This window comes from Tachyglossus aculeatus, chromosome 22 (assembly GCF_015852505.1).
Source record: "Tachyglossus aculeatus isolate mTacAcu1 chromosome 22, mTacAcu1.pri, whole genome shotgun sequence".
Classification (NCBI taxonomy): domain Eukaryota; kingdom Metazoa; phylum Chordata; class Mammalia; order Monotremata; family Tachyglossidae; genus Tachyglossus; species Tachyglossus aculeatus.
Window position 1 is genome coordinate 26,414,944 of NC_052087.1, and position 144,179 is coordinate 26,559,122.

Here is a 144,179-nt window from a genome sequence, read left to right on the forward strand (position 1 = left end):
GGAAGAACTAGAACAAGCACCCAAAAGAAACTGTGGACTCCCCTTCCCTGGAGATCTTCACAAGCTAGAAAACCATCTGTCTGGAACAGTCAATGTGCAGTCCTGCATGAAGGTTGGAGGATGGATGAAATGACCTTTGGGGGTGACATCTGTTTTACTGGTTACAAGGGTGAGCCTTCTGCCCCCAAAACCCTGAACTCCAGGCTAAACTTGCTTTGCCTGTAGGAGGATGGCCTGAATCTTCCTGGGGGCCTGTGGGTCTGTGTTCCAGCCTCTGGTACTACTGTGTGACAGACAGGCACTAGGTAGATGTGGCCATGAAGTGGGTTGTGAGGGATGGGGATCGGGGCAAGGGGAGGAGAGGAGAGGATGAGGTGAGAGTTTGTGGGGGATACTAGCCCAATGGTTTGATGAAGACCAGAATGGGGGTTGGTCTGTCTGTCTCTGTCTCTCTCTCTCTCTCTCTCATCAGTCCTTTTCTCCCAAATTCACCGTTTTTGGCCGGGGAAAGGAGAGGCAGAAGAAGGAAGGGTGCCCTGTGGAGAGCTCCTAGGCTCCCTTGCCCACTGTTCGCTGTACTCCCTGCTCCTCCCCCAGGACATTCCCTCACCCGGAAATCCCTCTGCCCCTCTGGGATGAGGATCAACCCAAACTCTGGCCTTGGAGATTGTCACCCCAAGTGGCTGCTGTGTCTCCAACTTGGAAGACAGACTAAGCCCAGGAGAGGAGTTCCTTCCCTATTGCCACCTCCTACGGATGCCGACCTCCCAGGGCACCAAGGGTCTGTGGGGCAGGAGGATGAGCAGGAGTGGGGTGAGCCAGGTCCTCCTGGGTATCCCCTGGGTGTCCACCTAGTGTCCTGACCCAACACTCGTCTCTCTTCAGACCTGGGGTGGAGGGAGCCAAGAGAGCTGAAGGCCATGTGCTTTGGGCCTGGCCTCTCCTCCAGTGCTAGTGGAAGAGAGATATCTGGCTCCACACCCTCCCCACACTAGCAGCCAAGGCTGTCCAGTCCAGTGGAGACTAGGGTTTACCCATGTCTTTGGCAAAAGCAAGAACAACGGAGGGAAAGTGAGACCCAAGCATTTAATCCAGGAGCCTGTTTGGCAACTAACCAAAGGGAAGATGTGGGAAAGGGAGAAAGTCTCTCTGGTACCCTCCAGGCCTCTCAGATGCTCACTTCCAGGGAGGCTACTGGCCTCTGGTTGGTCTGGAAATCGGGAACACATAGATGGAAGTTGTGTTTCAGACATAGACACACCGTGACATGGGTCAGTCTCAACCCCTGGGCCAGGTTCCAGATGGATCCAGGTGGGAATCTGGCCTTAAGCCCAAGAGTTTGGAGGTGGGGGGGGGTGGGGAGGGCATTAGGGTCTCTGCTTACAATGGAGGCAAAGCTACAAAACTTGGCAACACGGCTTTCTCTACTGCCTTGACCGAGAGCAGGGAAGAGTGGCCTTAGGGGAGGGTGGAAGCCTCTCCTCCCCTCAAGCCCCCTCCCACCACAAACCGGGCAGTCCTTAGGGGATCAGTCAGGGCCAGTCCTCATTCTTGGACCTCCGGTGGCTGAAAGTGCTGTGAGCCAGTCCCCCGGCCCCACCCCCCGGGGCTGCCCGGCCCAAAGAGGGACCACTGCTGGGCGGGAAGAGCGCGGTGGTCGGTGGGTGCCCCGAGGCAGGGGGGCATTGGCCCTGTCATGTGGCCCAGGAGATGGCGGCGCTGTGCTCCTTGGCCTTCATGCGGAGGGCAGCGATGCTGGAGGTCTTGCGGTCGGGCTCCCCGTTCAGCTCATAACCGTTGAGGCTGGGACTGATGCCGGCTGCCCCAAACAGGCTGCCCATGTGCGTCTGGCCCACATGGCCGCCGGGCCCCGAGACGCTCAGGAAGTCGGAGACGCCGCCGCTGGTGCCAGGAGGGTGGGCGTGGGGAGACATGCAGGTGGGCACCGGGTCGCAGGGAACCACGCAGGCTGGCACGGGGGAGGCGGCTCCGTTGTTGCCAATCCAAGATGGGTTCTGGATCTGGAGAAGATTAGAGAAGCAGATTAGAGAAGCAGCGTGGCTCAGTGGAAAGAGCCTGGGCTTTGGAGTCAGAGGCCGTGGGTTCAAATCCTGGCTCCACCAATTGTCAGCTGTGTGACTTTGGGCAAGTCACTTCACTTCTCTGGGCCTCAGTTACCTCATCTGTAAAATGGGGATTAAGATGAGCCCCCTGTGGGACAACCTGATCACCTTGTAACCTTCCCAGCGCTTAGAACAGTGCTTTACACATAGTAAGCGCTTAATAAATGCCATTATCATTATTATTATTATTATCATTATTATTATTATTATTATTATCTGGAAGGAGGGAGGGAGACAGCCAGGCTCAGACCTCCAGTTTTTTGGTATTCACCCTGCTAGGTTGTCTTCCCATCTCATCTCTCAGACTGTCCTTCGCTCCCCATAGGCCCCCTCTGGCCTTCACTGACTCCCAATGGCTTCCACTGTCCTGCATCAACCCTCACCAGCCCCCATTGTTCTTCCCTTTTTATCCTCAGCCCACTAGTCTCTGCCCCAATCATTTCTTCTCATCTTATTTCTGGCTAACAGTCAGAGAATGCTCCTTCAATCATTCATTCATTCACTCAATTGTATTTATTGAGCGCTTACTGTGTGCAGAGCACTGTACTAAGCACTTGGGAAGTACAAATCAGCAACATAAAGAGACAGTCCCTACCCAACAAGGGGTTCACGGTCTAGAAGGGGGAGACGGACAATAAAACAAAACATGTAGACAGGTGTCAAAATCATCAGAATAAACAGAATCCACCTGCCCATAGGACTCTAAGCACCGTGGGACAGCCCAAGGATCCTTCTCCGGACCCCTCATACTCTGTAGGCATCCTGTAACTGCTCCAAGGCAAGTTGATAGGCCCAGACCTTTTTTACAAAATGGTATTTGTTAATCACTTATTAGTTCCAGGCACTGCATTAAGCTCTGGGGTAGATGCAAGCTAATCAGGTTGGACACGCTCCACAGTCCACATGGGGCTCACAATCTTAATCCCTATTTTCCAGATGAGGTAACTGAGGCACAGAGAATTTAAGTGACTTGCCCAGGGTCACACAGCAGACAAGTGGCAGAGTCAGGATTAGATCACAGATCCTTCTGACTCCCAAGCCCATGCTGTAGCCACTAGCCCACAGTGCTTCCTGTCCCAAGTAAGGAATCTGGGCCTGAAATGGAAACTCAGATTCTTCATCCCCTGTTCCTGCTGCTTCCTGTCAGATGGCAGTCCTCTCCCCACTGCCAGCGGAAGTAGCCAGGGAAGCTAGGTGAATAATAAAGAATGCAGGTTTCAGTCATTTTTCTCCCCTTAAGCTTCAGAGGCAGCAAGAAGGGCAGAAAAGATACTGATGATCTGTGTACCTCTCCTTGATCTAGTCATGAGGGACCAAGAGCATTAAAATCCAAGGATCATCTGAGTCTCTTTCCCAACCAGGTTTTCCCCAGAATTGCCTGCACATTCATTCATTCAATTGTATTTATTGAGCGCTTACTGTGTGCAGAGCACTGTACTAAGCGCTTGGGAAGTACAAGTTGGCAACATATAGAGATGGTCCCTACCGAACAGTGAGCTCACAGTCTAGAAACAGACAGGTCTAAGTGTCTTCCCTCTAGACTCTAAGATCACTGTAGGCAGGAAAGGTGTCTACCAACTCTCTTATATTGTACTCTCCCAAGTGCTCAGTACAGAGTTTTGCACAAAGGAAGCGCTCTATAATTACAGTTGATTAAATAAAATTGATTGATTGATTCCTTTTGCCTTTTTCCCCTCCCCGGCCTCCTATGAGTTGAGGGCAGACTGCAGGGAAGAGGGGACAGGGGCAGACCCTGGGCGCTGTTCATGGCTACTGTCGCCACTGCCTGAGGAGCTGAGTCCCAAGAACCATGTGGGGTGAGGGTGTCACTGAAATATCTTCAGGAACAGGAGATACTCACCAAGTGCTTAGTACAGTGCTCTACACACAGTAAGTGCTCAATAAATACAATTGAAAGAATACTCCCCGACAAGCCAGACCTAACAAGTGATTGACAGTCGTGAGAAGCAGCATAGTCAAGTGGAAAGAGCATGGGCCTAAGCGTCAGAAAGACCTGCGTTCTAACCCTAGCTCTGCCACTTGTCCGCTATGCGACCTTGAGCAAGTCACTTCACTTCTCTGTACCTCATCAGTAGAATGGGGATAAAGACTGAAGCCCATTTGGGACAGGCACCGTTTCTAACCTGATTGCTTGTATCCACCCTGGCGCTTAGTACAGTGCCTGGCACATAATAAGCGCTTAACAAATTCCTTTAAAAAATCATTTAAGAATAGACATATTCAACACCCAAATGCCAAATCACCAAAGTGCCAAGGGTCTACAAAATTAATGATCAAGGATCCACAAAGTCAATGATCACATTACTAATCTTGGACTCATCCATGCTGTCTAAATCCACCCAAATCCCAGCCCTAATCCCAACTCTACCTGTAACCCTAACGGAGAGCGTAGTACAATGCATTGCACTAAGTGGGACTTCGGTAAATAAATACCATGTCTACTACTGATCCTTGTCCTAACTGTAATCCTAATACAATTTTCAGGAAGTGTTTTTTTGTTGATGATTGCACTTTGATATTTGACATTGGAGGTTTGACACAGAATGGGATGCTTTAGGGCAATTTGTCATCTGGCACTGGAGAGGAGCATCGACCCTCTTTCCCCCTTCCTTAAGGTAAGAAGAGCCCGCCTCCACTGAGTTTTGAACTGGAGGCAAGATTCTATAATTTAGCCAACAAAAACACAGCCACCGCAGGGTTTCTGCTTAGGGCCAAAGAGGACCTGCATGGCTTAGTGGAAAGAGCAAGGGCTTGGGAGTCAGAGGTCGTGAGTTCTAATCCCAGCTCCGCCACTTGTCAGCTGTGTGACTTCGGGCAAGTCACTTAACTTCTCTGTATCTCAGTTACCTCATCTGTAAAATGGGGATTAAGACTGTGAGCCCCTCATGGGACAGCTTGATTACTTTGTATCTACCCCAGGGCTTAGAACAGTGCTCGGCACATAGTAAGCGCTTAACAAATACCATTATTATTATTCTCTGGAGGAAGAACTCTGCTCTCCTGGATCTGCCAAAGGAGAGCAAGACACTGGTTCCCTTGACCCCTAAGGGGGATATGCAGCTTGGTGCACCAGGGAGCGAAGAATTCTGGGGCCCCAGTGGATGGGCTAGGAGGCTTGTGTCTTGTCTTGGAGGAAGATGGACAGCTCCAAATTTCACTTTACCTAAATCTAGTTTTGATGCAATGCCACCTCTTAGTTGGTCCTGTCCTTCTTCCTATCTTCCAACTCAGTGAGTTAGGGACCTTGGCAGAGATTCTGCCAGAGGTGTGAGGAAGTGGGGAAGGTGGGGGCAAGCGGAAGCGGTGTTAATGAAAGGCCTCCGGAACTAGGAGTGCCCTCCTGTGAGCCCCAGTGCTAGCATGGGCCTAGAAGTAGTGCCCTCCTGTGAGCCCCAGTGCTAGCATGGGCCTAGAAATCAGGAGGACCTGGGCTCTAATCCCCCTCCACCACATGTCTTCTGGGTGACCTTAGGCAAATCCCTTAATTAATGTGTGTCTCATTTACCTCGTTTAATAATAATAATAATAATAATAATAATGACATTTATTAAGTGCTTACTATGTGCCAAACACTGTTCTAAGCACTGGGGTAGATACAAGCTTATCAGGTTGTCTCATGTAGGGCTCAAAGTCTTAATCCCCATTTTACAGATGAGATAACTGAGGCCTAGAGAAGTTGAGTGACTTGTCCAGTCACACAGCTGACAATTGGTAGAGCTGGGATTTGAACCCATGACCTCTGACTCCAAAGCCTGTGCTCTTTCCACTGAGCCACGCTGCTTCTCTTGTAAAATAGATATTTGTAAAATGGATATTTAGATTGTGTGTGGGATAGGGACTGTGCCCAAGCTTGCATTCATTCATTCATTCATTCATTCTTTCAATCGTATTTATTGAGCGCTTACTGTGTGCAGAGCACTGTACTAAGTGCTTGGGAAGTACAAGTTGGCAACATATAAAGACGGTCCCTACCCAAAATCAGGCTCACAGTCTAGAAGGGGGAGACAGACAACAAAACAAAACATGGAGACAGGTGTCAAAGTCGTCAGAACAAATAGAATTAAAGCTAGACGCACAGGAAATGGGTATGTTTGTTTCTTGTACTACTGCGCTCTCCCAGGCCCTTAGTACAGTGCTCTGCACACAGTAAGCACCGAATAAATGGGATCGAATGAATGAAGCGGCCGTTAGATATCACTGAATGATTGAGTGGCTGAACAATCCCCGTGGGCACTCCTCAGTACTTAGTACCTTGCCTGCACTAAACAAATACCATAAAAAAAGACTATGGGGACTGGTATCTGGGGAGGCTCTGTAGTAACATCGAGGCCCTGGCCAGCTGAGAGGAAAGGGAGAATCCTTCTCATGTGTAATGTTTAACCATGAAACTGGGGATTTAGATGGTTCTGCTTTCCGCCTGCCTCTTCCTTTGGGGCTTGGGGGTTTGGTGGGAACAGTTGAGGCGGCAAGGAGTAAGAGAGAAAGAGGCTACCCCTTTCTAAGAGGCATTCTGAAATCCATCCAAACACCTGGCTGCCGGGGCTCCTTGGTTGGAAGGGGACAGTGGGCAAGAGACAGTGAGGTTGGACTTTAACCAGCCTAGGCTCTTCCATGGGGCAGGGAGGACCAGGTGGGGAGAGGTGCAGGGGGAGGCTGCAGAAGATGAAAGAATGCAGCGGGAGCGGAACCAGATGGAGTCTGTGTGAAGAGCCCTGCATTCCACAGGCTCTCAGCACCCCTGGCTCCCGTGCCGGCTCTGACCTCTTAACCTTTACCAAATTAATATTGGGAAGTGGCAGGTGGGGGTGGGGTGGCAGGGCAGCCGGGAGAGGCACAAAGGAGCAGAAGGGAAGAGAGAGGTGGAGGGAAATGGAGAGAGCTGCTCAGTGGGAGCTGGGCCCAGAATAGGCTAAGAGTTTGGTCGAATATTCCCCAGTTAGCAATCACTGCTGAGTCAGTAGACCTGGGGTGCCTTTGGTAGAGGTGGTTGGCAAACTGGGCTGCCCAAGGAGGGCACGAGGATGGGGAGACCCTGAAGGGCTCAAGAGATGGAATCCGGGGCACGGAAGGTCAGGGGCACAAAGAAGTGGGGCTTCCAGGCTGCGCCAGATTCTAGAACCACCTGTTGCCCTTGGGTCTGGGGGTGGCTACGATTCCTCAGAGGTGTGAATGCTTTGGGATGTGAGAGACAGGCTAGGGCTGAGATGGGGTTAAAGGGTGGAAAGGGGGCAGTAGGGGAGCTAGGGCTTAGTGCAGTCCTCTGCACACAATAAGCACTCAATAATCACCACTGGTTGATTGAGCAGTGAAGGAACCGTGTTCAATCAGATTGTATTGTAACTAGTGTTACAATTCCCTCCGCACATCTGCCAAGCTAGCTCTCTTCCTCCCTTCAAAGCCCTACTGAGAGCTCACCTCCTCCAGGAGGCCTTCCCAGACTGAGTCCCTTCCTTCCTCTCCCCCTCCTCCCCCTCCCCATCGCCCCTGCCTTACCTCCTTCCCCTCCCCACACCACCTGTATATATGTATATATGTTTGTAAGTATTTATTACTCTATTTTATTTGTACATATTTATTCTATTTATTTTATTTTGTTAATATGTTTTGTTTTGTTGTCTGTCTCCCCCTTCTAAACTGTGAGCCTGCTGTTGGGTAGGGACCATCTCGATAGGTTGCCAACTTGTACTTCCCAAACGCTTAGTACAGTGCTCTGCACACAGTAAGCACTCAGTAAATACGATTGAATGAATGAATGAATAGTGTTTAGTGTTTAGCACAATAGTAAGTGTGCTATTAGTAAGTATGCGTTTAGTATTTAGCACAATAGTAAGTGCTTAACAAATGCCATAATTATTATTATGAAGGCAAAGGGGGCTGTGTCTGATCTGGTGATCTGGTATCTACCCCAGTACTTAGCATAGTGCTTAGTACATAGTACTAAGAAGCAGCATGGCTCAATGGAACGAGCATGGGCTTTGGAGTCAGAGGTCATGGGTTCAAATCTTGGCTCTGCCAATTGTCAGCTGTGTGACCTTGGGCAAGTTACTTAACTTCACTGTGCCTCAGTTCCCTCATCTGTAAAATGGGAATTAAGACTGTGAGCCCCCCCGTGGGACAACCTGATCACCTTGTATCCTCCCCAGTGCTTAGAACAGTGTTTTGCACGTAGTAAGCACTTAATAAATGCCATTATTATTATTATTATAGTACATAGGGAGTCTGCCCTACACCACAATAATAAGAAAATGTCTGTCTCCCCCTGTAGACTAAGCTCCTTGTGTTCAGGGTTTGCTCTATCAACTCTGCTGTATTGTACTTTCTCAAGTGGTTAGTACAGTACTCTGCACATAGTAAGTGCTCAGTAAATACTGTTGATTGCTTGATCAGTCAATTATTCTTATTATTATTATTAGAAAGGCAGAGGGAGCCAGTGCAGTTCAGAGCTGGAATCTCCCATTATACTGAAGGCAGGGCATAGGGATGAGAAGAAGAAGAAGAACAGCGTTGGCAACTCTTCCTGCTGCTCTTGTTCTGGGCCTGGTGGGTCTGGCTCAGTGGAAAGAGCCCGGGCTTGGGAGTCAGAGGTCATGGGTTCTAATCCCGACCCCACCACTTGTCTGCTATGTGACTTTGGGCAAGTCACTTAACTTCTCTGAGCCTCAGTTACCTCATCTGTAAAATGGGGATTAAGACTGTTAGCCCCATGTGGGACAACCTGATTACCTTGTATCCCCCCCCACCCCCCACTGCGTAGAACAGGGCTTGGCACATAGTAAGCACTTAACAAATACTATTATTATTATTATTATTATTATTATTATTATTATTATTATTATTATGTGTCTGTCAGGCCCAGATTCCAGGGTGTGCCCTAGTTTTCCTGAGATCCCAAAGAGTCTTTCCTACAGGAGAGGGAGAGGGGGAGAGGGAGGGGGGGGAGAGAGAGAGAGAGAGAGAGAGAGAGAGAGAGATGGGAGATGGAGAAACAGCATGGTTCAGTGGAAAGAGCCTGAGCTTTGGAGTCAGAGGTCATGGGTTCAAATCCTGACTCCACCAATTGTCAGCTGTGTGACTTTGGGCAAGTCACTTAGCTTCTCTGTGTCTCAGTTACCTCATCTGTAAAATGGGGATTTTACCCATGGGACAACCTGATCACCTTGTAACCTCCCCAGTGCTTAGAACAGTGCTTTGCACATAGTAAGCACTTAATAAATGCCATAATAATAATAATTATTATTATGGATCACTAGTGCTGAGGGAAGTGGAGGCCCTGGACCAGTGAGTGGTTCTCCTTGGGAAGCGGGTATGAGGCACAAGAGGCAGATAAGGGCTTGGACTTTGAGCACCACTGGTAGATCCTGGCCCTGCCCGGGCACTCACCTGGGCGTAGTTCTCAGCTCGGGTCAGGAGGGGCAGCTCGTAGGCAGTGGAGAAGTGCGTGCGGACCTGCTGCATCTGCCCAAACCGCTCTCTCTTCCTCCACTTCGCCCGCCGGTTCTGGAACCAGACCTAGGGAGGGAAGGAGCAGAGAGAGTCTCGGTCAGCTCCTCAGACCAGCCCCCATCACCTACCTCCTTCACTCGGGGGCTGAGTGGGAGCTTGGCTGCTGCCTTGCCCACTGACTACTCAGTCGTGAGAAGAGGTGAGAAGTCTGACCTAATCTCCACCACTCAAAGGCACCTTGAACTTGTGAGGACAATCTGACTTCAGGAGTCAGATTGAACTGGGATGTGGGCCCTGCAGGCCCTGCCCTATACATAGCACTTATGTACACATCCAGAGTTTATTTATTCATATTAATGTCTGTCTTCCCGCTCTAGACTGTAAGCGCACTGTGGGCAGGGAATGTGTATACCAACTCTATTATACTGGACTCTCCCAAGCACTTCGTACAGTATTCTGCAAACAGTAAGTGCACAATAAATATGATTGGTTGATTGATTGATTCAAAGGTCTGGGACAGAACAAGAGAGAGCGGGCATAAACCACATACTGCCCCTGCCCCTTCTGGGTGTTTTTTTTGTTTTGTTTTGTGTGTGTGTGCGTGTGTGTGTGTGTGTGTGTGTGTGTGTGTGTGTGAGAGAGAGAGAGAGAGAGAGAGAGAGAGAGAGAGGGAGACTCTGAGGGGCTTGTTATTTGGGTGACTGCCCTGCTCTCTCTTTGAATGACTCTGCTGGATGTTTCACTCTCATGAGGCTGGGGAACTGGGGAAGTCCTGGGGAAGGTGAGAGGGTTGGGGTGTGGATGGGGAAACGCTGGAGAAGGTGAGAGGGCTGGGGCGTGGGGGAGAGGGGGAAGCTGGGGAAGGCAAGAAGGTTCATTCATTCATTCATTGTCAGTCAGTCAGTCATTTATTGAGCACCTATTGTGTACAAAGCACTGTACTAAGCATTTGGGAGAGTACAATACAACAACAAACAGGCACATTCCCTGTCCACAACAAGCTGGGGTGTGAGAGAGGGTAGAGCTGGGGAAGGTCTGGGGAGGGTGAGAGGGCTGGGGGTGTGGGAGAAAGGATGGAGCTGGGGAAGTTCTAGAAAGGGTGAGAGGGCTGGGGGTGTGGGAGAAAGGTTGGAGCTGGGGAAGTTCTAGAAAGGGTGAGAGGGCTGGAGTGTGGGAGAGAGGATGGAACTGAGGAAGGCCTTGGTGGGGGTAGGAGGGCTGATGAGAGGGAGAGAGAGAATGGAAGTGAGGTTGGAGCTAGGGTGACCACAGACAGCGTTCCAGAACCCTGGGCTTTCTTTGTCCACTCCCCCTGACTGGGCCTCACTTCCCACACCCATGGGAGTAGCAGGGCACAGAGCAGCTGGAAAACAGACTGCTGTCACATATAAAATTGAATGAATGAGCACCCTACTTGTCAGGAGCCTGCTAGGGTGAGAGCCCAAGACTCCCTGACATCAGGGCACCCCTCCTTGGAGGGAATAGGCATCTGCACAGATCACACTGGCCCAGAACCCCTAACAACACACTCCCTGGCATAACACACAACCTGTCCAAGAGCAGGGATACATCCACCCTCAAAACCATATGTCACCCACAGGATGTAGCCTGTAGACTGTAAGCGCCTTGTGGGCAGGGAACCTGTCTAACAACTATTGTTATGCACTCTGCCAAACAGTATAGTGCAGACAGTGAGTGCTCAACAAATAGCAATGATTGAGGACTCGCTATTCCCATCATAGAAGAGCACCAGGAGCCAGTCATTGTGATGACATAGCTGGATTGGAGGGCAGGGGTGTCATTGTCCTGAGCTCCCAGGCCAGGAGGGAGGTCTGCGAGGCTGTCCCAGCATCATCCCCCTGTCCTGGGGTCTTTAGGTTCCCACCTAAGAGCCATCCACAATGAGGTGCAGGATGGAAGGAGAGGGTGAGGGAGATGGCCATTCTGGCCCCTGATAAGCAGTGTGGCTCAGTGGAAAGAGCACGGTCTTGGGAGTCAGAGGTCATGGGTTCTAATCCCAGCTGCTACAGCTGTCAGCTGTGTGACCTTGGGCAAGTCACTTAACTTCTCTGTGCCTCAGTTCCCTCATCTGTAAAATGGGGATTAAGACTGTGAGCCCCCCGCGGGACAACCTGATCACCTTGTATCCTCCCTAACGCCTAGAATAGTGCTTTGCTCATAGTAAGCGCTTAACAAATGCCATCATCATTATTATTATTTAAAGCCTCCTTCTTCACTAAGCTGGCATGCCTGGAGCTCTGCCCCAGGAGTCTTTGCTTTCCTTCCCCATCTGCCTCCCGTTCTCTCCACTTCTCTCTCCCAGACACTCCCCCTCTCCCCAACCCACGCGTTGCTGTCCCCCCTCCCTGCGGCGAGCGTCCCGGGCCCATCCCGGGTTCAGCCGCCCACCGGGCCGAGAACAGAGCCAGGATTCATCTCTAAATGCTGAAACTGGATCCCATTTTATCAGGGCCCTGGAATGGGAAATTGGAGTGCGGGATGAGAGAATGAATAACTCGAGCTTGTTTTCATTTCATGTTTAATTTCCTGCAGGCTTTAGCTCAGTCTTTCCGCTCCTTCCCCAGCCTCCAAGGGTTTTATCGGGGGGCGTGGGGTGGGGGGGGATGGTGGGAGGAACTGGGGAGAGGAGATCCAGATATATTACTTCTTTCTCCTTTTGGTGGGGAAGACGAGAGAGAGAGAAGAAAAAGTCATGATGCTTCTCATCTCACTTTCATGTTTCCCATCCCATTCCCAGTTCCCCACCATGTAACGTCTTGGGAAGGTGGCAGCCAGCTGCTGGGGTTGGCCGGAGGCACTGAGAGCTGCTCACACGGTGGAGAAAACTTTGGCCGGATTTTGGAAACTGTGGAGGGTTCCGGGAGTCCAGAAACAATCGATTGAGTCTTGGGGGTTGGGGAGCAGGAGCAGAAGGGTGGAGAGTAGGAGGCTGGGTTCGTGCAATAGTAAAACTGCAGCTTTGTGAAGTGGTTAGAGCATGGGCTAAAGGGGGACTCCAGGGGAAGGAGGAAAAGATGAACATCAGGCAGGGATGAGAAGGAGTGATCCTGGGAGAGGTTGAGAATGGTGCTGGTGTAGGGAGGGAAGGTTACCTCCTCCCCTCCCCACAGCACCTGTATATATGTATATATGTTTGTACATATTTATTACTCTATTTTACTTTTACATATTTATTCTATTTATTTTATTTGATTCATATGTTTGTTTTGTTGTCTGTCTCCCCCTTCTAGACTGTGAACCTGCTGTTGGGTAGGGACTGTCTCTATATGTTGCAAACATGTACTTCCCAAGCGCTTAGTACAGTGCTCTGCACACAGTAAGTGCTCAATAAATATGATTGATTGATTGATTGATTGAATAAAGAGGTCAGAGGAGGAGGAGGAGGCTCAAAAAGGTGGAGATAGCCGTGGGCCAGCTAGTGGGATCTTTTTTTCCTCTCTTTTTTTGAGAAGCAGCGTGGCTTAGTGGAAAGAGCACGGGCTTGGGAGTCAGAGGTCTTGGGTTCGAGTTCTGGCTCTGCCACTTGTCAGCAGTGTGATTTTGGACAAGTCACTTAACTTCTCTGTGCCTCAGTTGCCTCATCTGTAAAATGGGGATTGAGACTGTGAGCCCCACATGGGACAACCTCATTGCCTTGTATCTACCCCAGCGCTTAGAACAGTGCTTGGCACATAGTCAGCGCTTAACAAATACCATTATTATTATTATTATTAGAGAAGCAGCATGGCTCAATGGAAAGAGCACGGGCTTGGGAGTCAGAGGTCGTGGGTTCAAATCCCAGCTCCACCAATTGTCAGCTCTGTGACCTTGGGCAAGTCTCTTAGTTTCTCTGTGCCTCAGTTACCTCATCTGTAAAATGGGTATTAAGACTGTGAGCCCCACATGGGACAACCTCATTGCCTTGTATCTACCCCAGCGCTTTGAACAGTGCTTGGCACATAGTAAGCGCTTAACAAATACCATTATTATTATTATTATTAGAGAAGCAGCGTGGCTCAATGGAAAGAGCACGGGCTTGGGAGTCAGAGGTCATGGGTTCAAATCCCAGCTCCACCAATTGTCAGCTGTGTGACCTTGGGCAAGTCTCTTAGTTTCTCTGTGCCTCAGTTACCTCATCTGTAAAATGGGGATTAAGACTGTGAACCCCACATGGGACAACCTCATTGCCTTGTATCTACACCAGCGCTTTGAACAGTGCTTGGCACATAGTAAGTGCTTAACAAATACCATTATTATTATTATTATTATTATTATTAGAGAAGCAGCGTGGCTCAGTGGAAAGAGCACGGGCTTGGGAGTCAGAGGTCGTGGGTTCAAATCCCAGCTCCACCAATTGTCAGCTGTGTGACCTTGGGCAAGTCACTTAGTTTCTCTGTGCCTCAGTTACCTCATCTGTAAAATGGGGATTAAGACTGTGAGCCCCACGTGGGACAACCTAATCACCTTGTATCCTCCCCAGCACTTAGAACAATGCTTTGCACATAGTAAGTGCTTAACAAATGCCATTATTATTATTATTATCTCTCAGTCAAAGCTTATTGAGAAGATGCAGTGTGTGTGGGAAGCACTTGTCGGGCATATGGCAGTCTGGATGTGTAGAGAAAGAAGTGCATCTGCAGTTCCTACTCTTTCTGCTGCGGCCTCTGGGCCAGATCTCAGAGGTTCCGGGAAGGGCCCAAGGCTCGAGCGCATCCAATGCCAGCCTGTCTTTCCAGCTAAACTTAATGCAGTCAGGGCTCGGCTTCCCACTCAGCCCCGGGACCCGAGTCCCAGGCCTCCAGGGTCCCCGTCAGTTCTGACCTCTCATTATTCTCCCAATTCCAGCTCTCAACCCTGTCCTGGCTTTTAGAAATCCTGTGTTTCTTTTAGGCTATGAGCTTTATCAATCAATCAATCAATGGTAATAATAATAATAATAATGGTATTTATTAAGCTCTTACTAAGTGTCAGGCACTGTGCTAAGCGCTAGGATAGATTCACACAAATCGGGTTGGACACAGTCCCTGTCCCATGTGGGGCTCACAGTCTCAATGCCCTTTTTACCTGTTACCTGTGAGGTAACAGGCAACAGAGAAATGAAGTGACTTATCCAAGGTCACACAGCAGACAAGTGGCGGAGCCAGAATTAAAACCCATAACCTTTTGGCTCCAGGCCCATGCTCTGTCCACTATGTCATGCTTCTTCTATGCTGCTTCTGGTATTTACTGAGCACTTTGTGCAAAACACTATACTAAGCACTTGGAAGAGTACAATACTTCAAAGTTGGTGGACACATTCCCTGCCTACAATGAGCTTCTTGTAGGACAGGGATTATATCCGTCCTGATTATACTGAATCTTCCCTGGTGCTTAGTACAGTGCTTGGCACATAATAAGCACTTGCAAATTAGCACTATTCCTATTATTATCATCATTATCATTATTCAGAAGCACCCAAAACCCCAGGTTTCTGGATCCTGGAGCTCCAGATCTTTCTAGAATCTGGAATCTCTGAACCATGACACCCCTTGGATTTCTAAGACCACCGGGCTCCAGCAGCCCAGCCCTTCTCTTGGCCCAGGCTTCCCGTGGGGAGTGAGCTGTGTGGGGAACCAACTGTCTCGGCAGATCCCTTGCTAACCACAGCCATCTGGGGCCAGGGTGGGGTGGGCTGGGGCTTGAGGGGGGGCCTCCCACTTATTGTCTTCAGACACCAGCTGCAGGGATTGGAATCCCAGACAGAGAAGGAGGCCCCTCCAGCCCCTGGAGTAGAGCCAAAATCCAGACTCTTTCCTAGGAGACATCCGTATTCTGCTCCCCTCCCATCTAGTGCATCCCCTCCCATCTTCCTCAGCTCTGCTGCAGGCATCCGGACTTCCCGGAGAGCCCCGGAGCGATGGAGAGGAAGTGTGGAACTGACCGGCAGCTCCTGTCCCCCAGCCCCTGGTGTGGAGCCTCACCCTAGGCCTCTGGGGCCAATGCCCCATCCAGCAGAGAACAGCTCAACCTGGCTCAGATGGGAGCCACTACCACCACTGACTGGCCCAAGGACACCTCCACACGCACCCCCAACCTCTTCACTGACACTCACCTCCACACATACCCATACCCCTTCACTGACACACCTCCAAACATATCCCCATGACTTTTCACTGACACACTCATCTCCACATACACCTCGACGGACACCCATACAACTTCACTCTCTCACACACACATCAACCCACAGATAAGGCTTGCAGTCACCGCACACACACACAACCACACCCTCACAGAGATATAGATAAACGGAAATAGAAATACTGATTTAAGGCACAAGTGGACACACTATGCACACAGAACCATAGACAGCACACAGGCACAGGTGTACAATCAGTACACATGGGCACATCTACCATGCCGTAGAAAAGGCACACATGTAAATATATTGATTGTAACTACAGAAATCCACAGAGACTCCTGCTCTCATCAGGTGAATCCACCTGCTGGAGACAGTCTCCCTGTCCTCATGGCCAGCAACTCCCCCTTGTCTCCTCCTCCCCTGGCCCTTGTAGATGCAGCTGCCTCCAGCCAAGCCACTGCAGAAGATGGATCCAGAATGCTCAACCAGCTCTAGGGAGCAAGTCTCATCCGGCTCCTCACCAGGGTTTATTCAGGCTGTTCCCTGCATCTCCCTGGTCTTGTGAGAATCCACCTCACTTATCTAACATATTTCCTGACCCCCCATGTAACTCCCCTTGAGCCCTGAATTAGAGGTGCCTGAGCCTCCACCTTACTTCAAGGTCCTTTTGGATGTGACCCCCAAAACCACAAGAAGAGTGGGGTGTGAAATCCCCTCAGGTTAGAGCCAGGAGACCTGATTCTCTCCACTTCCCCTCCTAACGAACAAACTGTCCATGAGACTTGAAACTACCTTCCATCTCCATTTCAGTGGGGTTGTCTGCTTGAAGCCTTTTCACCCAGGGTTCTCTCCCTCCTGACTCTGAGCCTTCACTCCCACCCTTCCTCAGGTATGCCCCCTCATCCGCTCCAAATTGCAGAGCAAAGCCACCTCTTTCAGGAAGTTTCCCTGATTAACCTCATTCATTCTCCCACACTGTCCATCACAGTCTGAGACCCAGTTTTGTGTGTTCGTGTGTGTTTCTTAGTTCCCTTGTGTCCCCTGTTAGATTGAGAAGTACTGTGGCTCAGTGGAAAGAGCACGGGCTTTGGAGTCAGAGGTCATGGGTTCAAATCCCGGCTCCACCAATTGTCAGCTGAGTGACTTTGGGCAAGTCACAACTTCTCTGGGCCTCAGTTACCCCATCTGTAAAATGGGGATTAAGACTGTGAGCCCCCCGTGAGACAACCTGATTACCTTGTAACCTCCCCAGCGCTTAGAACAGTGCTTTGCATATAGTAAGTGCTTAATAAATGCCATTATTATTATTATTATTGTAGACTCTTTGAGGGCAGAGACTGTGTCTGCTTCACCACGGATGTCAGTGGGTGCCGATGGATGCTCAGGTGATTGATCGTGTGACTGAAGTCTCCCAACTTCCACTCTTCCTCCTCTCTCAGGGTACCTCCTCCCCCTCCTCATACCCTCCACCCTCCAGAGTGGCTCCCAACTGACCTGCACCCGGGCCTCAGTGAGGTCAGTCCTCATGGCCAGCTGCTCACGGGCATAGACGTCGGGGTAGTGAGTCTTCTGGAAGACCTTCTCCAGTTCCTCCAGCTGATAGCTGGTGAAGGTGGTCCGGTTCCGCCGCTTCTTGCCCTTGTTGCTCTCCGAGTCGGCCTTCTCCATGGGGCTGGGCAGGTCGGTCCGGCCGGCCCGGTCCTGGGGGCCTTTCACCCCAGCTTCCTTCACACTGAGGTAGTTGTTGTCCATGCCCACCGGGGCCGAGCCGGGAGGCAGCTCAGGCTCTCCCAAAGAGCTCTCCTTGGCTAGAGGGGAGAGGAAAGGTGGAGGGAGTGGTCAGTGAGGCCAAGCTAGATCAGGAGTCTAAACTTCTGGGAAATGAAGGAGGGATAGAAGTACCTCCCCAGTACTTCTCTCTGATCTCCCATCCTCGTGTCTCTCTCCACTTCAATCCATACTTCATGCTGCTGTCCGGATTATCTTTGTCCAGAAACGCTCTGGACATATTACTCCCCTCCTCAAAAACCTCCAATGGCTACCGATCAATCTGCGCATCAGGCAGAAACTCCTCACCCTGGGCTTCAAGGCTGTCCATCACCTCGCCCCCTCCTACCTCACCTCCCTTCTCTCCTTCTACTGCCCAGCCCTGCACCCTCCGCTCCTCCACCACTAATCTCCTCACTGTACCTCGCTCTCGCCTGTCCCGCCATCGACCCCCGGCCCACGTCATCCCCCGGGCCTGGAATGCCCTCCCTCTGCCCATCCGCCAAGCTAGCTCTCTTCCTCCCTTCAAGGCCCTGCTGAGAGCTCACCTCCTCCAGGAGGCCTTCCCAGACTGAGCCCCTTCTTTCCTCTCCCCCTCGTCCCCCTCTCCATCCCCCCGTCTTACCTCCTTCCCTTCCCCACAGCACCTGTATATATGTATATATGGTTGTACATATTTATTACTCTATTTATTTATTTATTTATTTATTTTACTTGTACATTTCTATCCTACTTATTTTATTTTGTTGGTATGTTTGGTTCTGTTCTCTGTCTCCCCCTTTTAGACTGTGAGCCCCACTGTTGGGTAGGGACTGTCTCTATGTGATGCCAATTTGTACTTCCCAAGCGCTTAGTACAGTGCTCTGCACATAGTAAGCGCTCAATAAATACGATTGATTGATTGATTGATAGAGCGGCTCCCCAGGGGCAAGGGGTACTGAGCGCGGGTCCGGGAGAGAAAAGAGGCAAGGGAAAAGAGGGAACAGGGGAGATGTGGGAAAGGAAAAGGGAGGTGGGGAAGAGAGAAATAAAGGTGGTGGGAAGTGGAGGGGGAGAGGAGGGGCGGGAAGAGGGGAGGATGAGCAGAGGAGAGATGGGGAGAGTACAAAAGGGAAAAGGAGAGAGACAGCAGAAGAGGGGAGGAAGAAGAATGGTAATCGTGGTATTTATTAAGTGCTTATCATGTGCTAGGCACTGTGCTAGGTCCAAGATAAGAAGGCCCTGTCCCTCACTGGGCTCACATTTTAAAAGAGGAAACCAGACATTTAACCCCATTATGCAGATGAGGAAACTGAGGCACAGGGAAGTTGACTATCCCAGGTTCACACAGCTAACAACCCAGATCTTCTGACTCCCTGTCCTGGGCTTTTTCCTCTAGAGCACCCTGAGAAAATGCCGGAGGAAGCAGAGGGGGACATGTTGAAAATTAGTTTTGAAATACTTTCAATCCCTTTTCTCCCCAATACCTGCAGAGCTCTCACCCTGGCACTGCCCCATCCCTAGCATTGCCCCACTTTGGCACTGCCCCGCTGACACTATCCTGACCCTGTCACCTGTCCTGAACACCAACCCCTGACTCTGAGAAACCCAAGTCTCCAGGAGGGGAGGTGACTGCGCCAGGAGACTTTGGGGTTCCCTAGGACAGCAGAAGTCCAACATGCCCCTTTTCCTGTCTCTCTTTCTCTCTCTGTTTCCTGTGCCCTATCAGGATCCAAGGTACCAACATAGGAAGAAAAGACCTGAGCCCTGTGCCTGCACAGCCCAGCCTCCACATTGTCTGTCTTGGGGGAGGGAGCAAGGAGAGCAATAAAGGAAGAGAACCACCAAGACCTGTGAGACTCCTAAAACAACTAGTGACACCCTCCTCACCCAGGCCCTCCCCAATCCTTCTCTTCTTTCCTGTTGTTGCCAACTCCCACCACTGAATCCTTCACTGCCTCAACTCACTTCCTCACTGGTGTGTGGCTGTTCAGTGTGGCAGTGCCCTGGTATGCTTCTCACCAGAGCCAGTTGCAGCTTGCCGGTAGGCCAGGGGATTCTCCACTGGTGTGCGCCTCCCTGGGTTGGGTGGGTGGGGAGGCTCTGGTGCCTCCCTCTGGCTGTCTCTTTTTTTAATGGTATTTGTTAAGTGCTTACTATGCGCCAGACTCTGTACTAGGCTCTTTCAGTGGAAAGAGCTCGGGCTTTGGAGTCAGAGGTCATGGGTTCAAATCCCAGCTCTGCCACTTGTCAGCTGTGTGACTTTGGGCAAGTCACTTAACTTCTCTGTGCCTCAGTGACCTCATCTGCAAAATGGGGATTAAGACTGTGAACCCCCAGTGGAACAACCTGATCACCTTGTAACCTCCCCAGTACTTAGAACAGTGCTTTGCACATAGTAAGCACTTAATAAATGCCATTATTATTATTGTTATTACTAAGTGCGGGGTTAGATGCAACATATGCAGGTTGGACACAGTCTCTGCCCCACATGGAGCTCACAGCCTTCATCCCCATTTTAAAGATGAGGCAACTGAGGCCCAGAGAAGTGAAGCAACTTTCCCGAGGTCACATAGCAGATGAGTGGCAAAGGCAGGATTAGAACCCAGGTCATTCTAACTTCCAGGCCCGTGCTCTATCCACTAGGCCACACGTCTCATTACCTTCCTCCAACCTACTCATCCGTTAACAGGAATATGTAGATTCTGTCCAGTGTTTTGTCTCTTTACAGCAAGCAGGCCCCGGCCTAGCCCCAACACCCCTGACTGCAGTCCACCTTGGCTCCCGGACCATCGGCTCCATCTCCATCCCGTTGAAGACTCACCGAGTAGGCAATCTCAGTGTAACTTGCCCAGCCCGTTTCACACCCTGTCATGTCTTATGGATTGGCTTATTCACAGGTGCCAGAGCCCAATCTTTGGTACTCCCAGTCAAAGGGGCCGGGGGTTGGAGTCGGGAAGGGTAGGGGGCAACACATCCTCAGTTCCCAGCACAGCCTACTGGCTTCTGACTCACTTCAGAGGGAGTCCAGAGACCCCTGGCCCATGACCCATGATTGGACTCTCTGCTGCCAAGCAGCTCCCTTCGCCCCACTTTCCACTTTGGCCCTGGAGAATTGGAGGCAGAACCCTATTTACTGTAGAACAAGTAGGGGCCTGGAAATCAGAAGGGGTTGGTCCAAATCCCCCCTCAGCTCCTCACACCCTCAGTGACCTCACTAAGCAAGATATAGCTGTCCGTCTGGCCTCAGTCCTCCCAGCTGCCAGATAAAAAAAAGAAAGTCTGGCATAATGGAAAGAGTGCAAGACGATGAGTTGGAAGCCCCAGGTTCTAATTCCGGCTCTGAAACCTACCTGTTGTGTGACCTTGGCCAAGTCACTGTGCCTCACTTACCTCATCTGTAAAATTCATTCATTCATTCAATTGTATATATTGAGCACTTACTGTGTGCAGTGCACTGTACTAAGCGCTTGGGAAGTACAAGTTGGCAACATATAGAGATGGTCCCTACCCAACAATGGGTTCATAGTCTAGAAGTCTCACAGTAAAATGAGAATTAGATATTTGTTCTGCCTCCTCCTAGGTCTGTGAGTCCTGTTTTGGGAGTGGACTATGGTATAATCTGATTATCTTGTATCTACCCCAATTCTTGGCTCACAGTAAGCACTTAAAAATACAGTTATTATTACAGTCTATTTTATCCAACACAGAAGCTGTATGTGTAGACTAGAATGGCTGTCAAAGGGCATAAAAGGAGCTTAAGATGACTCAAGCCCTGAAGATTATTATTATCATTGTTATATTTTTTCAGTTAAACCTGCTCTTGATATATTATAACAATGCAGGCAAGACGCAAGTACAGTACAGTACGATCAATTACTGTTGAGAAAAGAAAGGTCTGATTATATGCCAGATGTTGCCATTATGTTGTAAAATCCTTGTGAACAGGGAACTTCCTTTAAACCCCTGCTCTCCCTCCCCCTTAGATGGCGAGCCCCTTGAGGGGCGGGCACTGTGTCTTTTTTGATTGCATCTATCCCAATTCTCAGTGCAGTGTTTGGCACATAGTAAGTGCTAGGCAGATACTACAGTTACTATAATAATCATGTTTTCATCTTCTGTTGCACTTTCCCAGGCACTTAGTGTGGTGCTTTCCACTTAGTAGATATTCAGTAAATACTACTGACTTTTATTATCATGTAACATTTCCAGGTACCAGCAGAGTCCCGATCCTGTTCCTCTGAACCCAGAAGTACAAACACCTCATAACCCAGGAGACCTCCCTTTCTCCCCAACTTGGAAGTTTCCATTCTACATGGAACAGCTGAATCAGCCCAGGCAGAACTCAGCACCAGGACCTGGTTTCTCTCACAGAGACATCGTGGCCGCTGGCCACTGAAGAGACCAGAGAGCTGAGTAAGGAGCCCTCCCCTCGCCCACTCCTGTCTGCATCCTCCAGGAGGTGTTGGCCCCAGGCCCCAGCTCCAGGCACTGCAACCAGGCTTTGGTGTCACCTGCCTAGGAAAAACAGTTTCATATGGGGTGACTCAGGGATCCTCACAGGCTAAAAATAATGATAATAATAATAATGATAGTATTTATTAAGTGCTTACTATGTGCCAGGAACTGTAATAAGTACTGGCGTGGGTACAAGCAAATTGAGTTAGACACAGTCACTGTCCCATGTGGGGCTCACAGTCTCAATCCCCATTTTACAGATGAGGTAACTGAGGCACAGAAATATGAAATGACTGGCCCAAGAAGGGGTCATTCAGTGAAGTCACCTGCCTCTAGGGAGGACTGCACCTAAATTCTCATCACCACCTAACTATTCAGCTCCATTCTTCCCTTTGTGCCCTGGAATGGGCATTTCCTACATACAGGAAGGAGGGTTGCATCCCCTCAATCCCAACACCGCACCTGCAGGAGGAGGGGAATGAACAGATTCCTACCAGGCATCCCAATTGGCTGGGTGGCCACTGGAGGATGGGCTGCTCTTCCTGCCCTCTGGTAAGGAGTTCAGGAAGCCAGTCTCTGGGGAGCATATGTAGTTGACAGCACTATGTCAGAGGTCCCCAATTCTGCCCTGCCCTGTCCTGTCCCATCCTGTCCCTGTTTCTGCCTCTGAACCATCCCTGCCATAGCCCTGCTCCAACTCTTTCTGAGGTGGTCACCCCCATACAGCTGGTCTGCATGGGCATGAGGGAAAATGATAATTACCCTTATCCCCCAGAGTCAATCGTGCTGACCAGGCCTGCCCATTCCCTGGGGGGAATCCAGGAGTTAATGGTACTGGCCAGGCCTGCCCACACATGAGAAAAAGTAATAGGTACCACCCCTCTCCATACTTTGAACTCTATTCTTGCTTTACAGGTGGAGAAACAGGTTCAGAGAGCACACAATCAAGATTTGAACTGTTGCTCAGCCCCATTTATGGTCCACCTACTCTGCTGTCCAACCAGAGAGAGCAGCAAGCTGTCCCACTCCAGACACGATTCTTTTGGATATTTGGGGTAGGTCCCTTGTCCCACTCGGCTTCGGGTTTTCTCTCTGGCTGGATTCAGATGTGTTAGGAGGACTGGGGCCAGAGGTCTGTCTGTCCACTCCAGGTTCTCTGGGACCGATGGCTATGGACATGCAGATGGAGTGGCTGGGCTCCTCCTTGTTCCTGTCCCAGCGCTCCCCTGGGGAAAAGTGGTGGGGTGGAGGGGGGAAGGGGAGCTGGCAAAAGATTTTTTGGACAGGCCCAGGCCCCTGTAGGGGGGTGAGGGTATGAAAGCAGGTCTAAGGCCAAAGCAATCCCTTGGCCACAGCTTTGCAGCCAGGTCCTTGAGACAGGGCATCCATGGATGGAAAACCATGGTTGCAGGGAGTTCCCACTCAAACCAACATTCACACGTGTGTGTGCACACACACACACACAAACACACATGCACACACATGTTCAGTCTTCCCTGCCCATCCAGCACTCCATTGACGGCATGAGGCAAATTGCAACTGGTAGCCCCGGCCAAGAACTTTCAACAGAGAGATCCATCTTCCCCACAAAAATTCAACAGAGAAGATAAATTAAATAATAATAACGATGATGGGATTTGTTAAGTGCTTACTATGTGCCAAACACTGTTCTAAGCACTGGGGGGATGCAAGGTAATCAGGTTGTCCCACATGGGGCTCACAGTCTTCATCCCCAATTTACAGATGAGGTCACTGAGGCACAGAGAAGTGAAGTGACTTGCCCAGAGTCACACAGCTGACAAGTGGTGGAGCTGGGATTAGAACCCATGTCCTCTGACTCCCAAGCCCGGGCTCTTTCCACTGAGCCACACTGCTTTTCTAAATCCCAACCAGCTCCACTATTGGCGGGCAGCAAGTCACAAAAGAGCAGGCTCAACCCACCCACCAATTCCCAAGTCTGACTTTCCAACCCAGCCCCGGGTGCCTGCCGGGTGTCCTCCCTGCCCAGCTCCAGGGCAACCATCACTAGGAGAAGAGTTCCTTTGGTCTGGAGGCCCCATAGTCAAGGAGGCCCTCTGAGAGAATGGCAATGTGTCCACGGTGCAAAAACATGGCTGAGTTTCATCCCGGGTGGCCTTCTGCCTTATGGATGTTGGGGGAACTTTCCTGGTCAAATCAAAACAAAACAGCAAAATAGCTTCCAGCTAGCCCTCCTTTACATCCAGCTGAGCAGTTACTGCCCATCTTTTTCTCCCCAGGATTTGGGCCACGTGGCCAGCTTTACACCTGACGGTCCACTTTTCAGTTGGTTGACCCTCTCTGGTTTTGTGGTGAGTGAGAGGATGGTGGGGGAGTTGTCTTGAGGGCCATCAGTTGTCATTCTACCAGGATGTCCAGGAATGTGCAGAACTCTGAAGTTGGGGGACCAGGGCTAGGTTCCTCAAGGGCTCTGCCCCATCTAACCTCTGTCTTCATTTCCCTTGCCTTGGCTTCAGGAGGTGCTCTTTTCCATCCCTCCCAAAGTCCTGTGGGGCTCCAGAATCAGTGACATATTTCCATTTAGGAACTGCCTCCTGTGTGAAGCAGAGAGGCTGAGGGTTGGGGGTGAGGCTTAGAGTTTGGGAGGGAACCATTTAGTTTGTCTGTGGAGGGCAGGGAGGATGATGATGATGATGGCACTTTCCCATGTGGTGCCACTCCCAAAGCTCAGTGGGTCCTCTACAGCGAGGAGAAAGGCCAGGATGGGCTTTCATTTCTCTGTGGGCCTCTGTGTTCACAAGGTTTCCTACATTACCCTTGGGGCTCAGTGGGTTGAGTTCTTTTGAGTGTACAGAGGTGAAGACTGAGGCTTAGAGAGGGTGATTTGCCCAGTCATCTAGAGAACGGGGGCTGAATTCACAGGGAAGGGCTCCAACCCTTCCAGGCCCGAAGGAATCCTAGGAGCCTTCCCTGGTGATACCGCACCTTTATGGCCTAGAGGAGTGAGCCCAGGATAAGCAGTCAGGAGATCAGAGTTCTAGTCCCAGCTCCTACACTTGCCTGCTGGGTGACCTTGGACAAGATACCTGACTTCTCTGAACCTCAGTTTCCTTATCTGCAAATCAGAAAGTACTACCAGCTCTCCCTCTCAGACTGTGTCCCATCTGATTATCTCATACCAGTGTTTCTTGACATTATTGTTATTATTCTGCGGGAATGCATTTTTTAATCCTACAAATGATTTTCCCGATCCCTGACCATGACCCTGCGTCCAGCCCTTATAGGTCAACTTAGGAATTTGGCAGCTTTTCACCAATCTGCTAGGCTCCCTACCTCAGAGCTCATTTGGAAAGGTGCTTTGAGATCTTCCAAGAGGCGGTGAGTAGGACTGCAGGCAGGGTAGGGACCACAGCTTGAGCTGAGAGCATTTCTGTCCCCTGAGCTGAGAGGGAGTGTGTAACCCTGGGAGCCCCGTCCCGATGACTCAGTGACGGTCATTCCAAACAAACAAAAATAAAATCATCCTCCACTCAGTGCCTTGTGCCAGATGCTGACCCAGCCAAACTCCCTGGGAATTCTCCCTCTCTCTAAGGGCCTCAGGAAGAACTTCTGAGTTTCAGGGCTCCCCTTCAGTTTCATGGATCCCTTGGGGATTTCTGGCCAGCTTCCCTTCCCATCAGCCCCCAGGCAGAGATTGTTTACCTTCAAATATCCCCAGGCCATTCCCCTCCCTAATGATCATGGCATTTTTTCTAATTATAGCATTTATTAGGTACTTACTATGGTTGGGTAGATGCCAGATTAAGAGTTACGGCAAAGTCCCTGTCCCATTGGTGGCTCACAGTCTCTCTTATCTGGATGAGGAAACTGAGGCACAGTGAGGCTCAGTGACTCACCCAAGGTCACCTAGCAGGACAGTGGCAGACCTGGGACTTGAATCCAGGTCTCCTGACTCCCACTCCTGTTCTCTTTCCTCTTGGACACTAGTCCCAGTGAAGAGCTAATCTTAGTCTGGCCCTCTAAACTCTACCTCTACTTTCCCCCTTTTTCCTGCCTCCATTTCTGTCTCAGGCCTTGCATCTTCCTCTTCTTTTCTGAAGACTCCCATTAAGGTCCCCCGCTTCAGGTGAATACCAGTGGTCCTGCAGGCTCCCACTAAAGAAAACAATGCTCTAAACCTTCCTCAAAGCTTTCCTTGAAGCAGTGTGGCCTAGAGGATAGAGTACGAGCCTGGGAGTACGAAGGATATAAAGTCTAATCCCGGCTCTGCCGCTTGTCATCTGTGTGAATTTAGACAAGTCTCTTCACTTCTCTGGGCCTCAGTTTCCTCATCCGCAAAATGAGGATTAATGCTGTGAGCCCCATGTAGGACGTGAACTGTGTCCAACCTGATTAGCTTGTATCTACCCCAGAGCTTAGTACCGTGCCTGGAACATTTTCCATCAACAGGAAGGAAGGAGAGATGTGGCAAAGGGGATCTTCAAGGCCCAGCCACCCCATGGTTCTGATGTCTCTACTGTCTCTTAACCCTTCATATCAGACAGATCACTATTCTCCGCACCTTCAAAGCCCTATTTAAATCACACCTCCTCTAAGAGGCCTTTTTTTTTGTTTTTAAATGGTATTCATTAAGTGCTTACTATGTTTCAGGCACTGAACTAAGCACTGGAGTAGATACAAGCTAATCAGGACGGACACAGTCCAGGTCCCATATCGGCTCGCTGTCTTAATCCCCATTTTACAGATGAGGTAACTGAGGCACAGAGAAGTGAAGTGACTTGTCCAAGGTCACCCAGCAGCCAAGCGGTGAAGATAGGATTAGAACCCAGGTCCTTCTGATTCCCAGGCCCATGCTCTATCCACTAGGTCACGCTGCTTCTCATAAGCCAGGCTGCTTCAGGCCTTCTCTGACTTACCCCTTATTTTCCCCACCCTTTCACCTTTCCCTCTGCAACACCTGTGCACTTGGGTCTATAACCTCTTAAACCACTTACCCACAACTCCACAGCATGCGCTTACATATCCTTATACTCTACCTTTTCCTTTATCTGCAATTTATTTTAATATCTCTCTCCCGCACTAGGTTGTGAGCTCTCTGAGTACAGGGATTGTGTCTTCCAACACTCTTGTACTGTACTCCCCCATGTGCTGTGTACACAGTAAGCACTCAATGAATAAGATGGACTGATTATTGATTAGCTACAACTCTGGCAAAAGATCTCCTCACCAAAGTGGGATTGCAGAAGAGGTTCTTTGACTCAGTTGTGGAGACTAACTCTGGAGGTGGGGGAGTGCTGAGAGAGAGGCTCTTTGCACAGCCTTCCACCATCCCTTTCCAAGACCTGTCAGACTACCCTTCCTTCAAGGAGGCCTACATCCTTCTCCCTGGGGCATTTAGCTGGGCATCCACTGTTACGCCTGTAGCCTGGCATAGCTAATTTGGGTTAAGAGTTCTGGCTTTATCAATCAGTCAATCAACTGAGTGCTGACTTTGTGTGAAACATTGTACTAAGTGCTTGGGAGAGGATGAAAGAGTTAGTGCTGGGGCTTATGAGGGGAGGGGTGAGTGAAAGTTTTGGATCTTCTGTGCAAAGAAACTGAGTCTCCAGCCTCTCTGGGGATAAAGTGGAGAGGAAGAGGACATAGTAGTGGTAATAGTAGCAATAGTAGTAGTAATCATATTTATTAAGCGCTTACTGTGTATAGATTGTACTGGGAGAGAAATACACAGGTGGGAATTGGATTGTGTCCCTGTCTCTTGTGGGGCTCACATTCTAAGAAAGGAGGAGAGAGGCCAGAAGAGTTGTCAGCTCAGCCTTTCCTGCAATGTGACTTGGCTGGAACGCGGGGCTGGGCAAGGCGGGCGCTGAGGTCTCATCCAGCTCCAAGACCGTCAGACTCAAAGACGATTACACAAGCCACATTACTTGCTGGGTGATAATAGTAATAGTAATGACATTCATTAAGCACTTACTGTGGGCAGAGCACGGCACTATGCACTGGGATAGAGTACACAGTTGGGAATTAGACACAGACCTTGCCCCTCAAGGGGCTTCTAATCAATGAATATAGGTGTCGGGGGTGGGCAGGAGGACTGGTCTTTCTACTCCTTTCTGCTACAGGCTAGCCACAAGGCTCCCCCCAGCCCAACTTGTTTCCCATGCCCCTTGCCTGGCAGGACTGAGCGGATGCCCCCGCCCCTTCCCCTGTTCATCCCCACAAAACTTCTGCCCCTCCCCGCACCCCTTGGGCTAAGCGCAGCCCCTCAGGAGATCCTGGGGGTGACCACAATGTATGGGCAGCGACCAGGAGAGGTACCCAGTCTTTCCTGAGCATATTTTGAAAACCAGATGTCCCCAGCCCCAAGCTACAGTGTTACAGTGATATGGCACCTGGTGATTCCATGGAAACCATTTGTCTGGGATTCAGGACGGCAGTGAGGGCCTGGAGTTTTTCCTTGGATTCCCTGGGTGATGCCAGACAAATTATTTCCTCCATTATGCCTCAGTTTCCTAGTCTGTAAAATAGATGTACTCATAGAGAGGACAGGTCAGTGTAGTGGGATGAGACACTCACTTCCCCAAGACATACCCTTTGAGTAATCCATCTTTAACAAAATGCAAAAAGAGCTCTGAGATTTAAGGATGACTAATAGCTGTCTGTGAAGGGCTGTAGGGTGGGAGCAAGGGGTGGGAGGGACTTGTGGGAAGCATATCAGCTCCTAGCAGGCAATGAACAGAACTCTTTTTCTACAAATATGGTCCCCAAACTGTCAGCATCCAGACCCAGTCCAGCCTGTGAAACTGACTGTGAGCCTTTGTGGCGGAAGGAGAAGGGGAGGGGAGAATAAGATTCCTTAAAAATCAGAACCCTAAACTGGAGGACTCTGAGCAGCCACCTGGAGATGGAAGAGTTCGGGAGGTCCCCTGAAACACCATCCTTCCTCGTTGTAACTTCTCCTGCTCTAGCTACAGGGCATCTCATCCAGCAGGCATTCAATGCAAACCAAAGCAGCATGGCCTAAGGAAAGGATCACAGGGCTTGGGATCAGGTAACCTTGGGTCTAATCTCAGCTCCACCACTTGCCTGATGTGTGACCTTGGACAAGTCACTTCATTTTTCTGTGCCTCAGTTTTCTTATCTGAAAAATAAAAATTAAATACCTGTTCTCCCTCCCTTTTGGGCTGTGAGCTCCGAGGTAGGATGGGGACTGTATCTGATCTGATTATCTTGTATCTAGTTCACTTCATGGTATATAGTAAGCACTTATCATATGCCACAATTATTCTTGCTGCTACTACTACTTTCGGAAGTCACCGGCCCCTTTGTGGTATCTATCATCTACCTCCCCCATGTGTGGAGGGAGGCAAATCCCTTTCCCTTGCCTCCAAAGTGACAACATAGTAACAACTAACTGAGACATGGTGTGTTGCTGTTTGTTCAGTACCCAGCATTCCACATTAAACAGTCAAGCAGAACAAAGTTTAGGGGCAGGTGGTTTTGAGAAGAACACTGCCGTCCAGATTCAGAAACAGATGGTTACAATTATTCATTGTTTAACCCCTGCAAATTTCCTTGAGGGAGAGATTAATGAATAATGATGGTCAGTTATTAGTTTACTTTCATGGAATTTAGGCACTGTGGTGTCTACACTCATGGGTTAGTCTCAACATGGTCTGGTTTTAGGATCTGTCATTGACTGTCTTCATGGCGGGTTGCAATGGACCATGCCTTGCTGAAGGTGGACACAGCCCCCAGCCTGGTGAATCCAGGCAGACCTCAACCTCACCACACAATTGTCCCCTGGGCAGTATGTCATATATTGAAATGTAAGTTGGAGCCACCTTTCTCATAGGAACAATGCTATAAACAGGCAGCTGGTCTCTGACCAGATGTTGAAGACCCTGGTTTTGCTGTAATTACCCAGGTGAGTAACAGAAATACATTTATGCATTTATTTTGAATCAGGGAGACTCCACATTACAGTAGCTGGCTTCTAACTCACTGGAAGTTAGATTCATTCAATCGTATTTATTGAGCGCTTACTGGGTGCAGAGCACTGTACTAAGCTCTTGAATGTCTGCACCTGCATCTGCATCTGGTGACTACATCTGGCCATCAGGAGATGCCTCTTCCCTTGCCCTTCCCCAACTTCTCACTCTGCTCTGGTGACTCCCTTTCAACTTTCTCCCCACCCACATCGGCCCCCTTTTTACTGCCCCTGGAGATAATGCTGTAAATGAGGCTAGTTTTGTAAAGTGGAAATGTGTTGTTAAGGTGAAAAAGGGTGAAAATGTAAAATGTCAAAAGTGCCATCTGCCATGGCTCAAGGTGTCTGCCTTAGGCAAGGGCATCCTGTATAGTGGTGTATGGTCAGCCAGGGCAGAGAGGACTAGGATCAGCAGGTGCTGGTCCTCAACCCCAAAGAGAAGCTGGTGGGGAAGAGTGGGGAGGGAGGGGGATCAGAGGAGCCTGAGGAGTGAGAGGACCGGGGAGTGGAGTTGAGGCAAGTGGGTAGGAGGCTGTGATGCTTAGCCCATCCTCCAGGAGCTCACCTCCTCCAGGAGGTCTGCCAAGACTAAGCCCCCTTTTTCCTCTCCTCCTACCCATCCCCCTGCCCTACCTCCTTCCCCTCCCCACAGCACCTGCATATATGTTTGTACAGATTTATTACTCTATTTATTTTACTTGTACATATTTACTATTCTATTTATTTTGTTAATGATGTGTATCTAGCTTTACTTTTATTTATTCTGGTGACTTGACACCTGTCCACATGTTTTGTTTTGTTGTCTGTCTCCCCCTTCTAGATTGTGAGCCTGTTGTTGGGTAGGGGCCGTCTCTATATGTTGCCAACTTGTACTTCCCAAGCGCTTAGTACGGTGCTCTGCATGCAGTAAGCACTCAATAAATATGATCGAATGAATGAATGAATCCTGAGAGAAATTATGCTCAGGGACTTCTCTGGGGAGGGGTTGAGAAGACCCAGACCGAGGACAGCACCAATCCTGTGCCAGGGCTCATATGCCAAGCCATTCAGATGGCACAGCCCAAGTAGGCCCAGACAGCCACTGAGAGGCTGAGAGGGGTGGACAGGAGCAGTAAACAGCTGTTACTGCTGGAAGTGTCATCCCCAGCCCTCAAGAGGCCCTCACTGTCCCAGGATCACCCCTTTCTGCCCACACCCAGTTGCTTTTAGGCTACCACTCTCATCTGACCCCAGCTGACCCACCTATAAAGGGCATTGAGCCTGGCAGCTACAAGGTTAAGGCACAAGACATCCTGGGAAGTCTCAGTTTGGCCCAGTTCTAGGCCTGAGATCTCTGGGCAATGGGTTGCAGGGGCTCTGCCCACCCAGCTCCGGATGGGAAACTCCAGCATGTCCAGCCTCTGGGAACTCTGCCACATGGCCGGTATCTTGTGCCATTCCCAAGCAGGGTAGCCATCCCTTCCCAGCTACTCCCTTGCCAACCAACACTTCCTGGTTTCTGCCCTGGGTGACCTTGAGCCTCCATAGGTCCCTAAAGACCATGAGTCCTTAAATATTCTAGACTCAAGAAACCTAAAGAACCCTTAAGAGTGTGCAGGGGGAGGTGGGGAAGGATATTTGCACATACACTAGTGGGGACATGGTATTTTGGGTATCTGTTAAGCACTTACTATGTGCCAAGCACTGTATTAAGCTCTGGGGTAGATACAAACTAATTAGATTGGACACCGTCCGTGTCCCACATGGAGCTCACACTGTGAATCCCCACTTTACAGATGAGGTAACTGAGGCACAGAGATGTTAAGTGACTTGTCCAAGGTCACACAGCAGAAACATGGCAGAACCAGGATAAGAACCCAGGTCCTTCTGCCTCATTGTCCCGTGCTCTATCCACTGGGCCATGATGCTGCGTCTCATGGTGAAGTGTGTGTGTGTTTGTATGTGTGTGTGTGTGTTTAGGGAGAGGGGCACAAGGGGGTGCTGGATATTCAAGGATGAGTGCATGTGGAAGCATGTTTCAGGGCAGGCAGAATGCTATCCTCTATGGTTTTTATTAGGTCTGGTTTTTTTCCATACACATCTGCTTTACAGGGTATATGCAGCTTTGTTCTCTGATTAGCTGAGTTCACACACCCTGTGGCTGACTGAGGAGTGGCAGCACAATCTGTTTAAATGAAATAGGCATTGCTTGTTCCTCTTTCATGCTATTTAAAGGGCACTGGCTAAACCCACTTCTGTCGGTTGCAGAGGTGCTGTGGAGGTTAGAGGTTGAGGACTGCCGGTATGTCCAAAGCCTGCCCTGCTCTGTGTGCCCTTGCCCAAGCTCAGCAGGTAAAGCTTCTTAGCGAAGCACTTCATACCCACTATTGGCAGTGGCTGCAATGGAAGGAGGCGTAGCTGATGGCTCACCTATTCCATCTATACTCCCTCCCTCGGTGAACTCATTTGTTCCCACAGCTTCAACTATTACCTCTACGCAGATGACACCCAAATCTACATCTCCTCCCCTGATCTCTCTCCCACCCTCCAGGCTCATATCTCCTCCTGCCTTCAGGACGTCTCCACCTGGATGTCGGCCCACCACCTAAAACTCAATATGTCCAAGAATGAGCTCCTCGTCTTCCTTCCCAAACCCTGTCCTCGCCCTGACTTTCCCAACATTGTGGACAGCACTACCATCCTTCCCGTCTCACAAGCCCGCAACCTTGGTGTCATCCTTGCCTCTGCTCTCTCATTCACCCCTCACATCCAATCCACCATCAAAACCTGCCGGTCTCACCTTCACAACATCACCAAGATCTGCCCTTTCCTCTCCATCCAAACCGCTACCCTGTTGGTGCAATCTCTCATCAGATCCTGAATGATTTACTGCATCAGCCTCCTTTCTGATCTCCCATTTTCCCATCCCTCTGTCTATCCCTGCTTCAGTCTACACTTCACTCTGTTGCCCAGATTATCTTTCTACAGAAATGCTCTGGCCATGTCACCCCCCTCCTCAAAAATCTCTAGTGGTTGCCTATCAACCTTTGCATGAAGCAAAACCTCCTCACCGTTGGCTTCAAAGCTCTCCATCACCTTGCCCCCTCCTACCTCACCTCCCTTCTCTCCTTCTCCAGCCCAGCCCACACCCTCCGCTCATCTGCCGCTAACCTCCTCACTGGGCCTTGTTCTCGCCTGTCCCACTGTCGACCTCTGGCCCACATCCTACCTCTGGCCTGGAATGCCCTCCCTTCTCACATCCACCAAACTAGCTCTCTTCCAAACTAGCTCTCTTCCCCCTTTCAAAGCCCTACTGAGAGCTCACCTCCTCCAGGAGGCCTTCCCAGACTGAGGACCCCCCTTTCTTTCCTCTGCTCCTCCTTCCCTCCCCATGGCCCCTATTCCCTCCCTCTGCTCTAACCCCTTCCCTGCCCCACAGTATTTGTGTATATTTGTACATATTTGTTATTTTATTTAATTTATTAATGATGTATATATATATATATCTATATATCTATAATTCTATTTATCTATTTTGATGCTGTTGATGCCTGTCTGTTTTGTTTTGTTGTCTGTCTCCTTCTTCTAGACTGTGAGCCTGTTGTTGGGTAGGGATTGTCTCTATTGTTGAATTGTACTTTCCAAGTGCTTAGTACAGTGCTCTGCACACAGTAAGCACTCAATAAATACAATTGAATGAATGAATGAATAATGGGAACCTCCCTGTGGCAAAGGAGGTGTGTGGCCCAGCTTCACACTGGAGACCAGGGGCAGGATGGGAGAAGCAGCGTGGCTCAGTGAGAAGAGCCTGGGCTTTGGAGTCAGAGGTCATGGGTTCAAATTCTGGCTCCACCAATTGTCAGCTGTGTGACTTTGGGCAAGTCACTTTACTTTTCTGGGCCTCAGTTACCCCATCTGTAAAATGGGGATTAAGACTGTGAGCCCCCCGTGGGACAACCTGATCACCTTGTAACCTCCCCAGCGCTTAGAACAGTGCTTTGCACATAGTAAGCGCTTAATAAATGTCATTATTATTATTATTTTACAGATGAAGTAACAGGGACAGAGAAGTTAAGTGACTTGTCCAAGATCACACAGCAGACAAGTGGAAGAGCTAAGATTAGAACCCAGGTCCATCTGACTCCCAAGCTTGTGCTCTATCCACTAGGCCATGCTGTGTCTCACAGGACTCAACCCTCACTTTGACTCCAGAGTTTCACTTCCAGAATGCAAAGGGCAAGGACAGCATTACCAACCCTGACGAGCAAGAGATTCTTCAGCCATGATCAGTGGTGGCCGGGTGCCCCTGCCATGATACCGGGGTCCGAATTTGGTCCATCAGAGCTGTTGGAGAGAGTTGTTGAGTCTAGGTTCTTCTGGTGTCTGGGCTGATGCAACAATCCCGTGAGCCCAAGTTCCCTCAGCCAGGACGGGACAGCCAGGGGAAACATGGGACTCCACATTAGGGGCCCCTGGGGAACATCAGGGGCAAAAAATGAAGCAATCACACAGCCAGCTAGCCTCCAGCTCCGAGGCATTGAGGAGAGAAGAGCTGAGATGCTCCCAGCCCAACCCCTCAGCCCAACCCTTGCCATGTAAAGCCTCTGCCCAAGGCTCCAAGCCATCCTGACCCCAACTGAGCCCAGCTGCCTTCAGCCTGGCTGAGCTATGCCTTGCCCCGTAGTGGACACGTAGAGTCAGATCTGAAGGGAGCCTGTGTGGGACCCTCAGGAACCGAAAGTGTGTGTGACCTTTCCTGTGTGACCTTAGGAAAGTCACCTAACTTCTCTGGGCCTCCATTTCCTCATCTGTAAATGGGAATTAAATACCTGTCTCCCTGCCCCTAGGATTGTGAGTACTCTATGGGATAGGGACTGTATTCTACCAAATTATCATAGATCTATCTACATATATCATATATCAGTATTTAATACAGTGCTTGGCACAAAGTAAGCACTTAACAAATACCATTATTATGATGATCATCATGATCATCATCATCATTACTATTATTCCTTCTAGGGAATAATAATAGTGATGGCATTTATTAAGTGCTTACTACGTGCAAAGCACTGTTCTAAGCGCTGGAGCACTGTTCTAAGCACTGGGCACTGTTCTAAGCGCTGGGCCATTTGACTCATGAAGAAACTGAGGCACTCATTAACCAATCAGTATAGAGAAATTACCCACAAACTGACCTGCTTTTCTTGTATGTACCCCAACGATTGACACATAGTAAATGCTTAACAAATACCACAGTTATTATTATTAGCAGAACTAGAAATAAAGGAAAAGCATCTTGGAGCAACCCAAACAGAACTGAGAGGGGAAGTGACTTGCCCAAAGTTATTCAGCAGGTCAGAGTTCACTAGCCAGAATACCAGTTTTAGAGGCAGGAAGCTGCTTTTAGATTTGGGTCTTCACTCTTTTGCTTTTGATCCTACAGCAGATGGCTGCCATCTCTGCCCTGACTGCTGCTCTTGATGGGGTGGTCAAGGACAGGCACTGGCATAACTCCATGCCCACATTTATCTCCTTAGGGCCCCAATTTTCTCTTTGCCCCAGATGCCACCGCGTGGCTCAGTGGAAAGAGCCCGGGCTTTGGAGTCAGAGGTCATGGGTTCAAATCCTGGCTTGGCCAATTAGCTGTGTGACTTTGGGCAAGTCACTTAACTTCTCTGGGCCTCAGTTACCTCATCTGTAAAATGGGGATTAAGACTGTGAGCCCCATGTGGGACAACCTGATCACCTTGTAACCTCTCCAGCGTTTAGAACAGTGCTTTGCACATAGTAAGCACTTAATAAATGCCATCATTATTATTATTCCCTAGAAGGAATAATAGTGATGATCATGATGATCATAATAATAATAGTGTTTGTTAAGTGCTTACTTTGTGCCAAGCACTGTACTAAATACTGATATATGATATATGTAGATAGATCTGTGATAATTTGGTAGAATACATTTCCCGTCTCATAGGGTACTCACAGTCTTAAGGGCAGGGAGACAGGTATTTAATTCCCATTTACAGATGAGGAAATTGAGGCCCAGAGAAGTTAGGTGACTTTCCTAAGGTCACACAGCAGGCAAATAACAGAGCCAGGATGAGAACGCAAGTTCCCTGACGCCCAGGCATGTGCTCTTTCTTCTAGGATTTAAATCCTTGAGCTTCACCATATGTCTCCTGTGTGACATTGGGCAAGTCCCTTAGCTTCTCTATTCTTCAGGTACTTCATGTATAAAATGAGGATTAAGACTGTGAGGCCCCTGTTGGACATGGACTGTGTCAAACCTGAATACTTTGTATCTACTCCAAGCACTTAGTACAGTGTCTGGAACATAGTAAGTGCTAAACAAATACCATAAAACAAGCTCTGAGTGCTGTTAAAGGTCAGGGCTGGGGCAGAGCAGAAGTGGAGCTCTGCAGAGGGCACTCTGCTACCCTCTCATCACCTCCCCCGGGAAATGACACATTCTCCTGTCGGTCAGCGGGCAAGTGTCCAAATGCCCTTTGAGCTGGTCTGTCCCTGGGCTTGTGAGCTAGGCCTGGAATACTGCACCCTCGCACCTGGACCCCCACTCTTCCTCCTGCTTGTGCTCCTGTGGCACTTGTATTATTTGCCACATGATCAGTAGAGCAGCCAGCTTCCCAGGCCTTCTTCCTGAAAGGTTGATGGGAATCTATCTGGAAGACATCCTTCCTTGCTGAGCCCCCTGGTTCTTGCCTGCATGAGGAGAGACAGAGTAATGATAATAATAAAATAATAATAATGACATTTATTAAGCACTTACTATGTGCAAAGAACTGTTCTAAGCGCTGGGGAGGTTACAAGGTGATTAGGTTGTCCCATGGGGGGCTCACAGTCTTAATCCCCATTTTACAGATGAGGTAACTGAGGCACAGAGAAGTGAAGTGACTTACCCAAAGTCACACAGCTGACAATTGGCAGAGCCGGGATGTGAACCCATGACCTCTGATTCCAAAAAGCCATGCTCTTTCTACTGAGCCACGCTGCTTCTCAGAGTAGATTCTTCTACCATCTCTCTCCCCATAAGAGATGCGGAAGTTCTGGCATTTTCTCTTTCCTAAACTAGGCCCCTATCAACAGCAGTGGAAGCGGGTATTACTTACTCTAGGAATGTTGGGAGCATCTCTTTTCCCAGCGTTCCTCACCCCATTCCCCCACGGCTCCTCATTGGCTTCACACCTGTGATGGGCTTTTTTCCGCCTCCAAACTTTCTTGGAATTTGCTTCCCCAAGCAGTGGGTCTCTGTTTGTCCTGGACTACCTGGCAGTGCCTCAGAATTGACTTTTTGGCTCTAGTTTTTGCAGAATCAAAGGGACCAACTTGTACTTCCCAAGCGCTTAGTACAGTTCTCTGCGCACAGTAAGCGCTCAATAAATACGATTGAATGAATGAATGAAGTTAATGGGTCTTCTTGGGGCCTAGACATCCCCTCCTCCCCTCCGCTCCCACCCCAGCAGTAAGGTCGGCACTCAGTCGGCCTGTAGGGAACAGCCGCAGACTGTGTTGTTCAGATGGCGGCCACCTGTAAAGCTTGCCCTGCTATCATGGCAGCTCCAGGGGAGGGAAAGGGGAAGACAGGTGCCCTTTTGGGGGTAGTTTTGATGGTAATAGCTTGGGGCTTGACATGACCCCCACCGTCCTCTGCTCAGTGTTCCCGCTGCCCGGACAGAGGCAGAAGAGGACCGGGGAGAACTGAGGACAGCCTAGGAGGGCAGCCAAAAACCAAAACAGCTTCCTCCCCACTTAGGTGAGGGTCTGAGGTTGTAGCAGGGACCAAAGGGAACTGGACTGGTTTGAGTCTTGAGCCTCACTGAGCTCCCTGGAGGAGCTCTGGTGCTAGCGAGCCCTGAAGCTGGGATGAGCTGGGCTAGTGAGTGGGTACACTGAGGAAGGAAACTCCGAGGCTTCTGGCTCCTGGTGGGATCACAGTCACGTTGGTGAGAGCCCTGGGCTCTCCTGCTGACAATCAGCAAAGCAGCAGGCAGGTACAAGTAGCGCCAGGATAAAGCAATATCTGCCCAATCAAAGTGCCCTCCACAAGCCCAAACCAGCCCTTGGACCTCAGAAGATGAGCAACGTGGGCCCAGGCCAGGGCAAGGAATCCTACCACCAGTGTAGGTGAGGCTTTTGTGGGCCCCCATTGGGCTTCATCATCATCATCAATCGTATTTATTGAGCGCTTACTATGTGCAGAGCACTGTACTAAGCGCTTGGGAAGTACAAATTGGCAACATATAGAGACAGTCCCTATCCAACAGTGGGCTCACAGTCTAAAAGGCTTCTGGACAAAGCCGAGTGAGGTGACTTCCCAGGAGTGAAGATGGTATGCAGGCTTCAGTTCCCAGCTGTCCACACCCCACTCGGTGGCTTCCTGAGCAGGCACAAGGGTACCCCACTCTTGCTTGGGTTGCAAATCCTCAGAAGCCTCCCCTCCTACTCAGCGTTCAGGCAAAGGAAGATGGTGTCAGGCCCATGAGAAGTCCCAGCCTCACTGGACCTCGCTGAAGAATTTCAGCCTCTGCAGTACTCTAGGGGTTGATTTGTTGTGTGACCTTGGGCAAGATACTTGTGTGCCTGGATCCTAGGGTGGTAATAATAATAATAGTACTTATTAAGCTCTTTCTATGTGCCAAGCACCGCTCTGAGTGCTGGGGTAGATACAGGTTGATTAGGTTGGACTCAGTCCCTTTCCCACTCCTAATCCCCATTTTACAGATGAGGTAACCGAGGCACAGAGAAGTTTAGGGACTTACCCAAGGTCACATAGCAGGCATGTAGCAGAGCTGGGATTAGAACCCAGGTCCTTCGGACTCCCAGGCTGGTGATCTACCCACTAAGCTATGCGACCACTGACCACTTGGAACCAAACTGAGGTCACACACATTACTCCAGGCACATGGCACTGTATGACATCATACATGCCATCTTGCAGAAGTGAGCTACATTCACCCAAACCTGGAGAGCTTCTCCCAGGGTACCCCTAAAGCCCCCACTTATGCCAGATTCTTCACATTCCTGGAAAATGGGTCCCGCTTCTGAGGCACGAAACTCGATTGCAAGAACCGTGGTGAAGGGAGGTGAGGGGCTCACAATAAAATACCAGACATTAAGGCATCTGGTGCTGTAGCTGGACAGGGGCACAGGGGACAGGCCAGCTGCAAAATATATCACTGGTCATATTGTTAGAACCTCAGTTTCCCCATCTGTCACACGGGGAGGCTCAGTTAGATTCACTCTGTGGAAATTTTGGGAGGAACCACCGATAGTAGCATCAGGAAATACATGAGTGACAGAAAATACGGGGAAGAATAATGACTTCGGAAACCCAAAAGTCCAGATAATTTCTTTTGCCCTAAAACATCTGGAAATCTCTCAGAGACTCTCTGTGGAGGGAATTCACAAAACTTTGAAGCCGCTAAACCCTTTATTTCCTGGCAGTGCTGGGCGGGATTTGAAAAGACCGAAGGAAGGAAAGCTGAAATTGTTTGAGTTCCTAAATAAAGAGAGGAGTCTCTGTCTTCGAGTGTGAACTGAAAGGTGATGGCCCCAGTCAACTTCTTCATTCTCCGAACCCCACCCCTCTATAGCATGATCATTTTGATGATTTCTGTGAAACAGAAATATTGATCCAAAATCACCACCCTCTCTTTCCTGTCCATGGCAATCCCTTTCCTGGAAAGAGAAATTCTAAGGATTAGGGGCAAGGAGGGTTTTCATCTTTTTTCAGTGACTTTGTGAAATATTGTGATGCAATACAGACCGAGGGGAAAACATTTGTAAATCTATCTCAAAATCTATCTGTCATGCTATGCCATGCTGCTTCTCTTGGCCAAGCCAGGGGAGTGCTAAAGTGGTTAATTGGTAAAGTCAGCAGCATCTCTTTCCTGGAAAAGTCCCCATCCTACCTGCACTTTGTTTCCCAGTGTGAATATCCATCCCCACCTTCAAGTTCCTGGATGACTTTAGGCATTGTACGTGACTTCTCTGTGCCTCATTTTCCCCAACTGCAAAAGCCACTTTTCTCCCAGTACCTCCTTTTCTGTGCCTCAGTTTCCTCATCTGCCAAATGGGGATAAGGACTGTGAGCCCCATAAGGGACATAGACTGTATCCAACCTGATTATCTTGTGTCAACCCCAGTGCTTAGTACAGTGCCTGGCATATAATAAGTACTTAGCTAATGTCATTTAAAAAAAACACAGGGCTCCACAATAATTTGGGGCATTGAAGCCCTCCTTTTTTATTTTTGTGTTTTTGATATTTTTTAAGTGCTTACTCTCTGCTGAGCACTGTACTAAGCACTGGTGAAAACAAGATAATCAAGTTAGTCAGAGTCCCTGTCCCCACTCCTCTTAACCATCCCCTTTCCTCCTCCCCATCCCCCCACAGCTCCCAGCCTGCTGCTTTCATTTCCTACAGTGGGAGCCTTACCCTGCAAGGAAAAGTGGGGAGCAGGAGGGAGGGAGCAAAGACGACACACAAAAACTCAAACAGAAAATGTCTACTTTTCATCCTCCCTCCCATGTTCCACCCACAAAACAACCATCTCGTCCATTGATCGCTTACAAATTCCTGTTTTGCAATGTTTTCCTTCCAGGAAATCAATGCAAGGTGTCCCATTTAAACCAGGATCCACTCATGATTGTAAATGAGACTTTAAAAAAAAATCTACAATGAATCACCTGATCTAGAACAGACCCATGCAAAGTTGTTGGTTGCAAAACCAGGGTTTCAAAGGCACCAGAGATTTTTATAAGATTCTCTGGGTCCAGGAAAGGAAGGAGAAGGAGAGAGCAAAGAGAGAAGGAGGTAGAGAGGAAGGGAGGAGGAAGAGAAGGAGGTAGAGAAGGAGGGAGGGAGGGAAGAAGAGAAGGAGAGAAGGAAACCTTGAAAGGCTAGTCAAAAAGGAAGCTGGAATCATTTTTCCCTGCCCCGCTGGAAGCGGCTAGTGCCCCTGACACGGTCTAAATAAATATTTATTTAACTCACTCCCTTAGCACTGATTTTCCCCTCTGTACCCCAGAAGAGAGTTATAAACACCGGCCCCTGGGACTCCATTGACCTCTGCTGCCCTAAGTTAGAGGAGCCTTTTAACTGCAGTTAATTGGGAGGCTAATTAAATACTCGGGCTTCCTCCGGCTCCTCCCTCCTCTCCTTGCCAGGCCTGGAGGGGTAAAGCAGTGGCTGCTGCCCTGGGACCACCACAGGGGCTTCATGACTCGGGACTGGAAATCTAATAATAATAATAATAATAATGATAATAGCATTTAATAAGCACTTGTTATGTGCAAAGCACTGTTCTAAGAGCTGGGGAGGTTACAAGGTAAACAGGTTGTCCCACGTGGGGCTCACAGTCTTAATCCCCATTTTACAGATGAGGGAACTGGGGCCCAGAGAAGTGAAGTGACTTGCCTAAAGTCACACAGCTGACAGTTAGCGGAGCCATGATTTTAACCCATGACCTCTAACTCCCAAGCCCGGGCTCTTTCCACTGAGCCACACTGCTTCTCATCTGCCGGGTGAGACCAGCAGAGCCCAGAGGTTGGGAGCCACTGGAATAAGCAGCCACAGGGCCAAGGAGCCCTAGTCTTTCCTCTGGGTGGCTTCAGTCTTTCAGTGAGGCCTGGGATTGAGGGGGCTTCAGGAGAAAATAGACAAGCACAAGAGCCCCAAGGGGGAGGAATCAGGGCAAGACAGAAGCCAGCACAGAGCTTAGTGCATAGAAAGCATTTAACGAATACTACAATCATTATTGTTATACTTATGGGGCTGCACTGGCATAGAAGGCACCCCGGAGACCAGTAAGCTAGCTGGCCCAGGGCTAATGACTCACTTTATGCTAGCCAGGTTACCATGATAGACAAGGACGTGGGTGGGCTGAGCTCTTGAGCACCCACCGGCATTTTCTAGGGGGGTAGGAGGGAAATCCACTCCATCTGTGGAACTCCACCCCACCTCCTTCACAGGGGCCTGAGGGCAAAGATAAGCCTGCCTGTATTTTGACAGTTGTAGGGTTGACCCTCTGGGAGCTGGGAAAGATGAGCCCTCTCCCGGACTCAGGTGGGGGAGCTTTTCCCTTTACCTCTATTCCCCCCCTACCCACCCCACCGCCACCACCTGCTTGGATGGGGGAAGGGTCTCTTCAGCTCTCAGATTGACAGTGTTGTTTCTGCGGGGTGGGAGGAATAGAAAATGCTTCCTTGGCTGCAGAGGAGGAAAGCCAGTCATCCTTGTGTTGGGTTAAAAATTGGACACTGGGATCCAGGGAAGTGACCTGTATGGGTCCTGTATTTCTGGGGATGGATGACTGGGCCATTAAGATGGATGCTAGCCATCGCCCTATGGCAGAGTGGTCACAACAAATGTCCGGCAGTGGAGTGGTCATGACTAGCCCCCAGTTTAGGGGGTGGGGCTTGGGAAGGGGATTAGAAAATGATCTGGGCACCAGTAACCGTGATTAGGGGATCATTAAGGGGAAAGAGCCCCGATAGTGGAGGAAGACTAGCCACACAGCAACTTAATGCAATCTGTGCCCCAGTGGCCAAAGATGCCTGAGACCCAGGACTAGTTCTGGGAATTTGGACAAGAGAGATCTTTTTCCCCTCCTGGCCTCTTTTGGGGAAGTGTCTAGTCTGCTCTTTTCAGTGGGCTGGTCAGAGCCCTGGCTCATCTGCCCCCACCATCCCTGCTCCTGTCCCTGGAGAGAGAGCTATTGGGGACATGAAACTGGTCTCGTTTTGATCTCATTTCTCCCCAGCTAAGGCCAGAGGCTTCAAGCAAAGAGAAAAAGAGCAGGACTATTTCCTGCCATTCTAGAAACCTTCCCCCTATCTGGATGGTGTGATGTGCGCTCCAATCCCCGGGCTTGTGGGTGGCTCTGAAATTTGGCTCTTGCTCAAGCAGTTGACAGATCAGTCTGACAGAGGAATAGCCAATCTCCAGGGAGGATAGGTATCCTCTAGGTAGAGGTCAGATACAACTTGGCCACCGCTCAACTCACCAAGCAGACATCAGAGAATGAGAATGAGAAGATGCTCATCCTCTAGATGGTAAGGTCGTTGTGACCTGGGCACATGTCTGCCAGCTCTGTTGTACTGTAATCTCCCATACACCTGGTACAGTGCTCTGCACATAGTAAGTGTTCAATAAATATCATTGGTGATGATGATAGACAGGTTAAGGATCTGCCTAATCCCTGCAGTGTTTAGTCTTTATTCTGAATCTTGATCCCTCCTTCTCTTTTTCTCCCAGAGGCACCCAGAAATCTCTGGGTGCCACCTCGTGGTTGGCATGGAAATCCTTCTTCCCAAAGTCCAGGTCACTTATGCACTTGAATTCTCACCCATTAAGCACTTAGGTACTTGCTCCACCTCTTTCCTCAACAGCACCCTTTGCTCAAGCAAGACCCCAGCTGGATTGGCCTTGGCTTCCAGAGACTGGGCAGCCAGCAGCCAGCCTCTCCCTGTGCAGAAAGAAAAAGAGCACAGGAAGACGAGGAAAAGGAGGAGGAAGAGGAGAAGGAGGAGGACATGTCTAGATGTTTGGAACTGCCCCCTAATATCTCCACACCTACTCCTAGTACACAGGGTTCACTCAGAAGTTGTCCAAAGTTTTGTATCCGATGCCCTCAGGGGCCAGACAGTACTCTTCCCAATGATTTGGGAAAATAAGAGCCAGGGCCTGGAGCAAGACTAAACATCCCTCTATCCTCCTAATTTTTTTAATGGTATTTGTTAAGTGCTTATTATGTGTCAGACACTGTACTAAGTATTGGGGCAGATACAAGATAATCAGAATGGATACAGTTCATGTCCCAAATGGAGCTCACAGTTTTCATCTCCATTTTGCAGATGAAGTAACTGAGACAGAGAAGTTAAGTGACTTGCCCAAGGTCACACAGCAGATAAAAACAGAACTGGGATTCGAACCCAGGTTCTTCTGGATCCTAGGCCTGTGCACCCTCCACCAAGATACGCTCCTCCTCCCCCTCCTCCTCGTACCCCTCTTCATCCTCCTCCTTCCCCTCCTCCTCAAACCCCTCTTCCTCCTCCTCCTCCTCCCCCACCTCCTCATCCCCCTCCTCCCTTCTCTCCTCCCACTTTTCCCCCCTCTGCAGGTCCTACAGCAAAGTTCAGTTGGAACCCAGTCCTCCTGGGAGCTGGATCTTTGCCTTTCAAATGGGCATCTCCATCTTGTCCCAAGGGTCTCCCACCAGCATGGCCCCCAGCATTGCCCAGAGCTACTCTCTTGCCAATAATAATAATAATAATTATGGCATTTATAATGTGCTTACTATGTGTAAAGCACTGTTCTAAGTGCTGATGGTTTGCAATCCAAACCATCCCCCTGCCTGTCTCCCCTAGAGTTAGTGAGGTCCACCTCTTGGGGTTGGGGTTAGGTGCCAGACAAGATTTGGGGCTGTTCTGAGGAAAGGGGGAGACGGAACACATGGACATTTTTCTAAACTTTGGAATTCACAAAAAGGAGCCTGGTCAGGAATGGGGAGCACTTAATTAGAGAAAGAGTTGAATCAAGCAGCTCCAGAAAGTCACCCTCGCTGGTTGAAGGTCACCCACTTCAGTCAAAAAAAACCTATTCCAGTTGGAGTTCATCCACTCTAGTCAACATCACCCACTCCAGTAGAAACTCAGCCTTTCTGGTCAAAGATCATCCACTCGGTTCAATAACACCCACTCTCGTCAAAGATCACCTACTCCATTTGATCACCCACTATAGGTAAAGATCATTCACTCCAGTCCAGTGGACTCCAGTAGGTCCAGTGACCCACTCTGGTCAAAGACCACCCACTCCAATAGAAGATCACCCATTCCAGTCCAAGATCACCCACTCTGATCAAAGACCATCCACTCTGGTCAATGCTACTCACTGTAGTTAAAGATCACCCAATCTGACCAATGGCACCCACTTGGGTTGAAGATCATCCACTCCAGTCAATGTCACCCACTCTGGTGACCCTTGCCCAAGGCAGCTCAGGCTCTTCATATGCTTCCTCCAGGATCAGGTCATCATTATCTCTCTAAAGTCTCCCAAATAATAATAAGAAGAAGAATGGCATTTATTAAGTGCTTACTATGTGCAAAGCACCGTTCTAAGCGCTGGGGGAGGATACAAGGTGATCAGGTTGTCCCATGAGGAACTCACAGTCTTAATCCCCATTTTCCGGAGGAGTTAACTGAGGCACAGAGAAGTTAAGTGACTTGCCCAAAGTCACACAGCTGACAAGTGGTGGGGTCAGGATTAGAACCATGACCTCTGACTCCCAAGATCATGCTCTTTCCACTGAGTCACACTGCTTCTCCAACCAAACCAACCCAGACCCTGCAAGGGCTACTTGACATTGTCCCTTCCCCACAATCTTGTTTGGTCCCTTCAGCAAGGGACTGGAGAATAGGCCCTCTCACTTCTGGGTCTTCATCTAAGCAGTGATAGTTGGAAGGAGAGAGGATGGGCAGCTCTCAAAGTCAGCGAGATAACTCTGAATGTGACCTCCTGGGAGCACAAGAAAAGTGTTGGGAATAACTGGGGCTTGTGGTAGTTGTGGTGATGGTGAAGGAAGAGGTGGTAGTGGAGAAGTTGGGGTTGATGGTGAGGATGGTGGAGGAGATGGTGGGGGTGACGGTGGTGATGAAGATGGTGATGGTGGAGGAGGTAGGGGTGATGGGGGTGATGGTGATGATGGAGGTGGTGATGGCACAGGAGGTAGTGGTGATAGTGGTAGTGGTTGCTTGGACTTAAGCTGTAACAAGTTTCTAATAATGGTAATTGTGGTATGATGTGCCAGGCATTGTATGAAGTGCTAGGATAGATACAAGATAATTATTTTGGACACAGTCTTAGGAGAAGGGAGAACAGATCTTGAATCCCCATTTTACAAGTGAGGAAACTGAAGCATAGACACACAAGAGGCTTGCCCAAGGTAATACAGCAAGAAAGTGGCAGATTAGTCCTTCCACAATGTTCCCTACATTTAGCCTGAAGGTTTGCTTAAAGCTGTTGGCAAATTATCAAGTAAAGGAAATTTTATTTATACGAGACTGTGATTCTCTATTTTGTATAGATGAACCATGGCTGGAAACACACTTGAGTCCCAGGATCAAATAAATGGCCCCGTCTAGATTGTGAGCCCGTTGTTGGGTAGGGACCATCTCTATATGTTTCCGACTTGTACTTCTCAAGTGCATAGTACAGTGCCCTGCACACAGTAAGCACTCAATAAATATGATTGAATGAATGAATGAATGATGGTGGTGGCAGTATCTGCCTGGAACCAGGCATATGCACAATGCCACACTCCTCCCGAATCTCTGAGAATATGTTGTTTTCCCTTTTGTTCATGAGCCCCTGTGTATAGGGTGGAGTGTGGGGAGGGTGCTGTCTTGGTGGATGTTAAAGTAGCTTGAAGTGTCACTGATCAAAATGTATAAAATGCCTCCAGGATGCTGAGGGAAAGTCACATAGGGCAGCCGAGATGAGCAGAAAGCACAATGGCCTAGGAGTCCAGAAACTCAAAAACCCAAGACTGCCTTGAACCTGTCGGTGAACTATTCCATGCCTCAGCTTTTCCAGCTCCAACATGATGAAAATGCTTGTCACCCATCATCTGAGGCACTGGTATTTAGCAGAATGGGGAAATAAAGGAAAAGTGTCATTGTCTCTAGGGAGAATGACATTGAAAACTGGCCTCTTGGATTTTCCCAGAGACCATGGACGAGGGTCTGAAATAGAAGGGCTACAAGATGTGCCGATGATTTGCACATGCCTCCAGAGACTCTGCAGTTTATTCTCAGGCACTTTTCATGTTAAAATGTTGTCTTTGTCCCTTTTTGGGTTACTTTTCATTTTATTGCAAGCTCTCTTCCTTCTCATTCCTTGATTATCACTCACCCAAATCTTCATGTAAGAAATGAGGGTGAGTGTTTGCGAGATTGTAGTTGTCCTTCATGCTTGAAGATGATGCCACAAACTGAAAATTCACCCCTGACTGCGGGGTAATAATGATAATGATAATAATTATAACAATAATAGCAATAGTAATAATCAAATGGTGGTATTTTATTCATTAGGGGCTTACTATGTGCCAAGCATTATACAAAGTACTGAGGTGGATACAAGACAATCAAATTGGACACAGTCCCCATCCCACATGGGGCTTGCAGTCTAAGTAGAAGGCTGTTGAATCACCATTTTCCAGATAAGGAAACTGAGGCACCGAGAAGTTAAGTGATGTGCCCAAGATCAAACAGCAGGCAAGTGGCAGAGCCAGGATTAGAACCCAGGTCTGAGTGCAGTGGGAAAGGCTGATGGAGAGAGGAGGGTGCTAGCCAAGCCAACTACACAAAATGACCATCTTCTATTGTGCTGACATGTTTGCTTTTTCTCTCTAGAAATGTTCAGCAGGGAGGGCAGTTGCCCAGAGCTGGAGGCCGGAGGATGGGCAGATCCAGCAGCTGTGTATGCTGGGCCACGGCTAAGAGAACTCAGCCCTGAAGGATACGAAGCAGTATTTTCACCAGACACTGATGGTATCAAACTTCTGTGTAAGCCGCTTGTGGGGAGAGCGGTGAATGATATTCACTCCCTCCTCCCAGCGCCCATAACTTTATCCCTTCTGGTTCCAAACAAAGGAAGATCAGGTAAGGGACTCTGGATTCCAGGGCCTTAGGGGCCTGGAATGCACCCAAGGGAATGGGGCCACTGTCTGCTGTGTGATCTTGGTCAAGTTACTTAACTTCTCTGTGCCTCAGTTACCTCATCTGTAAAATGGGGGTTAAGATTGTGAGTGCTATGTGGGACATGGACTGTGTCCAACCCCATTACCTTCTATCTACACCAGTGCTTAATACAGTGCCTGACACATAGTAAGTGCTTAACAAATGCCATTAAAATAGGGGGAGGGGGAAAAATTAAGGTTTCACCAGCACTGGCTAGAGTCCTGGCTCCACCTGAGCTGAGAGCACTGTCTGCAGGCTTCTGCGGTGGAGGAGTGCTCAGGAGAGAAGCTGTGTTTGTTTCACTGGATGTCAAGAGCTCTGTACCACTGTCTACTCTGACACCAAGAGGACTTTGCCAAAGAAGGGAAGCATGGAAAGAATCCTCTTAGGAAAGAAGGAACAATGTTCATATTCCCATTTCTTTAAAGGTGCTGGGAAAAAGCTGAAGTCAGCCAAGAGTCTAGGGTGGACAGGCCTCCTTTTCCTCTCCCTGGGAAGTTTGGCCTCAGGAAGACCAGTATCGGGGAAACCTCCTCCAGGCCAACAGAATTTATGCCAGACGAGAGCTCCCTTAGAGTGAGAAGGGAGCCTTCCCCCTCATCCCCCCAGCTCTGGCCCTCCAGGCTGCCCCACTGTTCAGAAGGACTTGGACATTAGACATCCAGAATGACTGCTGTCCTGGTCCCTAAGGAAGGACTCCATCTCCAGACTGTCCAGGGTTGGAGGGGAAAGTTGGAACACCTGACAGACTGACCCAATCTTGAAATCCTGAAATCCATCATTCACATCCACAAAGGCCTGAGACCTGGTCTAGGAGCTCAAAACAGCATCACCAACTTGGTCCTTACTTCTTCCCCTACCTGTCTTCATTCCACTGACGTCTCCATTCGCACTTGAAGACACATGGCTCAGACAGATGTCAAGTTTGGCTAGGGAAACTAAGCCTGGACCCTGGTGCCTGACTCATCAATCAATCAGTCATATTTATGGAGTGCATATTCTTTGCAGAACACTGTACTAAGCACTTGGGTGAGTACAACAGAGTTAGTATCATCACCACCATCATCACTGGTATTTATTGAGTGCTTACTATGTGCAGACCACTGTATTCACAGCTTGGAAGAGTACAATACAACATAGTTTGCAGACACTTTCCCTGTCCACAACGAGTTTACAGTCTAGAGGGGGAGACAGATATTAATATGAATAAATAATTCATAATTTAAAATTGAAAGATAGGTACATAAGTGCTGGGGTCCTGAGGGTGGGGTGAATATCAAATGCCTAAAGATCACAGATCCAAGTTAAGTAGAAATGAGCCATGCACTCAAGGAATTTATAATCGAGCTGGGGAGACATACACTAAAATAAACTACAATTAGGGAGAAGCCACAGGGTTTGCAGACATGTACATAAGTGTTGTGGGTGGAGAAGGGCTGGAATGAGGACTCAAAAGAGTAGAGGTGATGCAAATATGTTGAACTGGCAGTCAGGGAAGAAATAGTGCTTAGCACATGGTAAGCACTTAACAAATACCATAATAATTAATAATTAATAAATACGGTGGGGTGGGCTCTAAACTCTAATCTCCTCCTCTAGACTATAAACTACTCATGGGCAGGGAACATGTCCACCATCTCTGTTATAATTGTACACTCTCCCAAATGCTTAGTACAATACTCTGCACACAGTAAGTGCTCAATAAATATGATTGATTGATTGATTGAGATTAGTCAGGGAGGGCCTCTTGCAGGAAATACAAATGTTGAAGGTCTTTGAAGATGGAGAGGTTAGTGATCTGCCTGATGTGAAGGGGGAGGGAATTCCAGGCAAGAGGGAGGGTGTGAGCCAAAGGTTGAGGGTGAGAGATGAGAACGGGATACAGTGAGTAAGTTGGCTTTAGACTGCAGGCAGGGAATGTGACTACCAACCCTCTTGTATTGTACTCTCCCGAGTGCTTAGTACAGTGATCTGCATACAGTAAGTGCTCAATAAATACGACGGATTGATTGATTGATTGAGTGAAATGTCCAGGCTTGGGATATGGTGGGAGAAGACAACGGATAAATTGGGGTGAGAAAGCTCTCAATCATTACTACATCAGAGACTCTCAAAAGATCCTTCTGAGGCTCTCTCCCAAATCCCTTCTATATGCTGTGAGTACTTGGTTCAGAGTCTCTCCAAAATGCCTCAAGATTTTTCCTCCGGTGGGCCAAATGATGACAGCTCACTGATAGACCTGGACAGCAGGCAAGACCATCTTAGGAGAGCAATGCATTCACGCTAAACCCATCTCATCCTCCTCCCCTTCCCACCCCTCCGACTCATCCTCTTCCTCTCAAGGTGCTCCTACCCCTCTTTCCCAGACCCTTCCAACTGGCCTCCCTGCCCCTATGCTCCTGTCATGCCAGAAGTCACCACCTCCTACTCTGAATTGCCAAATGGTCCAGCTCCAAACAATGGGGGCATCCAAGCAAAAGCTCTGCCCCTCTCCATTTCCAGTTCCCTCCAGATTTGCCTGTGTTTTAGACTGAAGTTTGACCTTGAGTCAAACCCAATCCACCCCATCGGATAACTGACCTGGGATAACACGGGCTAATAGACCTGGAGGCTCCCCCTGCCCCAGGGCCAACTCCTCAGTAACAGCCATTGTCATTTGGTCCAGTGGAGGGAAAAACCTGAGGGTTTTTGGAGAGACCGTGGGAACAGTCCAGAGGGGAAATCCAGCTCGGCTGATGGTTCAACACAACTCAAAAGGGTGTGGGGTTGGAAGCAGCCCATTTGAATCCCAGATGCTCCTAGAAGGCAGTTTCCTCCCTCCCGAAAACGTGGATTGGGAATTGCTCAACTGCTTGGCTCGATGGGAAAAGGAGAGAGGTTGAGACGCTTTAAGGCACAGTAATCAGAAACAATAAGAAGGCTCGTAGAAAAACAAAAACCTTCACTCTTCTCACACACACTGTGCCTCGATTTCATCTCTCCTTGACTACCCCTTAATTTTGCACTCCCTTCTGCCTGGAATCCCCTCCCCTTTCATAGACTGCAGGTCACCACTTTCCCCATATTCAAAGCCCTATGAAAATCATATCTTCTGTAAGGAGCCTTCCCTGACTAACCTCTAATAAATATAATAATACTTAGGGTATGTGCTAAATGCTTATTATGTGTCAAACACTGTCGGGGTGTGCTTGTCCGGGGTTTGGCTATTCGAGGTGTGATTGTTCAGGCTGTGGCTGTCTATATGACAGGTCCGAGGTGTGACCTTCCGAGGTATGGCTGTTCGAGTCCGGGGTGTGATTGTCTGGGGAGTTACTGTTATTGTCTGGAGTGTGTGTGACCATCCTGGATGTGACTGATCGGAGTGTGGCTGTCTGGGGAGTGACCGTCCAGGATGTGGCTTGCCGGGGGGTGGCTGTCTGGGGTGTGACTGTCCAGGTTGTGGTTGTCCGGAGTGTGACTGTCTGGAACGGGGTGGGAGGGGTGGCTGTCCTGGCTGTGACCATCCAGAATGTGACTGTGACATGTAGTTGTCCGGAGAGTGACCATCTAGATTGTGATCGTCCAGGCTGTAACAATCCGGGGAGTGGTTGTCAGGGATGTGGCTGTTGAGGGAGTGGCGGGCCAGGGTGTGACCTTTCGGCATGTGGCTGTCAGGAGAGTGACCATTCAGGGTGTGACTGTCCGGGGTATGATTGTCCGAGGTGTGCGTTGTCCGGAGTGTGACTGTCTGGGGAATACCTTACCTGTCAGGGGTGCGGCTGACGAGGGTCTTGTCGTCCGGGGTCTACAGTTAGGGGGAAGAGGGTGTGGCGGCCGTGAGCTCGGCGGAGGCCGGGGCCGGACACTGTGGACAGCTGGGAAGGCCGGGCTTTGAGAGACTGGGGGCAGGGAGCGCCGGGGGCCAGGATGGCGCCGAGGAGAAGCCGCGGTCCCTTTGTGAGTGAGCGTCCCTCCGGGCGGGAGCCTCGGCAAGGGAAGGCAGCGCTGACGCAGGGCTGTGGGTTGGACCCTCCCGACCACCCGGGTGTGTCCGCTCCCATAGCACGGAAAACCCGGCGGCTCCCGAGCCGGGGAACTCAGAAACACACACGCACACACACACATATATGTAGTCACCCGCGCGCGCTTACGCACACATACACACACACGCAGTCCCACAGTCGCCCGCACATGCACACACACACACACACACTGAGGACCACGTATACAGAATAGACAACCTGATGCATCCTTGCACACACAGAGCACTCACATAGACACGGCTCTTGCATACACACTCTCAGACATCCTTTCGCTTTCATTCAATCGTATTTATCGAGCGCTTACTATGTGCGCAACACTGTACTAAACGCTTGGAAAGCACAATTCGGCAACAGATAGAGACAATCCCTACCCAGCAACGGGCTCAGAGTCTAGAAATGGGGGAGACTGACAACCAAGCAAGTAGACAGGCAACAGTAGCATCAAAATAAATAAAATTATAGATATATACACACCGTTAATAAAATAATAAATATGTACAAATATCCACAAGTGCTGTGGGGCGGGGAGAGGGTAGAGCAGAGGGAGGGAGTCGGGGCGATGGGGACGGGAGGAGGAGCAGAGGAAAAGGGGGGCTCAGTCTGGGAAAGCCTCCTGGATCTTCTAGTACACAGTCCGCCTTAAACACATCCCTTCAGGCACACACACACACACACACACACACACACACACACACACACAAACGCGCGCGCACACACACACAGATTCACCCAGAAAACCAGTAAACACATGTCCACAAACGCACGACCACAGAGGCAAGACCAGAGACATCACACATGAACCTGATCTCCCGGATACATAGAGAGACACAACCTCCCCGACACACTAAAGGAGATTCGACGCACGGGTCATCTTGCTTTCAGCCTCTTCCTGAGGTGTCCGTCTGCGGACATATGATGGATCCTTCTTGCTCCCCCAAATCACGGACCAGTTAGAGGGCAAGGGGCAGGGGGTAAGGGGTAGAGGGCAGGAGACAGGGCCATCCCTTCTGTCAAAGGAGCCCTGGAGGACTGCATTGATCCCGGTGCGAAATGGGATTTGAGGGACACCTAGGAACAGCTGGGCCAAAGGAGAAGGAAACACCTGGATCTTCTTCCCGGACTCCAGCGGATTCCTTTAGCCCGGAACATCATCATCATCATCATCATCAATTGTATTTATTGAGCGCTTACTATGTGCAGAGCACTGTACTAAGCGCTTGGGAAGTACAAATTGGCAACATATAGAGACAGTCCCTACCCAACAGTGGGCTCACAGTCTAAAAAGGGGGGGACAGAGAACAAAACCAAACGTACTAACAAAATAAAATAAATAGAATAGAACAGGAGCCCAGTTCTAGCGGGATCAGCGGTGCAGATCGTGCCCGTGCCCCAGAGAGGGAAGGGGGTGTCCTCGGGCCGGGCACATACAATTGCGACCCGGGGGAAAGGACAGGGAGCCAAAGGAAGACACGGATGTTTATGTAAAAGGAGCGTAAGAGAAATGACCGAAAGAGAAGGCAGCTTGACATGTACATTTCTCTCTCTCTCTCTCTCTCTCTCTCTCTCTCTCTCTCTCTCTCTCTCTCGTAAATGCTCTCATCTTTCATCCTTAGGGCAGGGGTCGTCTCTGCTATTCTACTGTAGTCTCCCATGCGCTTTGTAAAATGTTGTGCATACAGTAGGCACTCAATCAATATCACTGATTGATTAATTGACCCTTGGGGGGCAGGGGAGAGGGGTTTAGGGCCTCAAGCCCCGCTTTCGAAAAAAAAGAGTGTGGGGGGATGGAGGAGGAGACAGCAGTGTGTGTATTTAATGTGTGTGTGTGTGTGTGTGTGTGTGTGTGTGTGTGTGTGTGTGTGTGTGTGTGTCGGGAGTGGATATCGTCAAGTCCTCCAATCCATTCCGCTGTCTCAAACACAGCCACCCACACTCCTTCACACACATAGGCACATAAGGAAGCAGCGTGGCTCAGTGGAAAGAGCCCGGGCTTGCGAGTCAGAGGTCATGGGTTCTAATCCCGACTCCGGCACATGTCTGCTGCGTGACCTTGGGCAAGTCACTTCACTTCTCTGAGCCTCAGTTACCTCATCTGTAAAATGGGGATTAAGACTGTGAGCCCCACACTGGACAACCTGATCACCTTGTGCTTAGAACAGTGTTTTGCACATAGTAAGCGCTTAACAAATGCCATCATTATTATTATATGCACACGCACATTCATCCGGTCAGGGATGAACCCCTATTCCTGCTCATTCACACCCCCGCACCAGAGTGCCCTCATATCCTTGCACGCACGCACACAATCACAATCACACACGCTCGCTAGCGTTCCTCTAGCCGATGTAGAAGAGATTTCTGCTGGTCCTGCGGCCCGGGGGGGAAAGTCCAGGAAAGTTCTCAATTTCCTTCTCCATCCCCTACACTCCCTGGGCCGGGGGTCGCGGCCGCCTCTCTTGCCCACAGCCCTCCCAGCCATCAGGAAGCTAGTCCACCCCCCACCCCCGACCCTGGCTCCTTACACCGCTCTACACGGCTGCCTGGACGGGGCTCCTGGAGGGGGCTTTTAGACTGTGAGCCTACTGTTGGGTAGGGACTGTCTCTCTATGTTGCCAACTTGTACTTCCCAAGCGCTTAGTACAGTGCTCTGCACACAGTAAGCGCTCAATAAATACGATTGATTGATTGATTGGCCGTGACCCTTAGGAATCCTCTGGAATCCCCCACCCTCACCCCCAACCCTCAGCCGGGCGGGAGGGCGAGGGAGGGCCGGCTCTCGTTGACCACTCTGCTAAACGTTGGTTCGAGAGAACGGCGGCAGCTCCTCCAGCTGAGACCCCGACCCCAATGAGGGGTCCCTCCCTCCTTCCCTCCTTCCCTCGGCCCCCCGCTGAAGGAGTCCCTCTGGGCGCCAGCTCCCCGCTCCCCGCACCGCTCTACACAGCTGCCTGGACGGGGCTGCCTGGACGGGGCTGTCCGGCTGGGGCTGTCCGGTCGTGGCTGTCGGGCTGAGGCTGACCGGTTAAGGCTGTCCGGCTGAGGCTGACCAGCTGGGGCTGTCCGGTCCTGGCTGTCGGGCTGGGGCTGACCTACTAGAGAAGCAGCGTGGCCCAGTGGTAAGAGCCCGGGCTTTGGAGTCAGAGGTCATGGGTTCGAATCCCGGCTCCGGCAATTGTCAGCTGTGTGACTTTGGGCAAGTCACTTAACTTCTCTGGGCCTCAGTTACCTCATCTGTAAAATGGGGATTAAGACTGGGAGCCCCCCGTGGGACAACCTTGATCACCTTGTAACCTACCCAGCGCTTGGAACAGTGCTTTGCACATAGTAAGCGCTTAATAAATGCCATTATTATTATCATTATTATTATTATTATTATTACTAGGGCTGTCCTGCTGTGGCTGTCGGGCTGAGGCTGACCGACTAGGGCTGTCCTGCCGTGGCTGTCGGGCTGAGGCTGACCAGCTGGGGCTGTCCGGTCCTGGCTGTAGGGCTGGGGCTGACCGGCCTGGGCTGTCCGGCTAGGACTGACCGGCCTGGGCTATCGGGCTGGGGCTATGGGACTGCTGACCGTCTAGGGCTGTGGGGCTGGGGCTGACCGGCCAGGGCTGTGGGGCTGGGGCTGTCCGGTCGTGGCTTTCAGGCTGGGGCTGTCTAGTCGTGGCTGTGGGTCTGGGGCTGTGCAGCCGAAGCCGACCTGCGGGGGCTGTGGGGCAGGATGGGCTGGCTGGAGCTGCGGGGCCGGGACTGTGGGGCCGGGGCTGCTGACGGACGGTTTGAGTGGCAGACTTGGAGCCAAAACCAAGCCGCCGCGGCGGTGGCGTCCCTCCCGCCCCCCACAACCCCTGCATCCCCACCTCTTACCCCTCTCCCCACACCCGATGCAGCGCAGAGCGCTCAGGGAGACGCAACGCTGCTCTCTCCTCACCACAACAACCTGCGGCAAGTTTTAGCTCATTTTGCAGCCCCCAGGGGGGTCTTGGGCCCTGTCTAATGCTCAACCGTCCATTCTTTCCCAGCGATTAGCCCAGTGCTTTGCGCGCCCTTAGGCTCACCGCTGCGGACGCCGAGGGAACATGTGCAGCTGGGCTGGAGAGCCGGTGACCGGTGAGCCAGCCGTACTACAGGCCTGGACTCGCACACCTGCACAACCCTTAGCGTGGAGGATGCAGCTTTGGATAACTCTGGACGGAGCGCTCTCCCTTTCCTCTCCTCCTCCACCTCCTCTTCCTCCTTCTCCTCCTCCTCCTCCTCCTCCTCCTCAGGGTGCTACCCCAAGACCCTCTTGTCTCCCCGCGCTGAGCCCCCTTACGGACCACCTGGGGTGGGCAGTTCAAAAGGTCACCGTCCAGATGACAGGAAGGGGGACCCAATGTTTCGCCTTTCTCCAAGGTCACCTTCCATCAGAGTCAGGTGCCCTATCCAGAAACGGCCACGGTTTGAGTCTGGAGTTCTAGGTACGAGGCCCAGTCTGTCTTCCTCAGTCTTCCGGCTGTAAAATGGGGGAGAACGCAGCTCACCACCTCTCCTGCTCCTCGAGAGTGCTAGGAAGGAAAAGGCAGTCAGAGGTCCCGTTGAGGAAGTTCTCTGTGGACAGGGAACGTGTCTTCCATCTCTGTGGTACTGTGCTCTCCTAAACGCTTAGTACAATGCTCTGCACACAGTAAGCCCTCAGTAAGTATGATGGATTGATCGACTGTTGAGTTAGAAGACTGTCGGCCCAGAGCCCGCAAGCCATCGGCAAACGAAGCTGCGCACCAGGCGCTCTCCGAGGTCAGGCGAGCAGAGCCCAAGCCGGGTCATCCCTTTCCTTCCAAAATTACTCCCTGTCCCTCCTGGGACAGAGCAGCAGTATGAGGCTGAATGTTCCGGATGCCTGGGGGCCTCTCTCCCCAAGCTTAGCAGTAATAATTGCGCTCTTCCTAACGCGCTTATTATGTACCCAACACTATGCCGAACGGTGGGATAGATACAATACAATCAGTTCAAACAAAGTCCCTGACGCTTATGGGGCTCACATTCCAAGGGGGGAGGCAGAGCAGGTATCTAGCCCCTATTTTGCAGATGAGGAAACTGAGGCACCGAGAAAGTAAGTGACTTGGCTTGGTCCTCCTTCCTGGCTTTCGAATCGGCTTGGACCCCACCTCTCGCTCTGTCTCCGGACTGTGGAGTAAGGCAGAGCTGAAGGAGACGCCGGAGAAGATGCAGACGAACACCTGGCGAGCCTTGAGCTCTCCTATAACGCCTCTCCCCTGACATTGCGGAGAGGACGGGACGGAAAGGGCCCCTCTTCAGCCCCGGGAGAGTCCCCGGTAGCGGGAAATGCCCAAAGTCCGGCCCTGCCCAATTCTCAGCGAGACTTTTGGGCTCCGAGGCAGGGCGCCCGTGAACAAGGAGCAGAAACCCCTGGAGCGGCGCCATCAGACTTGAGGCGCAACACACTGCGCCCACGCTAACATACCTCGGCGGCCGCAAATCCCCATCCTCAGACTCCGAGCCAGGAACTATCCTTCTCATTTATCCTTTGCAACCGAAAACACTCAAGCTCCAGCTCTAGGCTCCAGAACCATCGGGATTTAGATGATCTAGAGCCAGAGACAAAGACGCCCAAGGCGAAAGTGGCACACTTTTTTTAAACGCAAACAACTGATGTCGTCTGAAGTGGAAATTCTCAGGGATTGCGTCACCCTTTTATTCATGGCGTTTTAACATGTTTCCCTGAAGTGCCTCCGTGTTACATAATATTATCTTCGTGTCCCGAAAGTCACAGTTTTCCTTGTAGATATATATCTATATCTATAGCCATATATACATAATATAAAATTTTGTATACATACACACACACACACACAGAGCCCGCTGTTGGGTAGGGACCGTCTCTATATGTTGCCAACTTGTACTTCCCAAGCGCTTAGTACAGTGCTCTGCACACAGTAAGCGCTCAATAAATACGATTGAATGAATGAATGAATGAATATATATATATATGAACATATTTTTATACACAATTTTATATATGTGGTTTATTACATACATGCCTGGATAGACATAATTTTAATCTTATCGTCAGACGGCGTCCACACCACGGACACGTTCTCACAGAATACAACATACACAAACACCCGCGCGTGTCACACACTCACACACACACACTCACACACACTTCGCTATCCCACCAATACCAGCGTGGTTCTTGGACTCGACCGTCTCTTCTGCATGTTTTCACAACTACGGACGGGAGAAAAATCATTCGGAAATTTTTGAGAAGAAATGTGTTTATTTATTTTAAAGCCCAAAATAGATATCCTAGTCTTTTTTTCCTTCTTTTTTTTTTTCCTTAATGGGCTGTTCCCGTTTCGGGAATTATTCGTAACTTCCAACAAAATTAAACAGAAAAACAATGAGCTGGGAAAGATTTGCCCAGGAAACAGAAGAGCTGAGGGCCGAGGGCAGGCACAAATGGACACCCACACGCGCGCACACACACGCACACGCACACACGGGTGCTTCGGACGAACGAAAATGTTTCCTTTATGCAACAAACCTTTTCATCTTTGAGATGGGAGTGGGGACTGATAGCCAGATCTGATTGTCATCATTAAATGTGTGTGTGGTGTGTGTGTGTGTGTGTGTGTGTGTGTGTGTGTGTGTGTGTGTGTGTGTGTAGAGTTGGGGGAACCCCTTTTCCACTCTTCTCAACTTTCTCCTGATTTCATCGATTAAAAAGAAATTCTAACCTGACAGTCACCGCCAAAAGGATTTCCGAAATGCCCCCAAGCAAGACCTTTAATTCGGGGAATTCGCCTTTTTGGGGATGAGAGAATTCGAACGCGTTCGTCGTTCGTGTGTCACAAACAAACGTCGGACAGAGTGGCAAACCCGAATCCACTGAACCGAAAGTCAGAGAGAGAGAATCGAGAAGGGCTCGGCACAAAGGCAAGACAAACCCCATTCCCCGTTCGTGACCCCAGGCTTGGCTCCCGCCCTCAGTGCCCGGGGAAACGTGATCGGCGCTGCCTATCGGTTTAATTCGAGACATTTCGAGAAGTGTCTCTCGGGAAATCTGGCCATGCGGAGAGCCACGTTGATGGGATCCACATGATACTTTAAAAGTCGTTTGGAAACAGCGTGTCTCCGACTTTGACGCGTCTCCCCTCCTACCTCCCCCGATGGCTCTCGCTGGCTCTCCTTCTCCTCGTCCTCTTCCTCCTCTAGTTCTTCTTCTTCCTCCTCCTCATCTCTGTCCTTCTCCTCCTCCTCGCCCTACTACTCCTCCCCAGGCGGCCAGGCGCCTCTCTGCGCCCCGGGCCCGCTGCTGCCCCTGCGGCTCCTTATTTCATGTCGTTGGAGGATGTGTGTTTGTGTGTTTTGTCGCTCCGAGCCAGACACTTGTGTCCAGTTGACAAAACTCTTTCGGAGCTTTTCCCGGAGCGGCCGGGGTTTGGAGGGACAGGCGACGCAAGGGTTGGGGGGAAGAGGTTAGGGTTCAGATAAAGGGCTGGATAAGGATCCAGAAATTCATGAAGCCGGAGTGGATGGAGATTTGATTAAAGGAAGGGGAGGAACGGGATCGCTTGAATCGATAATGATGTGCGCGCACTCACGACCCCTGCTCATCCCTTTCGCTCCTCTGCTCTCTCCCTGGAGCCATTTTTGAGCCCCTTGGCCCACATCCACACAAAAATCACGCCGGGGAGAAGCGGCAGGAGGAGGAGAGGCCCCGAGTCTGGAGGTCGTCCTTTGGTCCGGGAAGGAGCCGGGCAGAGATCCTTCCCGAAGAAAGAGGGGTTCCAGCCCAGTCCCGGTGAGGTTCGCCTCCAGCCCGGGGTGACCTCGGGGCAAAGAGGGCGCGGGACGGGGCGAGGGGAATGGAAAGCACCCCCACCTGAGTTCCAGCTCGGCTTCTCTCCTGCTGGGAGCAGCAGGTTTGGGAGATGGACACTCTCTGCGGGATCGGGTCCCGCAGGGGAAGCCGGAGGGTTAGGTTAATGGTCCAGCAATCGGATGGACGGATCGGGGCCACGGATGGGCTCCCCACAATGCGGTCCCTACGCGAGGAGCCGGGAGGGGCGGAGGGAAGGAAGGAAAGAGGAAGGGGAGGGGAGGGAACGAGTTAAGGGAACGGCCTGAGTTCTCCAGGCGGATGAGGCCCGCGATGGCGAGGGGAAGAGAGCGATGGGCGCCCTAGGCCCCGCGGCCTCCCAGGATGCGCCCCTCGGGAGCCAGAGAAAGGCCTCTCTATTTCTGTCTCTTCCGGAACATCGAAAAGCGCGGCGTGGTGAGGTGCAGCTGCGGGAAAATGCATCAGGGGAGATGGGAAATTCAAAGGGCCGCAACCTGGCCGGGTCCCCGGTGCCTGGATCCGACCCCTGCTCCAGCACGGCCTCAATCAATCAATCAATCGTATTTATTGAGCGCTTACTGTGTGCAGAGCACTGTATTAAGCGCTTGGGAAGTACCTCTGCTCCCCTCAGGCCTCAGTTTACCCATCTCTAAGGTGAGGAGCAACGGCTGTCTTCCGGGACAGACTTTTCAGACACGTTTCGACGGGTCCAGGAGAAAGGCGATCCTGAAAACTGGAAATTCTTCGGACTGTTCGTGGCTTTCTGTCGCGGAGCCGAGGATTCCGAGCCTGGCGGCCCCCTGGTGTCTGTCTAGAAGTTAAAGATTCCACCAGCCGGCTAGCTACGGACTCAAATCAAATCGCCTTCTCCGGGGTTCGCCCGAGCTCAAACCCCGTGGTTGGGCCTCGCCTTTCGAAAGCTCACCTGCTCCCCCACCCCCGGCTTCCAGTGTCCGCCCTGGAGGCGAGGAACAGGGATTCTTCACGGTTTCAAAATAAAACCTACCTCCCACCAGACCTCCTCGGCCTCCCCGAAGGTTTTGAAGGCCACCTGTACACGAAGTAAGCGTAGGTGCCCTGAGTTAGGTCCGGTCATAGCGCCTGGTCACTAGAGGTAGAAGGTCACGGTCAATGTCAATGTCCAGGGTAGAGGACTGTGAGGGAAAATGTTTTTGGTCGAAGGAACAGGTTTGAAAACATAAAACTAAGGTCCAAATGAGACGACATAGACGAAATGAAAAGAAAATGGAAAAAAAAAGGGGGGGGGGGAATGCTACAGTTACAGAGCTTCCCGGAAAATGCTAGCTGAACCCAGGCTGCGGGGATCCGAAGAGCCCAGGCCCCTACCTGGAAGCTACTTCTCGCTCCTTCCGAGTAGCGACGGAGCGATGGGTCACCGACCCCGAGGTCTTCACCCCCTTGGGATCCAGCTTGCCCTTAACTTCGGGCCCTTCTGGGAACTGAGCTCTAGGCCAGGGCACCTAGGAAGACCCGGGTCGGCCAGGTCGACCGGGGAAGGATGGAGAACGAGGGAGAAGGTGTCAAGAAGGGTGAGGAGAGGGCAATGGGGACGGTCGGAGCAGGAGGCCGGGATCCCAGCTCTGAAAATATCCCCTTCGGCCTGCTCCAGGCCCGGCGGGGCTCCGCAGAGGGGCGGCCAAGCTTTGGCACCGAGAGAACCCGGGGATGAGAGAGATAAGTGTGTATGTGTCTCACTGCGTGTTTGTGGTATGTAGGTGTGGAAGGGGGTGAGATCGGGGTCACCGTGTATTTGCTTGTCCTAGAATTGTGGTTATCTTGGTACCCGTGTGTGGCTCGGTGTGTGTGTGTGTGTGTGTGTGTGTTGCCGACTTGTACTTCCCAAGCGCTTAGTACAGTGCTCTGCACACAGTAAGCGCTCAATAAATACGATTGATTGAATGAATGAACGTGCTGTTTGCTCATTTTGTGAGGGAAGAAGCCACGTATATGCTGTTTGCTCCCGGGAGGCCTAAATCCATCGAGCCCAGCAGAGCTTCGTCGTCTCCCGTCTCCGGGGTCCCGTCCCCAGCCTAAGACCCGTCCGGACAGCTCTCCGCCTTGGTCGCTCGCAGAAGGGCGAGTCTTGGGCGGGCACCAGGCCGCACAGCCCCTGCGTAATGGGCAAGTGAAGCGGAGCGGGGTAACCCCCGCTGTACTCTCTCTCCTGAGGGCGACGAGACCACAAGAACGCAACTCTTCAACTAACTCCTAAGTGACGCGTTATGGAGGGGGCAAGCACCCGCCGAAATAGGTTTTACAGTACATTTACAAATTCACCTCTGGGCCTGGCTGTCCCTCCTCTGCCGACCTGTGCGGCGGCCGGAAAAACCTCTGAGAGCCCCTCTCGTGGAAACTGGGATCGGGGGCCCAAGCTGCCCCGGGAGGGGCTGTACAAGTGACCCAGAGGCCTCGGAGCTTCTCTACCCAGGCAGCCTCCCGCCTGGGTAGGGGGACGGGGCTGGAATCCAGAGGCCCACTGGCCGCCTAGCTAAAAGCCCGGCCTTCCCTTTCCTCCACGGCTCCCCCAACCCTGGTTCACCCCCGCCGGGCTAGAACGAGGTCGGGGGAAGTGAGGGGATCCTCGGACCCGACTCTCAGAGACATGCGGAGCGCGGGCCTCCAGGCCGAGCGCCAGGGCCGTGGGAACGGGCCGGGCTGGAGATGGACAGAAGCGACAAGGCAGAAACCGAACCAGGCACTTTCCCGGAGAAGGAAAGCGCTCAGGGATCCTCTTGACCTCCACCACCCCAGCCACACCGGAGGAAGAAGCCTTATTCCCCCTCTCTCTGTCTCCATCCCTTCCCTTGCGGTTGTGGATCGTCTCCGCCGTTTTCCTCTCCTCTTGGCACAATCTAGAGCTATTGTTCCGAGCAACAATGGGACGAGAGACACAGCTGGCGACGGGCTCTCGGGGAGACCCCGAGCTCTACCTTCCGCCCTTGGGCCTCTCCCCCATCCTCCCAGCTAGACGCCAACGAGACCCTCGGAGTCTGCGGTCTCTCTCTCGGGTGTCTCTGGGCCTGAGGAAGCCCACCGGACCGTCCCGCACACGTGGATCGCGCGCCGATCTGGTCCAGGCCCGCACCGGAGAAAACGGCTCCCGGGATCGGGATCGCTTTCTCGGGGATCTGAGTGTCGCGCTTCCCTTGGGTGCTCGCTCCGTTCGAGGAAAAATCGCTCCCCGGGAAAGACGAGAAAGAACCGGTTCGACTGTGTTTCCTTATCCCCGGGCACGGAGCGGGGTTCGGCGCACAGAGACGGGTTGGTTCCCTTTTCTTCGGGACCCACTAGATTCCGCCCCTCCAGCCACTTCCAAGAGAACCGTTCGACCGAAGTGCTAAATCCCGGTCATCCCGATCCCTTTCGACCCAGGACGAGGGGCTCCGGCCCTCGGCAGCCCAGGGCACAGATCCCTTTCTCTCTCCCCTACTCCCTCCCTTCCAGGACAAGGTTGCGCCAGACTCACCGTAACAAGAGACCTGCAGGGCTCCGTTGTGGCCGCCGCTGCTGCCCTCCTGCACCTTGAGGTTGCTGTCCGGGGGCGTTTTGCAAGATCCTCTTTGCATGTAGAGATGAGGCGGCGGCGGCGGCTGGGGCTGCGGAGGCGGGGGCGGCTGCGGAGGCTGCGGAGGCTGCGGCTGCGGAGGCTGGGGCGGCTGGGGCGGAGGCTGGTATTTGTTAAAGGAGCCCCGCGCCCCCGCGCCGCTCTCCAGCGGCGCCACCAAGTCCTGTTGCGGGGTGTAGCGACCCCGGCACTTGGCCTCCCCGAAGCTTTGCCCTTTGCTGGCCAGGAAAGCGGGGCTGAACTTGTCGCTCGTTGGAAAGGCCCTGAAAGGAGAAGAGGTCTCTCGGCTCTGGGAGACCGGGCTGTAGTAGGCGTCCATAGCAGCCGTCGAGTCACAATAAGAAACACAAGTCTCAGCATTCATGCTTGAATCGGGAGGGGAGAGAGGAGGGGAAAAAGAGCCCCCACTCTCCTTTCCAACGAGAGAGAGAGAGAGAGAGAGAGAGAGAGAGAGAGAGAGAGAGAGAGAGAGAGACGAGGAGGCTGCTGTGATCTGTGCGCCCACTCTGCGCCCTCCCTCCCCCCTCTCTTTCTCCCTCGCTCTCTCTGTCTCTCCTCTCGCAGCAGCACAGCTGGGCAGGGAAGGGAGGTCTGTAAAAAGATTCAGATGTTTCGGAAAGTTGACCAGATCTCTAAAGCCCCCTTAAGGTTTTGAAGAGCAAAAGGGACCTAATTTTTTTTCCTTCTTCTTCTTCTTCTTTCCTCTTCCTCCCTCCCTCCCTTTTCTCTTTCTTCCCTTCCCCCTTCCTCTCTCTTAAAGAGATGCCACTCTCTAGGTCCCGGCGATCCTCACCTCCCTCCCCTTCCCCAGACAGAGTCTGTCCCAATGAATACAGACGATGACAGGGAGGTGGGGAATTAGAATTTGGGCAAACACCTCCTCCCCTCCTCGAACACTCGTTTTCATGTGCGCTTGAAATTCGCAGAAAAATACATGACGTTCGGTCGGAGAAGGAAGGGGATGGCTGCGGGGAGCCGCGTGGGGCGGAAGGAGAGAGCAGGGAAGAGAGAATTATTTCATGCTCATGCCGCATTCGATTCGTTTTGGCCTCTTCACTTCTGACTTTGCAGCATAGCTGCTGGGACCCTACCTCCCTTTGTTCCCTCTTTTTCTTCCCTTCCCCACTCCCCCGGTCCCCGTTCACCCCCTCTCTCCTCACCCTTTCCCCTCTCCTCCGTGAAACTCGGATGTTTCTCCTCCTTTTGGACTTTATTCCTTTAAGAGTCCATTAACCCTTTCCCCGCTCTTCTCCCGGAGACCCCACGCGCCCGTTTCTCGAGCTCACAACGACCCACTTAACACCTCGTCGCTATTGCTCGGAGCCCGGAGTCATCGGGAAAATTGGGGCGGGGGTTGGGGAACGGAAGGGGGGCGACGAAGACGACTCTCCTTTTTGCTCCTCCCCCGAGAGGCTGCCCATTTAACCTCATTTAGGAACAAGGGAGAAGGAGAAAGGAGGGAAGACCCTTCTTGGGCTGCTAGGCGCCGAATATCGTTTGACTACATTATACACCTTTGACTATATTGTGATCTAATTTATATTCGTGTTCTTTATATATAGCTCATGCTGTGCGCATCGTTATAGATTGGTGTTTCTGAAGTTTGCCCCGACAGAGCAGTAAAATGACGGAATGATGATAAATGTGGCCAATAATTCACATCGCAAACGTCCCACTCTCTGAAGGAGCGACGGAGAGAGTGGGTGGGAAAACCCAGACCCGAACGTTTGGCGCCGCCCGACTCAAGATCAAGTTGTGCCGGGGGAAGGGGGCTCAAAGGAGCGTGTTAGGAAGCGATTCCTTTGTCAAAATTCAACAACGCTGGGGGAAAGCTCCCAGCCGTCAGCATCAACTCTTCCCAAATCCCCCTCTCCCCTCCCCGTTAATCCGCGGTGTGCCCCTCGCCTTCCCGTGCCCCCCGCATTTATTCTTAGCTTTTCCTCTCCTGCCGTTCTTACGTCTACACATCTGGTTTCCGTTGGCCGCTTACCTTGAAGTGCTCGCTAATAAAGCTATTATGCAAACCCGCGTTCAGGAGCGCTCGGGCCGAAGGGCCATAACCCTTTCGCTACCGCGGGCCGGGCGCGCCAGGGGCCCTTGGGAAAGCTCAGGGACTTCAGGTCCCTCTCACTTTGGCGGGGAGAGCTCGGCCGCGATAGTCGCGGGGAACGGGGGTGACGCCCCTGGACGAAGCAGGAGAAAATAATAACAATGATGGTATTTGTTAAGCGCTTGCTATGTGCCAAGCATTGTTCTAAGCGCTGATTCCCATGGAGACCGTTCTGATCAACGCGAATAGACTTCAAGCATCAGCCCACGGGAAAATGGGCTGAATTTGACTATTTCCCCACCCCGTCCCACGAGCGAACTCTTTCAAACCCCTGTAACTCCCTCAGAGCCCTTGAAGGCTTATTTCCCCGTCTCCCGCCATCCAGCTCTGCGTCTACCTGACCTTCCGGGGTCTTGGAGACCATGTCCGTTCTTTAATTTCCCAAGCAATCCCCCTACAATCCCTCTCCCCAACCCCCGCTGATTCGGAGACCGGTAATTTTCCCATTAAGTTAGCCCAGTCGGGACAAGGAAACGTTTCCCTAGGCGCCGGGGCAATAATAAGAAGGATCGCGTTCTAGGGAGGCTTGGGGGTATAAATCGGGGATTGGGTCTCAAGATATCGGGGCTCCATGCTCGACCCTAGCAGGAACTCTTCCCCAAGATTTGATGGAGCAGTTACTGTGCCTCGGTTTCCCTTTTGATTCCACCAGGAAACGGGGGCCCTCTTGCCCCCGCCCCCCCTTCACACCCTCCACTTCTTTATTTCTTTTCTCCACCACCAGAGAGTCCGGATATAGGGCTCCGAGGCAGGCGGCGCAAAAGGAAATGGGCGAGCGGGTTGCAGGGCCTTGGAAGACGGAGAGCAGGCCGGGGCCAGATAGCGGTCCCGCTAACGAGGCATCTTTGCCGAGCAGATACAGATGGGGTCACATCTGTATTTCCAAACCGCCTTTCCGGCTGCTGGAGCAGAGCCGAACTGCTCGTCTCCTTGCCCCAGGAAGCTTTCAGCGCCTTCTCCTCCCGAATCTCTTTTATTACCTGCTTAATTCTTTCATTGCTACTCTCATTCTCATTATTATTCCTCTTCTTCGTTTCTCCTCCTCTTTCTCTCCCACATCTCCACTCCCCTCCTCCATCTCTGCGTGACTCCACAGAAACCCAAGCAAGGGAAACTATCGTCTCCCTGCGTTAGCGCTGGCTCTGAACGGCGGCCAGTAGGCTGAGGAACACGCGCGCGTCTGTGTGTGTCTGTGTGTACATGAATGAGAGGATGGATTTGGGTGTGGATCTGTGTGCATGGGCGTTTGAACATGTGTGTCTGTAGGTGTAAATCTGTATGTGCATAATGAGTGGGTGTGCCTGAATGAGCGGATGCATGTGGGTGTGCATCTGTGTGTGTGGACGTTTAAACACGTGTGTCTGTATATAAATCAACTTGTGTATTACCCTATGTGCACGTGTGTGTGTGTGTGTGTGTGTGTGAGAGAGAGAGAGAGAGAGAGAGAGTGTGCGTTCTCGTCTGGGTGTGCCTGTCCGTCTCCATAGGTACGTGGGTTGATGTAACGTGGGTACGTGGGTTGGTGTAACGGGAATCGTCGATCATCCCTTTACCGGAAGGGGTTTCAAAGCGAAAAGCAAGAAATAGAAGATAAACAATCAAATAAATAAATAAAGGCCGCACGCACTCAAACTCCCCACCTTCTACGCCGGCTGGCAACGCCTCTAGAGCTGTGGCTGTTGTTTGCATTATTGTTATTATTGTTACGATTATTACTACATCACTGTTGAAACTGATGGTGCCTCTTCAGTCCTATTGCTATTATTCCGTTGTTGTTACCGTTCTGTTTCAAATAAAGGACTCCGCGCCAGTGGTTTTGCACGCAGCATTGGCAGAGATTCAGGCTTCGGTTTTACCGCCTAGGCAGAGAAGAGCGGGGAGTCCTGGGGCCGGAGGGGCGGCCGGGAGCCGGAGTGGCTCCCCCATCCTCAGCCCAGACATCCATCCATCGATCGGGAAAAACCGGGAGAGCTCCCGCCTCTCCTCACCCCTTTCGTCTGCCGTGCCCTGTCTGCGATAACCTTCCCCCTCGCAGTTCAGGACCCCGCTGTGGCCCAGGGAAATTCCCCGCCTCCTGAGTTCTCCCTCCTCCGACCCTCCCTGCTCCCCTAGCGAAACCGGCTGGTTTGAAATCCCCAGCACATTTGGGAAGCTGGACTTCGGGAGAGGAATTAGCGGTAGCCTTTCGGGCTCTTCCGTTCCCTCGGCCGGGCCTGGGGGCTTAGGAGCCGCCCGGAGAAAACCAGGAGATGGACTAGCGCTAGCCCCAGCTCCCGACCTTCCCGCGGCCACATCGTTGCCTTCCCCCTCCAGCCAGAACCTCCTGGGCTGGGGACGGTCGAAGAGTCGCCCCACGGGATAGCCACAAAGCTGAATGCAGATAGTTTTTTTTCAGGCCAGAAGTTTTATTATTATTATTACAATACTAATAATAATAACTGGTATTTGCTTAGCTCTTACTTTATGTCAAGCGTTGTTATAAATCCTGAGGGAGATCCTAGATAATCTGGTCAGACAAAGTCCCTGTCCAATATGAGACTCACAGTCTAAGTAGGAGGAGAACGGACATTCGGCCCATGATGAAACTGAGGCGCAAAGAAGTTAAGTAATTCGACCAAGGTCCGACAGCAGAAAAGTTGCAGAGCCAGGTTTAGAACCCAGGTTCTCTGATTCTCAGAGTCCTCTGTTCTCCCCAAGCACTAATCGGAGCGAGGAAAGAAACTGTTTCGGCCTCACGCGGACTGAATGGCTTGCCTTCTTCAGCCTGCAGTGGCCCCGAGATGGGGCTCTTATTTCCTTTCTAGGGCAGCAAGCTCCATTCCCGACGCCTCTCCCTCTTCCCTCCTTTTACCCTCTCTCCCTCTTTCCCTTTCTCCTTTTCTCCCTTCCTTCCTCCCTCCCTTCCTCCTTGCGTTTCTTCCTCCCTCCCTCCCTCTTTCCTTCCTTCCCTTCTTTCCTCCCCCTCTCTTCCTCTCTCCTTCCACTCCCCTCTCTCTCCCTCTTTCCTTCCACTCTCCCACTCTCCCTCTCTTCCTTCCCCTACCCCACACCCCTCCCACTCTCCCTGCCGTCCAGGGACAATCATTCTGGAGAATACAGATGTCACGTCCCAGTGCAGGGCCCTCGGGTTTATGCAGGCCTGGTCTCCCTGGAGGGGGAGGGAAAGACAGGGCTTCTGGGTTGGGAGTCCGGACACTTGGCTTCTCTTCACCGAAGCCGGGGCTCAGGACTCCCCGCTTCTCTCCTATTACTTCCTCCTCACTCCAGGGTCCTGCAGCCGACAGGATAATATAATTATGGTATTTGTTAAGCGCTTACTATATGCCAAGCACTGTTCTAAGCGCTGCATTTTTCTCTTTGCGTTGGAGTGGGAGCTATTGTTCAGGGAGGAGATCAGGTTGCACGGATTCGATTTCCTCTGGGCCGCTGTCCGGCTCTCCGCTCGCCCCAGGACGCCCTCGCCCGCAGACTGGGACCGTCCACTGGCCAGTGTGGACCTGACTCTAGCGGCCTCTACTAGGAGAACCAGGTCTTTGGGAGGGGCTTGAATCTGGGGGGAACTTCAAAGAATTTCAGGACCAACCTGCTCTTTTTGGGAAGTGGGTGGGATTAATCAATCCATCCATCAATCAGTCGTATTTATTGAGCGCTTACCGTATGAAGAGCACTGTACTAAACCGTTGGGAGAGTACACTATAACAGAGTTGGGATGCCTGGAGAAAGTTCTCCCCATTCCGGGAACGTGGCAGTGCGGGGAAGAAAGAATGGGGGAGGAGTGAAGGGAGGTAAGGAGTGCTGAGGGAGTTACTGGGTGGGAGGGAAGGGGCACAAATGTAAACGCCTAAAGGACCAAGGCTCTGAGAGAGCTGTGCAAGACCTGGAAACAGAGTCTCAAGAGGGTACTAGCCAAGGAAGACCCCAGCGAGTCAAAGCATCCATTAACCTCTCCCCTCCTTTCCTCTTTCCAGTTCTTAGAGAAATCTCGGGAACTTTGGATTTCCTTGTGGTCTTCCAGGGCTTGGTTAGGCGTGGAGTGAACTCCAAAATATCTCTAGTTAATTTCACTCTAGCACCAGGGAAGGATTTGTTCAGTTAGGTTTTGGATAGCCTCCATCCATCTACCCTTCCACCTTCTAGACTGTGAGCCCGTTGCTGGGTAGGGACCGTCTCTATATGTTGACAATTTGTACTTCCTAAGCGCTTAGTACAGTGCTCTGCACATAGTAAGCGCTCAATAAATACGATTGAATAAATGAATCCACCCAACCATCCATCCTTCCTCCATCCCATTCTCCCTCCCTCCCTCCCTCCCTTCCTTCCTCCCTTCCTCCCTTCCTTCCTCCCTCCCTCCCTTTCCCTCCCTCTCTCCCTCTCTCCCTCCCTCCCTTCCTCCCTCCCTTCCTCCCTCCCTTCCTTCCTCCCTTCCTTCCTTCCTCTCTCCCTCCCTCTCTCCCTCTCTTCCTCCCTCTCTCTCTCCCTCTCTCTCTCCTTCTCTCTCTCCCTCTCTCTCTCCCTCCCTTCCTTCCTTCCTTCCTTCCTTCCTTCCTTCCTTCCTTCCTTCCTTCCTTCCTCCTTCTCCCCTTCTTCCTTCCTCCCTTCCTTTCTTCCATTTCTGTATTACTTTCTTCCATTCATTCCACTCACTCTTTACTTATTCATCCACCCATCCATCCATTCATTCAACCATTTATTCAGCAATTCATCCATTCATTTACTCATCCACCCACCCGTTGATCCACCCATTCATTCATTCATTCATTCAATCGTATTTATTGAGCGCTTACTGTGTGCAGAACACTGTCCTAAGTGCTTGGGAAGTACAAATCGGCAACATATAGAGACGGTCCCTACCCCACAACAGGTATTCATATTTCTGAAGTGCCTACTAGAGAAGCAGTGTGGCTCAGTGGCAAGAGCCCGGCCTTGGGAGTCAGAGGTCTTGGGTTCTAATCCCAGCTCCGCCGCTTGTCAGCTGTGTGACTTTGTGCAAATCACTCCACTTCTCTGTGTCTCAGTTCCCTCATATGTAAAATGGGGATTAAGACTGTGAGCCCCACGTGGGACAACCTGATCACCTTGTATTTACCCCAGCGCTTAGAACAGCGCTTGCGCGTAGTAAGTGCTTAACAAATACCATCATTATTATTTTTATTACTCGGTACAGTGCATTCTGGTAGACATGTGGGAAAGTACCTTAAAAGTAAGTTACAGTCCCTGTCCCTGAAGAGTTTACAAGCTGGGAGCGGAGGCGTGGGGGGTGGGAGGGGCCGAAGAGGGAGCCCAGGGATCTCGCGGACTCTGATCAATGTGGATCAGCTGAGACTCGACATCGGAGCGTCCTAGATATTTGACTCAAGTTCACTCAAAAGCCCCAGGGGACAGGGCTCAATCCTAAAGCAGCCTCAGTTCCATCTTCTGGATTTTCTTTTGTATTCTTTATTCCTAGCTGTTGGACATTAACCCGAACAGATTCCGATAGTTTCGTTCTTCGTATTTGCCTCCATTGAGCGGAGCGAAGCCTTGGTGAGCTCAGAAACCGGTGAGGACAAGATAACATTGAGTTTGCGAGAACCCAGAACGCCCCCCAGCCCCTTGCCCCGCGGACAGGGGAGAGGCTCCGGGGGGCTGGTCAGGGGAACGCTCCCCTATCTGTAATTTATTTCAATGTCTGTCTTCCCTCTAGATTGTGGGCAAGGATCTCCTTGTAGCCAGCAATCATGCCTACCTACCCTATTGTATTCTACCCTCCCAAGCACTTAGTACAATGCTCTGAGCAGAGTGAGTGCTCAATATATTCCTTATTCATAATAATTCAATTCAATCAAATCAATTCAATCGAGAAGCAGCGTGACTTAATGGAAAGAGCGCAGGCTTGAAAGTCAGAGGTCGTGGGTTCTAATCCCGGCTCTGCCATTTATCAGCTGTGTGACCTTGGGTAAGTCGCTTAACTTCTCTGTGCCTCAGTTCCCTCATCTGTAAAATAGGAATTGAGACTGTGAGCCCCACGTGGGACAACTTGATTACCTTGTATCTACCCCAGCACTTAGAACAGTGCTTGGCACATAGTAAGTGCGTAACAAATACCATCATCATCATCATCTTCAGTATATTTTATTGATTGAATGGGGAGGAGAGGCGTCCTGTTAGCGGGAGCCGAGAGAGTGCTGCCTGGTGGCTGTCTACAGGCCGCCTCTTGTGGCTCTTTCCCTTCACTCCCCTCCCTTCCCCTCTTTAATCAATCAACCAATGGTATTTATTGAGCGCTATAGCGTAGACCACTGTACTAAGCGCTGGGAAGAATGCGATAAAGCAATGTTGGTAGACGCGTTCCCTGCCCCCAAAGAGTTTATTTATTTATGTATATTCACGTCCGTCTTCTCCTCTAGGCTGTGAGCTCGTTGCGGGTAGAAATGTGTCTGCTGTTATACTGTACTCTTCCAAGCGCTTAGTACAGCGCTTTACACTCAGTAAGCTTTCAATAAGTGCGATTGAATGTTTGAACGCTTTTACACTTCAAATTGTGAGCCCCTCTTACGGAGGGTCTGCGTCAGCACCGACGCCCCGCATTCTGCTCAGCCCCCTTCAGGGTCTCACACTGTAAGAGCTTAATGAATTTTATTTATCATTGATGACGTAATGGATCGATCCGCAAAAAATAGGTTGAACACGTTCCTCGGCTCGACCTCCTGCAGCCCAAGGCTGTGGGGTGGGGCCCCTTGGCGACCCGACTGCTCTGGGCGTGCTTTGTGCTAGGACCTGTACTAAGCGCTGGGATGGATCCAAACAAATTGGGTAGGACACGGTCCCTGTCCCACATGGGGCTCACGGTCTCGATCCCCATTTTACAGATGAGGTAACTGAGGCCCAGAGAAGTGATGTGGCTTGCGCAAGGTCACACAGCAGATAAGTGGCGGAGCCGGGATGAGAACCTATGATTTTCTGATCCCCAGGCCCGTGCTCTATCTACTAGGCCATGCTCTCCCAAGAGTGCTTTGCACACAGTAAGCGCTCAATAAATACGATTGAATGAATGAGACGGAGAGGATGAAGGCGATTGGGGGAAGGGAGAGGATGGAGAGAACGGAGAGTGAGGGGAAGCAGCGTGGCTCAGTGGAAAGAGCCCGAGCTTGGGAGTCAGAGGTCATGGGTTCTAATCCCGACTCTGCCGCTTGTCAGCTGTGTGACTTTGGGCAAGTCACTTAACTTCTCTGTGCCTCAGTTACCTCATGTGTAAAATGGGGATTAAGACTGTGAGCTCGACGTGGGACAAACTGATCACCTTGTATGCACCCCAGAGCTTAGAACAGAGCTTTGCATATTGTAAGCGCTTAACAAATGCCATCATTATTTAAGGGGGGCAAGGGAGAGGCTGGAGACGGCAGAGGGGATGGGGGAGAGGGGGGAGATGGAAAGGGCGGAGGGCCGGGAATGGAGAAGATTGGCGGGGAGAGAGGGGACGGTGGGATAGGGGCGCATTTGGGGTTTTCCAGGCTCCAGGTACTTAGCAGAGGGCGGGGTAGGTAGAGCGGGCTCCGTTTCTCTTCGTGATTTAGTGGAAAGAGCACGGGCTTGGGAGTCAGAGGACGTGGGTTCTAATCCTTGTTCCACCACTTGTCTGCTGTGTTACCTTGGGCAAGCCACTAAACTTCTCTGTGCTTCAGTTATCTCGCCTGTAAAATGGGCATTAAGACTGTGAGCCCTATGTGGGACACCCTGACTACCTTGAACGTACCCTAGAGTTTAGAACAATGCTTGGCACATAGTAAGCACTTAACAAATACCATTATTATTAGTGTTATTATTATAGGGATCGAGTCTACTAACCCTATTGTAATTATAATAATTATGATACTTAAGTGCTTATTATGTGCCAAGCACAGTTCTAAGCACTGGGGTAGAGTCAAGTTCATTCATTCATTCAATCGTATTTATTGAGCGCTTACAGTGTGCAGAGCACTGTACTAAGCGCTTGGGAAGTACAAGTTGGCAACAAGTTAATCAGGGTAGGTACAGATCCTGTCCCACATGGGGCTCACACTCTTAATCCTCATTTTACAGATGAGGTAACTGAGGCCTAGAAAAGTAAGGTGACTTGACCAAGGTCAAAAGGCAGACATGTGGCGGAGGTGGGATTAGAACCCAGGTCCTTCTGACTCCAAGGCCCGTGCTCTAACCATTAAGTCACGCTGCTTCTGCTACTGTACTCTCACAAGCGCTTAGAATAGTGTTCTGCATACTGTAAACTGCAAGAGCCTCAATAGTAGGAATCGGATCTACTTAGTCTATTGTACCCCTCCAAGCGCTTAGAACTGTACCCCGCCCTCAAAATGGCTGTAATATCTTTTCAGAGCAAGAATCAGGTCTGTAACTCCCTTGCACTCCCCCCCAGTCGCTTAGTACAGCACATCTAGTAGGCATTTAGTAAACACCATTAACTGATTCTTCGTTTCCTTCTCACCAGACTTTAAAAAAAAAAAACTCAGGAGAAACCTGAGTCCTTGATTCCAAGAGCCGGCCCTTTGAGCTCATCCTGGGTCTTCTTGTCCACAACACAGCCAACTTTCTACTAACCGTGCCAAGCACGAGGAGGAAAGATAATAGGTATTTAAAGTCCGACAAACTAGCACAGTTCCCCCCATCAGAGTCCTACTGAAAGTTCACCTCCTCCAGGAGGCCTTCCCGGACTAAGCCCCCCTTTTCTTCTGCTCCTCCTCCCCTCCCCATCGCCCTCAATCGCTCCCTCTGCTCTACCCCCCTCCCCGCACTACATCACGTGTGTATATATGTACATGCTAATAATTCTATTTATTTTGTTAATGATGTGCATAGATCTATAATTCTATTTATTTATATTGATGCTATTGATGCCTGTTTACTTGTTTTGATGTCTGTCTCCCCCTTCTAGACTATGAGGCCGTGGTGGGCAGGGACTGTTCCAATATGTTGCTGAATTGTACTTTCCAATTGCTTAGTACAGTGATCTGCACACAGTAAGCGCTCAATAAACATGATTGAATGAATGAATTAATGAATGAATGAAATCCACAAGAAAGTCAAACTCCCGTTAGATAAGGAGGGCACCCTCCTCCCTATCTCAACCGGCACTTCCGACAAGGAGCCGAAAATCCCGATTTGGAGAAAAAGTAATGAAGATGAGAGAAAAGATGATCATCAATCATCAGTGGGATTTATTGAGCGTTTACAATGTGCAGAACACTGAAAAGCGCTTGGATAAAGTGAAGAGTCGCAGTCTGAGAGGACTGAGAATTGACCGTGTGACAGACGCCGAGATCCATCCAGGGCTGATGCTTATTGGAGAGTCCCGAAGGACCAGAATCGCATCCACTCTTTTTTTTTTTTTTGTCTCTCACCTTCCGGGCAAAGTGGTTTATGCATGTGAGAATCAATTATTCTGCCTGTTTGGGTTGGGTTGGGCTAGGATAACACAGGACTCCCGAATCTGTCGCTAGTCAATCAACTAATAAATTACTCAATCGCATTTACTGTGTGTGCAGAGCACTGTACTGTCAATCAAAAAATCAATCAGTGGTATTTATTGAGCGCTTACTGTGTGTGTGGAGCAATGTACTACCAATCTGTTAATCAATGGTATTTATTGAATGCTTACTGGTTGTGCACAGAGCCCTGTACTAAGCGCTTGGGAGAGGACAACGGAGTTGGTAGATACTTTTCCTGTAAACGAGGAGCTGAGGGAGAGACAGACATTAATATAAATAAATAGAATTACGGAGTCCAGAGCGCCTTCTGTATTGACTCATGATTCTTCTCTCAGGAAGTTCAATTCATTCATTCAATCGTATTTATTGAGCGCTTACTGTGTGCAGAGCACTGTACTAAGCGCTTGGGAAGTACAATTCAGCAACAGAGACAATCCCTGACCACAACGGGCTCACAGTCTAGAAGGGGGGGAGACGGACATCAAAACAAGTAAACAGGCATCAATAGCATCAATATAAATAAGACTGGCTAATCAATCAGCCGGTCGCATTTATTGAGCACCCGCCGTGGGCAGAGCACTGTACTAAGCGCGCGGGAAAGTATAATAGAGTTCGTAGACATAATCCCTGACCTCACAGATCTTGAAATTCAGCGGAATCTTGATTGCCAGCACTGCGGGAGTTTTCATTGCTTCGCTCTCGGAGTGTCCCAATCCCGTTGAGCTTTCCCAACTCTCTGAATCCAGCGTCCAGACCCTTGGCGGCCTACCTCCCCAAATGGCCACCTTCATTACCCTCAAGGGATCTGGGAGACCTACTCTGGTGCCAGCGGGAAGGGAGGAGACAGCCTGGTTAACTGAGGGAAAATAATTATGGATCAGGTTTCCACCCCGTTGTCCCTTAAAAAAGTCCTCAAACCACGCCGAGGTCGCATCGACCCCAGCGCTTAGCAGAGTTCTTGACAATAATAAGAACTTAACACATCGTACCGTTATTACTATCATTATTCCCGTTTTTATTATTAAATGTTGATGCAGTTGTGGGCGATCCGTTGACAGGGGTTTGAGCCCCGCAGGGCCGCTAAGCAGACACAAAGTGTTCTCTGTTCGGATGGGACACGAAGCTGCTTCGGCCTCCCGCGCCGGGCACCTAAGTGAGAGCAATTTCTTGCAGGAGAGAAAAAAAACTGCGAATCTTCCCCCCTAACCCCAACTCCCTTTTTTTCCAGCACCATTTTCCAAATCTCAGAGGGCAAGCCCCGTGCTGACAGTTCTCTGCAAACGCTCCCACGGTGGTTGCTTGGGAAATGAATCTGGCTACTTCAGACAGTCAGGGCAGGGGGGGGGGGGGGGTCTTGGGGAGGGGAGCCATTTGAGAAAAAGCGTGGTTTAGTGGAAAGAGCCCGGGCTGGGGACTCACAGGTCACAGGTTCTAATCCCGGCTCCACCACTTATCAGCTGTGTGACTTTTGGTAAGTCACTTAACTTCTCTGTGCCACAGTGACCTCATTTGTAAAATGGGGAGGAAGACTGAGCCCCACGTGGGACAACCTGATTACCTTATATCTACCTCAGCGCTTAGAACAATGCTTGGCACATAGTAAGAGCTTAACACATGCCATTCATTCATTCAGTCGTATTTATTGAGCGCTTACTGTATGCAGGGCACTGTAGTAAGCGCTTGGGAAGTCCAAGTTAGCAACATATAGAGACGGTCCCTACCCAACAGCGGGCTCACAGTCTAGTAGGGGGAGACAGACAACAGAACAAAACATATTAACAAAATCAAATAAATAGAATAAATATGTACAAGTAAAATAAATAAATAGGGTAATAAATACGTATAAACATATATACATATAGACAGGTGCTGTGGGGAAGGGAAGAAGGTAAGGCGGGGGGGATGGGGAGGAGGAGAGGAAGAAGGGGGCTCAGTCTGGGAGGAGGGGGCTCAGTCTGGGGCTCTAATTCTAATCCCGGCTCTGCCAATTATCAGCTGTGTGACTTTGGGCAAGTCATTTCACTTCTCTGGGCCTCAGTTCCCTCAACTGTAAAATGGGGATTAAGACTGTGAGCCCCCCGTGGGACAACCTGATCATCCTGTAACCTCCCCAGCGCTTAGAACAGTGCTATTATTACTATTATTATGTTCTGTCCAAGAGCACCTCTCTAATTTAAACGTCTGCCTCCCCTTTTAGACCGTAAACGCTTGATCGTGTTCCGAGCACTTACTACAGTGCGCTGCATTCAGTGGGTATTCAGTACATGCTAATGAGGATGTCAACAGAATTCCTTTCCTCTTTCATCTGGGTTTCTAGCCTCCCGCCGCCACAAGAAGCCTTTCCGTAATTCCCTTTTTAATAATGACAATAATAATAATTGTGGTATTTGTTAAGCGCTTACTATGTGCCAGGCACTGTACTAAGCGCTGGGTTGGTTACAAGCAAATCGGGTTGGACCCAATCCCTGTCCCGCTTGTGGCTCACAGACTCAATCCCCATTTTACAGATGAGGTAATTGAGGCACAGAGAAGTGAAGTGACTTGCCCACTGAATCTCACCGGGAAAGGTTTTTCCTCGTCGTCCCCCCTCCCTCGTCCCTCCCTCCCCAAGAGAAAATGGGAATCCGATTTTCCTGCACTGGTTGACTTTCTCACGCCCCTCTCCGCTGGGGAACGGGCGCCGCCCCCAGCCTCTCTCCCTCCGACCTTCCCTCCTCCATTCATTTATTCAATCGTATTTATTGAACGCTTACTGTGTGCAGAGCACTGTATTAAACACTTAAACACAAGCTGGTTCCTTCCTGCACGGGGCCGCCCAGCTTCGGCGCTGACTCCTGCAACGGGAGAGAGAACGGGGGGAGAGGGGGTGGGCTTGGCCGGGGGGAGGAAGAGGAGGGGAGGAGGTGGGAAAAGGGAAGGGGAGGGGTTTGGGGAAGGGGAGAGAGTGAGGAAGGGCCCCACTCTCCGGCAGAGACGAGATACGGAATGTGGGGAGGGGAAAGAAGAGGAGGGGGAGAGAATGGAGGAGGGACGTCCGTCAGGACCGGGTTGCGGGGCCCCGGGCCCAGGGGGCGGGGACCCCAGCAAGGGTTGGCCCATCTCTTCTAAGAATAATAATAATAATAGGAATTACTATGTGCCAAGCACTGTTCTAAACGCTGGGGTAGATACAAGGTAATCAGGTTGTCCCACGTGGGGCTCACAGTCTTAATCCCCATTTTATAGATGAGGAAAATTTTCAGAGAAGGGAAGTAACTTGCCCAAGGTCACACAGCAGACAAGTGGCGGAGCCGGGATTAGAACCTACACCTCTGACTCCCAAGCCCGGGCTCTTTTCATTAAGCCACGCTGCTCTTCCCCGCTCTTTTGTGGCCACCTTCACGGGCCACTGGGAAGAGCGCAAGAGCGGAGGACACTAAGAGGGTTTATCGGCTCCCCACATTACACATACATATATTTGGTATTTGTTAAACCCTTACTCTGTGCCAAGCACTATTCTAAACGCTGTTGTAGCTACAGGATAATCAGGTTGCCCCTCGTGGGGCTCACCGTTTTAATCCCCGTTTTACAGTTGAGGTGACTGAGGCACAGAGAAGTGAAGTGACTTGCCCAAGGTCACACAGCAGACAAGTGGCGGAGCTGGATTAGAACCCACACCCTCTGACTCTCAAGCCCGTGCTCTTTCCACTGTTACACTGTTTCTCCACCCCGCTCCCTTCCAGCCCCCGGCCCCCCAAGATCCATTCAGAGCGCCGAGACTGAAAGGCTGAGGGAATCCACTGGCTCAAAGGCCCCTCCAGGGGAAGGAAGCCAGTGTTCAGGGGGGAGAGTCGGCCAGTCCTCGTCCCCTGGTACCTCTCCCTCCGGTCCCCCGGTGGATGCCTGGGAGAGGGGACGCCTGGCTCCCTGTCCGGCGGGACCTCAGGGGACAGCACTCTCCTCTGGGGAGGGGATAATAATGACAATGATAATAATAATAATAGCATTTGTTAAGTGCTTACTCTGTGCCAGGCACTGTACCAAGCCCTGGGGTGGATACGAACACACTGAATTGGACACAGTCCCTGTCTCACATAATAATAATAATGGCATTCATTAAGCGCTTACTATGTGCAAAGCACTGTTCTAAGCGCTGGGGAGGTTACAAGGTGATCAGGTTGTCCCATGAGGGGGTCACAGTCTAAATCCCCCATTTTACAGATGAGATAAGTGAGGCCCAGAGAAGTGAAGTGACTTGCCCAAAGTCACAAAGCTGACAAGTGGCGGAGGCGGGATTTGAACCCATGACCTCTGACTCCAAATCCCGGTCTCTTTCCATGAGGGCCAGAGAAGTGAAGTGACTTCCTTAAGGCCACACAGCAGGCGAGTAGCAGAGTTGGGATGAGAACCCATGACCTTCCAACTCCCAGGCCCGGGCTCTAGCCACCAGGCCACGCTGCTTCCTCATCCTAGGGGGTGCGGGAAGGGGCCCGGGCTGGCGCTTACTATGTGCAAAGCACTGTTTTAAGCGCTGGGGGGGGATACAATGTGATCAAGTTGTCCCACATGGGGCTCACAGTCTTAATCCCCATTTTTACAGATGCGGTAACTGAGGCTCAGAGAAGTTAAGTGACTTGCCCAAGGTCACACAGCAGACTTGTGGTGGAGTCGGGATTCGAACCCATGACCTCTGACTCCAAAGCCCGTGCTCTTTCCACTGAGCCACGCTGCTTCTCTAAAAGCTGGGGATGGAGAGGGGGGCGGGGGGAGCTGGGCGAAGAAGGAGGGAACGGGAAGGTGTGAGTGAGTGAGTGAGTGAGTGAGTGAGTGAGTGAGTGTGTGTGTAGACCCGACCCCAGCCCTTATGTATATTCATTCATTCAATCCTATTTATTGAGCGCTTACTGTGTGTAGAACACTGCACTAAGAGCTTGGGAAGTAAAGTCAGCAACATAGAGAGACGGTTCCTACCCAACAACGGGCTCACAGTCTAGAAGGGGGAGACAGACAACTAAACAAAACAAGTAGACAGGTGTCAATGCCAACAGAATAAAGAGAATTATTGCTATAAACACATCATTAATAAAATGAATAGAGTAATAAATATGTGCAAATATACACAAGTGTTGTGGGGAGGGGAAGTGGGGAGGGCAGAGGGAGGGAGTGGGGGAGATGGGGAGGGGAGGAAGAGGAGAGGAAAAGGGGGGCTCCGTCTGGGAATACTGTATTATTATGTTTTATAAATACTTATAAATCTATATTAATTCATTCAATCGTATTTATTGAGCGCTTACTGTGTGTAGAACACTGTACTAAACGCTTGGGAATGCATGTTTACTTGTTTTGATGCCTATCTCCACCCCCCGCATCGTCCCCCCGCCCCCCGGCTTCTAGACTGTAAACCGGTTGTGGGCAGGGATTGTCTCTCTTATTGCTGCATTGTACTTTCCATGCGCTTAGTACAGTGCTCTGCATACAGTAAGCGTTCAATAAATACGATTTAATTGTACTTTCCAAGCGCTTAGTACAGTGCTGTGCATATAGTAAGCGCTCAATAAATACGATTTAATTGTATTTATTGAGAGCTTATTGTATGCAGAGCACTGTACTAAGCGCTTGGAAAGTACAAGTCGGCAACATATAGAGGCGGTTCCTACCCAACAACGGGTTCACATTGAAAAGCTGGGAATGGAGGGGGGGGGGGCGGGGGGAGCTGGGCGAAGGAGGGAACGGGAAGGTGAGTGAGTGAGTGAGTGAGTGAGTGAGTGAGTGAGTGAGTGAGCGTAGACCCGACCCCAGCCCTGAAGCATAAGCATCTGCTAGGGAAGCAGCGTGGCAAGAGCCCGGGCTGGAGAATCAGAGGACGTGGGTTCTAATCTCGACTCCGCCCCGTGTCTGCTGTGTGACCTTGGGCAAGTCGCTTTACTTCTCTGTGCCTCAGTTACCTCATCTGGAAAATGGGGATTAATAATAATCATCATAATAACGGTACTCGTTTTAAGCGCTCACTACGTGTCAAGCACTGTTCTAATCGCAGGGGTAGAGACAAGGTAATCAGGCTGTCCCACGTGGGGCTCACAGGCTTCACCCTCATTTTACGGATGAGGGAAATGCGGCATAGAGAAGTTAAGTGATTTGCCCAAAGTCAGAAAACTGATAAGTGGCGGAGTCGGAATTAGAACCCACGACCTCTGACTCCAAAGTCCATGCTCTTTACATTAAGCCACGCTGATTAAGACTGTGAGCCCCATGTAGGACAACCTAATTACCTTGTACCTACCCGAGCGTTTAGAATAGTGCTCGGCACATAGTAAGCGCTTAACGAATACCATTATTATTATTATTATTATTATTAATAACAACGGTGCTTGGCACATAGTAAGCGCTTAATAAATACCATCAATATTAAGCGGCCCCGCTGCTCGGCCACGACTGGTTCTCCCGGTGGCTTTGGGAAGGCAGGCGGTGATGCCCGGCCCGATCATCATCATCATCATCATCATCAATCGTATTTATTGAGCGCTTACTATGTGCAGAGCACTGTACTAAGCGCTTGGGAAGTACAAATTGGCAACATATAGAGACAGTCCCTACCCAACAGTGGGTTCACAGTCTAAAAGTCATCTAAAAGTCACAGTCATGGTTCCCCCTGGGACTCTGCACCCCCTTCTCCATCCATCCTGTCCCCCAGCCACCCCCACCCCTCGACCAGAGTCCACCTGGGGTCCAGAGGCGCCTCCCCCGACCCCACGATGACCCCCTACCCCTTCTTATAGCGTTCACAGAGGGAGCTGGGGTGGGGGGCGCGCATCTTCCTTCCCCCACCGCCCATGCCCCTCGCCCTGCGTCCCCCATTCATTCAATCGTATTTATTGAGCGCTTACTGTGTGCAGAGCACTGTACTAAGCGCTTGGAAAGTACAATACAGCAATACAGACAGACAATCCCTGCCCACATTGAGCTTACAGTCTAGAAGGGGGGGGGGGGACGCTAGACAGACATCAAAACAAGTAAACAGGCATCAATATAAATAAGTAGAATTATATATAACAGTAACAATAATGGCATTTATTAAGGGCTTACTATGTGCAAAGCACTGTTCTAAGCGCTGGGGAGGTTACAAGGTGATCAGGTTATCCCACGTGGGGCTCACAGTCTAAATCCCCATTTTACAGATGAGGTAACTGAGGCACAGAGAAGTTAAGTGACTTGCCCAAAGTCACACAGCTGACAAGTGGCGGAGATGGAATTTGAACCCATGACCTCTGACTCCAAAGCCCGGGCTCTTTCTACTCAGCCACGCTGTATACACACGTGCTTTGGGGTGGAGAGGGGGAGAAGAGTAAAGGGAGCGCCCTTTGCCCCCCGCTCAGCTCCCCTCGCCCTTTGCCCCCTCTCTGGGACTGGCCCGGGGGGAGGGACCGTGACAGTGGGTCCCGAGTCCTGGGTTCCAATTCCGAACCGCTGGGAGATTTTGGGTATTCCTGCTCTCTACTACTTGTCTGCTGTGAGGCCTTGGGTAAATCACTTCACTTCTCTGGGCCTCAGTGACCTCATCTGTAGAATGGGGATTTAAGACTGTGAGCCCCACGTGGGACAGGGACTGTGTCCAACCTGATTAGCTTGTACCCACCCCGGCAGTTAGTACAGTGCCTGGCACATAGTATGCGCTTAACAAATAATAAAAACAATAATAATAACAATAACAATAATGGTATTTGTTAAGCGCGTACTATGTGCCAATCACTGTTCTAAACGCTTGGGGTAGATACCAGGCAATCAGATTGTCCCACGTGAGGCTCACAGTCTTAATCCATTTTAAAGTTGAGGGAACTGAGGCACAGAGAAGTTAAGTGATTTGCCCAAAGTCACACAGCTGATTTTTATTACCCCGGGAGGCGGAAGACAGGTTTCCTCGATCCCAGATGGTCGCAGGGCGACGATGAGGTGATTGCGGCGCTCTATAAACCGGGCGGGGGGAGTGGGTCTCCCTTTCTTTCCCTCCCCTCCCCACTCTCTTCCTCCCTATTCCTCCCTCTCTTCGTCCCTTTTCCTCCTTTCTCCTCCTCCCTCTCTTCCTCCCCTTTCCTCCCTCTCTTCCTCCCCTTTCCTCCCTCTCTTCCTTCCTTTCCCTCCCTCCCTTTCCCTCCCTCCCCTCCTCCCTCTCCTCCTCTTTTCCCCTCTCTTCCCCCCGTTTCCTCCCACCCCTCCTCCCTCTCTTCCCCTTTTCCTTCCTTTCTTCGTCTCTTTTCCTCCCTCCCCTCTTCCCTCTTTTCCTCCCTCTCTTCCCCCGTCCCTCCCTCCCATCTCCCTTTCTTCCTCTCTTTTCCTCCCTTTCTCCGTCTCTTTTCCTCCCTCCCCTCTTCCCTCTCTTTTCCTCCCTCTCTTCCCCTTCCCTCCCTCCCTTCCTCCCTTTCTTCCTCCCTTTTCCTCCCTTTCTTCGTCTCTCTTCCTCCTTCCCTTCGTCCCTCTCCCTCCCTCTCTTCCCCCCTTTTTTCTCCCTCCCCTCCTCCCTTTCTTCCTCCGTTTTCCTTCCTCGCCTCCTCCCTCTGTTCCCCCCTTTCCCCTGGGCCTTCTCCTCCTCCTCCTCCTCCTCCTCCTCCTCCTCCTCCTCCTCGTCCGCCCGCCCGGCCGGGGCTCCGAGGATGGGCGCCCCGCTCATTCCGGTGGAAGGCCCGGCAACGGCCCCCACCGTAAAGCCACCAAACCCAAGGAGAAGCAGAGGGGCTCCCCGGTGCCCAACCACCCCGGCCGGGCGCCCCGGGCGGAGGGGTGCCCCGGGCGGAGGGCTGGCCGGGCGAAGGGGTGTCCCGGTCGGTGCAGTGCCCCCCGGGCGGTGGGGTGCCCGGGCAGAGGGGTGCCCCGGGCGGCCCTCAGGCGTCCCGATCGGCCGCCCCTCCACCCCAGCTCCGTTTGACCCACACCCCCGGTTGACCTTCCACCCCCTCCCATCCCAGCACGGACCTTCTGTGTGCCCGCTCTGCCCCCCGCACGGACCCTCTGTGTGCCCGCTCCGTCCTCCCGCACGGACCCTCTGTGTGCCCGCTCCGTCCTCCCGCACGGACCCTCTGTGTGCCCGCTCCGTCCTCCCGCACGGACCCTCTGTGTGCCCGCTCCGTCCTCCCGCACGGACCCTCTGTGTGCCCGCTCCGTCCTCCCGCACGGACCCTCTGAGTGCCCGCTCCGTCCCCAGCACGGACCCTCTGTGTGCCCGCTCTGTTCCCCGCACGGACCCTCTGTGTGCCCGCTCTGCCCCCCGCACGGACCCTGTGTGCCCGCTCTGCCTCCCGCACGGACCCCCTGTGTGCCCCCGCTCTGCCCCCCGCACTGACCCTCTGTGTGCCCGCTCCGTCCCCCAAACGGATCCTCTGTATGCCCGCTGTGCCCCCGCACGGACCCTCTTTGTGCCCGCTGTGCCCCCCCCACACTGACCCTCTGTGTGCCCGCTCTGCCCCCCTCCCCCGCACTGACCCTCTGTGTGCCCGCTCTGCCCCCCTCACGGACCCTCGGTGTGCCCGCTCTGCCCCCGGCACGGACCCTCTGTGTGCCCGCTCCGTCCCCCCGCACGGACCCTCCGTGTGCCCGCTCCGCGCGCCCGGCACGGGCCCTCTGTGTACCCGCTCCGCTTCCCCGCCCTGACCCTCTGTGTGCCCGCTCTGCCCCCCGCACGGACCCTCTGTGTGCCCGCTCTGCCCCCTGCACTGACCCTCTGTGTGCCCGCTCCGTCCCCCGAACGGATCCTCTGTATGCCCGCTGTGCCCCCGCACAGACCCTCTGTGTGCCCGCTCTGCCCCCCGCACGGACCCTCTGTGTGCCCGCTCTGTTCCCCGCACGGACCCTCTGTGTGCCCGCTCCTTCCCCCGCACGGACCCTCTGTGTGCCCGCTTTGCCCCCCGCACGGACCCTCTGTGTGCCCGCTCTGTCCTCCCGCACGGACCCTCTGTGTGCCCGCTCTGTCCTCCCGCACGGACCCTCTGTGTGCCCGCTTTGCCCCCCGCACGGACTCTCTGTGTGCCCGCTCTGTCCTCCCGCACGGACCCTCTGTGTGCCCGCTCCCCGTGCCCTCGTCCGGCCCCACCGCCCCCTCGCCGTGCCCCCGCCCTCGGTCCGGCTATTCATTCATTCAATCGTATTTACTGAGCGCTTACTGTGTGCAGAGCACTGCACTAAGCGCTTGGGAAGTACAAGTCGGCAACATATAGAGACGGTCCTTACCCGACAAGGGGCTCACAGTCTAGAAGGGGGAGACAGACAACAAAACAAACCATGTAGACAGATGTCAAAGTCGTCAGAACGAATAAAATTATAGCTATATGCACATCATTAACAAAATAAATAGAATAGTAAATACGTACAAGTAAAATAGAGTAATAAATCTGTACACATATATACAAGTGCTGTGGGGAGGGGAAGGAGGTAGGGCGGGGTGGGTGATGGGGAGGAGGAGAGGAAAAAGGGCGCTCAGCCAGGGAGGTGCCCGGCTTGGCCTTCCCCGGACCCCAGCGGGCAGCCAGGGAGGCGTCCAGCCCATAGCCTCGCGGGCGCCAGGGTTTCACCCGCCGAACAGCCCCGGCTCCCTGGCTTCTTTCTTTCTGCGAAGCCGTGATTGCGGGGCAGGGGTTCATTCATTCCTTCATTCAATCGTATTTATTGAGCACTTACTGTGTGCAGAGCACTGTACTAAGCACTTGGGAAGTGCAAATCGGCAACATATAGAGTCGGTCCCTACCCATCAACGGACTCACAGTCTAGAAGGGGCAGGCAGACAGACAACAAAACAGAACAAGTAGACGGGTGTCAATACCATCAGAATAAATAGAATTTATAGCTATAGACACATTAATAAAATAGAGTAATATGTACAAATGTACACAAGTGCTGTGGGGAAGGGAAGGGGGTAGGACAGAGGGAGGAAGGGAGGACCTCTCCCCTCCTCCCCTAAGAGGGACCGACTCCCATAATCATCCGGATGATGATTATTTTAGAGCCCGGTGGTCGCCCTCCTCTTTTGCCCTGCCATTCTCACCTGGAGGGTAGAAAGTAACAGGGCCCCTGGGGGGTACCGGGCAGGGGAAAGGTGCGTGAAATGTTCTGCGTTGTCCTAAACAGCCCTGCTGGTTCACCCAGGCTCTGGGGCATTGGCAGTGCCCGTTCTGGTCAAGCGAATGCTCCATGGGCGGAGAGCGAGGCTGGTGGATCCTGAGCTCCCTTCCACCCCGGAGAGCGTATCGACCAGACGACGTTCATAATAGTACTATTAGTAATAATACTGTTGGGTAGGGACTGTCTCTGTTGCCGAATTGTTCTTTCCAAGAGCTTAGTAGAGTGCTCTGCACACAGTAAGTGCTCAATAAATACAATTGAATGAATGAATATTATTATTATTATTCATAATGATAACCATATTTATAATTGTGGTTTTTGCAAGTGCTTATTATCTGCTACGGTCTGTGCTAAGCATTGGTGCAGATACCATTCAATCCAATCAGACACAGTGCCCTGGTCCATGTGGGCTCACGTGCACTTTGTTGTGCTAGGATTTGCTCTTAGGTTCTCGTCAAATTTTCTTCCTACCTTTTTTTTCCCCAAACCAACCACTAATCACTAAATAAATGGAGGCTGCGGATTTCTTTTCTCTTTACTTTCTGGTCTCATTGCCTCTGTCATCAGCATCGTTATCGTGGCCATTTTGCATTTCATTCTCCTAATCTAATCTCCTAAACTAATCACTAATCATTTTTGCCTTTCTCTTTGTGCTTGTGTTCCTGAGATGTGAAATTATTTTTGTTTTTAAGAAAAACTCTGGATTCTGGGAATGATGGGCTGCTTTTAGTGTAATCCCACCATTTCTAATTTTCATCTCCCTTCCCATAAGAAGAGGGGCTTTGGGAGCAGGGAGGGGACGATGATAAATACATGATAAATACGATGTTAAGTACATTGGTTTGTGGAATGTGATCTGACAGTTCCACCGGCCAGGTAACAAACGGGTAGGCCCTGTAACCAGGGCTGAACCTGGCCCATGCCATTTCACTTGGATACCTCAATGTCCTGAAAAAACCCTTAGGTTGGCTGCCCAAAAGGTCTGCATTATTTTCTCCATTTTATGGACGAGAAAGCAGAAGAAGCTAAGCAGCTCATCCAAAGGCCTAGAATAAGTCGAGGGCTCAGAGGCTGATCCATCTATTGTCCCCTTCTTACTCTTATTTCTGTTGTTGTAGAAACAGAATCCCTGTTCAGTCAGCTAGTGCTTTCTAAGGTAACATTATAGGCACTGTAGAGTTGAAAGATGCCACATCCCCAAAATGAAAGCTCTTAAATAGACCTGACTAGCCAGGAATTAAGCTCATTAAAATGGACAAAATCAAATTAATTTCAATGAATCAAGCTGGGGGTGGGGGACAGGGGCAAGGGGTTGGGGAGAATCTCACTGGGAACCATAGACCCAATTAGAAAAGCTTGCTTTTTTGAAAGCATTAACCACTCCAGTAGGTCAGGAGAATGAAATGCAAGATGGCCATGATAACGATGCTGATGACAGAGGCAATGAGACCAGAAAGTAAAGAGAAAAGAAATCCACGGCCTCCATTTATTTGAGAAAGGAACATGAGAGGAGGGGAAAGAGGGGTGGAAAAAGAGGAGAAAGGAACAAAGAACAGTGTCCAAAAGAGGCAACGAATGAGAGAGGAGGGGAGTGGAAGGGTTAGGAGGGAAGAGAGGAAAGACTTTCTCAAAGTTCAAAATGACAGTTCAATCAGCTGGGCCCCTGAGCCACCTGTGTCCTTCCAGCGTATCAGATTTATAGAGTGTAACATTTTAATAAAAAACACACACACCTTCCTACTTTGGTGCATTAAGAGATTTCTAGCAAAACACTGTAATGTTGCTATAAATTTCCGTCCTAGCGCCCTCACAAGTAATAACTCAACCTGAACATTTTGTATTTAATGTTTATTTTGATGGCTGCATTCCAGGAGCTGGGGACTTGCGGAGAGGGGTGGGGAGAAGGAAGGCAAAAAGGCATTTCCCTCTCTGGTGATTGGCCTGATGTTTTTAATAAAGTCGGTGCAAATTGGGAAACAAACACTTAGAAATCACGGCAGGAAAACAAGTCACCTTATCAGGAAGCACTGGGGCAGTTGGGCTGGGAAGGGATGGGCAAGAGCAGCCATGTCTGGACCCTAAGGCCCAAATCCCAAAAGGGAACCTTGAGAGCCCCTGCCTGATATAAGAAATTGGGAGGCTCATTTCACTCCCCCTGCATACCTGTCCTTGCCCCAGGGCCCTGTTAGCTAGCCCTCCTTTGAGGACTGAGAGGTTTAGCATTCATTAAAAAGGTTCCATCCACTTCCATTTCAGGACACACTTCCACCAAAAGCACAGCATCTGAGATAAACCTCCAAGGTGGGAACGATTCTCAGGAGGCCAACCAGTTCATACCCCTGCCTCCAGTCCAACTTATTTCTGAAGAAACTAGTAATCATCTCTGATTTTAGGCTTCCTATCCAACTAGCCCCATTGCAGGGGTCAGAGGAAGTGATTCATCATAAATTCTCCCAGAATTAAAGTTGGAAGCTCTGACGACTTAGGTCAGTAAATCTCGAGCATCTTTGTTGTCATAGGGTTGCCATCTTAGAAAGGGTCACTGGGCTCTCTGGAGCTGCTCCCTTCTCTTACTTCAGTTTGGTTATGGTTCTGGCAGGACTTGTTATTATCACACCTCAGAGTCCTTTTCCTGTTTGTGCATGAAGCTGGTATTGGGATTGCCCTTATTAAAAGCAGTCTATACTTCACTCTGCTGTCCAGATTATCTTTCTACAGAAACACACTGGGAATGTCACCCCACTCCTCAAAAATCTCCAGTGGTTGCCTATCAACCTCTGTATCAAATAAATCTCCACACTATTGGCTTCGAAGCTCTCCATCACCTTGCCCCTTCCTACCTCACCTCCCTTCTCTCCTTCCACAGCCCAGCCCGCACACTCCACTCCTTTGCCGCTAACCTCCTTACTGTGACTCGTTCTCGCCTATCCCTCCAATGACCCCTGGCCCATGTCCTACCTCTGGCCTGGAATGCCCTCCCGCCTCACATCCACAAAACTAGCACTCTTCCCCCCTTCAAAGCCCTACTGAGAGCTCACCTTCTCCAGGAGGCCTTCCCAGACTGAGCCCCCCTTTTCCTCTGCTCCTCCTCCCCTCCCCATCACACCTACTCCCTCCCTCCGCTCTACCCCCTTACCCGCCCCACAGCACTTGTGTATATTTGTACATATGCATTCCTCTATTTTGTTAATGATGTGTATATATCTATAATTCTACCTATTTTGATGCTATTGTTGCCTGTCTACTTGTTTTGTTTTGTCTGTCTCCCCCTTCTAGACCGTGAGCCCGTTGTTGGGTAGGGATTGTCTACCTGTTGCCAAATTGTACTTTCCAAGTGCTTAGTTAGGCGCTCTGCACACAGTAAGCGCTCAATAAATATGATTGATTGATTGAATGAATGAATATTAAACCCAATTCTAGCCAGCGCTCTAAGCTTCTTACTTTCACAAGCACTCAAATTCCCCACAGCATTTTAAAGAAAGGACAGATAAACTCTCCCCTGGCTTTGCAGGGGTAAGGCAGTTCTTGGATCATTTTAAAGTGGTATGGGAGCCTTTTAGCCAGGCAACTCCCACTGACTTTAATGGGAGCCAAGCACTTTACACCCCATGAAATGCTTTGCCTATTGACCCATGTGGGAGTCTCACCCTCTCTGATCTCTTATCCAGGAGGCAGAGCCCTGGCTTTGTGCCTGATGCAAATGAAGAGAATGAAAGCTGGATGAGGGCCAGCAGAGAGGTGTAGAGGTCAGGCAGGGTTTCTGGTGGACTTCCCAGAAACAAAATGGCAGCATAGACTCCACTTCCAACCCCTGGTGCCCCCAGCAAGTTATTCTGGGTCCCTCTTCCCTCGGGGGAAGATTCGGGGCCTTGTGAATCAAAGGCCCTCTCCAAAAGTGGGTTCCCACTCCAGAACTACCAGCCACTTTCAGTATGACTTTGGGAAAACCCTTAGCCAAATGCTGCCTCAGTTTTCTTCTATGAGAAATCATGGGATCATGATATTGAAAGAGACCTCCAGAGACTGTGAGCCCCATGTGGGACAGGGACTGTGTATAATAATGATGGTATTTGTTAAGTGCTTACTCTGTGCCAAGCACTGTTCTGAGAAGCAGTGTGGCTCAGTGGAAAGAGCACAGGCTTTGGAGTCAGAGGTCATGGGTTCGAATCCTGACTCCACCACATGATGGCTGTGTGACCTTGGGTAACTCACTTAACTTCTCTGAGCCTCAGTTACCTCATCTGTAAAGTGGGGATTGACTGTGAGCCCCATGTGGGGCAACTTGATCACCTTGTATCCCCCCCAGTGCTTAGAACAGTGCTCTGCACATAGTAAGCGCTTAACAAATGCAAAAAAAAGTGCTAGGGGGATACAAGGTAATCAGATTGTCCAACATGGGGCTCACAGTCTTAATCCCCATTTTACAGATGAGGTAACTGAGGCACAGAGAAGTTGACTTGCCCAAAGTCACACAGCTGACAAGTGGCAGAGGTGGGATTAGAACCCATGACCTTCGTAGCCCGGACTCTTACCACTAAGCCACACTGCTTCTCCAAGTTATGTTATCTTGCATACCCCCAGCCCTCCGGGCCCCCCAGTGCTTATTACAGTGTTTGGAACATAGTAAGCACTTAACAAATACTACAATTATCTCACATAGAGATAAACCCAACTAGATGCAGTGTTATCTTCCACATTTTAAAATGCACCTTGCTTCATTTTTGTTTGCTTCTGTGTTGTTTGTGTTTAGGTGTCAGCCCTTTGACATCACCCTTTGGTGAATGTGACCAGATGACTTAAAGAGTTAAAACAGTTCCACTCCATATCTCACATCTCTGATCACTAGTATCTGGAAAGTTTTTTAAAAAATGAAAATCGCTTTTCACCTTTCATGCTCTTTGTTTCCTTTAGGTGGGCATTTTCATGTTTGAAGTAGTTCTTCCCGATCCACTGTGCTTAGAACAGTGCCATGTATAATCATAATTCAAAATCGACAAGAATCATTTGTTCTTGTTCAGTGCCTTCTCCCCCAAGATCTTGATGTGGGTTTTCAGCATGATTTTATTCACCCATAAAATATTCCTTTGTTGTCTAAATTAATATTTCCTCCATTTTCCTGATGGGCAAATCAGGGTGTGAGAAGGTTAAGTGTTTTTTTTTTGAAGTTGAATGCTGAGTTAGGTTTAGAGACCAGGTCACTGGGTTATCCCACTCATGGGCCTAAGCAAACTGGCTTTCCCACACTGCAGGGGGAGGATTATTAATAATAGAGAAACCTGTTTTCATTGTCTTATAAAAAATTAATGAAAACATTTCTACCCATATGAAGTATCCAGAAACATTCCCCCTCCTCTCCCCTACCCAAACCCACACACATAATTCTAAACTTTGGACCTAAATTTAGCTGACTTGTCTAGTCAATGTGGCTGTAGGTATTCTAATGCACACTGTGTGGTGCCATGTTCCCTCTGAAATCTCTGCTTTACTTACGGACCTTTGTCTCTGTAGGGGGATTGTACTGCCTACACATGCTGAGAAAACTAATTAATATTATTGGAGTTTTATCTATGCAGTGTTTAAACAAATTGAGCTCCTCCCAGGAGATTGGATTTAGGCTAATCTTTTCTAAAAGTTCTGTGTAATTAAACTATTTTTGTTACTGTCAACATTTTTATTTAGGATTATACCACACTGTTGACATTTGGTAGATTCACAATAATACTGTAACTTGTATTAATAGTAATGTCCAGTGATATTTATCACTCATATTAATTTTTGCTTCTGAATTGTCAGTATTGTTTAAAGACAGAGGGATCCAGTCCTTGCCTGGTGGTTTGAAATCTAAATATGTGATATCTAGAACATAGTCAAGCAAAGCACAAGACAAAAGAATAGAGGTAAAGGAAGAGCAGTTTGCTCTGGAAAAAAATGCTGGCTTTGCACAGGGGAAAAAAATGCTCTTTTCTAAATGGTACTTGTTAAGCATATCCTATGTGCCAGGCACTGTTCTAAGCTCTGGGGTAGATACAAGTTAATTAGGTTGGACACAGTCCCTGCCCCACATGAGGCTCACAATCTTAATTCCCATTTTACAGATGAGGTAGCTAAGGCACAGAGAAGTGACTTGCTCAAGGTCACACAGGAGACAAATGAGGGAGCCAGGATGAGAATACTACCACTACTAATAATAATTCTGGCATTTGTTAAGCGCTTACTCTGTGCCAGGCACTGTATTAAGCACTGGGGTAGATATAAGCAAATTGGGTTGGACACAGTCCTTGTCCCATGTGGGGCTCACATTCTCAATCCCCATTTTACCAGTGAGGTAACTAAGGCACAGAGAAGTGAAGTGACTTGCCTGAGGCCACACGGATTTAGAACACAGGTTCTTTTTGACTTCAAGACCAGTGCTCAGTCCATTAGACCCCATTGCTTCTCATAAGATAAATCCGAAAATGTAAATCTGAAATTTACAGACTGGCACAGTGTTTTCAGCCTCACTTTCAGCACAGCAAATGGAAGATTTCCAGTGGTGGCAATCCTGGAAGGGGTTGTCCTCAAATCTTCAGCTAGGTCTACTGAGCATGACCAATGGAGAGAAAATGGAGCTGGGAGTTAAGACGCTCAGGTTTGGGACCCAGCTGTCCTACCAGCTTGATGGATGACCTGGGCCAAGTCACTTTGCCTCTCTGTGTCTCAGTTCTCTCATCTGTAAAATGGGGATAAGATTCCTGCACTCCCTTCCTCGTAGACTGTGAGCCTCGTTTTGGGTAGGGACTGGATCTGATCTAAGTCTCTTGTATCCCCTTCAGTGCTTGGCACATAGTAAAGGCTTATTAGACTTCAACATTTTCATGGTGGTTTGGGCCAACCTACCCAGAGCAGTTGCTGTCCTTATGGGGAAGACTTTGCAGCTGGATTTTTTGGCCCCAGGTTTGTGCCTCTGGTTACAACTCCTGATTGTCCAAGGGGAGGGCATAGGGCTGAGGGAAGGCTATCTAATTGTCAGCTTTGGTCGGGGACAGTGGTTAGAGCTTCATATCGCCTTCAGGCTGTTCATTTTTTAAAAAGCAAACTGCAAATCCTGAAACATGCATCTTCTATTTTTTCTCTTTTCAGAATAAAACTAATTTGTTGTCCTGGGATTAGATCATCCTCATCACCATCCTCCTCAGCCCCAACCTCAACAGCATTTATTGAGAGCAGAATACCACTGCACTACGTACTATGGAACATGCAACAGGAATAAAAGACACTGTATAAAAGGAGTTTATAATCCAATTGAGGAGACAAGCTGACACAAATTGTCAAATAGACCATGGGAGAAAGAGATAGGGCATGAATGCAAATGACAAAGAGCAAGCAAACATATATAACAAACACATGAACAGACAGATACAATAGTACTAAGAAGGTTGACTGGATGATATGTTTGGGAAAGAGGGAAGGCCTCACAAAGGATGGAAATTTTAGGAGAATTTTAGAAGTGGAGGGACAATGTTCAGCAGATTGGAGGGGTTGGTGAGTTTGAATGTGGGGTAGAAGAATGAGCATTTAGTTGGAGACAGGAAAGGTGGGAGGAAGATGCTTTTAGAAAGTTAACTTAGGAGGACCAAAGAGTGCAGATTGGGTTATAGTGGGATAAAAGGGCAAGAAGCACGAAGAAAAGGGTAATTAAATATTGTACTCACTCAAGTGTTTAGTACAGTGCTCTGCGCACAGTAAGTTCTCAATAAATATGACTGAATGAATAAAGTGACAGTATTCAATTTCAAATTAAGTATTGCTGGCAGGTCATAGAGTCCTTTGGAGTTAGAAAGTGGGTTTACTTTTATCTGCTAAAGTATTCATCATTTAGGTAGCTTCCTTGGCTCCCTGCTGATTTTCTTCTCTGGGATCAATTTCTATTTCCTTTTGTAGTTCATATTTCCCCTACCCGACACAGTTGATGCCTTCGGAGGGCAGCATGGGCTAATGAAAAGAGCATGGGGTTGGGAGTTAAGAAACCAGAGTTCTAGCCCCAGCTTTGCCACTGACCTGCTCTGTGAGAATGGCTGTAATAATGATGTTGGTATTTCCTAAATATTGAATATGTCCCAAGCACTGTACTAAGCACTGGGGCACAAGATAATCAAGTCACACATGGTCCCTGTCTCTCACAAGGCTCATGATCTCAGGTAGAGGGCAAACAGGTATTGAATCCCCACTCTTTAGAAACTGAGGTTAAGTGACTTTCCCAAAGTAATATAGTAGGTAAACAGTAAAGCCAGAATTAGAACCCAGGTCCCCTAACTCCTAGGACCACACTCTTTCCAGCAGGCTATGATGCTTCTTGAGCAATTTACTTAATCTCTCTATACCTCACTTTCCTCATCTGTAGAATTGGCATAATAATACCAACCTCAGAGTGATATTGCGAGGATGAAATGAGATGATCAAAGTGCAAGTGTTTGGGAAAAGTTACAGTCCTGGACAAATACAAAGATCCACGGCAAAGATAACAATTTCTTGCTTCTTCTGTCCTCCAATGTCATCCTTTCCCCACCTCTCCCTCACTTTCTCATCCCCTTTTTTTCTCCCTTCCTTCCACAGATGCAGGATCCCGCTAAGACAGGAGAGTCAAAAGACGGAGGGCGGGAAAGATCCAAGAACACAAAAGAAGGCCTCAACCAGACTGGAAATTTCAGGGCAGTCTGCAATATGAGCTACAAAGTAAGGCAAGGAAATGGGGCAGGAGTAGGTGTGGGCTGTCAGTCAGGTGGGGGTGCTGATGTCAAGTTCTCAGGCAGGCTGTGGGTTAGGGCTAATTGCACGTGGCTCCAAAAATGCTTCCCCTGTCGGCGTGTTACTGTTCCCACCAAATGTTTGGCCCATACAGATTCGGGTCAAAACCAGAAATATCCAGTGAAAAAATCCCTTCCAAAAATATGCCTGCCCTATGCATACTTGGCCTTGGACTCTGGGAAAGCAGTAAGCCTGGTCTTTGAGTGTTTGAAAGTGGTTAGACTCTCACTGGCCTTGTCAGCAGGAAGAGCTTTCTAAAAAGTAGGAGAGCTTTACAGCAGAGGACCCCAGAAAGGACACCACTCCTGGACCCCGGTCCAGGCAGAACCCAGTGTTAGGCTATTCAAAAGGAGAACAAATTCAGTCCTCCTACACTGGCCTCTAAACTTCTTTGAAATCGACAAGGGGTTAGCACGGTCTCAGGAGACTGTGAGCCCGTTGTTGGGTAGGGACCGTCTCTATATGTTGCCGATTTGTACTTCCCAAGTGCTTAGTGCGGTGCTCTGCACACAGTAAGAGCTCAATGAATACAATTGAATGAATGAATGAAAGCAGACATTTGTCCGTTAATTTGATCAATGCAGACAGCCTCACTGGATAAACCAGACCCAGGCTTGAAAAATAGACAAATTTACATTAGCTATGTGCTGTGTGAACACAATCAGTCAATCAGTGGTAATTGCTGAGAGTTTACAGAGTACTTTGGGGGAGTACAATATAACAGAGATGGTAGACATGTTCCCTACCCACAAGGAGTTTAATCAACTGATCAATCAATCAATCAATCATATTCATTGAGCACTTACTGTGTTGCAGAGCACTGTACTAAGTGCTGGGGAGAGTATAATATAACAGAGTTGGTAGACACATTCTCTGTCCACAGTGAGCTTACAGGCTAGTGGTCTCTGGGTTAGAGAGTGTTTTGAGAAGAAGTAGTAGTAGCAGTTGCAATAGTGGTAATAGTAATAGTACTAGTGATATTTATTAAGCACCCAGAGTACAATGCATTCTTCTGACAGCTTGGGAAAATACAACAGAAACACCAGAGATATTCCTGGCTCACTGGAGTTTACTCTCTAACAAGAGAGACAGACATCATCATATTTGCAAGCTGAAGAATTAGGATAAGTAAACTGAATATTCCAGACCAAGAAAGAGATCCTTCTTTGGTGATTCATGGGGCTTGAACTTGGGGGAGCAAATCTGTACTAGTGGCTTATCAGTTTCACCTCCTTTTCTCTGACATAGTCACCACTGCCTCCCATCTATTCAATCTTTCCATTTTTATAAATGGTATTTGTTAAGTGCTTTACTAAGTGACAGACACTATACTAAGTGTTGGGGTAGATACAAGATAATCAGGTTGAACAAAGTCCAAGTCCTACATGGGACTCAGAGTATTAATTACAGATTACATATGAGGTAACTGAATCACAGCGATGTTAAGTGACTTGCTCAAGGTGTCTGCACCTATGACATTTTGGGCTGGGCTTCTAGCCTCAAACTCTAGTGAGACCGGAGAGTTTCTGAGCAGGGTTGAGAAGAGTTCCCAACAGAGGGGTTAATTTTCATTGTGAGTGCTGGGACAGAATGGGGACAGGGATTTTAGCAGAGGGGATAGGTTTCAAAGAGCTAGCAGGCCAGTTAGCTGCCATTTTGGATCTTTTCAGACCTTGTCAGAGACCCGAGGTGAGCAAGGCTGGGTTCCGGCTCAGATAGCTTCCATGACCCCTGTGAAGTTGGCATCCATGGCTGAAATGTAACAAAGTGGGCTATTTATGATCCATTAGCATTGCTATGTGAACCCACTCCTCCCAAATCTCATTCCCTGAGCTCCCTTCTCACAAGCCCCCTTCTCATTTTGACCTGGCACTCAAATGAGAAGTTGGCACCTATGGTTGTAATTATGAGGGCAGTAATGAGATGGAAAGCTTAAGACAACCCTTGTGGACCTGCACATTGCCAGCATTATTTTCTCTCCCTGCCCTAGAATACTGGCTAACCTTTGAAGGCAATTAGCTGATGGCTCCCCATACCATCTCTCAGTCCAAGCCCTGGGGCTCATCAGCCTCCAATTTATTTTCCATCCGTCTCTTTTTCTCTAAATAGAGGTCCAAGCTATAACCACAGCATCTCCTTGGAATTCCAGATTGTTTGGCTTGGAAGGAAACTTGAGGGGATCTCAAGAAACCCATTCTCGTGCCTTCAGGTAAAACTGCACCTGAACTATACCAGGCAGATGAGTCTGTTGGGAGAGGTTGCCAAGAAGGAGATTCCACAGGTTCTGTTCATAATAATTGTGGTATTTGTTAAGCACTTACTATGTGCCAAGAACTGTACTGAGCACTGGGGTAGATAGAAGATAATCAGGTTGGACACTGTCCCTAGCCCACTCGGGGACCATGGTCTTAGTCCCCATTTTACAGATGAGGAAACGGAAGCACAGACTTGTCCAAGGTCTCAAAGCAAGCAACTGGCAGAGTGAAGATTAGAACTCAGGTCCTCTGACTCTCAGGACAGTGCTCTTTCCACTAGGCAATGCTAACCCATTCCAGAATTCAACTTGAAACTCTCATGCTGCATTTCAGACATACATTTGCTTTTAGTTTTCCCTCTAAATGTGTACCCTACCTCCTATATGAAGCCTTCTCAGATCAACACTCTTTCCTCTCTGGTCTTGGTCACAGTGTCCACTCTGCTTATTGCAAATTTTGAATGCATATTTTGATTTTTTGTACTTTTCATCTATCACCCCTTTGACGCATGCTTTTTATCTAATTGTATGTTTACAGTTATAATTTTGTCCCGCCCAATCCATGAGAATGCTGGATCCTTGAGAAATTTTGCTTCATTTGGATTCCCTGAAGACCTTAATCCAATACTCCACCTTTATCAGCTTCCTAAAAGAAATTTCTGATGATACAGCTATTAAACTCCTCCAAGATAGACCCATTAAGAGGGAAAATTATTTCTGTTTTTATGGCACCTGGTGGCTACTGTCACTTCCTTTTTGTTTCTCATTTCTACTAATCCTGGGACATGAAAGAAGAAACTATTGGTATTTTCAGAGTTGGAAGAAGAGTCTCTAATCTTTTTTAGCTTGTGCACATCTGTCAGAGATGAGACTTTGGCCATTTTATGGTGAAAGCAGCCCAAGCAGACCAACGCCTGGGATGAGAAGAGGTCAGGAATCTGCTAGGGTCTCTATGCCCCTTCCTCTCTTTCTTATTGGTTTCCTGCTGTCCCTCCCACCCTTGTGTGGGGATTTCTATGGTCACTTTTGCTCCCAGAGGCAAACAGTTGGCTTGGATAAATAGAGAGATGCTATAATACCTCCCGAATTACGGTTCTGGAGTTGACATAAATTGCTCTAATTTTGGCTGAAGGGACTGAAAAGATCATTGTCTGATCCAGATTCTTTGAATACATCATTGCCTTTCAAATTCTCTTATTAAGTGGTATGCAGAGCTTCAGTGCTAGGAGACTGAATTCGTTCAAGGACTTAGTTGTTTATGATCTTGTCCTGCCCTTTGATGTTGAGTTTAGCCTCTAAGTGATGCCAGTGGAACTGCTAAAAGAGTTAGTTGTGGCATCTGTGGGAAGTCCATGTCTCACAGCCTTTCGAGAAGTTTGAAGAGCACTACAGCTCTCTTTAATTTTGTCTGGAGCCTTATGTCTCACTGCCACCAGTGCTAGTTAGTCTTGCAAACAAGTATTGGCCTTTTTTATGTTTTTTCACCTTGTCTATTGTTGCATCATTGTTCAGGATGCTGCTACTTTGGTAATGAAATTTGATGACAACTTTGTGCTCTAGGTTGCCATTCTAAATTCTGCGTGGTGTGCACTCCCTCTAGACTGTAAACTCATTATGGGCAGGGAACGTGTCTACTAACTCAGTTAAATTGTACTCTCCTAACTGTTTAGTACAGTGCTCTGCATACAGTATGCACTCAGTAAACACAATTGATTGATTAACTGAGTGCATGTATGGCTTCCTGGGTGCAGACTGACATATTACTTTGACATTTTCAGGCTTTAGCTTCAGTCTGTAATATCTGGCTGATTCCACAAAGTGTTTTACAATCATTACTCTGTCTTTTTGAGTGTGTACCTTAAAGCTGCATCTGCGTAACTCAATTCTTGAATGTCACTCTGGGACTTTGGATGATGCTCAAAGCCAGTTGAGCTGGAAAAGCTTCCTGGAGGAGTGGAAGCATACCTGCATCTGGGTCTCCTGTTGATGATGATGATGGTATTTGTTAACTGCTTACTACGTGCCAAGCACTGTTCTAAGCACTGGGGTAGATACAAGGTAATCGGATTGTCTCACATGGGGCTCACATTCTTAATCCTCCTTCTTACAGATGAGGTAACTGAGGTGCAGAGAAGTTAAGTGACTTGCCCAAAGTCACACAGCTGCTGAGTGGCGGAGCTGGGATTAGAACCCGTGACCTACGACTCCCAAGCCCGTGTGCTCTTTCCAGTAAGCCATGCTGCTCCCACTAAGCCATGTCCTCCAGAATGGCTGTGTAGAATAAACTGAACAGGACTAGGACCAATATTACCCTCTCAGGGTCATACTGGAGAGTTTCCAGTTCTCTACCAGTCTTGACTGTGAGAGGGAAAGTAAAGCAGTGGCATACCCATTCCATTCCTAACTTGGCCATTTGCTAGTGAGTGGAAAGCAATCTGCTACAAGTCAAGACTCCCCGTGTTCTGGGCAGCAGCAGCATAGAAGAGAGTCGAGGGTGGAGACTTAAGTTCGCTGTGTGGAAGGAGGCAATGATAAACCACTTTCATATTTTGACCAAGAAAACTCTATGGATCCACTACCAGAATGATTGCAGGTGGAGGTGGGGCATTCTGGGAGAGTTGTGTCCATGGTGTCACTATGGGTCAGAGATAACTCAACAGCATAAGACAAGACAAGGATCACTACCCATCCCTGCTTTATCCCATTGACATTGGGGAATGGATCGTTCATTCATTCAATCATATTTATTGAGCACTTACTGAGAGAAGCAGCGTGGCTTAGTGGAAAGAGCCCAGGCTTGGGAGTCAGAGGTCATGGATTCTAATCCCGGCTCCACCACTTGTCAGCTGTGTGACTTTGGGTAAGTCACTTAACTTTTCAGTGCTTAGAACAGTGTTTGGCACATAGTAAGTGCTTAACAAATACCATCATTGTTATTCTCTGTGCCTCAGTTACTTCATCTATAAAATGGGGATTAAGACTCTGAGCCCCATGTAGGACAGCCTGATTACCTTGTATCTACCCCAGAACTTAGAACAGTGCTTGGAACATAGTAAGTGATTAACAAATACCATCATTATTATTATTATTATTACTTACTGTGTAGAGCACTGTACTAAGCTCTTGGGAAGGTACAATACAACAATAAACAGTGACATTCCCTGCCCACAGTGGTGTTCACAGTCTAGATTGGGGGAGACAGAAATCAATTCAAATAAATAAAATTGCAGATATGTACATATGTGCTTTGGGGCTAGGATGAGGGAAGAGCAAAGGGATAAATAAAATTACAGATATGTACATAAGTGCTTTAGGGCTGGTAGAGGGAACAGCAAAGGGGCCAAGTCAGGGTGATGCAGAAGAGAATGGGAGATGAGGAAAAGTGGGGCTTAGTCTGGGAAGGCATCTTGGAGGAGATGTCCCTTCAGTAAGGCTTACCAGACAGGGCAACCCCAGCTCTGGCACAGCCAGCCATGCCATCATAAAGTTGTCTGAATCCTAATGAATTTTGGAGGGCAACTAGTTTTACAAGGAAATTGCAGAGTCCAGATATACCTGTGGTATCAAATGTTTCCATGAGGCTTGTGAAAACCATAGAGACGTTTTGATATTATTCCCTTTCTTTTTTCTGATTCTGACATGTTGCAAAGATCATGGCTGCTGTGCCACTGAAATTAAACATAATGAAACTTAAATGAAAGCAGAATACTTTCTTATACACTTGGTGGCCTTTTGATCAGTTAATCAATCAATGATATTCTTTGAGTGCTTACTGTGCGCAGAGCACTGTACTAAGTACTTGGGAGATTACATGGGACAACCTGATTACCTTGTATCTATTCCGACACTTAGAACAATGCTCGGTACATAGTAAGCATTTAACAAATGCCATTATTATTGAGAAGCAGCGTGGCTTAGTGGAAAGAGCCCGGTCTTGGGAGTCAGAGGACGTGGGTTCTAATCCTGGCTCTGCTACTTGTCTGCCATGTGACCTTGAGCAAGCCAATTAACTTCTCTGTGCCTCAATTACCTCATCTGTAAAATGAGGATTAAGACTGTGAGCCCTACATGGGACAACCTGATTACCTTGTATCTACCCCAGCTCTTAGAACAGTGCTTGGTACATAGTAAGAGCTTAACAAATATCATAATTATTATTACTATATACAGAGCTCTATTAAGTGCTTGGGAAGGTACAGAATAACAGAGTTAGCAGACATGTTCCCTTTCCAACTGGTGCTTATAGTCTAGAGGGAGAGATAGACATTAAAATAAATTGTGGATATTTACATAAGTGCTTGGGGCTGAGTATGGGGATAAATAAAGGGTACAAATCCAAGTGCAAGAGTGTTACAGAAAGGAAGAGGAAATGAGGGCTTAGTCAGGAGAGGCCCTTTGGAGGAGATGTGAATTTAAGAAGGTTTTTTGAAGGTGGGAGGGTGGTGGATTGTTGGGTAAGACATGGGAGGGAGTTCCACACTGAGGTCATCTTTAAGAAAAAACAACCTTGAGGTAAAGTCAATTTCAATATTAAAATGATTTGATATTCCATTTTGTTTATATTTAATAATGCTGCTGATCTGAAAATGTTTAATTGATCAAGAGAGAAAGCCATAAAAAGATGATACCCCTTCTCCTGCTGACAGGTATTCAGTATGGTGCACACAATGAGGCTAGTTTGACATTTTGTTTTTTCCAAGTCGAATATCCATTTTCAATGCTAAATGATTCATTTTTTGGCCAGCTGACCTAGGAGTTGTTAGAAACCATTGGAAGGAAAACAAATCAAATAAATTATAATGGTTAACAGTGACTCTGGGCTGATGGGCGAGTGACTATTTTTCAGACGGCTTTGGAAATTGCTCAGCTGGACAGCTCATGTGGGCTCAGAATGTAGGACCCAAGGTTTCAGTAGATGACTTGTAAGCATACCCCTAAGGACTGAGTAGTAATGAAAGTCTATAGTGTCACCGGGGAAATTTCTTGACAAATATTGAATTACCTATCAAGTGTGGTCAGGGTCAGGTTTTTTTCTGCCTTACTCTGTGATATTTCCTTTTTCTGACATTCAGTTTTGCCATCTGTAAATAATGGTCATGAGAATACTCTTTCCCTCTGCCTCAGGAATGTTGGATATTGAGCCCTTTAAGATCCTTGGGGATCTACTCTTGGTAGATTATCATTACTATTAATATTTCAATCTACCAAGTGAGTGAGCCTGAAGGACTTAAAAATGCATCTGCCAAATTGATCTCGTCTTGGTTTTCTGTCCAGTCTGCTTGTTGAGCCATGGCAGGACTGGTTGAAAATAGGGGAATCCCATTGTTTGCCATGGGAGGTGGGTTCTAGGATTCAGCACTAATCCCCCAGAGTCACAAACCTTCCTGGAGGCATCAGCCAAGAGGCATGAGTCCAGAGAGCGAGGAGGTGTCTGCAGCGGGGGTTAGAGGGGGATTTGAGCCCCCAGTTCACCATATACCCTGTGTGGCAACAAGTTCCCCAAAGCCTCACTTTCTGGAAGGAGTATGGACAACTAGGGGGTGGGGAATAGAACTGCTCAGATAGTCAGAGAGGAACAAAAATCAGTCACAGTGTTGGGGTGGAGGGACAAGAAGACAAATGGAAGGGTGAAGTTCTGCTCAAAGTCCTCCCTCCCCCAATTCCAAGTTGGTGGAACCCCACTCCAGGTTATTGCCCCAGGCCTGAAAAGTCTAGTGCTCCAGACACCACCATGGGCCAGGCCAAGCCATTCCTGCTGCTCCCTGGAGTGTGGTGGTGGACTTTTACCACCTAGACCAGGGCAGTGGCAATGTTGGACCATGGCGATGGAGCCTCCATAGCCTGGACTGGAGTGATGAGTGTGGAGACAGGGCTTCCACTGCCTGGCTCCAGGCTGTGGAGGAGCTCCTGGAGCATTTTTAGACTGTGAGCCCACTGTTGGGTAGGGACCGTCTCTATATGTTGCCAACTTGTACTTCCCAAGCGCTTAGTACAGTGCTCTGCACACAGTAAGTGCTCAATAAATACAATTGAATGAATGAATGAATGGCTGCTCTAGAGCCAGACCGCATGCTCAGGGCCTGATCTCCGGACCCCTTCGCCTTTCCTCCCCCTCTTCCCTCCCTCCCTGACCTTTCCCATCGGCTAGATGATGGACATCTCAAGTCACCATTTTTTTCCTTTCATTTTCTTGGGACATGAGCATGCTCTGAAAAACCTAAAGTGAAAAGTGGGACAGTCTAAATTCAGGGCTCTCCCACTTAGATTGGGATACCTCCACATCTTAGCCATGTGGCATCAAAACCAAGCCACCTCTTATATGACTGGGGCCCCATAGAGGTTGGGGGATCCCAGTCATCTGTCCCCACACCTGGATTTGAGGGGAAGAACTGCCTATTCCCCGTGGGATTTCTGGGGGAGTTCCTGCAGTCCCAGAGTCAGGAGAAGAAGCCCAGCTCCTGCCCCTACCTTAGGCATCCTCATGGGCCCCCCAGAGGGTGGGGAGGCAGGGGGACATTTGCTGCGACTTCAGAGAGGCCGAGGAGCCCTCTGAATCCCCTGGAAATCCCCATTTTCCACTCAATTAATTAATTAATTAATTAATTCATTCATTCAATTTTCATTCAATCTTACTGTGCACAGAGCACTGTACTAAGCACTTGGAAAGTACAATTCAGCAATAAAGAGAGACAATCCCTGCCCACAACAGGCTTACAGTCTGGGGGAAAGACAGACATCAAAACAAGCAGACATCAATATAAATAAATAGAATTATAGATATATACATATATACATAAGTGCTGTAGGGTTGGGGGAAGAGCAAAGGGAGTGAGTTTGCTGAAGGGAAGGGGGAGCTGAGGAATAGGGGGCTTAGTCTTGGAAGGCCTCTTGGAGGAGGTGTGCCTTCAGTAGGGTTTTGAAAGAGGGGAGGAGTGATTTTTTGGCAGACTTCAGTAGGGAGGGTGTTCCAGGCCAGAGGTAGGCCAAGGTTCAGTGGTGAGACAGGCGAGATTGAGGCACAGCAAAAAGGTTAGCACCAGAGGAGCGGAGTGTGTGGGATGGATTGTATAAGAAGAGAAGAGAGGTGAGGTAATTAGGGACAAGTAATGGAGAGCTTTGAAGCCAACAGTGAAGAGTTTTTGTTTGATAGGCAACCACTGGAGATTTTGGAGGAGGAGAGTGACATGCCCTAAATGTTTGTGGTGCACATTTCCAGGCCACTTAACACATGCAGGGCACTCTGGAGGCCTCGCCTGATGCCAGGATCCCCCATTCCCTGAACTGGAATTTCGGGGTGAGACTCCCCAGACACCAGGAGGTCCCATTCATACTGGTGACAGGTTGATGGCGAGACCACAGGGCCAGTCTCGATCCCAATATGATCTTCTCTCTCTTCCTGTCAACATTCCCACGCCATTAAAAACCACTGCAATCAACACCACTGCTTGCAACACAACCATCCATGCAGAGTGACAGAGCCACTTAGCTTGATTCCTGGAAAATCAGCATTGATGGAAAACCAACACAAGACCACAACCAAAGGATGCAAAGCAGCTTGCTGCTGCTGGAATATATGCAAAGGCTCTGTAGCCTCTCTTGCCAGAAACGGCATATTGGCCGCATTTCAGGGACTCTGCTACCCTGGGTGGGAAGTGTTGCAGGGTGGTCTGCAAAGGGGTTTTCGATGGGGCAGGAATTTGATCGGCCATGGGTGAGGATGGTCATGGGCTACAGTGTACGCACACAGTTCTGCCCATGTGCAAGTTTCAGAGAAGCAGTGTGGCTCAGTGGAAATAGCACGGGCTTTGGAGTCAGAGGTCATGTGTTCAAATCCCGGCTCCGCCAATTGTCAGCTGTGTGACTTTGGGCAAGTCACTTAACTTCTCTGGGCCTCAGTTACCTCATCTGTAAAATGGGGATTAAGACTGTGAGCCCCACATGGGACAACCTGATCACCTTGTAACCTCCCCAGTGCTTAGAACAGTGCTTTGCACATAGTAAGTGCTTAATAAATGCCATTATTATTATTATTATTATCTAATATTTACGTACACAGCCCTCAACTTTCCCTTCCCCTAGGGGTGGCAGCAGTGTTTCTGGGTATCCAAGGAGCTAAGGGTCCAGATTGGGAAGTTTTTAAAAAAAAGTTGGCAGGAGTACACATATACACAAAACATACACTGTTCATTCCCGCCTTGTATACCGTCCCATGGAAGCTGGCAGGGACTATTCTCTGAAGTCAAGCAGTTAAGTTGTTGTTTTGATTTATTATTTAAATTCAAACTGTTTCGGCAGAGAAGAGAAGATTTGTGAAATACTTTGGTGGGCTAGTATTTGTTAATAAAGTTAATAATTTGATAATAATTGCAATATTTGGTAAGCATTTATTACCTGCCAAGCACTTGGGCAGATAAAATACAATCAGATTAGACAGTTTCTGTGTCAATCAAGACTCACAGTGTAAAGTAGAGGGAGAACAGGTATTCAATCCCCATTTTACAGGGAAGGAAACTGAGGCACAGAGAAGTCAAGTTACTTGCCCAAGGTCAGATGGCAGAAGCAGGATTAGAATCCACATTTTGGGGCTCCCAGCCCTCTGCTTTTCCCACTAGGCCACGTTGCTTCTCATTCGATTGTGTCTATGAGTCTGCATTACATACCTGGGGTGGAAATCAGGGGGATTGAATGAAAACATAGTTCTGGGGCTCCTGGGTATCTACAGGATGTAGATCACATGGTAGTAATTCCATCAGGGCTCCAAAAATGAGTAATTCCCCCACCCCTAGCCTGGGTAGATGAACCCAGTTTTACTAATCCATAAGCACCTACAACAAGCACACATATACTTTGTAAGACATAAAGCTCAAGTCCTTGAGCTGTGGCCAGGGATAAACACCCACAGGACAGCCATAAATCACCCCACCCCGAGTCCCTTAACCTTTCCTATTAACCTTTCTCGTTGACGGGCATTAGGAGGTACACTCCACCTCCATAAATTACTCCACCATGAATTTATGAGCATCAGCCCCATAAAGGGGGTTTTCTTCATTCTCCTCTACCTTTCCTTTCTGTGCCTTTCAGAATTCCTGCAGGAACAGGCCTAATTTCAGGAAACTGGGCCTGGCCCCAACCTGTTAAGCTGGCCTCATTCCCTTCCCCTACCTCTGCATTACCTGGACAGGAGGGAACTGTGAGGGGATAACATGGAGAGTGGAAAGAGGAAATGGAGGTGCTCGTGCAGGGGATAGCTTTGATTCAGAGTCTTGGCACTGACCTTCTTGGGAGAAGCTGGGGAGCTCTAATGACCTAATCTGAGGATAGCAGGTTGCTGGCCCCACATCATGTGAAATGCCAAGCCTCAGTCTCCCCTCAGGAAAGGGAGCCAATGATCACTGGGGTAACGGAGGGAGGGAAATCTCCTGTGGCTTAGCAGAAAGAGCACGGGCTTTGAAGTCAGAGGTCATGGGTTCTAATCCCGACTCTGCCGCTTGTCAGCTGTGTGACTTTGGGCAAGTCACTCAACTTCTCTGTGCCTCAGTTACCTCATCTGTAAAATGGGGATTAAAGCCGTGAGTCCCACGCGGGACAACCTGATTGCCTTGCATCTACCCCAGCGCTCAGAACAGTGCTTGGCACATAGTAAGCGCTTAACAAATACCATAATTATTATTATTATTCTCTCCCCATATTCCTTGTCTCTCTCCTAGGTTTGGATTGGCCATCCTGGGGGGCTGCTTATTCAGTTGCATGGTGGCAGCCAGCAGGAGGATGTTTAACAGGAGCAGTGTGACCTAGTGGACACAGCACAGGGCTGGGCTTCAGAGAAGCAGCATGATGTAGTGGATAGAGAACGGGCCTAGGTGTTAGAAGGTCATGGGCTCTAATCCTGGATCTGCCACTTGTTCTGCTGTGTGACCTTGGGCAAGTCACTTCACTTCTTTGTGCCTCAGTTACCTCATCTGTAAAATGGGAATTGAGACTATGAGCCCCACTTGGGACAGGGATTGTGTCTAATCTGATTTGCTTTTATCAACCCCAGTGCCTAGTACAGTGCCTAACTGGAGTCAGAGGTCATGGGTTCAAATCCCATGTCAGCTGTGTGACTTCGGGCAAGTCACTTAACTTCTCTGTGCCTCAGTTACCTCATCTGTAAAATGGGGATTAAAACTGTGAGCCCCCCTCGGACAACCTGATCACCTTTAACCTCCCCAGCACTTAGAACAGTGTCTTGTACATAGTAAGTGCTTAAAAATATCATTATTATTATTATTATAGTAAGCCCTTAATAAATGCCATAATTATTATTGTTAGAGGACCTGGGTTCTAATCCTGGCTCCACCGTTTGTCTGCTGCAGGACCTTGGGCAAATCACTTAATCAATCAATCAGTCATATTTATTGAGCACTTAGTATGTACTAAGCTCTTGAGAGAGTACAATATAGCAGATACGTTCCTTGCCCACAATAAACTTAAAGTTCCGTGGCACTTCTATGTGCCTCAGTTCCCTCATCTGTAAAATGGGGATTCAATACCTGTTCTCCCTCTTATTCAGAATGGGACCTTGTTATCTAAAAATAATAATAACAGTAATTATGGTATTTGTTAAGCACTTACTATGTACGGGGCACTGTACTACTCACTGGGGTGGATAGAAGAAATTGGGTTGGACACAGTCCCTTGTCCCACATGGGGCTCACAGTCTCAATCCTCATTTTGCAGATGAGATAACTGAGGTACTGAGAAGTGAAGTGACTTGCCCAAGGTCACACAGCAGACAAGTGACTGAGCCAGGATTAGAACCCATGACCTTCTGATTCCCAGGCCCATGCTTTATGCACTTTGCCACAATACTTCTCAGTATCTCTCAGTATCTACCCCACTGCTTGTTAAGTGCATAGTAAGCACTTAACAAATACCACAATCATTTTGTGTGAGCCATGCACATGGGCATATGGCCACAGGTGGTTGGAAGATGTCCCCCAGAGAACCTGCACTCTTCAGTTCTGGCTCTACCCCACCTCTTGTTTGTTTTACGATGCTTGTTAAGTGCTTACTATGTGTCAAACACTGCTTTTAGCACTGGGGTAAGTACAAGTTAATTAGGTCGGACATGGGGGCTCACAGACTAAAAAGAAGGGAGAACAGCGGCATGGCTCAGTGGAAAGAGCACAGGCATAGGAGTCAGAAGTCATGGGTTCTAATCCCGGCTCTGTACTTGTCAGCTGTGTGACTTTGGGCAAGTCACTTAACTTCTCTGTGCCTCAGTTACCTCATCTGTAAAATGGGGATTAAGACTGTGAGCCCCACGTGGGAAAAAGTGATTACCTTGTATCCGCCCCCCACCCGGGTACTTAGAACAGTGCTTGGCACATAGTAAGCATTTACAGATGCCATTATTATGCTATTACTATAACAGGTATTGAATCCCCATTTTACAGTCGAGGAAACTGAAACACAGAGAATCTAAGGGACTTGCCCAAGGTCACACAGCAAGCATTTGGCAGAGCAATTGTCTTGGGTGGCCCTGGGTGCCAGGCCAGTCTCTGTGGCTGTTTCTGGTGCTGCAGTTCCTCCTGGAGCTGGTCATGCCAGTGGTCATTTTCCCCCATGTCGGGAAATGTGGGCAAAGTGCAGCGTTGGGGGCTGGGTATTTGGTTGAAGAATATTAACCGGGATAATTCTTTCATTCATTCATTCAGTTGTATTTATTGAGCACTTACTGTGTGCAGAACACTGTACTAAGTGCTTGGGAAGTACAAGTTGGCAACATATAGAGGCGGTCCCTACCCAACGTCGGGGATAATGATAGCAACTGATAATGAGCAACAAGTGCTTCCCCAATTATGAGCCCAGACCCCTCCCAATAAGAGTAATAAAATGATAATAGTAAATTCTAGTAATAGCTGCACAGATAATGATGATTGTAATAATAGAGTAATAGGAGAAATGTCAACAACAATAATATCTTGGGGCCATTAGCTGTCCTTACATTGGAAAACTGGCAGCTTGGTCTGTGTGGGAAAGACCAAAGGACCACATTCTTCAGAGCAGTGGTGTTCACTTTCAGCCAGGCCATATGCTCCGGCCACCAATACTCTCGTCATCTCCTAAAGGGTAATGCAGCAGTATTCCAGGGTTTGTTGCCATGGTCAGGAGTTCCTTGGGTTTGTCCACTAAAGACTGCTTTGGTGTCTACTTGGCTTTCAAAGCCTCCTCATTTTCCCTACCTAAATTTTGAGTAGCAGCTCAGCCTAGTGGGAGGAGCCCAGAGCTGGGTGTTAGGAGACGTGGAATCTATTCCCAGCTCTGCCACTTGCCTGCTGAGTGATCTTGGTTAAATCTCTGTGACTCAGTTCGTCCTATGTAAAATGGGGATTAAATACCCATTCTCCTTCCCTCTTATACTGTGAGGAACTGGGTGGGACAGGGACTGCGTTCAATCTGATTATCTTGTATCTTTACTCTAGTGTTTAGAATAGTGCTTGGCACATAGTAAGCACTTAAATTCCCTAACCCTGCAGGGTTTTTGCCAGTGTTATTGTGTCATGATTGCTGTGTGGCCTCAAACATGTTCCTTCTGTGGGCTTCAGTTTTACAATCTGTCAAACAGGAACCCTCTTCCTCCTCCTCCTGCTCTTCCTTCTCCTTCTCCTGCTGCTCCTCCTCCTCCTTAACACCGTAACCAGTCATTAAACCCCTACCAGTATAAGGCACTATTCTCAGTGAATTAATCAGACACAGACCTGACCCCAAGGGGCTTCCACTCTAATTCAACCAGTCTCCCAGGAAACAGGTGCAAACTTTAAACTGCTTTCAAAATGCCAAGAGTTATGCCAAAGCTGAGTAATAAAAAATGCAGCAAAAGCCCTGGCAATTTCTATTTGTGCTATTTTAGCATTGCTCAATGGATACAACTTGAGCACATTCACATAAACACACACGCAGACACACACAAACAGATTCCCAGCTCCAGGGCAGGAATTTGGTTTTGTGATGTTTACTTTCTCAGGGAAGCTGAGGGCTGGGGTAATGAGCATGTGAGGCAGACTTTTTCAGTGATACAGCCACCAGTCTAGAAGGCCTGATGGCATAGAATGGCAGGGTTCTTCAGATCTGCTGAAGGGATAGTACTTAGATGACCATTCATCTGGTTTAATACTGGGCAGTCCAGTTTTCAGCTGGTTCACTCCCTGTCAGAAGTGATACATCAGCAGATGCCTTTATGTGCACTATTTTTATTTTAAGTGCCCAGCCTCCCTCCGATTCAGCTCTTGTGTCTCTGGGAGGGGAGTACATGGCTCGGGAAGGGGAGACAGGGGAAGGAGTTTTCTGGGGAGGGAATGCTGTGGGCAGATTTTCACAAATAACTTTTTCCTCTGTTCTTATGACTGTTTGTCACACAACTCACATCAAGCTCTCATTGTGATTTATGCCAGTTATATACTGGCTGGCCCAGGAGCGTCTGGTATTCTCAAGTGCCCTCTAGACTGTAAGCTCATTGTGGGCAGGGAATGTGTCTGTTTATGGTTGCATTGTACTCTCCCAAGCTCTTAGTACAGTGCTCTGCATGCGGTAAGTGCTTAATAAATATGATTGAATGAATGAACAAATTAGTGGCCACCTTTGACAATGCCTGAGGAGCCAGGACCCTCTGAACTAAAGAAAGGAGCTTCCCAAGAACAGACTAAAGCTTAGGTTGCCCTCTGATCCCATATGGACACTGGCACCCAGGTGGAACCCAGGCTTGGGAACCAGAGGTCCTGGGTTCTAATCCCGGCTCTGGCACTTGTCAGCTATGTGACCATGGGCAAGTCACTTAACTTCTCTGGGCCTCAGTCACCTCATCTGTAAAATGGGGATTAAGACTGTGAGCCCCACATGGGACAACCCTGATCACCTTGTATCCTCCCCAGCGCTTAAAACAGGGCTTTGCATGTAGTGAGCACTTAAAAAATGCCATCATTATTATATGTTGGACATTTGGTGTAATGTAATGACCTCAAACCCACCATTCTGTGGGCAGTTATCAGAGTTAATCTGATTCTAGAGGATTTCTCTGAGGTGACACCCCTGACTCCCCCAATTTGCTGCGGGGTGTTTGTGTTTCCTTCCTAGTTCTCTATTAATTCAGGTGCTGCTTCTTATCCAAGTAATTTGGCAATAGAAGTTGAAGGAGAGGAAGACCGGGAACTTAAAAAATTAAAATACGAGACACATCTAGTGCCACATCCACAGAGGACATAGAACAGACTAGCTGAAAACGGTATTATTGTCCAGTACAAAATCAGATGAATGGTCAACCTCCTGATGCTTAGGAAGGTGCCAGCCCACAGATCCCCAAATAGTGAAGTAACCAAGCTCAGAGGGTAAAGGGGAAAAAGAGTGGAGGCATGTTTCCCCAGTGTACTGGGACTATTCATTTACCCCCCTGTTTCTGGATGGGAAAGCACTGGGCAGAGTTTAACTGAAGCCAGAAGTATGGGAGCCAGCGAGGGTCAATAGACCTTCCGGTGGTTAATTGAAAATGAATAGGTATCTGTTGTGTCTGAGACGGTTAATCCAGGGACACTTCCTACAATAAAAATTGGGTGGTTGTTTAAACACAATTATCCGATTATGAGTAGGGGATGAGGTCGGGGGTGGGAGGGCGGAAAGAGGGAAGAATCAAATCTTTGGCTGAATACTTGTTAAATGGCCATCGGGTGCCCTTGGCTGGTTCTCAAAGGGAGGATCATTCACTTGCTTATTTGGGTGACATTCTTCATAGCCCAAAGAGGGTGCAGGGCACATCCCATTGTCCCCAACAGTGCGGCACATTAGACAGGTAAGATTCACCCCTAAACCTGGACATAGGCCGAGGAAAAGTGCTCTTCGTCTCCAGATCATTCATTCATTCAATCGTATTTATTGAGCGCTTACTGTGTGCAGATCAGAGAGGGTGGTTGTTTGCAGCTGTTTTCTTCTACTCCGGGGTAAGCAAGTCTGGAGCGGGCTTTGGATCTGACACTGCCCCATTCTCCAAACCTGGACTCTGCCATCTGGGAGAGAAGAGGAAAGAACACAAGATCCTAATTCTCTAATAAGGCCGCCTCCTCACTCCACCAATTTCTCAGGCCTAGAGCAAGTGGGGATGGGGACTCAGACGCGGGTGGCTGGAAGGTCTAACTGGATCAGAGTGGCGCACGGGGCAGCTCTCTTCTTTCCCCTGTCTTTACACAACTGAGAAATCTGCCACCTGGGGCTCACTGAAAATAAACCCTTCCTTATCAGAATGTTTTTTGGTGTCTGAATATTCTACTTTCCCACACTCTTGGCTTTGCGTGCCCCACTTCCCTGCACCGAGTTCTTAAAGGGTCTTAAAGAAGAATGAATTTTTTATTAACAGAACAATGCCCTATTAATCTTCACAGTGATTTGAACTTGGCCACATTTCAATCTTTTGATTAGAATATCATTTTGGAATAAGAGGGAATAATGAGAGAGTTGGACACCCCAGTCACAAAGTTTCTAATATATTCTGTGGCATCAGACATTTTTGAAAATAAAGTTGGATTCAGGGCTGTCTCTATCTCTCGGCTTCTGTCTCTCCCTCTCTCTGTTTCTTTCTTTCTCTCTCTCCCACTACCCACATACTTCATGGGGATATTTCAAGTTAAAGTTTTGTTTACCTTACAGAAAAGTTAATTAGTTCCTTTTGATCTCACAGGGAAAACCGCACAGGAAATTTTGCTTCAGAAAGAGTACACACAAAAGCATGTGTTACCCTCATAACCAGAGATATTCATTAAAACAATTCGTTTCAATTTTTAATTTAAAGAAAACATTTAAAATTTTTCCTTACTTATTATTAAGAAAGCTGTTGTCCCCCGGGGGTGCAGGACGTAAAGAGTTTCTGCTGTTATGTTTTTGCTTTGCTAGCAGCCAGCATTGTGCAGTTTATAATCTGTCTTTAGTTTGTTTTTCTACTTCGGATAACAAGAGACTTCTGCAGAGAAGCAAACTTTCAGACATGCCAGATTTTGGGTCGCCAAAATATTAAAAATCTAGGGTTTCTGTGATAGGAATGTATGGTTTAAATAAAGATATTTAAGGTCTGAAATATAAATATTCTAGATCTTGAAAAAAGCTTTACATTAAAATCTGAAACAGGCAGGAAGTGAAGCAAGGAGAGAAAATGTTTACTTTTTGAGGTTTATCTAATGAAATACAATAAATAGTACATCCTACTCTTTTCCAGAGATATCCAGACAATATCTCCGTTCAAAACTACAAGCTGCTCAGTAGAAAGCCTAGAAACAGAATTGTTCTGATTTAAGACAAAATCCAAGAATCCCAACTTTCCCCTCCACCTCAGATCCCTGGGATTTTTCCATTTTAAGCACATTTTCTGCATCCCCTATTATTATGGGATATGGGAAAATTGAAGATTGCAGAATAAACCGTTATTTTTTACAAAGACAACAACAATCAATATCAACCAGAAAAATGGTCTCCTTTTCCAGAAACTGGAAACAAGAAATGAAAAAAAAATTAATTGGTTAAACAAAAGCTATGGTTCCCACTCCTGAATGGAAAAAAATAGATCTCTTATGTAGATATGAAATCTACCACAAAATCCTAGTAAAAACTTTTCTTTTTTTTTAAGAGAAAAAGATTTAAATGGCCATGTTGGCATCAGTGTTTTGTGGTGTTTTACTTGAGTGTCTTCTTCCTGCTCCTGACATAAATACTCAGATATTGATAGCTCCATTATTGATAAAACTAAAAGTAGTTTTGTCCCAAAACTAAAGATGTCTAAAAATAATGCTAGTGTATGAGCAGATTTTTTGAACTGTGTTAAATAAAAAAAAAGATTCTAATACTTTATTTTCACTACCTTTCATTTTAATCTCTCCCCAATTGTTAACAGAAGCTCTAAGTTCTGAGCACATGAAATATTTCTTCGACAAATTCCAATTCCTTAAAAATACACATTTTCAATTGGAATGCTTTGTGACTCTTGCATTTATGGGGTTAAAAAAGAAACCCAAATATATACATATATATATATATATATAAAATTAGTTTTAAAATGCTAAATGAAGAAAAATGACTCTCACAAGTAGCCCCACCACTGATCAGGCTATTAAAATTGGTCACAGAAGCATTCCTGTTTAAATCAAAAGCACAGATAATTGAAAAATCCTAACATCTTTCCATTATTTTCACTTTCCACCCCATGTACTGTACCTATGACAGTAGCCATTTAATTATTATTTAAGTTTTGTACAAGCACAAATATTTTATTTAGGCTTGGATCCATGGGTATTAAATGAAGAAATCAACATAGAACAATTATGAAGCAAAACTAAGGGAGGAAACCCCCAAAATAGAAGGACCTCATCTCTACTCGATACAGTCTTTGGATTTGTCATATCTAGAATTAACACAGTTCTCCCAAGAAGTAGTGACTGAATAGGAACAAATTGATTTTAATATGAAAACAAAAGCAAATTATTTGGTAGAGACCCAGCAGAAATATTTTGCAGAACAATTCTGAAGCCTGAGAGTCCACTTTACAATGCTCACGTTGAAAATGTAAAGCACTGATCCCAAGAGTGGTCAACTTTTTTTCTCAACAAGTGGGAAAATGGCAGAATCCCTTCAAAACAGTTTTCTTTTTTTAAAAAAGAAAACAGAGGATGGAGAAACACCCTCTTGCCAGGGCTAGGAGTGAAATACCAGTTCAGTGGGTTGAAAGTGAGAAAAAAAGAGAAGAGAAAAAGGGAAAAGCAATAGGAAGAAAATTCTGGCAGAAGACGAAAACTAAAACAGGAGGGGAGGAGCAAGGAACACACTGGGGGAGGATTTTTCTGTCCCCGTCCTGTGCTAAAATCAATGAAGAGTTACCCAGTTAAGAAAGAAAAAAAATTTTGACCCTACCTTTGTCAGTGGAAAAGTAATGGGGGAACTTGTTCCAAAAGTAGTTATGATCTGCACTGCCTAGACGGTGCTTTTTACCTTAAACCTATACATTTTGAACAAAAACAGCTTGGAGCAATTCTCTCAAAACAGCCCCAAATGTTCACGATTCCATCTAAAAGATCAGGTTTCTGTCTCAGCTTAGACGGTCATATCAGTTGTTTTTTTTTTTAATATGTATTCTTATGTTTCCAATCCTGAAACATACTTTTTTCATCTTTGTTAAAGTTCTTATTGGTAGGGTGGGAAGGATCGAGGTTGTCAAGAGGACTTCTTTTCAGAACAATTAAGCTTTCACTTGATCATTTTAAGACTGTGTGATTTGTTGTGGTCACTGGGTGTGTGCTTTTTCTTTTAATATTGTCACAGATACATAAAGTTTACTGCGTGCTGTAAATATGTCAGCTTTTGCCAGGGGGTTTACTAATAAAGGACTTCGAGGTATTATTGATGGAAAAGATAATGTTTTCAATAAGGGTCGCAGCTTTCTAGGGAACCAAGTTCAAGACATTCCTCACCAAGTAAAAATCTGCCTTTCGAAAAGCTGAGCAGTTAGCTCCAGGCAATCTGCAAGGCGCCCTGCTTGTGGGAGATGGACTCTCAGCTTTCGTAGGCTAAATGTGATTTTATTTTTCAGCACCATTTTAAACGCCCTATTAGTTTTAAGAGCTCAGTCCTTTTTAACAGCCTCCTTGACCCTAAGGAACAGACAAGATTATCAGGGGATCATTATGGGCTGTTTTCACATTTGAGATCTAGTCTTCTTGCACTCCCTTGTTGGCACAGAAAAAAATCACCTTTTTTATTTGGTCTTGGTAGAGAAAGGTCGATTTCCACCAACAATTTCAGTAATTTTCCTCCCCATTTCGGAACGAACCCACAGATCGTGGTTCTAGTCTCCCCACATGGCCGATCGATCGCTCACCCTTCATGTGCTTGGGTAATTTATTGTCGGAACAATAAACATTACGATCTCATCTGGTGTTAATGTGCCTGTCATCTGGTCGGCCTTTGGAATTCCATGCTCATTTACCATTAATTAAATGCATCATTATGAATTGTGTATGCATTTTAGAAGAAGACAGGAGACTGGTCCGGAATATTGAAGAGTTTTTCTCATTCGCTTTCAAAAACACAGCTCACATCTGCTACAAAGATTAATGGTAAGGTCAGAACAGTACTACTTGACTTAGCCCAGAAATCAGTAACCCTAAATTACAGGTTAGTAAAAGATGCCTTGGTTACATTTATTATTGAGTATAATTATTATTATTGCTTATGGGACCCTGCAGTTGCACCCAGCACTCTGAAGCCGGTGAAATACACCAGTAAAAATAGGAGATATAAAATCCCCACCCCCAGAGAGTTTATAATCATTTGGGTATGTACACCGAGTGGATTTGAGTCTGAAATCACCCTTCAATGGTGAAGGGAACTGGACAACCTAATTTGGAAGAATGTGAAGTATTCATGGGGGAGATTGCTTTTGGTGGAGAAGACAACCAGACAATTTCAGGAGATTTTACTCACATTTTCCCTTTGATTCAGGCAGAAACTTGGCCCGAGGAGCAGCGGGAGCCTCAGAAACTGGATAGGTTGGAAAACCTGACCCCCCAGCATTTGCCTTTTGATGGGATACCACCGGTCTGTGGAGATATCGAACCTTTGGGGATCGAGACTGTTTTCATCAAGGAGGCCCTGGTGATCAAAGTTTCTCCCGAGGTGGGTGACAGTGTTACAGGTAAACCCCTTCCTGAGCTGTCACAATAGAAATAGGAGATGAATCCTTCTGGCTGAGTTGGGAGGACACCAGCCCACACTCGAGAGCCTTTGCAAAAACATAGGAGATGGAGTTTGGTCATGGTCAGTTCAAAGTTTTGATGTTTAATTGCGTGCAATTCTCAACCAGCATCAGGAAAATTGAACAAAGAAGTGGGCCGAGTTGGGGGAATGATGGAGATGAAGGGTGGTATCGGGGGGAGCTGTCTTGTTTATTTTACATGACTACATTTTTCTTCCACACAGGCAGACGGCACAGCTTGAATTTCAGCCTGGTTGTTGTTCTGACCAAGGAAGCAATAGTACTGATCTTCCTTAGAAATGGTTTATGCCGTAAGGCTATCATGATAGTATGCCTGGACTCAAAATATTAATGAAGCCCATTCAAAATAAACACCCCTTTTATAACAACATATTCCTCAGGGAACAGCCCAAATTTGTCAGCTGTAGTTTGTAAGAGAGCTGTGATAGAAACCACTGCTATGGAATATTGCCTTCTGTAAGGACATGGCTTGTTTCTTTTAGGCAAACTCACTACACACTTTTTTCTTTTCCTCTGCTTGGCTCTCCTTAGGTGAAGGGTGCAGGCCATCATCAAGATCCTGGATATTTAGGACCAGGAAAATGAAGTGATTTGTTCAAATGCAGGCACAAGCAAGAGAAGCGGTGTTGCCTAGAGGATAGACGATAGATCCTTCCCCTCCCCCTCCTCCCCCTCCCCATCCCCCCCGCTTTACCTTCTTCCCCTCCCCACAGGACCTGTATATGTGTTTGTACATATTTATTACTCTATTTTTTCCTTGTAAAAATTTACTATTCTATTTATTTTATTTTGTTAATATGTTTTGTTTTGTTGTCTGTCTCCCCCTTCTAGACTATGTGCCCGCTGTTGGGTAGGGACCGTCTCTATATGCTGCCAACTTGTATTTCCCAAGCGCTTAGTACAGTGCTCTGCACACAGTAAGCGCTCAATAAATATGATTGAATGAATGAATGAATGAAAAGCAGGGACCTAGGAGTCAGAAGAACCTGGGTCCTTATTCTGGATCTGCCACTTGCCTGCTGTGTGACCTTAGGTAAGTCACTTAACTTCTTGGTGCCTCAGATACCTCATCTGTAAAATGGGAATTGAGATGGTGAGCACTGTGTGGGAATTGAGCTCTGTCCAAACTGATTAGTTTGTTAGCTTGTATCAACCACAGCGCTTAGCACAATACCTAGTACATAGTAAGTGCTTAACAAATACCATAAAAAACAAAGAAAGCCAATAGCCAAGGCAGGGATTAGGTTGTGGCAGACCTGGACATAGATTTACCTTTTGGCATTAGGCTGTGCCCGTTGGAGGTGGGAGCTGGCAACAAGTTGGCTCAAGGGCTCAGAGAAAAGAGATGCAAATGTAGCTGTAGAGTTTGTGGGTGAGTCTGATAAGGGGTGCTATGACACAAAGGCACAGTCTCTTCATTTTCCTTTCTCATCTTCCCTATTGAACTTTCCAGAGAGGGAAGCAGTCTAGTGCTCCTGTCAACTACCTCAAGTAGGGAATGTATTGGTGTTGTATTGTATTCTTCCAAGCAGTAAGTACTCAATAAATATGATCAAATGAATGAATGAAGTTGGAAGGGCCGGAATTCCTCAGAAGGTCTGTCCTCTCTGCTTGGTTCAATCGACATTTGGACTCTCATTTCTCCAAATAGACAGGAGGAGATCAATCAGTCAGGCATGACTTGAGGTAGGGTCTTTGAGCTGCTGAAGCCTGGGCTGGATCAGTGGCTTTGTTAGGGCTGAAAGGGCTGGAACTTGATAGGATTAAGGTAGGCTAGGGCTAGGGTTAGGGCTGGGGATACAGTTAGTGCTAAGGTTATGGTTAGGACACGGGTTAGAGTTAGGGCTAGGGTGAGGACAAGGGTGAGGCATTGTGTCTTGGATAGGATTAGGGCTAGTACTAGGGTCAAAGTAAGGGCTAGGGCTAGGTTTCGGTTTTGGGTCAGGTTTAAGTTTAGATTTATAGTTAGGGTAAGGGTTAGAGATAGAGCTAGGACTAGAGTCAGAGTGAGGGTTAGGCTTGGGTTAGGGACCTGGTTAGGGATAAATTAGGGATAAACTTTGGCCTAGGAGTGGGGTTAGTCCTACTGTTAAGGTTAGGGCTAGGACTAGGGCTAGTGTTAGACCTTGGGCTAGTTCATTCATTTATTCATTCATTCAATCGTATTTACTGAGTGCTTACTGTGTGCAGAGCATGGTACTAAGCACTTGGGAAGTACAAGAAGCAGCAGCGTGGCTCAGTGGAAAGAGCACGGGCTTTGGAGTCAGAGGTCATGGGTTCAAATCCCGGCTCCACCAACTGTCAGCTGTGTGACTTTGGGCAAGTCACTTCACTTCTCTGGGCCTCAGTTACCCCGTCTGTAAAATGGGGATTAAGACTGTGAGCCCCCCGTGGGGCAACCTGATCACCTTGTAACCTCCCCAGCACTTAGAACAGTGCTTTGCACATAGTAAGTGCTTAAAAAATACCATCACTATAATTATTATTATTACAAGTTGGCCATATATAGAGACGGTCCCTACTCAACAATGGGCTCACAGTCTAGAATGGGGAGACAGACAACAAAACAAAACATGTGGACAGGTGTCAAGTCATCAGAATAAACAGAATTAAAGCTATATGCACATCATTAACAAAATGAATAGAATAGTAAATATGTACAAGTAAAATAAATAGAGTAATAAATCTGTACATATATATACAAGTGCTGTGGGGAGGGGAAAGAGGTAGGGTGGGGGGGATGGGGAGGAGGAGAGGAAAAAGGGGGCTCAGTCTGGGAAGGCCTCCTGGAGGAGGTGAGTTCTCAGTAGGGCTTTGAAGGGAGGACGAGAGCTAGCTTGGTGGATGTGTGGAGGGAGGGCATTCCAGGCCAGGGGGAGGATGTGGGCCGGGGGTCGATGGCGGGACGGGCGAGAATGAGGCCCAGTGAGGGGGTTAGCGGCAGAGGAGTGGAGGGTGCGGGCTGGGCTGTAGAAGGAGAGAAGGGAGGTGAGATAGGAGGGGGCAAGGTGATGGAGAGCCTTGAAGCCGAGAGTGAGGAGGTTTTGCTTGATGCCTAGGTTGACTGGTAGCCACTGGAGATTTTTGAGGAGGGGAATAACATGCCCAGAGCGTTTCTGCACAAAGATGATCTAGGCAGCAGAGTGAAGTATAGACTGAAGTGGGGAGAGACAGGAGCAGGAGGATGGGAGATCAGAGAGGAGGCTGATGTAGTAATCCAGTTGGGACAGGATGAGAGATTGAACCAACAAGGTAGCGGTTTCGATAGAGAGGAAAGGGCAGATCTTGGTGATGTTAAGGAGGTGAGACCGGCAGGTTAGTGTTGGATTAGGGTTAAGATTAGGTTAAATTTAGGGTTAGATTTAGGGATATAGTGAGATTTAATATTAGGTCTAGCCTTCAGGTGAGGGATAGGGCTAAGGTTAGGGCTAGGGTTTTAGTTAAGGATAGAGTTATGGTAAAGGCTAAAGTTAGGGTGGGGTTACGGTTTGTCAGGGCTAGGATTAGGTTTAGGATTAGGGTTGAGTATGCTTAGGGTTAGTTTTAAGTTTAGGGTTTTGGTAATAATTATGGTGAATGATAGGGTTAAGGTTAAGGCTTGAGTTAGGCCAATTGTATGGCTTAGGTTAGGATTAGATTAATTAGGGTTAGGTTTCGTGTTTATGGTTAAGGTTTCAGTTATTGTTAGGGTGAGGTATAAGGCTGGGCTTAGGGCTCGGGTTGTGATTAGGGCTCTGGTTTGAGTTAGGACAGGAGATGGAGACTGGACTATTAGGGTTAAAGTAAGTGTTTGTCATTCAGGTCTAGGGCTAAGGTGATGATTAGGGTTAGGGTTAAGTTTAAGGTCAGGGTTAAGGTTGGGGTGAAAGTTAAGGTTATTGTAAGGGTTAGAGTTAGGGTTAGTGATGGCACTAGTGTTAATGTTAGAGTTAAGGTTGTGGTTGTGGTTAAGGTTTGGGCTAGGGTTAGGCTCTGGGTTAACGTTAGGGTTAGGGCAGGTTTGGGGCCAATCTTAGGGCTAGAGTTAGGGTTAAGGTTAGGGTAGTATTAGGGCATGTTTGGGACCAGTCTTAAGGGTAGAGTTTGGGTTAGGGTTATGATTTGGGTTACCGTAAAGGTTAGAGTGAGGTCTAGGGCTATAATCAGCATTAGGGCTAGGATAAGTTTTATAGCTTGTCTTGGGGTAAGCATTGGGGTTGAGGCTAGACTTAGGGTTAGTGTTAGGGTCAAGGCTGGTGTGAGGTTAGCATTAGGGTTAGTGTTAGAGTAAGTAAGAATAATAATGATAATAATAATGGCATTTGTTAAGTGCTTACTATGTGCCAAGCACTGTTCTGAGCAAGTTAGGGTAAGAGCTAGGCTTAGGTTTAGGATAGGGTTGGGATTAGTTTTAGGAATTAGGGTTAGGGTTAGGGTTAGGTTTAGGTCTTGGATTAAGGCCAGGTTTAGGGTTAGGGTTAGGAATAGGGTTAATTTGAGTGTTAAGGCTAGATTTAGAATTAGAGCTAAATCTTAGAGTACATTTACTGCTAGGGTTAAGATTAGCATTAGGGGTTGGATTAGTGCTAGTGTTATAGTTAGGGTTAAGTTTAAAGTCATGTTTAAATTTAGAGTTTGGGTTAGAGTTAGGGTAAGAACTATGATTAGACTGAGGATTACAGTTATGGTTATGGTTATGGTTAATGTTAGGATGTGGTCTAGGGGTAGGATCGGCATTAGGGTTAGAGTTAGAGATAAGATTAGGTTTAGGGTTACAGCTAAATCTTTATGTAGGTTTTTGGCTAGGGTTAATGTTAGGTTTAGATTTAGTGTTAGTTTTAGTGTTGGGGCAAGGTTAGGATTAGACTCAGAGTCTGATCACTGTTAGGATTTAACATCATGGGTATGGTTAGGGTTAGTCTTGGCTAAAGTTAGGGTTAGATTTAGCATTAGTGTTGGGGCTGTTTAGGGATAGGTTTAGGGTGAGAGTATCAGAATCACATTTAGGGCTTGGGTTAGGGTTAAGTTTAGGCATAGGGATAAGGATTGTGTTAGTGTTAGAATTAGCATTAGGGTTGAGTTTAGGCTCATGGTCAGGGTCATGTTAGGTTAGGGTTAAGGTTAGACTCAGGGTTCATGTTAGGGTTAGGAGTGCTACAGTCTTAGTCCTAGGGTTAAGGTTACAGCTAGGGTTAAGTTGGGGTGAGTTCTAGGGCTAATTGGCATTAGGGCTCGGGTGTTGGTTAAGGTTAAGGTTAGAGTTAGGATTAGGGTTAGGATTAGATATAGGTTTAGGGTTGTGGTTGGGGCTGGATCTTGCGTTAGGGTTAGCGGTAGTGTTATGGTTAGGCTTTGGTTTAAGGTTATATCCATGGTTAGGGCTAGGGTCAATGCTAGGCCAAGGGTTAGGGTAAAAAATAGAGTTAGGGTTAATGTTATAGTCAGGTATAAGGTTATGGCTAGGTTTTGAGTTAGGATTTAGGTTAGGGTTACATCTAATGCTCTCCTAATGTTGTCAAGGTGCCAAAGGGAAAGTTCCTCATTCTTTTCCCACACTTCCCTTATCTACACATAGATTAAATTCTAGATTAAATTCAATCTAAATTATAGATTTAAATTCTGTTGCATCCTTCTACCTACTAGATTGTAAGGACCTGTCCGTATTTGTTTCTACTTTAACTCTATTGCATTCTCCCAGTTACTTCATACAAGTGGGAATAAGGGCTCAATAGAGACCACTCGTTGACTGATCCAAGACCTTGTTGCCACTGATTGAGACTGATGAAGCAGACAAGGAATATGAATATGAGTGAATGGAGTATGCTTGTTACAGCAACGATATCAAATCCCATGCTGATCCCAGGGCTGGCTTCACTGCTACTCTTTTGGTGTCTTGACATCTCCCTACCCCACCCCGCCAACCCCCTTATGAACTGGAGAAGTAAGTGAGAATGCAATGAATCAATCCATCTCATGTGTCAGTTTAACTCTACTGTATGTAAATCACTGTATTAAGTGAATGGGAGAGTGCAATAAAGTTGGTAGACCTCCATCCCTTCCCTCAAGAAGTTTACGGTCTTTCACTGAAACCACATTTTGGCTACAGTCACTTCTAAGATTTCAGATTCAGTTGACATTAGAGTGGCAGTGGAAGATCCTCTCAGATTCCAGACAAGTGAGTACATATGACGTCTAGAAATTATACCAGGCATGTTCCAAAATGTAATGATGTCGTAACTGTTACTTCGGGAAAGCACACATAAGGCCACCCAAACAGCTTTTCCTGGGGGACCCTCAACTCTCCCCACCCCCTTACTCCAGAGCTTTCCCTCTTACCTCTCAGGTCCCTCTGAGTACAGGCACAGAATGCGGCCTTGATGCAGAGAAGCTGGCTGTTCAGGGCTGTAGACCAATAATTCATCCACTTCATTTTCAGGGTGGACCACGGCTCAGCTGGATCCTATGTGAGCTTGCTGCCCTGAGAGTTGCACTAATACCTTGAGCATTGTTCCTACCAACTTACTGAAAATACTTATTCCCAGATTGAAATCAATCAGCCAGTATTTATAGAGTCCTTACTGTGTGCAGAGTACTGTACGAAGTACTTGAGGAAGTGCAGTGTAATAGAGTTGGTAGACATGATCTCTACCCACAAGGAGTTTACAGTCTAGAAGTGGAGAGAGATATTAAAATAAATGATAGTAGAAATGGTGGAGTGCAAGGACATGTACTTAATAATAATAACAATAGCATTTATTAAGCGCTTACTATGTGCAAAGCACTGTTCTAAGCACTGTGTTCTAAGCACTTAAGCACTGTGGGGCTGGCTGAGGGGGAGTGAAGATCAAGTAGTTAAGGGGTACAGATCTAAGTGCATAGGTGATGCAGAGGGGATGGAAATCACATCACCAAGGGACTTAAATGACACACAGTAAAAGCAAAGGGAGAAAGCAGTTATGAAGAAAAGGCAGAAGGGAAAAGACATGCTTTCAGAGGAGGTCCAAAAGAGTGAGGGAGAATTAATGAGGCAGAGGGCCCGTGAGAGAAAAGTATGTTTAAACCCAGGAATGAGGTGCTTTTCCATAGATTAACTGAGATCTGAGGCCCCGTGCTCCCTGACCAGGCCAGCAAATCGTCATGCCTCAGCCACACACAGAAAACAAGGAAAGGCAGAAAATTAAACAAAATCTGTAAAATTGAGACATTATAGTTCTAAAATGGGCTTTTGGCCTGTAGAAATTAATCCAATCTGGCAGGAGGTCTGAAAATAAACATATTGTTTCTATTGGTGTTGACATTTGGACTATGAGAAGGTCTTAAAATGTAATTGTAGTTAGGATTTTCCAGCTGATCCAAGCATTTCCGTGGAAGATCTGGAGGAGGCTAAACTGGTAATTTGGATGGTTCCCCTCATTAAACCACCCCATGGCAACCACAGGCAGCTGACAAACAAATTGTGGCTGACGGTGAAGCTTTGTGTGGGTGTGACCTAGTAGAAGTGATAGCAGGTCTCAGGATGGATAGAACTGTTCGGGATGGAAATCCCTGTTCCTTCTTGTCCTGGTTCTGGCTCTGGTTCTGGTTCCAGCTTGACCTTGCCTCTCTGAGTCACCCAGACTGTGGGGTCAGGGGCCATTCAAGTCAAGCAAGCACCTGAACGATGAGCCCAGGGTGAATTTAAAGTAGACAGAGCCTCTTTTCTGGAAGTTCTAAGATAGTAACAAGGGGAAATGATTTGTTTCCCTTGGGAGGATCTTTGTTCCTGTCTGATTTGGGAGCCATTTTGGAAAACACAGCTATACAGCCCATGGAATTAATGCTGGAGTCATAGAGGCCTGGGGCCTGGGATGGGGGTGAGAATAGGGATCTGGATGGGAGGCTTCTGTGCCCCTAGCATTCTGGGGACATAGTAATAATAATAATATTAATTATGGTATTTTTTAAGCTCTTACTATGTACCAGGCACTGTACTAAGCATTAGGGTGGGTGCAAGCAAATCGGGTCGGACACAGTCCCTATCCCGCATGGGGCTCACAATCTTAATCCCCATTTTACAGATGAGGTAACTGAGGCCAGGGAAGTGAAGTGACTTGCCCATGGTCACACAGCAGACAAGTGGCAGAGCCGGGATTAGAACCCATGACCTTTTGACTCTCAGGCCCATGCTCTATCCACTATGCCATACTGGAGCCCCCCAGACTCCATCAGTAGAGTTGTTAGTGATAACTAGGGCATTTTTTAAGTGCTTACTACATGCCAAGCACTGGATGCATGATGGGACACAGTCTGTCCCACATGGAACTTAAAGTCTTAATGGGAGTGAGGGAGAACAGACATTGAATCCCCATTTTAAAGATGAGGAAACCGAGGCCTAGAGAAGGTAAATGACTTGCCCAAAGTCCCATAGCAGGCAAGTGATGGAGCAGGGATTAGAAACTATGTCTCCCGATACCTGGTTCTATACTGTTTCCACTGGGCCATTCCGCTTCTCTAGTAAGCATTTCAAGACTTCAGTCCTGGAAAGGGTTGGGGTGACAATGGCAAAGTAAAGTCTAACTTTGCCAGAATGTTACTACAAGACTACAATTAAAGTCACTGGGCCAGCAGGGTGGCTGGTATTTTCACACCTCATTTCAGTCACGTGACCTCTACCCTACAAATCAGAATTCCCTGTAGTTTCCCTGGGCTGTTGATATTAGACTATGGCATTGCATGCCAGTCCAGACGTTGGGTGGAAATGTCTCCTTCCTAGTTCATTTCTTCTGGACCCTATCTGCCGCTGGTGGAAGTTTTGACTGGATGGATCAGTGTTTCCCTAAGCCAATGTTTAGCATCTTAAAAACAGGCTCGGTTCACCCAGATTCTCCATGCCTAAACCTAAACCCTCCTCTGGTTTCCACTTCCTGTGCTTTCCTATTTGCATCCAGGCCAGTAGCTATCATTCATTCAAACATATTTATTGAGTGCTCACTGTGTGCAGAACACTGCACTAAGCTCTTGGGAGAGTACAGTATAATAATAAACAGACACAGTCCCTGCCCACAACGACCTTATGTTTAGAGAAACTAGAGCATAACAGTGCCTTCAGTTCAGATTTACCAAGGCCTACTAAGGGTTTACTAAGGGTGTCTGTCACTTGGGGTTTAAGCCAGAGTGGAGTTTTTGTTACTTGGCCTGATTCTGGTCCTATGGAAAACTGGTGGATCCAGGCCTTAGAGCAAAGTTCCATCAAACAGAGCAGTGCTGGTTTCAAAACGATTCACCTCTCTCTCTGGCTTAGCCTAGCTTCTGGGTTTCTCAGCCTTTGCAAACAAGAGCCACATGCCATGGAGGGCCCATGGCTGAGAAAGAAGTGAGAGGAAAGCCTAGGGTTGAACTGAAGGTTATCCTTGACCTCATTTCTGTGGAGGGAAAGCAGGGGTAGGGAGGCTTTATTGCCAGGGCTTAGTGCAATGCTTGGCACATAGTAAACATTTAACTAATAACCCAATTTAATACGACCACCTGCCTCAAAACAAAAGGTTGTGCTAGACTGCCTGTATTCCAGTTTAGTCTGTAAGCTCCTTGTGGGCAGGGATTGCATCTACTATGTTGGATTATACTTTCCCAAGAGCTTTGTACAGTGCTCCATATAGAGTAGCTATGAAACAAAAGTAGTAGTAGCAGTAATAGTATTTATTGAGCACCCACTGGGTGTAGAGCACTGCACTGCTCAAAGCACTTGGGAAGTATGGAACATGCAAGTGGCAGCTGTTTATTATGAGGTAAAACTTTCCCCCCACAATAGATCCATGTCACTCCTCTCTCCTCCACACAGTTTACAGAGCTGGATGTGACCAACCCAGTCCAACACAGTGGCAAGCCTCAGGCTTTCCTGTGGTGGCTTACTCTAGGTCAGCTGGTTCGAAAACAGGGGTTAAAGCACATGAATGTGCCAGGCTCTGAAAAGGGCCCTATATATACAGAGAACACAGATGTCAAGGAGTGACTTATTCCTGGAATGAGATGATGGGATCTTAATTGTGGAAAAAATGCTGACCTTATTGCAGCGTACAGAGTTAGGTGACGGCAAAAAGAGGGGAAGGAAGAGGGCTTGACAAACTAAGGGGAGAGTTAAGATATTTGTATACCCGCTCTTGTGATGTCTCTCTTTTTTGCTCTCCTACTGTTCATCTCCTTTTCCACCCCCCTTTTCCATCCCACCTCTAACCTAGTACACCATTCCATTTCTTCCCATCCATCTGGCTAGGGTGATTGAAGAGCAAAGGGATAAAGAGAAGTTAATTTGGTTTTTGAGGCAAAGAAAGAAGAAGAGAGCCAAGTAGGGACCAAAACGGAAGTGGTTTAGGATGAGAGGAAATGTGTGGGGCAAGGGTGGCAGAAAGACTTCTTCCCAGGGAAGTGGCTGGGGATGGCCAAGTGAAGGTCATTCAATCAATCAATCATATTTCCTGAGTGCTTACTGTGTGCAGAACACTGTATTAAGGGTTTGGGTGAGTATACCCAAACTGGAAGAAAGTATACCCAGCTGGAAGAAACATTCCTTGCCCACAGTGAGCTTATGGTCTATGAGAGAACATAGCATGAATGAAGTATTTTCATTACAGAGAACAGTTGAATTTTCTGTACTTGAATTCTTGAATGTTCTAGTGTTCATACTTCATCTCTGAATTATTGGTCCTTGGAGACAAGATCTCATACGTTCTCTCTCAAACCTCAGAATCTGTGATTGGTTGGTTTCACTGGGGATATTTAAGTTGTTGCTACTGCTGCTGTAGTTGATAATGAAGGTGGTGAAGTGATAAAAAAAAACAAGGAAATACTTTTCTTTCTGTGCTCATTGTCTTTTCTGTGCTTCATATGTCTTACTACCTAAGAATTTCACTGAGGGTCCTGGGAGTCAGAAGGACTAAATGGGTTCTTAATCCCTGTTACTACACTTGTCTGCCGTGTGACCTTGGCAAGTCACTTAATTTCTCTGTGCCCCAGTTACCTCATCTGTAAAATGGGGACTGGATTGTGAGCCCCATGTAGAACAGGGACTGTGTCCAATCTGATTAGCTTGTATCTACCCAAGCACTTAGTACAGTGCCCAGAACAAAGTAAGTGCTTAACAAATTACCACAATTATCATTACTGTTATCATTATTATAATTACAAATGAGTTAGTGCCTTTATCTTGTGGTAAATGAAACTTCCTTAGAACATAGAAAATAGCTCAGAAATGGCAGCACCTGATTGCATAGACTTTTAAAAATCTATATTTACAGTTTTTTTTAGCTGATTTTCATTCCTAGTATAGTATGGTACATCTATAGAAAACTGCAATTGAGATTTTCTATGTGGATCTCACTCCAGATCTGCTTATGCTCAGAAGATGATACTCTAAAGGGAATGATCGGCTTCTACGCATCCTTCATCCAACCCAAATCTGAACTACAAGCACCAGACCTTGAATCTGCAGCTGATCCACAAATGGTGTGCTTCAAACACATTTCCTGGCTTTCTGGAGGGCAGACCTTGAATCTGCAGCTGATCCACAAACAGTGTGCTTCAAACACATTTCTTGGGTTTCTGGAGGGCAGAACTAAAAATTATCCAGAAGTTGGGAATAAATCCCCAGAGCACCATCTCATAATTAGGCCAGTTAACTCAGACACCGTCACAGAACACTCAGGAGCAAAAAAAAAAAAAGAATCCCAAATGTTGCAACTTTGTTGAAAAGAAAAAGACCTCCCCAAAAGAGAGGATGCTTCACTTTAGGGCTGCAAGATGGCGCCTGCTAGTACTACCTGAAGGGGTGAGGGCTCTTGACTCCATCAAGTAACATGGTGCTTCTTCAACTTAAAGGAAGGTAAGCAGTAACAAAATATTTTAAAATTTTAAACCTGGTATTTTTCTTTTCCAGCTCCCATTTCCATCTATTTAATAAGCAAAGAATTTTATCCTTCTGCCCCACAACAGCCTATAGGCTTCAAAGCCCCTCCTCCCACAAAAGCCCTGATTATAGAAAAATCTTATAGGAAAAGAGACTCTGTTCCTGTGTCCCGGCTCCCTGCTCTATCCCCATCCCGGGCTATGATTATAACTGACAGCTCAGGGGCAGGATCAGGTTGAGAGCTGGCGGCTCCCTTCTCTCCACTCCCCTCCTCTCTGTGGGAGGAAGCAATTGGATATCCTCTCGAGGAAGGAGCTAGGTGATCTGGATGGAAGTCCCAGTGGGAAGATGAAGTCTAAGAAAGGGGTGAAGAGGCTGACTGGGAATGAAAGGACTAACTGACGGTATTTTATTTACTGATTTTACAGAAATTTTGTCTCCTCACCTTCACCTAGAGGTTCTTGTCTGGTTTCTACATGATTCAATCAATCAGTCAATCAATGAATCATATTTGTGAGCACTTACTGTGTGGAGATCACTACTAATCTCTTGGGAGGGTACAGTACAACAGTACAACGGACACATTCCCTGTCCACAATGAGCGTATAGTCTAGAGGGTTTCTTTTCTTCCTTTTGTACAATCTTGTTCAGCTTAATTACCCCTTCTCCCTCCCACTTAGTCTTTGAACCCCATGAAAATCTTGTATCTATCCCAGCGCTTAGTCCAGTGCTTAGTACGTGGTAAGCACTTAACAAATACCATTATGATCACCATTAGCATCATCCTAAAGCAACAGAAGGACCATTCAGGGCCTACCTTCTGCTCTGCAGGTTTAATCTAGGCGTGACCTAGGTATCTTTGTGCCACTGGCCTTCCCTTGTATAAGTGTCCCACCAGTACTTTGGGGAAATCTGCTGATTTTAAGATGAGTGCTGACAGCCTTGGGAGCAGCCCTTACCCTACGGACACTCTCCTCCATTCCACAGCAGTAGAGGGTGGTTCCCTTGTAACCCATGGGCTGGGAGCCCCTCCGTATTGATACAGTTTGGAGAACCCCACCCTTTCCAACCCCTACCCTGGACCCCAGTACTGGGACCATTCCAGAGACAGCCCTGGATTCTAGAAAAGTCTAGATTCTAGGAAAAGTCCCAACCGTCCCTCGAGCCTGGGACCAACTCTGAAGATAGCCTCATATTCCACTGTCTCTGGGATATGAGATGGTTTTTTTTATGGTATTTGTTAAGCACTTATTATGTGTCAGTCACTGTACTGAGCACTGTCCCACATGGGGCTCACAGTCTTAGGGAAGAAGCATGGCCTATTGGGTACAGCATGGGGCTGGGAGTCAGAAGGACCTGGGTTCTAATCTCAACTCTGCCACTTGTCTGCTTTGTGACCTGGGGCAAGTCACTTAACTTCTCTGTGCCTCAGTTGCCTCATCTGCAAAATGGGATTAAGATTACGGGTCATGTGGGACAGTTCTTCCCCAGCACTTCCCCAGTGCTTGACACATGAATGCTTAACAAATATGATTATTATTATTATTAACAATAATAATTATTGTTGTATAATCATCTCCATTTTACAGAAGAGGGAACTGAGGCCCAGAGAAGTTAAGCAACTTGTCCCAGGTCAAAGAGCAGACCAGTGGCAGAGCCAGGATTAGAACACAGGTCCTTCTGACTCCCAAGCCCCTGCTCTACCCAGTAGGCCAAACTGCTTCTCACAGATTAGTTCTGGAAGCAGCACCAGATTCTGGAAACTATTCCATCTTTCCCTTGTGTCAGGTACTGTTCTGGAGTATCTCCAGATTCTTGGAACAATACCAGCTACACCTTGGGCCTGGGCCAGTTCTTGAACAGCCCCAGATTCTAGAAACTGTTCCATTTCTTTCTGGAATCTGTGCTGGTTTTTCAGACCTTTCTAAATGCCCTCGTCTTGCTTCCCCTGAAACTCCCTGGAGCAGGGCAAGGGGTCTGTGCTGAAACAAATTCCTCCAAGGACCCCCTGCTCCTCTTCCCCAAGTCCCCTGGGGGCCAGTGCTACCCAAGTGGTCTGTGAGATTCAAGTTCAGGCCCAGTAGAAATGGCACTTAGGGACTTAGCCATTCACAGAGGGTAAACAGTGCAGTAATAGTAATTACGGTATCAATTCTCCCTTCTTTGAAAATCAAATCTGTGGGATTGCATGGAATAGAAATGATAGAAACACAAGGAAATAATTACGTTGCAGTTTGAGGCATTTCTACTCACCCAGCCCCTGTACCTATCCTCAGCACTTACATATCTGGGTGCGTATATGTAAATATACAGTCAGATGAACATGTAATTATTTATTTTGATTACATTATTTGTAAATAATTTTATGCTTGCATCTCCCATTAAAATGTAAGTTCCTTGTGGGGCATGAAGTGAGTCACTTTTTTGTTTTGTGATTTCCCAAGCACATAGTACAATTTTTGTTAAGTTCCTAGTGAGCATTTAATAAACACTATTACTACTACTAATAATAATGATGGTATTTATTAAGTGCTTACTATGTGCAAAGCACTGTTCTAAGTGCTGGGTTATATGCAAGTTAATCAGTTAATTGGCCCACATGGGGCTCCCAGTCTTAATCCCCATTTTACAGATGTGGTAACTGAGGCACAGAGAAGTTAAGTGACTCACCCAATATCACACAGCTGACAAGTGGCAGAGGCAGGATTAGAACCCAGGACCTCTGATTTCCAAGCCCAGGCTCTTGCCACTAAGCCACGCTGCTTCTCTATACTACTACTGCTACTAATACTACTACTACTTCCACTACAACCACTATCACTACTACTACTACAACTACAACTACTGTTGCGGTTACTACTGCAACTACTACTACATGCTCAGTCTTTCACACCTTTTGCAATATAGGAGGATTGAGATGAAAATAATGAAATAGAGATAAAAAGAAGTCCTTTAAAAGGACCCAGCCCCTTAGTTGAAACGCTGAGTTTTAACCCTAGATCTGTCACTTGCCTGTGTGACTATGGAGATATCATTTCTCTTTGTGCCTCAGATTCTCCTTCTGGAAAAAGAGGACAATACATGACATTCATCCTTGTCACTAGGTGAGGAACCATGATAGATCTGGTCTCTCAACACTGGCACAGTTGACTTCTTTATTTGCCTTGGAATCTGGGGCTGGAACCATCCTTAGCATCAAACCATTTTTATTCCATTTGGGTTCTTTGTTTTTATTTGGCTGGTTTTGGAGGGTAAGAACCTTAAGGGAGAACACTGGACTAGGTGTAAAGAGTCCTGGGTTCTAATTCTATTTCACTTACTAAGCTGCTGTAGGCATTAGGCAAATCACCTCACTTCTCTGGGTCTTGAATCTGTAAAACTGCAATAATAATATCAGTCCAGTCCTTACCTAATTTGGTGTAGTGTGAGGACAAATGAGAGAAACCTCAGGAAAGGGCACTGTACTAAGCACTTGGGAGAGTTCAATATAACAATAAAACAGACACATTCCCTGCCCACAACGACCATAGAGTCTGGAGGATTCCTTTTCTTCCATCTGTATCATCCTCTTCAGCTTGAGTTGAGTTCAGTGGAGAGAGAAGTGCTGAGTGTGTGGGTTTGTGCTTCTGAAAAGGAGGTTTGACAGGTAACCCTAGCGGAGCATGGTGTATTTGGGGGTCTTGAGACTGGATATCTCAGTGTGTGGGAACAGTTTTATGAGAAAGGGGTGAATGGGAGAGAAGGGAGAGAAGGCAGGGTAGGAGGTTGTGGTCAGAGAGGGGGATTTTAGAGTTAGTAAAGTTAGAAATGGACCAGTGACTGGTGATGGAGGGATCCAAGTTCAAATTTGTCCATGTTGGTGATGGCTTAAGGTGGGTACTCTTCCAAACACTTGAGACAGTGCTCTGCACACAGTAGGTGCTCAGTAAATACAAATGACTGATCGGGCAGTGAGGAAGAAGGAGTCACCAGCTAAGATAAATTTACCAAGGAAGTAATCAGGGGGATGGTTCTTTCCCGTCTTGGTCTCGTGGCAGATCCTTCTCACCGGAATCATTCTGGGAGCCAAGGATTATGCTCCACTTTATAGATTGAGAAACTGTGGCTCAGAGAGAGAGGAGGCAACCTATCAAAGGCTATCCAGAGAAACATAAGCAGTGCCAGGGAGAGAGCTCGGGAATCTAGCTTTCCTACTTCAGATCCCTCCATCACACTCCCTGCTCCCCGCGCTGAGCCAGTAGCACCCTCTGTCTAAGCCAAAGCCTGGCCATTCCACAAGTGAGATGAGAGGCCGCTTCCTGGCCTGCAATGTTCTTTCTGCTGGATTCAGTTTATTGGGCTGTTCTTTGGACTTCTCAGCAATTTTTAACAGAGGATGTGGCTTCTAACAGAATTAAACAAAAGAAAATGTCACTCTTTCTATTCCCCCGCTTCCCTTTGCCCTTGGGGAAGTCTCCTGGGAAACAGCAGAATTACAGCATCCTCCACCCACATATCTGGGAACCCCAATCTTTTTTCCTTCTAAGGAAGCCAATTGGAGACTTTTCCAACAGGAGTGAGGGACAAATGCAAGGGATAGATACAAAGGACAGACAAGAGGGACAGACATAAAAGTTAGATGTGAGGAAAAGATGTGAGAGAGTGTTGAAGGGATTGAAGAAGTCCTGGATTGTTAAGTCATTCAATTGTATTTATTGAGCACTTACTGTGTGCAGAGCACTGTACTAAGTGCTTGGGAAGTACAAACCAGCAACATATAGAGACAGTCCCTACCCAACAATGGGCTCACAGTCTAGAAGGGAGAGACAGACAACAGAACAAAACAAGTAGGCAGGTGTCAATACCATCAGAATAAATAGAATTATAGCTGTATATCAATCATTCAATCATATTTATTGAGCACTTACTGTGTGCAGAGCACTGTACTAAGCACTTGGGAAGTACAAGTTGGCAACATATGGAGACAGTCCCTACCTAACAATGGGCTCACAGTCTTGAAGGGGGATGTATATACATCATTAATAAAATGAATAGAATAATAAATATGTACAAATATACACAAGTGTCGTGGGAAGAGGAAGGTGGTAGAGTAGAAGTAGGGAGGGGGGCAATGAGGAGGGGAGGAGGAGGAGGAGAGGAAAAAAGTGGGGTACTCAGTCTGGGAAGGCTTCCTGGAGGAGGTGAGCTCCCAGTAGGGCTTTGAAGGGAGGAAGAGAACTAGTTTGGTGGATGTGTGGAGGGAGGGCATTCCAGACCAGAGGTAGGACGTGGGCCAGGGGTTGACAGCGGGACAGGCGAGAACGAGGCAGGGGCGAGGTTAGTGGCAGAGGAGTGGAGTGTGTGAGCCGGGTTGTAGAAGGAGAGAAGGGAGGTGAGGTAGGAAGGGGGCGAGGTGAGGGAGAACCTTGAAGCTGAGAGTGAGGAGTTTTTGCTTGATTCAAACGTTGAGAAGCAACCATTGGAGATTTTTGAGGAGGGGAGTGACATGCCCCGAGCGTTTCTGTACGAAGATAATTCGGGCAGCAGAGTGAAGTATAGTATAGACTATATAATATATATAGCATAGAAATGAAGTATAGACTGAAGTGGGGAGAGACAGGAGGATGGGAGATCAGAGAGGAGGCTGATGTAATAATCCAGTTGGGGTAGAATGAGAGACTGAACCAGCGAGGTAGCAGTTTGGATGGAGAAGAAAGGGTGGATCTTGGCGATGTTGTGGAGGTGAGACCAGCAGGTTTTGGTGATGGATAGGATGTGTGGAGTGAATAAGAGAGCGGAGTCAAGGATGACACCAAGGAATCAGCCTTTATTAAATGGTATTGGCTAAGTGTTTATTATGTGCCAGACATTGTACTAAGCACTGGGGTGGATTCAATCTAATCAGGTTGGACACAGCCGCTGTACCACCTATGGCTCACAGTCTTAATTCCCATTTTACAGATGAGGTAACTGAGGCACAGAGAAGTGAGTTTTCCAAGGTCATACAACAGGTATGTGGTGGAACTGGGATTAGAACCCAGGTCCTCTAACTCCTCTTTCCACAAGGCCACACTGCTCACACAGTATTTAACAAATTATATATATATATATATATATATATATATATATATATATACATACACACATATATACATACACACACACACACATCTCTATCTCTCTCTCTACAAAAATACAATTCAGCCAAAAACGTGGGTCTACCTATACACTTACACTCTGTGGACAGCCAATTGCTTTTGAACTCAAGCTCCGCAAAGTTGTTATTGGGCTGTGAGAATGAGGCCTCCCAGCACCATATCTTACCAATCAATCAATTGTATTTATTGAGCACTTACAGTGGGAAGAACACTGTACTAAGCACTTGGGAGAGTACAAAAGAACTGGCAAAAATGTTCCCTGCTCTCAAGGAGCTGACAATGGAGCAAGCAGAATGGCTGAGTTTTGTCTTTAAGATTGCCTACCCTACGTGCATTAGAAGATATAATAATAATAATATGATTATGACATTTGTCAAGCTGTTACTATATGCTAAGCACTGCTCTGAACACTGGGGTAGATATGTTGTTCAGGTCAGACAGGGTCTCTGGACCATATGGAGCTTACAGTCTAAGGTAGGAGGGAGAACAAATATTGAATCCTCATTTTACAGTTGAGGAAAGGGTGGCATAGAGAAGTGAACTGAGTTGCCCAAGATAACATGTCAAGCAAGTAGCGAAAGCCAGAATTTGAACCCTGGTCCTCCTACTTCCAGGCCCATGGCTTTTTCACTAGGTCATGCTGCTTCTCAGGACATGGCTCTAGTAGTGGAAAACTGGATTCATTGTGATTCCAACACAGAGAATTTGGTTTCTTGTAGCCTTTGCTCGTAACTGGGGAATTCACTGCCTCACTGTCTCCATGAGGTCTCAGATTATACATCTGGACTTCTGACCAACTGCTCTTTCTCCTCATCACCATAAACTCTCACATGAGTCCAGATCTGTACTGGGTGAATCTGAAAATGGTTTGAAAATATTTCAAAGAATGCATGCAAATCTAAACAGTCAGCTAACATTAGGAGGATTTAACACTACTAAATATTTTTGCTGTCATTCAGCACAAAGGAACTAAATGCTGAGCTGTTTGGAGGCTGGGCTTTTTCCCAAGTGAATGTATCCTCTAGCCTACATACTGTTTGATCTGTTGACAAACAGGGGAAATTTCCAGGGAGGGAGAATCTTCCTCCACCTAGATTCCTCCTTGTGATCATCATATGAATATTTACATATTTACAGGGACTCTATCACTCATCTCTGTTATTAGGTGATAAGCTTTTTGAAGGTGGAAAAGGGGGGGGGGTATCTCTTTCTTAGCATGTACCCAAGGATTTTGGCATTGTGCCAGGCACCCTAAGGGTGCCCAATAAATGTTTGTTGATTGCTTGATTTGGCACACCACTAACTAAAAGATGACAAGAATTTTACATAACCCAAAATTTCATAACTTTGTCCCCTTGCCAAGGGTTGTGTGATCCTTTGTTTCTAACCTTCTCTTCGCTTCCATCTATTTTAAATAAGGAAAATGTGACATGGGGGGTAGTGATTAGTTCTGAGTCATAGAGCCAGGATGTGAACAATCCTGAATTGGAACTCAGATTCCCCCAAGTCTCAGGCCTGTACTCAGCTCATCAAAAGATAATTTTCTCTCAGAGCATGAGGATCACTAGAATAAGTCATCTGGGTCAAGGAAATCGTTGCACACCTGGAATGATGCCCCCAATAGATTATGGGCAAATGGACATGGAGGTGAGACCTGGAGTGTTTGAATGCTATCTCATCATGGCCTTCTCCCTTTTGAAGTGATTTTGCTGGGGTCCAGAAGAGCCTGGTAATGAAGCCCCCATGGGATAGAGAGACTGAGGCTATTCAGGTAAGATCCAAGTTTGGGGCTCATAACCAGCGTGGGCTGATAGAGAGGAGATGGTGAAGAGAAATCAAGCCACCAGCTAATAAAGGTGCTCTGCACTGAGCTTTGATAATAATAATGATGTCATTTGTTAAGTGCTTACTATGTGCAAAGCACTGTTCTAAGCACTGGGGAGGATACAAGGTGATCAGGTTGTACCACGTGGGGCTCACAGTCTTAATCCCCATTTTACTGATGAGCTAACTGAGGCACAGAGAAGTTGTGACTTGCTCAAAGTTACACAGCTGACAAATGGCGGAGCTGGGATTAGAACCCCTGACTCCCCAATCAATAAATCAATCAATCAATCGTATTTATTGAGCACTTACTGTGTGCAGAGCACCATAATAAGCGCTTGGGAAGTGCAAGTTGGCAACATAACTTGTAAAAGAGCATAACCAGCAAGTGCTCTTTCCACTGAGCCACGCTGCTTCTTTGATGATGCCCTAGGTGCTGTGCAAAACATTCAGAAGGTTTCTTGGTACCCCGATCCTCTGGAAGTGTCTAATTGAATCAATCAACCTTCCAGTGGTATTTATTGAGCACTTATTGAACGCTTGGGAAAGCACAATACAATAGAGTTGGTTGGCAGGATCCCTGCCCTCAAGGAATTTACAGTCAGGTGGAAAGCCCCCTTGCTGCCTGAGTCGAAAGGATGAGAGCACCAGTTTCCAATTTTAGAGGATTGGCAAGGCCATTTAGGTAGCTTTCTCATGATATCACTGGTTTGGAGGCATCTGCAATCCCATGCAGGGAGGAACCCCTGTGGGCCCTGGAGCTGACCAAGAGAATCATACAATGGACAAGCAAGGAGAAAACAAGTCATTATCAAAGTGGGGGAAACCATGCTGTGCATGGCTGTCTGCTGAGATCACTGCCTCCTTCCTTCCAGCTGCCTGAGGATATATTGTGGAGATGAGACAGAAAGGGGGAAAAAAATAAATGAAGTAAATGTTCCATTCTCAAGGTGATTGAGCAGTTTGTGCTTCGGCTTTTTCAGGGTCTGTTGTCTTGCTACAAGCATTTCTTCTCCAAAGCCAGACTGGACTCAGCTCAAGTTCACCTCCCCTAGTCGGGATTGGATTCTGTCCAAGAATGGTAACTTAGAACCTGACTTTGGCTCTCTTTCATGGGGCAGGCATCTTTCCCAATGTCTCTTGGCTGCTTTCAGGGGTACTTCTGACTTTCTGAGACCCCAAGCTCATGGACCGCCCCCCTCCCCCCGGAAGTGGGGTAAGTCTGAGTTTTGGCATTGGAGATATTTTGGTTTGACTTGGCAGCCCAGATAGCAGATTTCTCCAGTCTTTTCTCCCACTTGTTTTGCAAACCTTTTCCCAAAGCAAGCTGTAAAAATCTGGCGTGCCTAGCCTGCAGGGATTGGCCATGACGGGTGGTGCAGGGCACCACAGGGGGGCTAGGATGGGGCAGCATATCTGGGTCTCTCCCAGGGGAGAAAACCAGAATAGTTATGGTATTTTTTAGGAGCATTCTATATTCATTCATTCATCCACTTGATCATATTTATTGAGTGCTTTCTGTGTGCGGAGCACTATACTAAGTGCTTGGAAAGTACAATTCAGCAGTAGAGACAATCCCTGCCCACAATGGGTTTACAGTCTAGAAGGGGGGCGGGGGGAGACAAACATCAAAACAAGTAAACAGGCATCAATAGCATCAATATAAATAAATAGAATTATAGATATATACACATCAAAACAAACAGGGATTAACATAAATTAATAGAATTATAGATATGTATATATATAATACACAAGTGCCAAAGGGTGGGAGGATAGAGCAAAGGGAGCAAGTCAGGGAGATGGGGAGGGGAGTGGGGGAGCTTTGGGGTTGGTACAAGGTAATCAAGTCAGACACAGTCCCTGTTCCACAGGGGCCTCACAATCTAAAGGGGAGGAACAGGTATTTAAACTCCATTTTCTAGATGAGGAATCTGAGGCACTTACCCAAGGTGACACACAGTCAGGTGGTAGAGTTTAGATTAGAACCCAGGCTCTCTAACTCCAAGGCTCAAGCTTTTTTCACTATGCTATGCTGCTTTTCAACTTGGGTGATGAATGGGCCAGGATGGACAGGAATGTTTGGGATGATCTTTCTGAGGATGAAAGACCCTCTTTAAGCTTCCCCTGTTATTGATACCAAATGATTTCCCGTCTCCCACATCAGTGTGGCCTAATGGAAAGAGCACAGTCTTGGAGTCGTGAGACCTGGATTCTAATCCCAGCTCCACCTCCTGTCTGCGGTGTATGACCTTGGACAAGGCACCTAGTTTGCTGTGTCTCAGTTTCCTCATTTGTAAAATGGAGATTAAATACTTGTTCCCCTCCCCTCTAGATGGTGAGCCTCAGGTGGGACAGAAACCTTCCTACCACATCATCTGTATCCACTTCAGCATGAAGCACAGTGCTTGGCACATTATAAGCCCTTAAGAAATGCCACAATTACTGTTATTATGATTATTATTATAATCTGTTTCCTGGAACCTTAAAGGACCATGGAGATTCTGTCTATTGAGCCTGTACCTTGGAGGATCGGGGGTAGGTATAATCCTCTTGGCTGTCCTGAGGATTTGACAGGTGTGACACCTGCAACAATTGCCATCCTTTGGGGAAAGTAGGTGAAGGGAGAAGGAATCTTGTTTGAGGGTGCACCTTAGGAATCAGGGGTGTGACAGGAGAGACCACAAGGGCAGCAGAGCTGGGAGGAAGAGGACCAAATAAGGAACAGTCAAGGAAAGTGTTTTGGGATCAAAAATATGAGAGATTTCCTTTTTTCATCAGTTCTTCCTACTCCTCTCTCTGTCCAGGACTGTCTTTAACACTGCCCCTACTATACAGCTGGAGGCAGAATAAAAAGGAGCCGAGTTGGGGCAAAGTTGTAGCTGTGAAAAGCCTAGATATGGATTAGATTATCTCCATTTTTCCATTGCTTGAATAAGTGGGCCCAGAGAGGTTTAGAGATTTTCTAAAGTCGCCAAGCATCATACTGAACGGTATTAGAGCTAAGAAAATAATCTAGGTCTTGCTGGTGATGAAAGAACCACTAGCGTCCTCATCCGGCATTTATTAAACATCCACAGTATGTTGAGAGTCATACAAGGTCAAAGAATGTGTCTACAAACTCTGTTGCATTATACTCTCCCAAGTGGTTATTACAGTGCTCTGCCTACAGAAAGTGTTTAATAAATACCCCTGATTGATCAATCAATTGATAACCTCTTTCTTCCTTTTAAGAGATAACTTTCATGATGATTTACCCCACTGATATTTGTTGGGAATAATAATAATAATAATAATAGCATTTGTTAAGCAATTACTATGTGCCAAACACTGTACTCAGGGATAGGGTAAATACAAGATAATCAGGTCCCCCCTGGGGCTCACAGGAGGGAGAACAGGTATTGAATTCCCAATTTGTAGTTGCAGGAAATGAAGCACAGAGAAAATAAGTGACTTGCCCAGGTCACCAGCAGGTAAGTAGCAGAACAAGGATTAGAATCCAGGTCCTCTGATTTCCAGGTCTGTGTGCTTTCCATTAGACCACACTGCTCCTCTCCCTTCCCTTCGGAAATAGACTTATGAAGAAGACCCAAACAAGCAGATAAACCTCCCCCACACCCAAAGTTTGAAAAATGATTGCCACGTCTTGCATCCTGTCCTAAAACCCAGCAGCTGTGAGTAACCACTGCTGCTACCAACTCCCCATTCTCCATCTGGATTGATGTTCAGTTGCTTGGCCCCATCCCAGTGAGGCAATCCAGGAGGCAGTGATTATTTAATACTTTGGACAGCGCTACAAAGCTCAGGAGCCAGGCGGGAACCACAAGTCGCCATTCCACAAATTGCCACCAACCATCTCTGACCTGTTTCGCTTGCCTTGGTGCAGCTAAACTGGAAACTGATGGTAGGTACTTGGAGGGTGAGTAGCTAGAACAGCCGCCAAGCCCTCCAAGTGGCTGAAAAAGGCCTTCCTGGTCACCCTGAAAACACCACAGCCCTTTCCTGGTGCAAAGAACTAATCAAGGATGGGACACAGAGGCAGGCCACAGAACCTGTGTCTGGGAGGGAAAGAGAGTCTGGGCCCAGTCAGGTCACCTTCACAGGTAGAGGTCAACGCAGAAGAAGTTTTGTTTTCTCAATTTGAGAGTTCTGGGTGGAGAATTAGTTGGGGACTGGGGGGTAAAGGTTCTAAATAGTTTCTAAAAATATATCTGTCAAACAGCTCCTCAAACACAGTCTAGGAGCAGCTATCAAGAGGACTTTAAAACAGGGAACCAACACACTCAAAAGAGAGCTAATGAGTCATCCAACCGTGTAGAATTTTCCCATCCTCTCAAAGACCTCTTATTTTTTTTCTTTTTAAATTCAAATCTCAATGGCCTACACCAAAGAGACTGCGGGCAAGAAGGTAGACGTTCCTGGATCTTCTGATGTATAAGAACTCCCGTATTTCTGTCCAGAAGCAGAACGGCTCATGCTGGACAATGTGGTTCTAATCTACATCGGCAGATCCAAAGAAAAAAGATTTTTTTTTCAAAAAGAAGTTAACTTCATTTCAAGAACTTGTGTGTTTCTCATTAGCGACGCTGTCTTTTGAAATCCAGCAGAATGAAGCTATCCCAACTGAAATCAAAACTGATATAATAAGAGAGCTGGACTCAAATCTTACTCTCCACACTCTGCTACCTTGTTTTGGTTTGATTGCTTTCAGGGGATAGAAGGGGGGAAGTAGTGAGAGAGGGAGGTCATTCCCCTGGGTTCTCTGGCATCCATTTTGGCTCAGGGAGGACTTGGAATTGATATAATGATTGATAGAGAAGCAGCATAGCCTAGTGGAAAGAGCATTTCATTCATTCATTCATTCAGTCGTATTTATTGAACCTGGAAGTCAGGGAACTTGGGTTCTATTCCAGCTCTGCTAGTTGCTTGTTGCATGACCCTGAGAAAGTCACTTAACTTCTCTGTGCCTCAGTTTCCTCATTTGTAAAAGGGAATTCAATACCTGTTCTTCCTCTCTTTTAGACTGTGAGCCTTATGTGGGCCAGGGACTGTGTCCAACCTGATTAACTTGTGTCAACCCCATCATCATCATCATCATCAACAGTATTTATTGAGTACTTACTGTGTGCAGAGCACTATATTAAGTTCTTGAGAGAGTACAATACCTCAGCACTTAGAACAGTGCTCGACACATTGTGAGTGCTTAATAAATGTCATTACTATCATAAAAGGCTGGAACAGACATTGCTGATGTCCTGGCATCCCTACCATAGCATTTGAGCCAGCTGCTCTCAGATAATGCTTCAGATAGAGAAGCAGCATGGCTCAGTGGAAAGAGCATGGGCTTTGGAGTCAGAGGTCATGGGTTGAAATCCCAGCTCTGCCAATTGTCAGCTGTGTGACTTTGGGCAAGTAACTTCTCTTTGCCTCAGTTACCTCATCTGTAAAATGAGGATTAAGACTGTGAGCCCCCTGTGGGACAACCTGATTGCCTTGTAACCTCCCCAGCACTTAGAACAGTGCTTTGCACATAGTAAGTGCTTAATAAATGCTATTATTATTATTATTATTATTAAAGGCAAAAAGGAAGAAGCACATTGGAGAAATTTCCCTGAACTGGATTCTTCTAACTAGAGATGTTGGTGAAGGGAAGTCAATTTTCATTTGTTTTTGAGACATAAATGGAGTTACTCTGTGATCCTTGTATTTTTTTATTGCTTTTTCCCTGGAGGTCAATATAGCCAGCTATTGCCTGAGGAGCCCTATCCCCCTTGAATTCAGGATAGAAAGGGGATTCCATGGATGAAGCTCTCATCTTTCACATCTGTTTCAACATTCCTTTCTCTTGTTACTCCCCCTCCTGGAGGTCATTAGTGAAACGGAAAGAACTTTAACCGGCAAGTAGACTTTTCACCCTTTGGGCTCCTGGGTGACGTTTTTGACCAGGAAATTTGGCTGGTCAGTTTCACTTTCTGGTTGAATAATGATTTTTACTTTCTGGCCCAGAAGGCTCTCGGGAAGTTAAAATGGCCTCCTGTCCTTTCCTGCCCCACTTCTCTCTGCCTCACTCACCAGCCTGGTTGGAGCATTTTTTTTTTTTAATTTAATGAAAAGAAAATTAGAAAAGACTGGGCTGGAGAAAGATGCGACCAGCCAGGGCCCCTTCCATATTATTTTCTTTCCTGCCAAATGTTCCTTTTCCTGTGTTTATGTTAAATGTTCCGTATTGTGAAAAACAACTTAAACAATTTTCCTATGCTGCTCGCCCTCCCCTTTAGATTTCAAACTCCTTGAGGGAAGAGACTGAATCTTGACTCTTTCCCATATTCTTACTGCACCTACTGGGGTGTTCGGAGCCTAGATGCTACTCCTGAAATACTTGTAAGAATACTAATGACAGCCCTTATAGTTGAACAGGTGCATGGACCTGGTAGAAAGCCGAAGTAAACATGGAGATTGAAGTCAGTTCTGATGCATGTTTTCATTACACGATTTAGGGCTAACATGATAGAAGTATTAAGGAATGTCATGTCCACAGTATGAGTTTGTTTTGGGTATTACACAATCCACAAGTCTGTGTGAGATGATTCAAAATGGGAAGAAATATTTTCGATTGAATGGATATGGTGTCGGCCAAGGCGTGAAGCCTCTAAACTGTAAACTCCTTGTAGGTTGGGATTGTGTCTACGAACTCTATTATATTGTACTCTCCCAAGTGCTTAGTGACATACTCTGCACATAGTAAGCTCTCAAAAAATACCACTGATTGATTGAAACTGTGGCATTTCCCAGCCTCTGTCTCAGTCTTGCTCTCTTTACCTTGTGGTATTTTGTGTTTTTTTTGTGTTTTTGAAATTTGACTGTATGCAGTAAATTTGACTGTATACTGTAGTATGCAGTAAACTTCCTCAAGGAGTTTGAAATCTAAAGGGGAGGGCGAGCAGCATAGGAAAATTGTTTAAGTTTTTTTCACAATAACGAAACGTTTAACATAAACACAGCAAAAGGAACATTTGGCAGTACGGAAATTGGACTGCAATGCAGTATTTAATTACAATGAATAGCGGGAGTTGGTGGATGAAATAATAATATAGTAATTTATATAGAAAAATGTTCATCAGAATAAGGTATTACTGTAATAATAATGATACTAATAATAACAATAATAGTATCAATAATAGTAATAGTGGTATGTGCTAAGTGCTTACTACATGCCAAGCACTGTACTAAGCACTGAAGTAGCTATGATATAAACAAAATGGTCATGGCCCACTTTGTCTAAGCTGGAGGACCTGGGTTCTAGTCCTGGCTCTGGCACTTTTTAACTTCTTTGGGCCTAAATTATCTCATTTGTAAAATGGAGATTAAGGCTGTAAACCCCACATGGGACATGGATTGTGTCTAATCTGATTAGTTTGTATCTACTGCTGTGCTTCATACAGTGTTTGGTGCATAGTAAGCGGTTTAACAGATACCATTAAAAAAAGGAAAATGGGTATTTAATCCACATTTTACAGATGAGGGAACTGAAGCACTGAAAAATTAAGTGACTTGCCTAAGGTCACACAACAAGGAAGTAAAGGAGCAATCAATCAGTGAATCAGTGGTATTGATGGAGTGCTTATTGTGTGCACAGCACTGAACTAAGCACTTAGGAGAATACAATCCAAGCAGCATGGCCTAATGGAAAGATTACGGGCCTGGGAGTAAGAGGATCTGGGTTCTAATGCTGGCTTTGTCCGTTACCTGTTGTGTGACCTTGCCCAGTCATTTAACTTCTCTGTGCCTCAGTTCCCTCATCTGCAAAATGAGAATTCAATA

General features: G+C 48.1%; 1 protein-coding gene across 1 annotated transcript; it reads right to left on the reverse strand.

Annotated features, from left to right (window-relative positions):
* Positions 1-1,514: 1,514 nt before the first annotated feature.
* Positions 1,515-63,433, reverse strand: ALX4 (ALX homeobox 4). The gene is made up of 4 exons (XM_038765092.1): positions 62,971-63,433; positions 17,203-17,516; positions 9,525-9,653; positions 1,515-2,021 (listed from the first exon to the last, which is right to left on the reverse strand). The coding sequence occupies exons 1-4, from the start codon at positions 63,431-63,433 to the stop codon at positions 1,695-1,697; spliced, it is 1,233 nt and encodes a 410-aa protein (XP_038621020.1). The 3' UTR covers positions 1,515-1,694.
* Positions 63,434-144,179: the final 80,746 nt, after the last annotated feature.

What these genes read in the sequence shown, in the direction of transcription:
- ALX4 (XM_038765092.1), bottom strand. Translation starts at nt 63,433, where the DNA reads ATGAATGCTGAGACTTGTGTTTCTTATTGTGACTCGACGGCTGCTATG. An exon ending in TCACTGAGGCCCGGGTGCAG is followed by an intron (nt 9,654 to 17,202) that starts GTCAGTTGGGAG and finishes TTCCCTCCCTAG; the next exon opens with GTCTGGTTCCAGAACCGGCG. An exon ending in GAGCTGAGAACTACGCCCAG is followed by an intron (nt 2,022 to 9,524) that starts GTGAGTGCCCGG and finishes AATCTTCTCCAG; the next exon opens with ATCCAGAACCCATCTTGGAT.